General features: G+C 38.6%; 2 long non-coding RNA genes across 4 annotated transcripts; one reads left to right on the top strand and one right to left on the bottom strand.

The window, feature by feature from the left end:
- Window positions 1-5,573: 5,573 nt before the first annotated feature.
- LOC125753486 (uncharacterized) lies at window positions 5,574-46,621 on the bottom strand. The gene is made up of 4 exons (XR_007405451.1): window positions 46,543-46,621; window positions 45,945-46,098; window positions 14,282-14,380; window positions 5,574-6,076 (listed from the first exon to the last, which is right to left on the bottom strand). It is a non-coding gene; the product is annotated as an uncharacterized LOC125753486 (long non-coding RNA).
- Window positions 46,622-66,412: 19,791 nt separating this feature from the next.
- Window positions 66,413-131,167, top strand: LOC112673351 (uncharacterized). Of its 3 annotated transcripts, XR_007405449.1 has the most exons (9): window positions 66,413-66,481; window positions 74,338-74,420; window positions 82,638-82,723; window positions 84,210-84,305; window positions 88,925-89,018; window positions 93,173-93,331; window positions 116,563-116,631; window positions 121,541-121,651; window positions 131,148-131,167. It is a non-coding gene; the product is annotated as an uncharacterized LOC112673351 (long non-coding RNA). The 3 variants fall into 3 exon arrangements; XR_003144739.3 differs by lacking the exons at window positions 116,563-116,631; window positions 121,541-121,651; window positions 131,148-131,167 and having other exon boundaries at window positions 93,173-93,433; XR_007405450.1 differs by lacking the exons at window positions 66,413-66,481; window positions 116,563-116,631; window positions 121,541-121,651; window positions 131,148-131,167 and adding an exon at window positions 71,805-71,911 and having other exon boundaries at window positions 93,173-93,433.
- Window positions 131,168-144,179: the final 13,012 nt, after the last annotated feature.

Genomic DNA, 144,179 nt, shown 5'->3' with positions numbered 1-144,179 from the left:
TGGCACCATTGCCATTGAGCCCATTTCATGGATGAGGATGATGAAGCTTGATGTCCTGGCTCCAAATCTGGTGCATTTGCCACTACATTACACTGCTTTGCTGGACAACTCAGAGCATGGGCAGGTGGACTGGAAACCAAAGACTATCTCACTCTTGATCCATGAGTACAGATATATTGTCTTTCCTCTGTGATCTAGAAGTTTTACTGACCAAAGTACAAATGATAGGGAGTCAAATATCAGAGTGGATGGGATAGCAGTCACTGGCCTGTCCTCTCTCTGTATCCCATCTCAGCTTGGAAAAGCCTCAAGTTAGAGAACACCCCCCAAAATTGGCCAGGTTTCAGGGAGCTTGCTTGGGGTGTTGTTCAACTGACTCCTTGACTTCAATGGCCCCCTGCCTCTCTGTCCCCCTCCCTCTAAATGGGATGGGCAACAGGAGTGGGGTGCAGCACTAATTTCTAAGATTAGGTTGCCCAGTACTAGACTACCTCCTCTTCCTTTTCAACATCCATATCATCACTATCAAGTTTTCTCTGTGCCAAAATTGAGCTAAAGTGCTTTTCATTTATTAGCTCATTTGATATTCTCAGGTAGCTCTACTCTCCTTGTTTTACAGATAAAGAAACTAGAGTCTCAAGAACTGTCAGTAATTTGCTTAGAGTCACTCGTCTTGAGGGTAGACAGATCTGAGATGTCAAACCCACAGCGATTGATTCCCAAGGGCATGGTCTCCATGTACAGAAGGGAAGTCAACACAGCAGGGCTTTCTCTCCCTCCATTACTCATGGTTCCTGAAGCTACCTTGGATCACTGTTTTAAAAAGGTCAGCAGTAGCAACTGTGAATGATGAAGTGACAAGGCAAAGATAATGTCCCCAGCCTGTCTTTAGCCTTTAGCTTTCCAGAGGCTTTTTGGCAGGATTTCTAAGAATAGGAAATGTGATGGTGTGTACCTGAATGAGAGTCTGAACCTACTGACTCCCTGACAGTTGGCATCCTGGGCTTTATGTCCACACACTCTTTATCTTTATGTGTCAGGGAACACAATTCTACTGGACAAGCAACAGAGGGCAGTAAAAATGTTTTGGACCAAGTATGATATGTGCTTAGAAATGCATAGAAGTGCATAATTTTTGAGAAATCTCTTCACTGTATTGCATTACCAATCAGTTTGCACAATCTATACATATTTTTCCTCCCACACCCCCAAGATAGCTGATGATGACACATGTAGAACCACTGAGAGGAACAGCATTTTCTTTGTGATAAATGACTTAACTGTCAGCAGGATAACTGCAGACTGCAAACTCACCATGGATTATTTTCTTTACATTTGTGTTGGTTTGTTTATTTTTCCTTTGGATAAAAATCTTTTTTTTTTTTTCATGAGGGTAGGATAAAATTGCTGGGGAATGATTGGATGATTTTCATCTCTAATATGAAATAACAGTCTCCCCCACAGTAATCCTACCACCATTCTTTGTCAGTTCTAAGTTTGAAAACTGTACTGTATCTTTCATCTGTGTACAAAGAACACTCAGAAAATGGTCACTCTGGGGAGGGTTGTTTCTATCAGAATTGGAAGGCTCCTTGAAAGAGCTTGCATGTAGGTCATTTTGAGATGCACACTTGGTTCTCTTGGATGGTCTACTTTATGTCTATGGATCTGTTCCATCAGCTGCAAAGTGATGTAGTTGAATGAGAGAATTTTAAAGGTTTCCTTGAGTGATGCAACTCTTTGCCTAAAGTCCAAGGTTGGTACATTTAAGCATTGCAGGGTGTGCAATATAAGCTAGGACAACACTTCTTTGATAGAGTGATGTGTCATAAAGTCATGATTCTGTGCCAACTCAACACCTAAATGACAGCTTGACTGTCATTTCAACAAGAATATCAGTTTGTGGAGGCCGAGAAAATTAAGGCCATTCCACTTCAAGGTCAGCGTTAACACAAGTACAGCCGTCTCAGGCCCCTGTGAATAAGAGCTTAATGCCCGTGGCAGGAAGCCCCATATCAGAATGAGAACAGAGTTTAAGAAATTCCTCCACCACTTCTGGAGGTCCCCTAGACCAGCCCATAAAAACCCAGCTGGAACCCACCTGGGGGTCCAAGTCCCTGCTCCGCTGTGTCGGGTATAGTTGGACCCAAGCTCGAGCTTGTTAATAAACCATCGTGTGTTTGCATCGGTGTCGGCTTCTTGGTGGTTTCTTGGATTCGCAATCTTGGGCACATTTGGGGGCTCGTCCAGGATCCGAGAGACCCCCCCAGGACCTCATCCGGAGGGTTTCACGCCTGGTGAGCACTCAACTTTTTCCGCCTTTTGTGCGCATATTCTCTGAGAGCTCTATACTGTATTTTTACCTGTAGCAATTACAATCTGTATTAGGTCGGCATTGGCTTAGGCGGCCGCGCTGGCGGGCCATCCACCGGGGGTCTTGAGGAGACGTCCCTTGCCCCGGCCTGGAGGACGGGGTCCTCATCTGTAAGGAGGGCCAACTGCCAGCCCTTCGGGTTACTTTCTGTCTTGTCTCCACAGCCGCACTGGAACGTTTGTTATTGTGTCCTTGTTAATTGTCTTTACTGTCTGTGCCTTGGTGTGGACTGGGGACATAGGGGCAGGCACAAACCACTCCCCTGTCTTTTATGCTCTCCCACTTCTTGGACGTTAGGGAAAGAGCTCATAATCTAAGCACAGACATACGGAAAGGGAAGTTTCAAATTTACTGCATATCAGAATGGCCAGCCCTTGACGTGGGATGGCCCCAAGAAGGAACTTCCCACCTACCTATTATCTTACAAGTTAAGGCCGTGATCTTCAGGGACAAACCGGTGGGCCATGCTGACCAGGTGCCCTACATCCTGGCCTGGCAGGACATGATCGAGAATCCCCCTCCTTGGCTAAAACCATTTTTACCCCCCCTCTGCATGACTGTCAAGAAATTTTGGCACAGGGCACGGAATCAGAGCTGATCCGATCAGTACACTGAATCAGTGGCTGATCAGAGCCACTGCCCAACGCGGACGCCACCTGGTACACGGACGGCAGCAGTTTTGTCCGAGAAGGAGTCAGATCCGCGGGGGCAGCCGCGACCTCGGAGACGGAGACCGTCCGGGCAGAGCCACTGGCAGCGGAGCGTCGGCTCAACGGGCAGAACCCGCACTGGCCAAGGCGCTGACCGTGGGGGAAGGTGAAGGAATCAACGTCTACACCGACAGCGGGTCCGCCCTCGCCGCCGCTCAGTCCACGGGGCCCTTCACAGGGAGAGAGGGCTCCTGACCGCAGAGGGAGAGACTGCTCAAAACCCAGCGGAGATCCTTGACCTCCTGAGGGCCCTCTGGCTGCCCAGGGCCCTGGCCATCATGCACTGTCCGCGGCACCAGAGAGAGACACGCCAGGAGCGGGAACCGGCTAGCGGACTCAGAAGCTAAGGAGGCGGCCCTTCTGGTGACCCAGGTCTTAGCAACCACGCGACCCGGTGCGGGGCACCGACCCTGCCCGACACCCCCAACTGTACTGATGCGGACTCACGCTGGATCAACGCTTGCCGGTGACCCAGGGCTTGCGTGGCTGGGGGAGGGCCGCAGACCCCAGCATCATCCTGCCGGAGGAACTGGGACGGCGAGGCCTATCCAGGATGCATCGGAGCATCCATGGGACAAGGAAGATGGAAGACCTCACACGACATGCAAAGATCACTATTAAAGACACTCGAGCAGAGATGGAGCAGACTGTGGCGAGCTGCCACGCATGCCGGTTAACTAATGCCACCGCCCATGGATCTAACCCGGGCACCCGGCTCCGAGGGGACCGCCCAGGAGCCTACGGGGAAGTGGACTTCACTGAGGTAAGACCTGGAAAATACGGATACAGGTATTTACTAGTGTTTGTAGATACTCTTTCAGGATGGACGGAGGCATTTCCCACCAAACGTGAAATGGCACAGACCGTGACCAAGAAACTGCTGGAAGACATCTTACTGAGGTATGGTTTTCCTGTTAAGATTGGGTCAGACCACGGCCCAGGATTCTTCTCTAAGGTAACACGGGGAGTGGCACTAGTGCTTGGGGCAGATTGGAAATTACATGGTGCATATAGGCCCCAGAGCTCAGGACAGGTAGAGAGGAGGAACAGAACATTAAAGGAGACCTTAACTAAATTAGCCCTGGAGATTGGCAGGGACTGGGTGACTCTCCTCCCCTTCGCCCTATATATATAGGGTGAGGAACTTCCCATATAAGATGGGACTAACCCCCTACGAGATCATGTTCGGTCTTCCTCCACCTATGATCCCCAATTTAAAACCTGAGGTGCTTTCGGAATTTGATGATCACCAACTTCTTTTCTCCCTCCAAATGTTACAACAAACCCATGAGCAGGTGTAGCCTAAGCTGAGGGCCCTCTATGAGACTGGGCCACCCCCTGGACCCCCATCGATATCGGCCAGGTGACTGGGTGTACGTGCAGAGATACCAACACCAGATACTTCAACCTCGCTGGAAGGGAACTTACATCGTGATCCTGACCACTCCCACCGCTCTCAAGGTGGACGGGATTACTCCCTGAGTCCACTACACCCACGTCTGGCCATGCCGTTCTCAAGGATTTGTTCCAGAATGGAAAGGCCGACCAGACAAGGACAATCCCCTAAAGCTAAGACTGCGCCGTCCTCACTTATTTCCCACCTCCAAGACTCCCTAGTCTGAGGTTGTCCTTCAAAACAGAAGGGGATTAGACTTAGTCTTCTTACAACAAGGGGGGTTATGTGCTGCCTTAAACGAGGAATATTGCTTCTTCACTGGGACGTAAACAGGAATGAGAACAGCAACAAGGTTGGTTCGAATCCTGGTTTAATCATTCCCCCTGGCTCACTCTGAGAGCAACCTGGACCCATGATTGGGTCCTTCCTTAGGTTCCTCTGAGAGGGGGAAATGTGGAGGCCGAGAAAAGTAAGGCCATTCCACCTCAAGGTCAGCGTTAACACAAGTACAGCCATCTCAGGCCCCTGTGAATAAGAGCTTAATGCCTATGGCAGGAAGCCCCATATCAGAATGAGAACAGAGCTTAAGAAATTCCTCCACCCCTTCTGGAAATCCCCTAGACCAGCCCATAAAAACCCAGCTGGAACCTACCTCGGGGTCCAAGTCTCTGCTCCGTTGTGTCAGGTATACTTGGACCCAAGCTCAAGATTGTTAATAAACCTTCGTGTGCTTGCATCGGTGTTGGCTTCTTGGTGGTTTCTCAGATTCGCAATCTTGGGTACAGCAAGTTGGTTTCATTAGATGTGCTACAGCTTTTACGCTATCCTCAGAGGGAGCAAGAACCACATTTAGCTTTATATTCCAGAGACTATTAAAATGCTTGGCACATAATAAGTGCTCAATACACACTCACTGAGTGAAACCTTGTCATTACCTGGCACATAGTAGGTGCTTTATAAAAATTCAAGTGTTTCAAATAAAATGGAATAGGTAGAGAAATGGATGGATGGCCAGAAATGACCTCCATCCTGGATATTGGGCTCAGAACAGAAATGACATTTACAGATACTATATTCCTTGATTTATTGGAATCTTCTTTGTTTTATTTGTAGTTTAGATTTCTTGATGTTTTTTGAATGTCAAGATCAGTATGCTCTAGTCTCCTCCATGCTGCTCTCCATTATCAGTGCACCAGGCTCTCTGCAGCTGCAATGTTCAGTCCTGCATTGATATTTCCTCTTTGAAGACTGCAAGTCCCTCCTTCTGATGCTTTCTTAATTGCTTTCTCCTTAGGTCAGTGCATCTGTGAGACACCCGTTTGCCTGCATGAGTTCATATCATCTTCAGACATCGTGGTTGGCTTTCCAAAGCCACAATTGCAGCAGTGTTTGAGTAGGTGAGTGTGCGAGCTTGGATGGAGTTTCTCTTCACCCTTGATGATGTTGCGTCATCCTTGGGATGGAGAAGAGGCAGGAGAAAATATGTCTGTTTGAAAGGATCGTGCTATGGACGACCGCTGTGAGGCTAAGGCCAGATGCATTGTTCAACCAATAGCATTTCCAGCATCCTGGTATTTGAAAGCTTGTGAGCAGCACCTAGAGACAAAGGGGTGACATTAAAAGATCAGACCAACCATCAGAGGCTGTTTCTAGCTTTCCTGTACCCTTTAGAAGAGGAAAGCAAGAAGCTAAACTAATGATAAATAATAAGACAACAGGTGGAAAAAAACCAACAAGCCAACCTCTTAGGTCCTTCTTAGTTAACTTCTGTGTTGCAAAACAAATGAAAATAAAAAACTTCTAGTACCACAAACTGACATAAATTTGACAAATGAGATTAAGGCTAACCTAAAGCAGTTGAGCCTTATGGATTTATGGGGGATTAATAGGGTATTGGTATTTATGTGTCCTTTTACCCAGGGGGAAGTAGCACATTGTCTACCACCAAACTGATGTGATGAAATCAATCAACATGCTTTTATGCTATTTAAGAATGTGTCATTTCAAATTAATCACAATTGAAGCAGACATAAATATGTGTTAAAATTATACTAAAAGAGCAATTACCAAATAAATGCCACTTAATCAGAGTGCCGTGGTTTCAATGTAAACAATTTTACAAACTTATTACATGAAGACAAAATCCTATGTTTTGTTCTTGCTGGTACAAGTCATGAAACTCTCTTAATGCTTTTCCTATAAAATTTGGGGGAATGTATTTCTTGGAAATGAAAGTAACTTGTTCACAAAAACTTTCCAAATATGTCAGTGTATCAATTTGCAAGGATAAAAAATGTTCACCTCTTTGTAACCAACTATTATAGTCATCAAATATAATCATGCTGACTGTGGTTGCCTCTGCATTTTTTAGTGTGTGTGTCACTGTAACTACAAGGGTAAGTGGTCTCTTGGCTAAAAAATTAGTATGCATTATTTCTAGAACATGCAATATTTATAATTCATCTATATATTTACTTCATATTGAGATGTCAACATGCAGTTAATATTGTTGCATTTACTATGAATTCAAAATTGTAACTGATGTTTTTAAAATTCCAAAGCTCTGGCCTCCTAGGTTTTTCATGAGAGGAGCACTGACCCCATTTCTCTCCTCTACCCATAGAGGTAGCTGACTTTTAAAGGTTAGCATGTTTTCCCACACCTGGTATACTCAGTCTGGATCAGTTGGCCCTATTAACCTGGCAATTCTGCTACCGAGGTCAAGGTCATAGAATCCCATGGACTCATGTAATGACAGAGTAAAAGTCCTAGTGACCAGCAACAATATCCCTGCCCCTGCTTGTGGAAGTGTGTCCTTGTTCACAACAACTGGGGAAGCCTGAGTGGGTAGGTGGTTATAAACACTGCTCCTGGAGGACCAATGCAATTGGCCCATTCTATTGCTGAGGGTGGGAATGTTTGCTTCCATCTTTATATATGCAGTACATTTGTTTTCTGTAAGGATTGTCAGAAGCATTTGTCTGTTATTTATTTGAGTGAATAAGAAGATGAGACATTAGAAGCACAAATGCAGTTGTCACTTTGGCAAGTTGTGGTGTTGGCACAAAATGAACAAACCTTTTAGAATCTCTAAAAGTAAGAAAGTTTTATTGGAGCCCAAGTGAGGGCCCAAGCGAGGACAGCTGCCCAGGAAACACACTCTTCACAGGAAAGGCAGCACTCTGGAGAATGAACAGTTTTAAAGGGTCATATATTTTTTTACATCTTGTAAAAGCTCAAAAGATTATAGATTAGCATATAGGCAGGAATCATAAGTTTTAAAGTCAAGGAATGCAGGGAGTAGATGTATTGATAAATATCTTAAGGATGGGATAGTTTTCCTGTAGGCTACTCATTCACAAAGCAGGTGTACAATGCACACATGGCGGTTCACAAATCAGGCTTTTGGTTTAAACAAAGTTTCTGTATAGTCATACTGACTTTGAAAGAGATCTAAAATGGCTTCTCTTATATCTCAGGTCTTTAGAAACTATTTTGTCTCATCATTAGCTACCACTGTGTTGTGGCCATCATCTGGGATTTCTCCACATAGGAACAGTGTAGGGGATGCCAGGAAGTCTGTCTTGTGGCTCAGACTACTCCACCTCATTAACCAGAAGGCCTTGCTCTGATATACTATGAGCCATGTAGAATGAGAAGTGGTGTCAGAATGCATAAACCATTAACAAAGGCAATGAAAAATCATGCAATTGTTTTCTGGCGATAAAAGAGGCCAACTCCCTTAATCCCACTTAGAAAACATGGGAGGGATTCACTGCTTAAAGACAAGATGAACTTCATAATTCTCCAGGTGAGTTCTTCATGTACGATGACACATGAGTATGCAGAAGTGTGTCCCTCTGAAGAGCTCTATGTGGAAGGTTGTTTGGGATTCTGGTGGCCTAAAAATGGAATGAGGGGCACCTGGCTGCCTTGTTCTGAAGAGCATGCGACTCTTGATCTCAGGGTCATGAATTCAAGCCCCATGTTGGGGGTAGAGATTACAGAAACAAACAAAGTTTTAAAAAAATGGAATAAAATTATTTTCAAAGGCAGGCTTTATCACAGTCATACCACCATTATAGTGTAGATGTACCTAAAATTGTTTGTTGTGTTTATGCCTTTATGTGCTTATGTTCAGATTTAATGTTTAATCACTCATCACTGATTGTTGAGACTTTACTAATCCAGTGCTTCTTAAAGTGGTGAGGAACCAGTTTTTAAAACTTTCTAATTTATCATGTGTTTATTTTTTTTAAGTTTTATTTATTTATTCATGATAGACACACACACACACACACACACACACACACACACACAGAGGCAGAGACACAGGCAGAGGGAGAAGCAGGCTCCATGCAGGGAGTCCGACGTGGGACTCCATCCCTGGTCTCCAAGATCGTGCCCTGGGCCAAAGGCAGGTGCTAAACCACTGCGCCACCCAGGAATCCCTCTATCATGTGTTTAAAAACAAAATTCAACTTAGTACTTTTGAAGATCAAATTGGCCTTATTAAGCAATTCATGAATTGGGCAGCACCTCATCTAGCAAGTAGAGGGAGACTCCAAGGAGCTGTACAAAGTGGAATGTTTTTATAGGCTGGGAGGTAGGGCAGGAAAGTGATTAGCAAAAAAAAGGGGGGGGGATTGTTTCAAGGGAGACTTCTTTTTTGGGGGGGAAGGGATGGCAGGATTTTATCATGCAGATGACCTCACTGGTGCTGATCAGGAAATTTCAGAAAGACTTTTGAAAAGTCACGTTCCTGGTATAGGTTGAAACAGTAAATAAGTCTTGATTTGCTCCCGTGGGCAGCAAATGACTCCATTTTGGGCTTCTTTTTTTTTTTTTTTTTTTTCTTTTTAAACATGTGTATCAATGTGTGGTCATACTGCATGCAACTAGGGTTCCACTTTCAGCACATGGTATTCTCCATAAGTTCACAGCATCTTCACTGTTCATTTTCATTTCAATGGAGTCCACTGATAATGCACTGGGATATTGTAACAAGGTCAAATTGCATTAAAAAATTTTAAGTGTATTTGCTCTCAGTTGTTTACCTGGCTGTAAACCAGTGGCGGGCAATTAACATCTTGGCAGTGGTCAGGCACCAACCATAATCTGAGCAGCACTGGCCAACTTGCCACCTACTTGATGTCCTTGAAGCACTGGGGAAAAGTATTGGGGGAATCCCCGAATGATACTGGTCAAGAGATGCCACATTTAAAGTGCTGCTTTATGAAGGTTTATTCATTTGGCATTCAGTACTGAGTAGCAATTGAGTTTAAGGAAGTAGGCAGTTCTCCAATCTGTTGAGCATTTATAAAGAGTTAATAGAACAATCTGTCATGGGGAACAAGGATCCACTCTCTTCTGTGTGCCATCTATTCCGGGTGTTTTGTTTGTAGACAGGACAGTGCCAGGACTTTGGGAATTATAAACCCAATGGCTTCTAGAGATTTCTCATGAATCACAGATGGGTGTGGGGTAGGATAGCAGGGTGTGATGGAGCCTGTGGTGAACCAGAGAACAGTGCCCTTTGAGGAAGGTAACACTTCTTCAATTCTAGATGAATCTTCTGATTTTCAAACAACACAAAACAAACAGTGCTCAACAATTACTAGCTATCTACTAATTTAAATCATTCAGTACATGAGTCTGAAATAGAAATAGAAGTATATATTGGAGGGGCCAGGCACAATCCAGGGAATGTGAACTGCTGTCTTTGAGTGGTGAATGCCTTTGGTGGTAGCTGGCAGGTAACATCAGTCTGGAGCAAGTGGGGTGTGAAGATTGGCCCCTCACACCAGTACCAAGCACTAGTACCCAAAGGTTGCAGATGGAGCAGAGTCCAAAAAGATCAGGCTGAGCTCCTGATCTTTCTTAGTCTGGGATCCTCCAGGAGCAAATGCTGTGACAGTGTAAGTTGTTCATCTGGGCTGTGGAAGAAATATGGCGGGGGAGTAAGGAAGTGACCCAGGCAAAAAACAAAGTCCACCTGTCAAAGGAGTATCATGAAACTGGTTATGACTGAGCTGGAGCTCAAGTCCTCTGGGAAACTCTGGGAGCTCTTCTATAGAACTTGCCCCTGAGATTTACCCCACGCGAGGGGCAAGGGAGCTGGGGGATCTATCTACCCAATGACTGGAAAGTGTTAGGCAATGCAAGGAATATAGGTCCTGGTAGATGGCTGGAAGTCTGGGACATGTTTTGGAGGGTAAGGCAAGGGGACAGGGAAACCACCAATAGCATCAGCTGCCAGATAGATCCAGACTCTGGCACATGTGAGCTATGTGTGACAAGGGCAGCTCCCCTAAAGTCTAGGTTTGGGATTTCCTCAAGCTATGGGTGCCCCTACAACATATGACACCTGCTTTGTCCACACACTTCTTTTGCAGATGAGGCAATTCAGGCATCTAGAGTTTAGGGGACCTGCCCTTGTCACACACAGCTCACATGTGCCAGAGTCTGGATCTGTACTCATGTCTTCTATTTTCAGAGGCTACTTCCTAACAACCGTGCTGCCATGCTGCAAGCTGCTCGCAGCCCAGCTGACAAGGAGAGAAATTGCAAATATGATTTTATTGGCTACAAGTCACAAAGGTCTCCTGGCAACAGAGACCCATTGAAGTCACTGCAATTCCCTCATTTAATATCAGCGAGAACACCACATTTGCAGACATATCCTCAGCAGGCAATTTGCCCAGAAAATAGGGAGCAGATTTCTGGATCTGAGAGTGAACGGGAATGGGAAAGAACTGCTTTTATTTGGAAGGTGAGAGGCTTGGGAAATGACCCAGAGCCGTGTGAAACAGAACACCTTCTAACACTGTGGCTTTTGTTAAATTGGCATTCCAGAATGGAAGGCCAAGAGGGGCAGACTGAGGCCCTGGTTATGATTTCTTTTCCCCCTTCACTTGAAGAATGGTCCAGCCATAGGTGTCTGGGTGCCTCATCATGTGGAGGAACGCAGGCAGCATTTAAATGAAAAAATTGGATAAACTTAAACAGGAATTGATTCTCAGCTTGGGATAATGGAACAGTCTCCTTGACATCTGTGTTGTACTGTGAAGATATGTGCACATCTTTGCCATCAAAATTCTAAAGGATGAATTTCAAGAAGAGGAAACACAAGGGATATAGTGTTATCCTATGTCCCAAAGATCCCATAAGAAATGAGGGGATTCCCTTCTGGGTAGCAAGTTCCAGTGAACATCAGGTTGTCCACTAACTCCTGAAATCTGTCCTTCACAAACTTCCCCAGACTTTGAATCCCAAACCTCAGAGTTTCAGACTCTGTTTCTTTTTCTGTTCACCTACCAGCCTCTGTTTTTCATCTCCAGCTTCATGCCTAAGTGATATTATGGCCAGTAAACTTGGAAGGCTCCTTTTCATTTCTTGCCCCATGCTGGTAAAATGTTTGTCCTGGATCACACAATAGTTAAAGAGTTAATTCCCCCCAAAATGAGTTTCTCTCAACTTTTGTGTGAGGAAAGAATCTCTATGTGTGCTGGTCACCATTTCAAAACTAACCCAGCCTCACAATTAGTGAGTGTGCCCAGAGAATGACAATGCATTCTTGACATTGGAACACATGTTCACCACCTACTCTGAGCATGCAGGATTTTGATGCATTTCCCTTCTACTGAACAACAGTGTTCCCCAAGGATGGCTGTTTCCATACCCCAAGTCAGAACCTGAATAAAGGGAAATGCAGCTCAGCATCATGCTCCAAAACCTTTGAACTTCACTGATGCATAGCTCCTGGGATATGCCCTTATCAGTTTGTATGGACGCTCACAACATGGTGGTGTTTTGGATGGGAGTATTTTCAGATTCAGTTAATTTACCAACACCAGTTGACACTATACAGAGGTCATATCAGAGCAATTTGTTCTAAATTCATTATCATTAACAGGCAAGGCAGCTGCAGGAAATTATACAACTGCAAAGCATTTCAAAAAATGTTCTGATGTTGATATCTGGACTGTTTGATCCAGAAACAAAGGGAAATCATGAACTTGCTGGCTACAGTCTTACTAACAAAGATTTTTGTTTTTCTTAATAATCATTCTTAGTCCAAGTTATTTTTATTCCAGTGACACTGGTGCTCGCCAGTGATTTGGGGTTGATAATAAGAACCATGTTCATGGGTTGGAAGTACACGGCCAGGATTAGTAAGGATTGCATAACTTCATCCCTTCATGTTTAGAATGACCTCTGAAAATAAGAGTGAGCCAAAATCCAGGATGGAGCAATAAAGGAAAAAAGAAATCTTCTCATCTATAGAATGGGGTGAATAAGCAGTAAAATATGAATGCGTGAAATGAATTGGGACTGTGTAATTCCAAAAAACAAACACTACATGATCTTTGATGTAAAACAATTACCAGGAACTCTGTGGTAAGCTCAGTGTATTTGGCAATTAACTGAAATGACCTTTCTGAAGGAATGTGAGTTTTGCGGGGTTCAGAACTCAGTCCAACTTTATGGGTTTTGAAGTTTTGAACCAACCTTAAATCTCATATGGTGCCAGTTTTAGATCTGAATATTTCAAAAATTTTTGAGCACAAGACAGTGGGTTTCTGGGAAAGGCAGCAAGGGGAGATCAGATAAGCATGGCTGGACCACCAGGACCTTGAACTTCTGGAGGACCCACCTCTCACTTGTCCTCTCTACCTGCTCTCCAAATATTTGCCAGACCCCAAATTCCAGCATGCCAGGTTTGCTCTGATTTGGAACTCCTGCTCATCTTACCTCCACTTTTTGACTGTAAGGAGCCCAGAATCCTGCAAGGCTCTGTTAACTGCCTAAGTCTTAGAGCACTGCTTATGCCAGACTTAGGAGATCTAAGAGCCACTCCTTGGAACTCCTGAAATTCCCTTTGGTCATTATCCCTCCATGTTAAAAGACTCTTGAAAGAATAGACATAGCTCAAATAGACATGGGGGCAGGGAAGATTATCTGACTAGGTAAATACATAGAACAGATCCATGTCACCATTGAGGAGTAAACTACACTTGGAAATTCAGAGGGGCTGGGGGACTAGGGGGCTGGGGAAATTGGGGAGAAGTGAGCTCATTTTGGCAGGAGAAGGAGGAGAGAAGGAGAAGCATGGAAGAAACTGGAAAAACTGTGGTGGGAGGGATGCCACCAATGGCAGCCTGGGGAAGCTGGGGATAGTTGCAGGGCAGCCACAACTGGGAATTTAGGGACTGGTTCAGAGCCAGCTAAGCAGGATGTTTCTAAGACTAATGTGTGTTAATCCAAGAATATTCCTATTTCATCTCCAATGATATTTTTAAATGGGTTTAGCAGTTGGTCTTTTATCTACTTGGATCCTTCTAGAGAGTCACTTTGCTATTTCTTACATTTCCAACTTGAAGAATTAAAGTCCCTGTTTATAAGAATTGCATTCTGTTTACTTGGATGTTCACTAGGCCTGTCCCTAAGACATATGGGGCCAAGAGGGAGGGAGGGCACATGGGAGCTCACAGCCCATGGACGCAGTGTTTGGAAGTTACAAATCAAGCTCACCAGCTATAAAATAAAATTTGTATTCTTCCACATTGACAAATCAACCTTCATAATGATAAAATAGAAAAATATGCATGAACTATGGTTTTTATGTGACAGAAAGAAAATATCAAAGATGGTTGAATTTAATTAAGAAGTGATATTTGGATGGGGAATGAAGAGTGAAATTGGTGTGTCATGTTCAAATATTATAATGTTGTCATGCATGAGATGCTATTGTCATTGTTAAAATATGTTAATGTTACCATTTGGATTGCTATCACTTACAGCAAAATGCTCACTTCTTTTAGCACAGTATCTAGATCCATGCAGGGAAGGTATATGGTTTTCAGATTCTTCTGACAAATTTTTCAGTGCCAGGATATTCTAAAGAAAACAAAAAAAAAAGTTCAACTTATTGGAATCTATCTTTAAGCTGCACTAGACTGTCCATCAAAAACTCTCTGTAGAAAACTATTTTGAAATTTTTTAGTTGAATCTTCTCCTCATGATTGCAAATATTTTGTTTCCTTATTTTAATTTTTATTTTTTTTTCTAGAAGGTTACTTTGCTGCATAGTTCACATGCACTTTGATTTTTATCTAAAATTTAAAAAAAAATCCTTTTAAAGTAAACTAGCCAAACTTGGATCTGTTTTTGTAAGCTATTACTAACATTAATAGTAACCACGGTTCATACCAAAAAATTCTGGATAGTGGAAATTCAAAATTAATGTCATTTTCTTCCAAAGACCATGCTTCACTCTTTATTTGGGCATCTTCTGCTTTTCACTTAGCTTTTCTGATGCATTTTGTGACTTGTCTAAATTAAATCTGATTTCTTTATCTGTGTTCAGTCAGCATACTCCTTGTGTAACCAAGAAGAGTCATAAAGTCAAAATTGATAGTGTTTCACCAAGATGTTCTATTTTGGGGCAAGTCCAGAAAATGTCATATACAATTTTGAATCATTCCAAAGAATGTCATTGCTATTGGCCCAGCTGAGACCATGTCTCAAAGTAACAAATTCAAAACATGTGCCACGCATGGCACAGGGAACTCTTCTGGTTTTCAGCCAAATTTGTGGCCTTACATCTTTTACTTTACCAACCATGTCAGCACCATTATCATAGATTTGCCCTCCACAATCTTTCAAATTGTTTGAATAAAGCTGACATTTAAAATTTAATTTTATAAAAATGTAGCCAAATCTTTTGAATATACTTTTTAATAAAATACAACTAGTCACAATTCCAGCATCCAATATGATGATCACCTAATGGCTTTTTTGTATGTATAACTTTAAATGTCTAGATTTAAACTTTTTTTTAACACTACAAAATATTCCTCAGTGCCACATGGACTATTGTGATAACTGTCCAATTCACATGCACCTCTGCAGCCAGCAGTTGGGAAGCAAGAGGCAAAGAAACAGATGCTCGTACCATTGTATTCCTTCTGTCAGAGGAATGATTCCACAGATTAATTGATTGATTTTTTTCCCCTCCAGCCAAGTGCTTCTGCTACTCAAATTCTCTCCACTCTGAAGCAGTGTGTGTTTCTGACTCTGGCAGCCACAGAATCCAAAAACCTGTGTGGCATTGGGGGCAGCCACCTTTTGTTTCAAGTACATAGGGGAAAAGAGGTGAGGTCATCTGGTTGTTCAATCTGGCTCCAATCCAATTGCCAGAATTGTTTTGCCTGGGCCAGCTGGCTGGACTGATGACCCATGACTTTTCCTGTTAATTTGCAAATTGAGTCCAAGATGGTAACCCTCTCAGAAGGCAGGCCTCATGTTCTCTCATAATCCATGTTTGAAATCAGGTGTTCATTATTTTTCTTCTTTGCTTCCTTCTGCTCTTTCTTCCTTCTCCTCTTTTCCATCTTCCTTCCTTCCTTCCTTCCTTCCTTCCTTCCTTCCTTCCTTCCTTCCTTCCTTCCTTCCTTCCTTCCTTCTTCTTTTTTTTTAAGAGATGGGTGAGGAAGGGCAGAAGGAGAGAGAGAATTTTAAGCAGGCTCCTTGCCCAGTGTGGTGCTTGATGCAGGGTCAAGAGTGAGACCCTTAACTGACTGAGCCATCTAGGTGTCTTTCTTTCTTTCTTTCTTTCTTTCTTTCTTTCTTTCTTTCTTTCTTTCTTTCTTTCTTTCTTTCTTTCTTCTTTCTCTCTTTCTTCTTCTTTCTTTCTTTCTTTCTTTCTTTCTTTCTTTCTTTCTTTCTTCTTTCTTCTTTTCTTTCTTTTGTTATCTTGTATTTATAGAGAACAGTGCCTGATACATACTAGGTACTAAATAAATATTTATTGAGTAGACAATAATGAGATTAATTTCACTTCTAGATTTTCTTTTTCTAGAAGTATTCTGTAGCTGTTGTTAGAATGTACTAAGCACCTGACAGTGTAGTAAATCATAAAATCAGCAATAATGGAAGACAAATATATTTCATTTATAGAGTGATGATATATAGGTAAATTATGGACCTGTAGGCCTAAATCGGTATCCTCCATTGGATTGTAAAAGGTAAAAATGCCTACCATGGACAATGCCTGTTGATTATGTTGTGTACATACATGGATTCAGATTTAAATTCTCTCATCTTCTTTTATATTGCCATGTCTGACTGTCTCCATGGATTTTTAGCTGCTATTTATGGCTGCAGTGAGGAGGGCAACAACAGACTCTTATGAAACTAAGGGAAACACAGTGAAACACAATGATAAGGAGAGAAGACAAGAGAAAGACCAGAGATTCATGATAGGTACTGAAGCAAAACTTTGTTGACTCAGCTAAGATGAAGATGTCTCACAGTATCTCAATATGGTGCTATAGAACATTGGGGAAAAAAAGCTAAGCAAAAGAGCATTTGGGTAATGGTGATCTTTGCTGCTGCTTTTGAAAGCTGTTCATGTCAAACAATCTTGCTTAAGACCTTGCTAAAGGATGAACAAAAATGTGTGTTTCTGTTTCAAAAAATGTTTGAACAGCAGCAGCAGTAGCAAAAACAGCAACAAAAACAAAATTTAGTTGGGCATGTGTAGAGCTTTGCTAAGGGCTTTGCTTTTTACCACTGCAGTGCCCCACTGATTTGCTGATTAGCATTTGACTGACATCTGCATAAATTCCTTCCTGTTTCCAAGATACTAATAAAAAAATGGCAATAGAACTGTAAGGAGTAGACAAAAAAATTACTTGTTGCAAAGCCATTAAATCACTTACAAAAGTTGCAAAAATTTTCCTCTACTAGATTTTTCTAATACCAAAGAAACTGCATGACTGTTTCTCAGTGGGGTCATTGCTTTCACACTTCTGGTGGCTTATTAGACTGGGATAGAACATGGTCAAAAGTCAAGGTCACAGTGTTGACCCCTGAGACTACTGGTTAGTGAGCAATGCTATATGACTAGGTCAGTTGAATAGCCAACAACAACAACAAAAAAATCAGGTCAATCCCAAGACCATGAAACTAGTCAAGTTTCTCAGTGAAATTTTCGAGTGGAATTGTTTTAGGATAGGTATACAAATCATGAATTTACAACACAATGGATTTTCACAAATTGAATACTACTGTATAACCTGCACCCAAATTAAGAAACAGAACATTACCAGCCCTCAGTAGAACTTTTGTTCTTATTACCTTCTAGGCAGAGTCCTTCAAAGAACAACAACTATCCTGGCTGCAATGCCATGAATTTCTTTTGCTATTTACATAACACATAGCCCGCAATATGCTTTGTTTTATTCACTTCCCTCTATGTAGTAGTCCATTAGCGCTCATGGCCACCCAGTATTCAGTTCTATTACTGTGCCACAATGTATTTATTTGTTTATAGTTGATCCATTATTTTCTATCTTGGGGCTATCTCAAATAATACTGAAACAAACTTATACATGTCTTTTTAAAAATATATATACATTTTTGTTTCCTAAATGCCTAAGAGTGGAATTGCTGAGTCATAGGGATGCATATGTTTTGTTTTAATATCGGCAAACAGCTTTTTGAATTGTTTGGATCAATTTTACTCCCATAGTTTGGCAAACTGGTAAGTCATGAACAATGCAAAAGAAAATTTTATCTCAGTTGAGCTCTGGTGATATGATCACATTTTACAAAGAAGTGAAAGCCAATGGAGGTAATTATTTCAAAGAATCAGGCATGGCTGTATGTTGTGTTTACATCAGTATTGCTCATCCAAATTCCAGTTATGGGCTCTCTGAGCCATGAAGCCTATTTTATATTTTGAGACGTAATTGATTGATTTTACATTCATTCTAAATCCAGCATATGATATATAGTGGGTAAAAATACTAGTGCGTTTAATTGGAAAAGTAGACCTATTTGTTATGTCCCTGTTTATTTTTAACTAAACTAGCAAATACACAGGAAGATAAAGACCTGATTATTCACATTCTAAAGGTTATCAGTCATGATGTGAATGTCAAAACTGCGTGTGTGTAGGGCAGGCACATCTTGGGGGATTATACCATTTAATATAAATAACCTTGAGAAATAGCTGCAGGTAACAGAAATAAACATTTTAACTATTCTTTAATCAAGGATGAGTGAAGAACACTATAATCTTGGCTGCAAATGTTAATATTTACAATATGACCTGTTTTATGAATTCAACCCTGCTTTATCCATGTGTTGACACCTATTTCCAAGCATCCAACTGGGGTGCCAAGAGGTTAGTTGGCTAAGTAAGCTCTAGCTGCTGGATCCCGGAGCTAATATGGTGAATTAGTTAGCAGCTTCGGAAGGATAGAGAGAAAGGAAGAAGGATGGATGAACAGTTTGCATTGGGCAGACTTCTTTGTCATCACTCACCATATTCATGTGCACAGACCAGTCTGCACTGGTGGCAAATGTCTCTTTTCCAGATACAGTTGGAAATGATCTCCTCCATGTCTGCAGAGTATCTGTCACTTCCTTGTGCATGGAGAGATGGTTGGTGTAATGATAGCAATCATATTAAATTTACTGGGTGCTTACCAGATACCTGACTTGGCATTAGTGCTTTACACGTGCATATTGATGCCAAACAAGATCACTTTGAGATAGGTACCTTTATTACCCCCATTTCACAAATGAGCAAGTAGAGGAGTAGGAAGTTCAGCACATGCACTCAAGATCCTGCAGCCATCTGCAGGAGACCAGAACTGAAGCCATTGTAACGCTAGAGTTTACTTCCAAAGACCAGCTCCTGGAAGACATGGAGACATACTGAGAAGTGGGCCATAGGAGTTCAGTTGGGCAGTTATTTTAGAAAGCAAAGAACATGATGAATGCTAAAAAGAAAATTGTGATTGATTATACTATGAAAATAAAACTCAAATATTTGAAATTCTTAAAGAATGACAAAGCTTCGTAAAACACATATAAACAAATAAACAGCTTTGGCACAAGAATTTGAGAAAAGTATATTCTTAGGACATTTTTTGAGATTGTCTTTTCATGATAAAGAACAAGGCAAGCCCAAGGCAGGCAGCCATTGGAAGTGAAGACTGTAAGAAGGACCAGACTGTTACTTTCAGCGTCAGTTATAGAAATCACTTGTTTGCACTATTACACTATTGAAGAGTGACCTTTTCGTCTCTTCTTAATCTTAATCAATACAATTGAAATTTCCCAGTTTTTCCTAGCAAACTCCACATACCTAGATATGTTTTTAACCTCTTCATTTACAAGCTGCTAAGAGCCACAACATCATATTTTATTCAAGGAAGAGAAGAGAAGGTGTTTGTGCCTCCACCATCTACATGGTTCTATAAGACCTTCAGTATTCAGAGTGTGGTTTATGGACCAGTAGCATCAGCATCCTTAGGAGTTCATTAGAAATGTGGAATGTTAGGACCCATTCAAGACCTACTCAGTCAGAATCTGCTTTTTAGCAAGATATCCAGGAGATTCACATGCACATTGCATATTGAGAAGTGATATGTTAGCTAAAGAAACATGGAGGGTAGGGACTCAATCTTCTTTGCAGTTTTCCACACAAATCATAGTCATATAAATAGTTGATTGACCTATAACTAGATGAGGAACTAATCTTCAAGAAGTGGTACTATGAATATTTTTAGAAGTTTCCATCAAAATAGATAATGGCCATCAATGTGTAATCCTTATACAAGCTAATTATTGGCTTATCATATTCCCATTTAGTTACTAGGGAAAAGATCTTCTTTGGGCAGGTCCATAAACTGGCATGGATTCCCCATTTGAAAGTATAGGAAAGTAGTCTGTGCTAATCCTGAAATGGGAAAAGTTGTTACCCAGGCCCCAGTGGTGTGATAATGGGTAACTGGTGGTTGTGTAGACTCCTCCAGGATAACCCTCTGCCCAAGCCCCTGAGTGATGGATGGAGTCCCTCTGGGTTGAGCCACATCTGGTTTGGATTACCTGAGTATAACTCAGGTCTCTGGAAATAAAGAAATTAATTTAAAAGAAACATTGTGATACTGTAGATGAACTTTACATACTTGTTAATTTAAGCGCATATATCACTAAATACAACATATAACTTTGATTTTATTTTATCATTTGTCTTTCTCCTTTAAGCAATGATTCTCCAGCCTGAGAAAGTATCAGATTACCGTGGAGGGCTTTTTAACACACCGATTTCTGGGTTCCATCCCCAGAATTCTGTATAGGTCTGGTCTTCCACAGGTAAGGCCCAAGAATGGGCATTTTGAACACATTCCCAGATGGAGCAGATGCTGCTAATTCAGGACCAACCTTTTGAGGCCCACTGCCCTAAAGAATTAGCAAATCAGTAGCTAGTGGTTGTAGCAGGCAAATTCTTTGCTTTTCTCTCTCTCTCTCTAAATTGCCATTGATTTTTCCTTTGTACTTGTCCATACTTGGCTTGCTAACTGTTTTTCTTAGTTGTAGGACCACTGGAAGCCCACAGATGGGGGTGGGGGCTGGGCAGTGTAGCTCTCCTCAGACTCTCTCTACAGTTATTTACCTTCTGTTTCTAATTTACAAGACTTTTTTGCTATATTTGATCTTGCACAGCGAGACTGAAGTGTGGTCCAGGAGAGGCCATGGGCCTGCATCAACTATGAGCCACATCCATCTTAAGGGATACATAGACATGACTTGGGGCTCTGAGATGGGAAAAAAAGTAAAGAAGCCTTGTTTCTTTCCTGGTCCACCCTTATAGCCTGTTCTCACGAGTATTTATTTCGTATGCCCTCTACCTTCTAGGAAATGGGGAAACAAATGAGATGTTCTACCCCCTGAAACAGTTGGGGTTTTCCAGCAAGTCTGGTACCTAGTCTAGGACTCTATGCTAAGCTATGACATGGTGGGGAATGATGGGTCACATTCCCCAGAGGTAACACAAAATCCACAATCATACTATAACCTCACCACCTCTGGAACATCCTTATTTATGTAATTGAGATAAAGGATGGAACTGATATAACTTACAGGAGAATTTAGGAACCAGCCTAGGATGAGGTGTGGCAAAATCAAAATCACCATCTTTTGAATGATCAATTCAACATGGATCCAGAAAAAAAAAAAAAGACTATTAATTCAGAAACATTTGAAAAGACAAGAGTGACGTTTCTTCAATAATATAAGAGAACTAAAATTAGTATGAGTAGAAGAGTCATGTGGTTTCTTTTCCCAGGTTCAGAGTGGCCAGAGGGCTCTGTTAAGAAAAGCTTGCATTTGAGTGGTGAATTCCTAAAAGCTATCTGTGGCAGACACGGCCAGGGTCTTACTCAAAACTTATCAGCAGTGCTAAAAGATGATTAAAGAAAACAATTTGGATGGTATGAACAAACTTTATTTATGATGTCAGTCTCTGTTTCCCTGGGATCCAGAGAACTGCAAAATAGAGTGAGAGGCAGGAGTTTTTCTAGGATGAAGAACCAGGAACAAGGAAGTAAAAAATAGGAAATGAATAAGGAACAAGTAAGTTAGTCTAGAGCCCATAATTGAGCTTGGCATCTGGGGATTGGCTGACTGGATACACTGTACTTCTAGTCAGGTTGAGTATTTCCAAGGACATGAAAGTTACCTAAGTTTTGGTTTGCTTATGTGGCACCCTGTGCAGAAGTGGCTCCAGCTGGTACCTAGAAATTTATTTCAACATCAGTAACCATTTCAGTATTGTCAATTGAAACCTGAAACTGCCAGCACCCCCTTGTCTTGGCCTGAGGGCTCTCTCTGTCTGGCAAAGCCAGGTGTGCTGAGATGGAGGGAAGCTGAGAAATAACAGTACCCCTTCCCTCCATGTCCTCCACAGCAGCCTCAGCCAATGACTCACAGGAGCTGGGGTATAAGCACCTCAGCTCCCTCACCTAGTCCAAAGTTTCTCCAAAGGTTAACTTCTAGTTGCCCACTGGCTGTCTTACTTTCTGTTTTACCTCTTTACAATGCCATTAGTGTCCTGTCCTCCTTTCTGTTCCCAGCCAGTCCAAGCCTGGAATCAGAAAAGAGAAGCCTCAAAAATTCTTTGGTTGTGGTGGTTGCAGGCTACATGATTATTATCATTTTCTATCTTGAGAGCAGACACAACAAGGTAGAGAAGGCCATGAACCTAAGACCAGATACTTTTCTGGAACTCAGACTTGTTCTAACAGCAAGCTGTCCTCTAAATTCAATGCCTAAGGAACTTATTGGGCCTAAGAATATCTGTTCTTGATGTTCTATACCACAGTGGCCTGCACAAGAGCAAAATTGGCTTAACAAGAAAAGAAGACGCTTCATGGCAATGACTTTCTAGGTACATTGTGTACACTTTCCTGTTAGGTAGAAAAAAATATGATTAACATTTGCTTGATAAGCACAATACAAGAACTTTAAAGGTATTAAGGAAGACTGATAAAAAATTTCACAATTTCCAATTGTTTTGTCAATAAATACTTTCTTAAATTTTTAGCATTTCTAATATCTTCCCGAAGAGAATGTGAATCACTTGTTACCCAAATTATAACTCCCAAAACATTTTCAGAGGTTTCTTAAGGTCATTAATTGGTTGCCTTGGAATTCTGTACCTCCCAATGCTGTGTAAAATCAAAGAGCTATTGGCTAGGCTTTGAGATAATTTCAAAACTGCAATTTTTCACCATGATGATATTTATTATGGTAGACTACATCTGACAGGTAACATTAGTAATACCATTCACCATCAGAAGGCCATGGGAAGCTAGAAATAGAATGTTTTCTCAGGTAAAGCTCATGGTAAGGATAGGCAAAACTGGCATTAGTCCCACCATCTCAAACCATGCATCAAACTTTTGAGGTCAGGCAAAATTGAAAACACATTTGAAGAAGTTAATTCCCCCTTAATTTTGAAACCCATGTGTATTTCAAGGAAAATTTAATCCGTGTGTTTCTAATTCATTTACACTCAACTCATCAAAATGTTATTTTGAAAGAATTATTTCATTTTTGTATCCAGGAAATATGAATCCCTTTAACAGGATTCTTCAAGGTTTGAAAAAATGTCATTCAGTGAAGTAGTCATGTTTGGCCAGCTGTACTTAAGACTTGTAAACAAAGGTAGAGGAAGGCAGTGAGATTTCTAAAACTTGGCCTCTTGTGTTTCAGTGGGCTGTATGACTTGCTGGTTAGTTAAGCACTGGTGATCAAAGGTACCATATAACTGGTGATTCCATCCCTTTCTCCACCATTTTAATAGTGGGTTTCTCAGTGACTATTACACTTGACATAGAATGTGTTGAGTTGACCCTTAGCTTAATTTTCCTTAAGAGGTGGATACATATATCTCCCTCAAGTGTCTAAATGAAGGTATTGTATGGGTAGAAATTAGCAGGACAGCTGATAGAAGCTATGATTTGTGTTGTTCTATAAGAAATGCCTGGGGATGCTAAATCTCTCTAAGCAAGAGAAACTCTGGGAAAGAAGAGAAGAAGGAAGTGGGTAATTTCACATAATTAATTTAATTTGTAAAGAAACATAGTGGATGGGATTAGTTTTAATTTTACATACAATTTCTGGGATGAGAAACAAAGCACTTTTATTAGATCAAAGCTTGGAAATGCAGCAGATAAAATACTAGTTTGAAATATGGAAGAAAAGGGGATTAGCTTTCAATGTTTGTGTTTCTAAAATATGACAATTATTATAAGAGTCCAAGTCAAAATGTATTCACAACTCCTGGTGAGGTCAGAGTGTGGTGAGAGAAATTCCTTTAGTTTCTGAAAGTAAAGGCATAAAGCTTTGCCTTGCTTGAGGTGTCTTTTGTTTTATTTTGTTTTGTTTTTTAGTAACCATGAGGGAAAACTGAATTTGCTGAGCTTCCTTTTTTTGGGCAGCTTCCATGGGAACTGCTGAACAATAGCAGCCAAGGCAATTATCATGAGCAATTACCTATTGCACAGCCACCCAAGAGGCCAGCCACCTTTTGCTAGTGATGCATTTCAAATAGTGGTAGGACAAGTCCTTTGGGCAGAGTGCCTTTGAAGGGATTCCCAGAGTTAATTAGCAGAAGAGAGACTAGCAGGCATACTTTCTTTGCACTTCAATTGCAACAGGATAAAGTATTAGTGGATCTTACAGAGCTCTTTAACAAGAAATATGACACTACTAGTTACTTATATGGTAGGTAGCAGTAGTTGGCAGCCAGGTTCCTGTCAAGGCAACAAGAAGACAGGTGAAATCTCTAAAATGATTCTTCCGTGAGTTCTCCTTCATTTGTCATGGCAAATGCTAACTAACTTCATTTCATTTTTTTTTTCCCCTGGTGGTGGTGGTAGCTCTTCTCTAAAGAGGTTAGTGAAAGCACTTGTTTTGGTATTATTGGCTCCCTGTGATGGCTACTAGAGAAACTTGTGAGGTCCGTGTGGAAGGGTGTACTAACAGTAAATATCTAGTACAAATCTGGGTTGAGGAAAAGATGTGAGGCAGAGAAATACAGGATATTTTTTGGAAACATGGAAGACAGTTCTGAACCTTTCTGTTCATCTCTAATGCTTTTCTGAGTAGAATGGCAGGAGAATTTTCCAAATATCACATGACAGTAAGATTAATGAGCCCTGGTTCATTCTTGGAGATGACAGTTGATTATTGGTATACTGGGACAATTGAAATGAATTGAAGGTCATTCAGTGAGTCTCTATGGCAATTTCAGTGGAAATAAATATGAGGAAAAAGGAACCATAAAATGTTAAAGTGAATTTACCCACAAAAACATCTTAGTCTCATTTTTTCTACAGTGTAAAAGGTCATGATGATGTGAGTTTTTTAAAAAAGATTTATTTATTCATTTTAGGGTGTGGGAGAGGCAGAAAGAGACAGAGAGAGAGAGAGAAAGAGAGAGAGAATCCCAGGTAGACTCCCTGATGAGCATGGAGCCCAATGCAAGGCTTGATCCCACCACTCTGAGATCACAACCTGAGCCAAAATCAAGAATCAGATGCCCAACTGACTGAGCCACTTAGGCGTCCCATGATGATGTGAGTTTTAATCTCAACTGCCTATCTTCATATGTGAATCCAGTTTTCTTACATAGACAATAATTATAACTTTAAATGGTCATACCAATATCTTCCTTCAGATATGATGAAACAGGTAAGTTTACCATGGTAGTTTCTATAAAGACTAGCATATGGCTTAGAGCCCTGTAGATCCTCAAGAAACATTAGCTCTGTCTCAATTACATGAATATACAGATTTTTCAGCTAGATGGTATGGTTAGGATTATGTTTCATATAATTATGTGATGGTTTTGAAAGGTAATTCTGTGTTAATGATTTCATACTCAATTCAGTCTCCAAAATACCTTAATTCCAAATTCAAACTTAATCATAAACATATGGTCTGCTTCTTATTTAACATTATAAAAGAATGAGTATATGATCATAGGTTTATATTTTTGGAACGTGCTCTGGTGGCCATTACAATCAGAATAATTTCTGAAACTATTTTTATGCATCTGCTTCTGGAGAATTGATTGGAAGTAATAAAATGCCCTTGTAGATCTTTGTTTTATTTAGATTTGATTACCTTATTAAAATTGAGAATGTGATTTTTGTTCTCTTCATAAAGCTACACAATTATGCTTCACCACTGGTTATAAAAAAATAAAATGTGGATTTGATCGCAAGTCAGGTCCTGCTGCTTATGTGGTTTCTGCAAACATACAGTCCCCACTCAAACTTATGAATGCTCTGGGTCATGGGTGCTGAACATTGGAGCAGCAGTTCCAGTTTGTCGTGTCGTGTCGTGTCTGAGAATCTGTAACTGAACATATGTGACAATATGAAGTCACTGTGCAAGTGACCCTTGATGAAGGGAAGGAGCTAACCCATTGGAAGTCTTTGTTGTGCTCTCAGGATACTTCTCTAGGAGATCATTCACCTTCTCCCCATTTCCCTTGGATCCTCCTTCCTCTGCCATTCTTCATTCCCTTCTTAAGAAGACTCATCCATCGGCAGGTTCTGTTCTCACTGAAGTATGCTGGGAACTCTCATTTCCTGCCTGCTAATGTTGCCCAAATTGACACTTCTTTTTTTTTTTTTTTTTAAGATTTTATTCATCCATTCATGAAAGACACACACAGAGAGAGAGAGAGAGAGAGGCAGAGACACAGGCAGAGGGAGAAGCAGGCTCCAGGGAGCCCGATGAGGGACTCGATCCCGTGTCCCCAGGATCACACCCTGGGCTGAAGGCAGGCACTAAACCGCTGAGCCACCTGAGCTGCCCCAAACTGACACTTCTAATGATGGCCTCCCTCCTCAATGCTAGAACCACATTTCCTGTCCAATCTTCTCTCAGACATTAGTGTGTGTTGACATGTATGGGTATGACACTGGGTACCACTTATGACCGTAGCCCCTTATGAGCGAATGAATGAATAAACAACAAATGGAGAATAAATGAATGCCACGTGATCACTGACACATGATGCTGAGTCCATCATCAAACTTCTCAATTGTTCTCTGCCCTCTTTTACAGCTGTTAAAGATGTGTTTGTCCCTCATGATGACTCACAGAGTAGGGAGTTTGTGTGTGTGTGTGTGTGTGTGTGTGTGTGTGTGTGTGTGTGTGTGTGTTGGGAGAGGTTAATGGATCAGGATTTTCTCCTACTTTTCCCTGAAGAAGTTTGTCAAATAGATGACTTCTCTTGATGCTGGCCTGGCCAGTCCTCTGCACATACCCTGAGTCACTGGGGCCACGGGAGTGCTTTCTTTTTCAGTCTGAAGGTTAGTGCTGGTTGGATATTGTTTACTGGCCTAGGACAGGGGGTCAGGGCGAGGAATGGCAATACCTATAGGTAGGGGATCTTCCTTGTAGATGTTCCTGGGTGGGGGTTACCTTATAGAGTGATGACACTCTAGATTGGTGATCTAGACACTCATCAGATATATCTCAGATGTCCTCTTTGAAGTGCAAAGCTAGGTACAGAATGGCTCTTAGTAAACATCACATTAACAAATAATAAATTAATAAATAATTTGTAAATTGAATAAATAAATGTTTGATAATTTTGTCAGATTAGATACATTTCGAGAATGGATCACTGTCCCATCATTCAGAAATGAAAGAGATATTTGACTTTCTGTTTATCATACATGAGCCCTTACAGATAACTTCAGAAAAATATCAATGGAATTCACACAGGTTTTGAGGGCCTTTGACTCTACATGGCAAAGACTTCATTGCTTACTACACTGGCCATTAGCCACATGGCTTTGAACAGTTGAAATGTGATTAGTTTGACTAAGGACCTAATTAGTAATTTTATTTAACTTTAATTATTTTAAAATTTATGCTTAAGAATGGGTGGTTGGTTTAATCATTGGAAAACTTTTAAGTAGTTTTAGAATAACTTTTGTATGTGAATCTACCTTTTCAACTGTAAATTTTATGCAATCTCAATATGGGCCAAATATTTCCAATGAATCCTAATTGAAACATAAGTGTACAAATCTTACTAAATTTCCAAGACTTAGTTTGAAAATAAGAATGTAAGAATATAAAATCAATAATTTTGGTGTTGATTACATGTTAAAATGATAATATTGGGGGTATATTGGGTTATATACCATATATTATAAATTAATTTACCTGTTTCTTTTTCGTTTTAATATGGCTCCTGGAAAAGTTGACACTGCCTTTGTGAGCATGTTGTATTTCTGAGACAGCATAGCTCTAGGATTTGTATGAAAATGCCTTTCTGTGAGGCCATAACAGAATTTCAGGGGTGGCTTTGTCCTCACCACAGACCATTTTCAGTTAGAGGTTTGCTCTAGATTGAAGCAGGAAATTTCTGGCTTTTTGTTTGTGTGTGGAATGAGAATGAGTGTAGTGTTAGAACCAAGCAACAGCTGTAAGTGAGACATTCGTGCTCTCAAGGTCATTACCATAGGTTAATTTTTACAAAGTACTGGTGTGATGGTTAATTTTATGTGTCAAATTGATTTACTTAATGTGTGCTCTGATAGCTGGTAAAACATTTCTGGGCATATATGTAAGGGTTTTTCTGGAAGAGATTAGCATTCAATTCAATAGATTGGTAAAAAGATTCACCCTCATCAATTAGGGCAGCATTAATTTGGGACCCCAATGGAATAAAAAGGCAACAGAAGGCTGAATTCTCACTCTTCTTAAGTTGGGACACCTATCCTTTTTTTGTCTTCAGACATGGAGGCTCCCACTTCTTGGGCCTTCAGACTCTGGGATTTACACTATTGGCCCTTTGGTTCTTACCTTAGACATCAGACTAAATTATGTCACTGGCTTTCCTAGTTTTCCAGTTTGCAGATTGCAGACTGTGGGACTTTTTAGCTTCCAAAACCAAGTGAGCCACTTTCTATCATGAATGTCCTCTTCTGTCTATCTATCTCCTATTGGTTCTGTTTCTTTGATTAATGCACTATGCCAATGTTCTAAGTTCAATACAGCATTGTGTCCTCTCAGCAACTAACCCTACAAGATAGGTTCCATGGTTGTTATTACACAGAAAAGGAAATGGAGAGTTAGAGCAGTTAAGTGAGTTGCCTAGGACTCAAAGCTATAATTTGAACTCAAGTTTGTCAAACCCCAATTTTTCTTTTCCCACTTCTTCCACTGGAGGGAGATGGACCAACTGGCCCTACACGATGGCACAGGCATTGGGCACTGGCCCAATGTCCAGCTCTTTAATTTCACTCTTACCCTTGTCCTGAAACCCAAGGTTTGGGGTGAGACTGACTTGGGTTCAAATCCCAGCTCTGCCCTGTTCTAGAAAATTGTTTAGCCTTTCTATTTTCATTTGTCTTGTCCTGAAAAAGGGCCAAGGAAAACCACAACTTGGAGGAATACATGAGTGAGTTCATGTGGACTGTCACAGTCCTGGCTTATAACCTGTTTGCTCATTGTTTCCTGCAATGAGGTCAAAAGAGACTTCCCAGAATGTAAGTGTATTTCTATACTATTTCTAATGTCAAATTTCCATTTTTTAGACTTTGAAGTTAATGACTAAGAAGGCCACCGTGCATGAGGTCAGCTGCCTCCTTTTTCCTGCACTCTGGCGCTAACAACACTGTGTTATGCTCTATCCAAGAGAAAACGTCATCATGGGCCTCATACTTACACCAGATGCATGGGAGAAAGCTCTCCTTCACACCGCACAGACCCTGTTGGAGGCAGCATTGGTCTTAGAAGTCACTCCCATCCCTACATTTTATCAAGAAGAAAGTGAGGGACCTCAGGGCCAATCGCTCTGTGTACAGATGAACAGATGACCCAGGACCAGACCCAGGGTCAGGAGGTCTCTTGGGCTCCTGGTCCTCTCATCAGTGCTCTTTCCTCCACATCCTTCAGGCTGCCAGCTGTGCAGGTGTGTGTGCACCAGTGTGTGTGAGAGAGAATGTGTGTTAAAGAGTACGAGTGTGACAGTTTGTGACAGAGTAGAAGTATGACTGTGTGTGAGAATCTGTGAGCATGTGTGTGTGCACAGTGTGTGGAACTATGTGTTCATGAAAGTTTGTGTGTCAGAGTGTGTGAGAGTTTTGTGGGCTGAATATTAGTGTTCCCTCAAATTCATATGTCGAGGTCCTAACCCCCACTAAAATGGTATTAGGATATAGGCTTTTTGGGAGGTAATTAGGTTAGATAAGGTCGTGGGAGTGGAGTCCCCACGATGGGATTAGTGCCCTTAAAGGAGAAGGAAGGACAACAGAGCGCTCTCTCTGCTGTTGAGGACACAGTAAAAAGGCCACTGTCTACAATCCAGGAAGAGAGCTCTCACCAAGAATGGAATCTGCCAGCTCTTTGGTCTTGGATGTCCCAGCCTCCAAAATGGTGAGAATAAAGGTCTGTCATTTAAGCCTTTGGATCTAGGGTTTTGTTATATTTTGTAATGAATGCCTGAGCTAAGACAGAGACAGTGTGTGAGTGTATGAGAGATAAGTATGTAAGAAAGTGTGTGTGTTTATGTGCATATTCGAACCTTTTAAAAAAAGTTGGAGATAGCATACCCTTTTACCCACTAAATACTTTGGTGTGTGTGTTTGTTTTAAAATATTTACTTATTTATTCATGAGAGACAGAGAGAGGGAGGCAGAGACACAGGCAGAAAGAGAAGCAGGCTCCCCGTGGGGAGCTTAAGGTGGACTTGATCCCAGGATTCCAGGATCACACCCTGAGCCAAAGGCAGACACTCAACCTCTGAGCCACCCAGGTGTCTCATTTGGTGCATATTTATAAAGAAAAAGGGCATTCCTTTACATAACCACAACAGAATACCAACATTAGTAAATTTAACATCAGTATATTACTATGGTTCAGTTCACAGATCATATTTACATTTTATCGGGTCCTCCATAAAATAATGCCCTTTAGAGCTTTGTCTCTTTAATTTTGGACACTCCTTGGTTTTGTGTATGTGTGACTTGATGTTGGCATTTTTGGGGAGTATGAGCGAGTTCATTTGATTAAATATTTATCCATTTGGCTTTGAACATTTGAGTATCTAAATGAATAGTGACAGGCTCTGGTCCCAGGTAAGATGGATTGAGCCCACTTCATCTCTCCCTTGGAATGTGACCGTGATTCCCGGACAAATGCACAGAGCAGCCTCTGAAGACTCAGAGAAGTAAATCATAGAAGGACATCAGAATGTAAAGTACCACTGAATAGGAGGTGAATTTACCATCAGTTAAAAATCTCTGTTCCAAAAAAAAAAAAAAAAAAAAATCTCTGTTCCTTCTTCTGCCTGGCCCTGGCTGTAGCACAGTGGCAGAAGTGCACATTAGAGCAGGACAACTGAAGTCCCAGCTTTGTCCTCAGTGAGCCAAAACAGGAAGCTCCAGGGAACTGGGAAACACTGGAGGTGATAGTAAGGGAGGAATTCTAGAAAGCGATCCATAAAGTTCACATGGGTTTCTTGTAATCAGCACGAAGATACTGAGAGCTGACCAGGGAGACAGAGCATCACCCAGTGCTGGACTACCACCTGGTGACACATATGTGTGTTGAAACACTGCCAAAGTTCTTTACTGAGTTTTGATTTTTTTTTTTTTTTAATCACAGACTTTATTTTTTGTAGAGAAGTTTTAGGTTAAAAAAAAATTGAGCAGATAGGACAGGGAATTCCCTTATATCACCTGTCCTCCCTTCATAGTTTCTCTTGTTAATTATATCTTGCTTTGGTGTGGCACATCTGTTAAAATTGATAAGCCAATATTAAAACATTATTATTAACTAAATATATAGTTTATATTAGGTTTAATTCTTAGTGTGGTACATTCTGTGGGTTTTGGCACAGAATAGTTTCACTGCCCTAAAAATTTCCCCTGTTGCACTTATTCATCCTTCCTCCTCCCCCTAATTCTTGGCAACTGATCTTTTCACTGTTTCCATAATTTCATTTTTTCCAGAATGACATATAGTTGGAATCATACAGTATATAGCCTCTTTAGATTGGCTTCTTTCATTTAGCAATATTCACGTAAAGTTCTTCTAGTCTTTCCTTGGCTTTAGGGCTCATTTCTTTTTATCACTGAATAATATTCCATTATATGGGTGTACCACAGTTTATCCATTCATCTTTTCTGAAGTGGCTGTACCATTTTGCATTCTCACTAGCAGTGAATGAAGACTTCTTTTTATTCTACATCTTTCCCAGGATTTTGTATTATCAGTTTTTTTTTTAATTTTAGTAATTCTAATGAATGTATAATGGTATCTCTTGCTATTTTAATTTGCAATTTTTAAATGACATAGATTGGTGAGCACCTTTTCCTATACTGATTTGCTGTATGTATATCTTCTCTGGTGAGATATTTGTTCATATCTTTTGCCCATTTTTAGATTGATTGTTTTCATATTGTCCAGTTTAAGAGTTCTTTGCATATTTTAGATATAAGGCCTTTATTATAATATGTTTTACAAATATTTACTCTCAGTTTGTAGCTTGTCTTTTGCAGAGCAAGTAGTTTTTAATTTAATAAAGTCCAATTTATCAATTTCTTTCTTTCATTGTACTTTTGGTATTGTACTTAAAAACTAATTGCTGGGACACCTGAGTGGCTCAGTGGTTGAGTGTCTGCCTTTGGCTCAGGGCATGATTCCAGGTTCTGGGATCGAGTCCCACCTCAGGCTCCGTGGGAAGAGCCTGTTTCTCCCTCTGCCTGTGTTTCTGCCTCTCTCTCTCTCTCTCTCTCCCTGTGTGTGTGTGTGTGTGTGTGTGTGATGAATAAATAAATAAAATCTTAAAAAAAAAAAAACCTTATTGCCAAACTCAGGATACCTAGATTTTATTTTATTTTATTTTCTAGAATTTTTATCATTCTGTATTTTACATTTAGTCTATGATCCATTTTGAGTTATTTTGTTAAAACTGTAGGCTCTGTATCTACATTCTTCTTCTTTTTCCTCCCCTTTCTAATGCCCTTCTCCTCCTTCTTCCTCTATCCTATTCTCCTTCCTCTTCTTGTTCCCTTTCTTCTCCTTCTTCTTCTTCCCTCCTCCAATTTCTTCTTCTTCTTCTTCTTCTTCTTCTTCTTCTTCTTCTTCTTCTTCTTCTTCTTCTTCTTCTTCTTCTTCTTCTTTCTTCTTCTTCTTCTTTTTTCCTTCTTCCTCTTCTTCCTCTTCCTCTTCATCCTTCTTCTTCTTCCTCTTCATCCTTCTTCTTCTTCTTCTTCTTCTTCTTCTTCTTCTTCTTCTTCTCCTCCTCCTCCTCCTCCTCCTCATGCCCAATTGTTCCAGCACTATGTGTTGAAAAACTATACTTTCTCTATTGAATTGCCCTACAAAAGCTTTGAAAATGGAATTAACGTTAGTACTGTAGCATACAAGAGACAAATTGAAATATATGGGTTAATATAACCTGATCAAATACTGCTAAAATATAACATCAACATTTTCTGTGGGATTAGAGAAGATCCAGAATTTTGTAACAAAATAAAATGTGTAAGATATATTTCAAAATTCCACAGCATGTGAAGAACTGGGGAAATTTCTGGTGCATGGGTAAAGACAACAGATGACATTACACAGATGCTGGGACTGTCTAACAAAGATTTTTAAAAGCAGCTAATATAAAATTGCTCCAATAAACAGTTTTGAAAAAAACAAAAACAAAAACAAAAAGCAGTTTTGAATGCTCTTCAAATGAACAGAAAAATAGAAAGTCTTAGTAAACAAACAGAAGTTATAAAGAAGACACTAACTTAATAGATTTAATAACAGTAAGGAGACAGAAGAGAAAAGAGACTATAAAATTAAAGATAGATCAAAGAAATTATTAAATCTGAACAACAGAGAGAAAATTTAAGATAAAAAAGAAAAGCATCATGCGCTTTGGGACCATAACAAAAGGGCCAACACTCGTGTCGTCAGAGCCTAGAAAGAGAGGAGAAAAACTGTGGTGCAGAAAAAAATATTTGAAGAAATAATGGCTGAAAACTTCTTGTGTTTGATGAATGCAAAAAACTTACAATTTCAAGAACTGAGCAAAGCCAAACCATGATGAGACCAAAGAAACTCATGCCCAGGCCCATTATAATTGAACTCCTAAATAGTAAAGGGAAAGAAAAATCTTAAAATAGCTAGTGAAAAGTAATGTGTCAAATATTGAGACACCTGAGAACTACAAAGGGTAGAAGGAAGTGTGACACATTTTTTAAATGCTAAGAGAAAAATACTGTAAAATCAGCATTTTTTTAATCCAGTGAAAATGTCCTTTGGAGATGAATAATAACTAACAATATACTTAGTTAAAGGAAAACTAAGAGAAATTATTGCTATCATATCTGAACTAAAAGAATTGCCATTAAAAATTTCATACAGAAGAGAAATAACAAGAAATAGAACTCAGCATTTCAGGAATAAAAGAAGAGATGGTAATGGTAGAGACCTAGGTAAATATAACAAGCTATTCTTCTCCCTTGAGTTCTTTAAAATATGTTTAATGGTTTAAAGCAAAAATATAAATATCTGAGTAGGTCTTCAATGAGTATGCATGTAATATATAAAACAACTATAATGTGAAGGATGGAAGGTAAAGGACACTACATGGTGATACCCTTTCTACATTTCATATAAAGTGTTGAGTTTTGGGTTCTAAGTTGATTATGGAAAGTTAACCATGTATATTATAATCTGCAGAGGAACCATTAACTTTTATGTAAAAAGTACAGTAAAAAACAGAAAAGTTAAAATGGCATACTAAGAAATATTTAAACAACCCAAAGGAGAAACAGGAAAGGGGAAATGCAAGAATGAAAAACAGAAAATAACTAAAATATATCAGTAATTACATGAAACCCAGATGATTGAAACACACCAATAAAATGACTACTGTTAGAATAGATAAAACACATGACCTGGCTATCTGCTATCTCCAAGAATATTTCTTCAAATCTAGATAAGGTAAAAAGATGAAAGTAGATATGCCACCAAATGCTAATCAAGAGAAAACTAAAATGTCTATATCCATATCTGAAAAAAGTACAATTCAGAGTGAAGAACATTACCAAGGATAAAGAGAGACATTATACAATGCTAAAAATGGTCATTTGACAAGTAGTTGTCAAAATGTTAAATGTGTATGTACCTGAAAACAAAATCTGCAAAATATGTAAAGAAAAACTGAGAGAACTGAAAAAACTAAATCGGCCAACCTACAATTACAGTCAGATATTTCAATAGCCCTTTATTCATAGTTGATAGAACAAGAAGGTACAAATCATCAAGGTTATGGTACACTTGTACAACACTACTGACCCATTTGATCTGATTGCTACTTCTACAGCACACCACACAGCAACAGCAGAATATATGTTCTCAGATGGACATGGAAGGGAACATTTACCAAGCCCAATCACATTCTAGACTAGCAAACGAACCCCTATAAAGTTAAAAGGACTGAAGTCTTACAAAGTGTGTTCTGTGACCACAGTGGTCACAGTAACATAAAAATAAGGGGAAAATGTCCCCAATTTTTGAAATTAAGCAGCATACTTTTAAATAAACCCATGGGTCAAGAGAAAGTTTCAGAAAAATGTAAAAAAAATTTTAACTGAACAAAAATGAAAATGCAACATACTGAAATTTGTAGGACACAGGTAAATTGGTACTTACAGTGAAATTGGTAGCATTGAATGTTTAAACTAGAAAAAGAGAAAAAAATTCAAATCCATAAGTAGAGAAGAGAAATAATTTAAGGCTTGAACTCAGTGAAATAGAAAAGAGAATAGAGAAAATCAATGAAAACAAAACTGGTTCTTCAAATACTAACACATACATAAACTTCTAGACAGATGGACACAGATTAGCAATGTTGGCAATTGAAGAGGGGGTGTCATTACAGATGACACAGATATTAAAAGGAAAATAAATGGATGATATGGGTATCTCTAGGCACAAAAGTTAGACATCTTAGAACAGGATAAAATTTGGTTCTGGACATGGAGATCCCATGCCTTCTTCTTTTGTACTCATATCCCAGATCCCCTCTAGGTAACCAATCTTCCTCACCCCTCCTGCCACATGCTTTGGGTGGATCCCATTCTCTGGTCCAGAACTTGAGCTTTGTTTGACTTAGGTTGGGATAATCCAAGCACTGCATTCACCTGGCTGTCGAGCTTCTTTGAGGAGAGAGAGGGAATGGACATAAGAATCCAAGAGAAGGTTGGCATGATAGAGCCCTGTACTGAGGGAGAGCTGGGAGTCCAGAAATGAGTCCAACAAGGGTAAGGCAGAGATAAGAGATGGAGAATCACTATGTCATGTCCTGACACCAATTTGGAGCATTTGAGTCTATCCCCCACCTACTCAGTTATATGAATCAATACAGAACTTCCTGTTTCCCTTCACTTTCTTTCTTCTCTCTCTCCACCCCCTTAAGCCCATTTGAATAGAATTTTCAGGGAATAAACACTAGGGTGATATGGTGGTCTATGCTTCTTTAGGTTTTGTTGAATGCAGAAATCTTTCAGTGTTGGTATGGGAATCCATTATTGTCTACTTTGAGTGGTTAGAGCCTACTAATAATGTGTCCACTGTGGTGACTGATTTCTATTTTCATGGAGAAAAGGTTTCGCAAACTTTTTAAAAAGTACTGTTCATTTCTCATTTTGTTTAAAAATGAGAAAAAGATATAGCAACAGCTACTAGTAGAGACACTGCAGTTGAAGTGCAATCTTTGGGTTGGCTTGGTCTTTCTGCCTCTTTTCCTACCTGCTCCTATGTCCTCCCTCAAGCACAGTTCTAGAATTTATCATCTAAACTAGGTCATTTTAGAGAATAAAAGAAGACACCCATAATAAATTTATTCTGATGAGAAAGGCTTACAAAGAGACAACTCCAGGCAAAACTGGGACAATGATCACTCTGGTTCTATATGGTAGGAATTGAAAGGAGAACAAAGTATAGTGAAGTCAGAACACACAGGTTCCAGCACCATTTCTAACACCCGCCAGCTGTGGGATCCTCCACAAGTGTCTTAACCTCGACCTGAGCCTCAGATTTCTCCATTAGTGAATTGGAAAGGGCAGCAAGTGCTACCTCACTGGAGACTGTGGTAGGATCATAGTTATGAAAGTCTTTGCCAACCATGAGGCTCAATGTAATGGTGGTTTTTATTATATGAACTAACTGATATAATTAGGTTGACTCAAACAATGTGCTTGCACTTAATTGCACACAATGGATGAGTTCTCAGAAAAAAAGCCCAGTATGAATAAGAGCTTTGTAAACTGCCTCTTATTCAGAAAGCTCACTGTTAAACAATATTCTCTGAGAAATTCTTCTGTAAACTTCAGAACTTTCTGAGGAATGAACAATCACCCACGCTTACATATTCTAGGTGGGGATGTGCTTTACTCAGAAGCACATCCGCAATGCTCTCAATGTCTATCTCTCCAGCTAGACCTGGAGAGCGAGGGTTTTCACAAATGCTAGGTTATCTGGCCAAGATGCAGCCTGGAGGGAAGACTCCAATGAAAACTTCTTGGGGGCCCAATATGACCATGAAGAAAAAAACACAACATACATCCTTGAAAAACAGGGCCCCATCATTAATTTATTTCACATTGTGCCTCCATGGTACCAGGCTCCAGTGAGCTAATGTATATAAGACACAGCTGTAGACAAGAAGCAACCTGCACATACTGGTTGCATGACCAGTGCTCAAATAGCCGCACTCAGTTGTTCATTGTCAGGTTTCTAGTACCTTCTATGCGTCCGTAGTCCTGGTAAATCTAGGCCTGCCCAGCCTCCTGGAGGGACAGTCAGAAAATGCTTCCTATTCACATTAGCACAGTGCCAAACTGGTTGCTCCTTCCCCATGTGTGTGCCGCCATCTGGGACAACTTAGCTATTGTCTGTTGGGGCCTTTGAAGCTTGATTATAGGAGAAGGGAAAACATCAGCTACAATAGAGTTGTCTGCCCTGTTTGGGGACACCAGTGCAATCTTTTCTCTCTCTCTCTCTCTTTTAAAATTCACATATTTTTGATCATCTGCACATAAGGCCAAATATTTGGTAGTAGAACGTCATCTTGAATCCTTTCTCTTGAATGGAATGAGCCCCACATGCGGCTGTTTTCCAGCCCCCATAAAACCAGTTTTGTGAACATGATCATGTTGATAAAAGATTTATTCCAATCCTCTCATTCTATTTTTACTCACTGAATGCCAAAAGGATCTGAAATTTCAAAGCATAAATCAAAGTATAAATGCTGATAACATAGTTTTCCCGCTTCCTTAGCTTCATGTCCCCACTCTGCCTCCTTTCTCCTTAGGAAACAGTCATGGTTGTAAATAACATTTGTTGTTTTCAGTGGTAAAACTTTCATGTTCTGTAATAGGAAATTAAGTCAAAAAAGTCCTTAAAATGATATCTTATATTGCATATTAGCATATTCCTGCATAAATGTTGTTGTATTAAAATAGGACCAAATCTGTGCTATACTGTGAAGTGAGGGTGGGCATGGCTAAATCACAAAGTCATATCTACTTTGGTAAAATAATAACAAATGTGTGCATGATTCCAATGATATATCCCAAGTAATTAACAGCCATCATTTTCATGAGATGGAGTTGGAGAACACCTTTATTTCCAAGTTCTTTGTCTCCTTCTATCTACTTAATTGGATTTTTGAATTATTTTACAATGAATTTGTGTTACATTTGTAATAAAACATGCTGATAAGTTTTAAAAAATTAATGAAAGCCTAACATTACACAAACTTAATTTATACCCAGAAATTGAGTGTCAGGGTAGGGCACAATGAGGGTAACCATGGCAATGTCACAAAACACCAAATAACCCATACACACTTAACGCCTTTTTAGGGCCAGAATTTTGTACATATATTCAAATATCTTTCATATTCAGGTATTGTTAAGTTATGAAATCAGTGTAGCCACTGTAGTGGAGGTTATCGAATGTCCCTCCTCTTCCTTTTCTCTTAGTAATATTTTCTTTCCATTAAGCAGAGTGTGTCCCTTCATCTGTAGGTCTAGGTGTCCAGACACTCTTGAGGAGGGGCATAGCCATCTGAGGGAATTCTGGTCAGGTATGTGAATGGTGGTGGTGAGAGCCATTTCTGAATATGCCCTTCTCCTTCCTCCATCTCTTGGTTCTATGTATGGTCTTGGGAGCTGAAGCAATCTCTTACACCCTGAGATATAATCCATGTCACAAGAACTAAGGCAGTTGGGACCTTGACGCTGCTGAGCCACCATATTAGCCCTGAGTTGCCTATGCATAAACACTGAAGCAAGAGAGAAACAATAGCAGCTGAACCAGTGTCCTAATTAATAATAGCATAGTATACTAGTATAATTTTATAATGCATAATAATACATAGTGGGTAGACCCCCTTCTGCTGCTCATTCTTCCTTCCTTCCTTCCTTCCTTCCTTCCTTCCTTCCTTCCTTCCTTCCTTCCTTCCTTCCTTCCTTCCTTCCTTCCTCCATCCCCTTGCAGGAAATAGCACACCTCACTTCCCAGTCTGAGCAGGTGCAGGGCACTGCTGGGCCTTGGCACACCTGTAGATTCTCAGTTTCCCTGAAACACAGATATAAGTTTCTAACCTAGAAGATACTTGAAGAAAGAGTCTCTTAAAGTCACTGTACAGAGACATTTCCTTTGTTTTAGCAATTTAATTTGATAAAATTTGGGAAATGAAATGTTAGTAACTGGGTATGACTCTAATAGGGTCAAAGTTGAATACCTGGTGGTCCATGAGGCTCACTCAACTTGCAAGTGCAAGTGAACAGCACAGATAAGAATACTACGAACACCATACAAAGGAAAAATCAGGGACAAGGAGACAGGACATTGAAGATATAGGAGAGTTCAGGGGAACAAGCAACCCAAGAGGGAAGAAAAGAAAAGGAATCTATCCCAGGGAGTATTATAGGCAAAGGTACAACAATAGGAAAGAGTGTCATACAGTGGAGACCATGACAGTGGGGACAATTGGCCTGGCTGAGCCAAGAGATCATGTGAAGGCAAAGGCTCTGGAAAGGTGAAGACAGGTATTGGGCTATCTTAGACAGAAGATTTTATTTCTTTGACACAAAATGCAGCTCTGTCAAACAGATTTGAGTTGTGATAGAATGTTAGACTATAAAATTCCAGGTATGTCTAAGATCCCCAAGACCATATACAGGATAAATTTCACCTACATGGCATCAAAATAGGTAGGTCATACACCTCCCCAACCAGGAAACAAAAGTCGTTAATAAACTGGTTTTCCACAACTTCTCCTTCACAAGACTGTGGCTGGAGTTTCAACTCTTATCTAAGTCCTCCCACATAAATGATGGAATCCAAGTAATTGGGCCAGTATTATCTATTACCATTGTCTCTGCCCTTGTGTTGTGCCAGGTTGCTAAAGGGGTGCCTCACCATTCCAAAAATGGGAGTCCCAGAACTGCTATCCAGAGTCTCCACAGCCGTGTGCTATTTGGCCTCACACCAACCCACTAAAGTGGCTCTCTTTTCCCCTATAACAGACTGTGTCCCTTTCTCTTTCCTTATTAGTCCATAGGAAAAGCCTCTTTCTTTTTAAATATTCTTTTTATTTGAGAAAGAGAGAGAGCACAAGCACTGGGGAGAGACAGAAGGAGAGGGAGAAGCAGGCTCCCAGCTGAGCAGAGAGCAGGGTGTGGAGCTCAATCCCAGGATCCCAGGATCATGACCTGAGCTAAAGGCAGACACTTAACTGACTGAACCACCCAGGTGCCCCAAGAGAAGCCTCTTTCTGATCTTTAAATTTCTCTACTAAAATCATAGGCCAAGTTATATCTTTTGGACAGTTTTGGTTTTACCAGGCAAGGGAACATTGTTAGTCCTTTCTTGATCTCTCTCCATCTGGTGGAGAAGACAGTTCTTTACCATCCTGCCATAGAGTTTCTACTGCCATTTCAACTCTCAGCTCATTTTCCCCTGGTTTTAGTGACCTTTGTGATTTATGTTATGTTGAGTTCCACTGTGTGGATAATTTATTACCCCTGCTTACTCAAAACCACGTTTTGATGTGTGTAATTTTTGCTTTGTTGTCTCCAGTGGTAATGTTTCAAATGGGTATCCTTGTTAATGCACAGACCACTGGGTCTCTCCCCCAGGGTTTCTGCAGGTCTGGGATGGAGCCCAAGAATGTGCATTTTTAACAAGTTCCTGAGTGGACTGCGGGATCCCATTTTGAAAACTGTTCTAGAGTACACTTGCCCTAATAAAGCCTTTATGCCTTTGTTGTGCTATAGGGACTTCTGTGGTACATTCAGGTATCTTGTGGTTCTTCTTTTGCTGTGTTGATTTTTGGATAGCATGTGGAGGGAAGCTGTTGTCACCAAAGTATGGAGAGGAGCGAGATATAGTTGGCATAAGAGGCTCAGGAAGGCCTGACAGGACAGCAATGCCCTTCTCCTCAGAGCACCCCTGTGAGCCCAGGCAGCTGAGTCATTAAATAAAAATCCTTAGGAAACATTGACATTGGATCCCCACTCAATGTTTGTTCTACAAACTTGGAATGCTTGCTCCATCCAGAAACCTCAAAATTACTTTGCCATTAACACCTGTGATGAGTGGCAGGGCTTGCGTCATTAAGATTACCAGAGGAAAACGGCGGCCTCATCTTGAAGTTAGGAAGTATTAAGAATTAATGAGGTATCAGTACTCATAGTTTGATAAACTGCAAAGTGCCTTTCCCATACCTCTACTCCCTTTGCTGCCTCTGTCCTCTGGCCCCTTGACATAAGACATTTTAGAAGACCAAATGGCAAGTGTAGGGCTTTAGATGTCACTAGGAGAATGGGAAAGAGTAAAGATTTTGCAATTTTGGCAGAGGGTCATGAAAACATTATGACTTAGTTCATATATTTTGAGGGATCAGACCGCACAGCACTTGCACTTGCTGGTTACACCAAGTGAGTCAGATTGGATAGAAAGGATAATTTGTTGGAATGGATACATGTCAGTGACCCCATGAAAGAAGCTGTTGGTGATCCCTGACAGTGGGGGTTACAGGCAACCTGAGGGCTGGTCTCAGGAAAACAGCTGTATTGTAACATTGAGAGCCTGCCTCTAGAATGCTGTGACCTGCCACTGGGAAGCTTTGTGGGTCTGGAAATAGTCACGATATTTGTACATTGCCCGTTAAAGAGCATGTGGCCATTCTCTTGTTCATTATGGATTGCATGTGAAACCCTTCAGAGGTCTTTGTTCCACTCTGTTATTGGGATGGGGTAGTTTTGATGAATCATGCAATCCATGTTCAGCAGTGTTTCCTTGTATTGTATTTTCTTCAAGTCTTTGGAAGATACATTTCCCATCGTGATTCACTGTAGCTCAAAGCTCTTTATAGGTGCTCCCCATGGGTATCTTTTCAAAGTTCTTTTAAAGAAGTTGGTAAGTGTTATAATAATATCCCTTTTGGATATGTATTATTATGATATGATATATGACATGAATATATTATTTATTACATGTGGATGTTATGAAGATGAATGCTAATAATTATTTAAAGATCTTTTCAAATATTATTTTTTTTCTTTTCAAATATTAATTCATTAATTCAAACCAATCTAATGAAGTCATTGCCATTTCTATCTCCATTTTACAGATGAGGGAACTGAGACACAGTCTGTAATTTGCCCCAGGTCACATGGTAAGTGGTAGCCAGGGCTTAAAGTCCACATCAGATCCCATTCCACATCAGATCCCATGCTCTTAACTACTACATGAAACTACTGATTATTTTGCTGATGAGATTTGATTGGCAGAAGCTGCTTGCAAGCTTGTTACTGAACTCACTGGAATCGAAAGCACATGTGTGTTTCTGGACAGAGGTGAAGGGAGGGAGCCCTACACTTCTTTCCATTGTTTTAGAATCAAATACAAATTCTTTATTGTGGCCTTCCTGGGTTACCTACCCAGCCTCCCTTCCCAGCCACATAGGACAGTCTGAAGCCTGCCAGGGGCATCAATACTCTTTACCTTTGCTAATAACATCTCCTCATCCTAGAATGGCTTTCAGTCCTTTGTTTGTGTACCTTTAACTAGGGCAAATTCCCTGCGGAGTTTCCCAGTTTGAGTGCCACACATGGTTGCTAATATGATGAGGTAATGAACACTCAGAACAATTGGGCATAGTCAACAGCTGCTGGAGCCTTATTATGGTTCTTTCCAGACCTACCTGTTTATTTAATGTGCTGTATAAAGATTACCTTTCTCTTTGCCTTTATTTGAGTTACTCTGTGCCCAAGGAGCTGATCTATATGGACTTTCAAACTATGGTCCCTTGAAAAAGATCAGAGAGCAGCAGTGAGAGGTAGAGGTATTCTTCCACTCCCTTCCAGACTTGGTGCCACAGTTCTGGCAGCAGCTGTGTCCTTTCCTTCTCTAAGCTGGCTTCACCTGGAAGCCCCTCCTCTGGCTCCAGGTCTTCAGTGGGAGTAGTAGCTTCCCACTGTGCTTGTCTCTGGCGTGGGGCGGCGGGGGCGGGGCGTGGTTTCCAGCCTTGCTGGATCACGCTGCTTACAACTCTGTCTGCTGCTCTTTCATCAAAATCTCTATGCTTGAACCATTAGGGTACATTCTCTCTCCTGTTGGGACTCTGAACCCTGCAACTCCTTCCTCCCAAACTATTTCTGGCCTTGTTTTCTAACTCCCAAAGGGTCACTACCCACATAGCTCAGGTCACACTTAAAGGAACACAAGGCATCCTTAAAACAATCAGAATTACAATGTAGACTTAAGCATTCACAAATTCTTAGAAAGGTATGGTGTTAGATTTCTTCTACTTCTCTTCCTATCACACTCTTTGAGGTAGGTAGGTCTTAAGTTCATGTTAGAGTATAATGCATATTCTTCCATTATCCAAAACACAACTCAGCAGTCATTAGGTTACTCCTCTTCCCTTAATGTCAGTGTGCTGCTTGTTGACGTGCTTGTCTTCTCAGTAAACCTATTAGCTCCACTGGGGAAGGATAATTATTTTTAGGATTTGTTAAAAAAAATATTTCTTGAATGTGTGCATGTATGCAATACAGTTGGTAAGAGTTGGGGTCCATCTTGCAGCTGCAAGACAAAGATAATGGGTCCCTACCCTGATCCTCTAAACTTCAAAATGGAGCAGCTCTCCTTCCTGTGGTCCCAGTGGTGTACTACAGCAGATTCAGAGGTCTGATTCTCCCTTTAGTTAGTTTCCCTCTGTGCCATGTTAGGAGGACAATGGAGCATTGAACACTTCACCTCAGCTGGGCAAGCTGCTGAGCAAAGAAGTCAGGGTTCCCGACATCCAGCCCAATGCTCTCTTGACTAAACCACATCGGCTGTTTTCCTCTGCCCTGCCTTGGACCACTCAGCTCTTCTCGACTCAGACACCACTGATCCCTATCCTGGGATACACTCCCACCTGCTCCCTGGAGCCAAGTTTTATTAGTCGTGTGGCTTTTCTTGGAATGCTCTGTCACTTTGGAGCTCTGGCTCCTCATCCCAAGGCAGAAGGATTTGCGTAGATGAATTCCCACCACGAGGGACCAGTGTGAATCTCCAAGCCCTCAATGCCAGCCAGGGACTGTGAGTTTTCTGCAACTGCTTTACTCTGTGCACAGATGACAGGAAGTAGAAATCCAAGTTTGTAGAATATAACCCTTCTTCATAGTAAACTATTTTAGAGCTAAAGTTATTCGCTGGTACATAAAAAAAGTAAACAGAAAATTCATAAACTGTGGAATTTGGAGGAGAATTTTTTAAGCTAGAAATCTGAAGGGGGGAAAAAGGTCACAAAAACAGGGTAAATCGTTATGGCAAACACTTTAGACCAAAATAGCCAGTATATTGCACCTGGGATATGGACTTCGCTGCTGGTGAGGAGGCTATAATAAACTAAATTGATCAAAACAGGGTTTGGAGATAGAAAAGTATTTAATTTTTTGTTATTCTTCTGTGAAAAAGGTATGATATAAGGTTAGACTTGTCTGAACAAATATTTGAAATTTTGCTGTCTGATGCTACTGTTTCTGGGCTTTACATTAGATGTCGGTTATGAAATGTGCTTTTCAGTATATATGTATATATACATATATAATATATATTTATACATACAAATATATATACACATAATAATATATATAATATATGTATATCTTTTCTGGTTGATCCATGATAGTAAAAATGATTAGTGGAGTTGAAATCTGCAGCAATGCACAGATCTCTTGCTACAGTGTTTAGGATAGCTGAAATATGCAATAATTGATTTTAACATGTGCTGTAATTGGTTCCATATGCATCGCTGTCAACTGTGATGCATCATAATTAAACTGACATGTTCAAAAACTGGCCACCGAAATGAGCGCTCACTGAATTTTCCAACTGTGCACAGCTGCTGCTTCTTTGCCCCTCGTTTCCCACTCAGGACCCAGATTACTGGGTTTCATTTCACTGCTAGTCTTCTCCATGGAGAGGAGGAGAATTTTAAATAACCTCCTTGAGTGAATTCAGGTTCTTTCCCCAACTTCATTTTTACATGGCCACATATTTTAATAGTGATAGATCGATATGTAATTTCCTAAGTCACCATAAATCAGATCTAAAATTGGTGAATGTGGTAAAGAATTTAGTATAAGACACAGCAACAGATCATAAAAGTTCCATATTTTAGCCCCTTCACCTCCATTCAAACCATGCTTGAATTCTTAAGAGGAAATTCACTTGGAGGAAGAAAGTGTGTGGCACACACCTACTTCTGGTCCTTTTTTTTTTTTTTTAAAGATTTTATTTATTTATTCATGAGAGACACAGAGAGAAAGGCAGAGGGAGAAGCAGGCTCCATGCAGGGAGCCCCACGTGGGACTTGATCCCGGGTCTCCAGGATCAGGCCCTGAGCTGAACTCAGGCGCTAAACCATTGAGCCACCCAGGGATCCCCTACTTCTAGTCCGTATCACATAAATGAAATGTTCTTACTTGTGACCATCTGCCTTTCTTATTTCTTTGATCATCAGAATGCTTACATGCACTCAGGATGGCATTACCTTGATAGTCTGATTATCTTTCCTTTCTTCTTTTGTAAAAGCAACATGATATAATTGAAAGGGCATTGAATTAGGATCTGGATATTCTGTGGTCAAGTTCCAGCTCTGTTACCTTTGGTAGTGTTGGTAAGTCCTCTGAGTGTTAGCTTTCTGCCTGGAAAAATGGAAGTGATAATACTTTATTATCTCACGATTTGGAATGATGGATGATATACAAACATGACAAGATACAGTAGCTCTTCAGTTCTTGGAATCTGTATTCTGAATCAGCATGAACAATGTTTGTCTTTGGACTTTGTGTTACCATAAGTTGATGCATTAATTCAATGAAGAACTGCATCTCTCCCAACTCCACCCCGTCCCTGAAGTCACACCTCCTCTAATCCATTAATCACTCAGGTAGGTTCTGTGATGGCAAAATATTTAATAACAAAATTAGTTCACCACCCATACATAGTTGATCAGCGTGTCATTGGCCCACAACACTATTTCTGTGATGAGGAGCGTGGTAGCCCTCTCCCCATTATTTCCTTTGGGAGCACAATCCTACTACTTATTTTAATTATGTGACACTCGTAGGGACCCCTAGTTTTCTTACAGTGAATTAGGCCTGGTCAGTCATGATTTCTTCTCTGTCTGTCAATAGAACACAGTCTAAGCTGTGAACTCAGTAAGAGTTCTTCCATAAGTTTGGTTGCCAATAGTTATGAATCAAGCTTCTCCTATCTCCTAGGAAATGAGCCGTGAGGACATAAACCTGGTGAATATCCATCACAAGAAGGACACCATGCTGTCCACCTCATGAAGGAAGATGAGGTTAAGTTCCACACATGTGGAAGAACAGAATTGATAGGAAATGCTAACTAATGGCTTCTGTGAGTGTTAGGAGGGCAGAAATTATTACAGTTCCTATTGTCTTATTTCTTGGCAAAATCTCATAAGAGCCAAACTGTCTGAAGTCAAGGAAGAACTGGATTGAACAGGGATGGTGGTCCTTTAATTCCGTCTTCTCAAGTATTACCATCTGAAGGGGAAGAGCCTCTATTTTGCATCCAAGATCTGTGTGCAGGGTTGACTGCTACTTAAAAGACATCCTTGACTCCTTTGACTACCAGAATGTTTCTCATTACCTCACTCCCTCATTACTACAGTATTGGGGCCACAGACTTGTCTATTAGTTTGAAGCAACATTTGAATGATGTGTAGTATATCTGTGGTGGTTCTCAATCCCCCAGAGAACTTGTGAAAACTCAAATTGCTGGGTCTGACTCCTAGACAGTCTGATCCAATCCATCTGGTTGGAGTGGATAGTCTGCATTTTTACCAAGTTTCTAGGTTAGAATGAGGTTGCTGTAATGAATGTCAAATTAGACTGAACTTGAGTTGAGTGACTCAGGTCTTGGCACTGAGGCAATTCACCAACCCTCTGTGGGCCTCACTTTAACCATCTATAACACAGTGTGTTTAGATAATCTTTAACTTTCCTTTAAGATACTCTAAATCTACCAATAAGTCATCAAGTTCCATTTGGGAGGATTATGCTGTCACGAGGAAGCTTTTCTCCCTCCCCCCCCCTTAAGACAGCTATTATTTAAAAAGACAATATCATTTCTTCAGAAAGAGTATATTTGGTCAGAGAGCAGCAACAGAATGGGGTACATATTAGATGATATGAATTAAGAGGTCCCCACAAATTGATCTGGCATTATGCAACATTTTTATCTGAAGTTTTACTGTTTATAATAATTTCTTTATTTATCAGATACTAGTTCTAGAATTGAGGCAACCACAGCTCAGTACTTTCTCAACAAGGAAGAGTAGAGAGGGCTGGAGGAATAGTAGTGGGGCAGTAAGAGCTTAGGGGAAGGAAGAGAGAACCTCCCAATGCAAAACATGTTTTCCTACTTCTCCTACTGTTATATTTTGCACTTCCCTAGGAGATCCTCTGTGTGTGCAGGCAAGAGAAGGACTGATAAGCCACATCTAGAACTCAAGAAGAGTTATTATAGAAGAAATGAATTGTGTCAGCATTTAGGAGATCCCACTTAAATTTGAAAAGAGAGAGAGAAAACATATCTGAAGGAATCTTCTGAAGTGGAAAGGAGAGAAAAATTATTGAGTCTGACTTTTCTCTCTCACTCCAAGTGCTGGAACAAGCCACCTATGTCCTACCAGCAACATATAATGGCCATTTTGTAAGTGTAAATGGGAAACTGGCTATAACAAGTCTTCTTTTCCTCTCCCTTTACTTTGGAGGAAGAATAAGTGATGGATGTAAAGAAAAATATCTAATAGTAATTTAGAAAATAATTTCTTTTCACACAAGAGTCACTTAATGATGGCCTAAAGGCATTTAAGCGTAGTAATTGATGAATATCACAGTATAGAAACTAATTCATTCAATATATATGTGTGGGTGGCCTCGTACATCGCAGCAGTTGTGAGACCCCAGAAAGCCAAACCATAACAAGATCATCTCCATCTTTAAGGGGCTTCCAGTCTAGATGGGAAGATAACAAGTAAACATGCAGTTTTATGAGGTCCAATAGGAATGAGCACAGGGCACACGAGAGAAGTGCAGTCAGTCATGCAGAGTGGGAATGTCAGCAAATACCCCAGTGGAGAGTCATGGCCCCAAGCATGAGTGGAGTTTAAGTCAGACAAAAAATGCTACTCTTTTCAGACTCTGTAGCAGATACATATTCAAAGAGGTAAATTCATAAAACTTTAATAATTTTGTATGACTGATGGCTAGAATTGGCTGGAAGGGAAAACAGAGGCACCTTTTGAATTTATTTTAACACATTGGCTCAGACAGAACAGATTCTGATTCTCAAAAAGCTTTCCTTTTAGTTGGTGGGGAGGAATGGTGGATCATAGAATGAACTGTGTCTACCCACAGCTAAGAAACTGGGTAGGTTCTGGGTTCTTTGTGTCTCCTGTTGAAGATTCTTTCTTCTACATATCTCATGTTCTTTTTTGATGTTTTGCCTCATTTTCTAGGCATGGCTATGTCATTACCTCCACCCCTAACTCCTTCTTTTCTACCTTTACTTTGAAGTGAATACCATATAGTCTCCTTCTCTAGGTGAAAATGTATTTTCCAAATAGATAGCATAAGCATGAAAAAGTCTGTAGGGGAGTATGATTTTTAAAGGAAAAGGAGAAGGGAAAATCAGGAATTTGATACAGGTTACAGAACATTTTTTTTTCTAGTTTTAGAGTACCTAGATCCTTTTCTTAAATGCTGGTTGATGGAATTATATTAGGCCAAACAAATTTAGGTTCTTGGGTTCTCTCCTCTTTGAAGGGGAAGAATTTTTGTGCAGTAGGAGAACCATTCCTGAATGATCTAGAAACCTTTTGGTATGATTTCTACCCTTATATTTATCTTTAAACTTAATCCATTCTGAGAAACAGAGTAACTACATGGAAAAATCTATACCTTAGAGGATAGATTTCCAACCAATCTTGGGAAACATAAAACCTACATCATGGTGATCATAGCCACCATTATTTCCAACATAATGATCACTGCTGAATATTGGATACTTCTTGGCACTGGGAAGGCAAATAATTTAAAATCATGGCTTCTGCCCTCAAGAGAGAAGTCATATTGTTGGAAGACTAACATCCACATGCAAAGGTTTAATAATAAAAAGTAGCTCTTGGTAAGTCACTATGGACCTATTAATTGCTTCTGAGTTTGAGGCACATCCATTTTATACTTTTTCAGGCTTCAGAATCCAGCAGGTATTGAATGTATCACTGTCTGGGTATGACTAACCAGAGAAATGAGGTTTCTGTTTTAACTCTCCTTAGCATTTTGCTTTCAGCTCTAGAACTTCCAAAGGAACAACCTGATTTGGGACAAATTTGATATATTGTTGGAAATTATCAAGTTACATATAATGTTCCATACATTATTTAGACTAGTATTTTGTAAAAAGTTCTCTGGAATTAAGCTGACTATAGCCTATAGCATACAATATGAACATCTATTTATCCTGTGGCCTGTGATTAAAGACAGGCCCAAAACAATAAACAGTCCTCTAAAATAATGTCAGAGCAACAGAGATTTGGGAAATGAACAAAACAGACATGCCCATTAACTGATGTTTCCATGGCCGGCTCTGAGGTAGGGAATAGCTTGGTAAGAATGAGGAGAGCTCCCCTGAGCCCCAGTCCAACAGGCTTTCAAGATATGTGATGGTTGTTTATATCAGTGCTTCTCATACTTCTATGTGCACATGAGTCTCCTGGAAATGTTTGAAATTCACATTCATATTCAGTGGGTCTAGGTGGGCCTGGGTTTCTGGGTGGCCAACAAGCTCCAGCCGTGCTGATGCCTCCATCCTCAGGCTACACACTCTGAGTAGCAAGAGTCTAGAATACAGTGAAAGAGATTAGAAGGGCAGTATGAAAACAAGAGTCTATCTGCTCAACAAACTGCACCAGTGATTGGATGTCCAGATGCCCAGTTAAGGTAGCTGGGAGAGAGAACCAGCTCCTGCTGGAAGGAGCAAAGCCAGGCTCATCTCCTGGAGCTGCCAAAGATGTTGAACCTGGCTGCACATCAGGCCCTTGGGACCTGCTAGGCTCTCCCTGCTTGTACATAATCAGGACTTGGGTAGGTTGGATGCTGTAGCAGAGACAGTGATGCTCTGTCATTTTATGGAGGAGCTCTGGTGCTTCTCAAACTTCAGTGGGCCTGGAAATCACCTGGGGAGCCTGTTAGCAGGTAGCTCCTGAGTCAGTGGTCTGAGTGGGATGTAATTCTTCATTCCCAGCTAGCTCTCAGTAGATGCTGAAGCTGCTGATGCCAGGCTCCATTCCAACAGAAAGAGGCAGGGAGTTTGAATGACCATCCTCAGGTACCTTCTGAGTCAGGCAGGAGGTATCTCTCAGGCCCAAGTGAGATGCCCAGATCTACAGGCTCCAGGGAGCTGGGTAGCTGTGTGAAATTTGAAATCTCAGTGCCAAGTGGGATGGGACAGGGCCCAGTTAAAGGCATCATCTCCTTGTAGCAACTGTAGTAGGCCAGACCAGGTTATATACTGGTGGGTTTTCTGGAGTTTGTGGATTTGGGTATTACTGATTTGTTAAAGGTAGAAGAATAGTGTTGAGTATTAAGAAAGTGTTAGAAAGTAAAGTCAATCCAAATCCCCTCTGCCTCTGACTCCTCAGCCCTCAACACCATCCTGCCTTTTGTTGGCGTGTTATGAGCCCTTAGGCTGATTTCCAAGGTTCCCCAAGTTCAAGTGTGAAAAAGCCAACTAATCTCCTGGAAAATCTCCTAATGCATATTTTTCTTAAAAAATATGGGTCAATTTTAAACTTCATACTCTAAACCATGCTCAATGGCATTATCATTGTGGATACACACTCTTATTTTCCAGAAGAGTCTCCCTTTCCCTGGCTGGGTGTTGATTCAGAATGGAAATTGTCAGGACAAGTCAAGTACTACTATACCATTAACTCAGTGCATTAAAAGTAGGAAGGCTGATTCTTCACTTTTCGTTTTGGCTGTCAGGTCTGATTTGAGCTTATTTCTCATTGAGTATTCCATATCAAAGACTGGGATAATAGAATTACAGAACATTAGGGTATGCAATCTGAAAGACACCCTGGAGATCATTTAGCACTGCTTGCTCACTTTACAAATGAGTGAATTGTATTTTTCACCCTAAAGAGCTTGAGCAGATACTCGGTTTTTGAGATGCATGTTTAGTTGCTGTTCCCATGTAGGGAGTTCTGTGTGTAGGTGAAAGAAGCCAAGAATAGATTTCTCCTTTTTAGTCATCCTTGATATTGGCTTTAGCTTCATCAAAGTCTGTCACATATACCCTCTGGACAGCATGCCTTTCGCAATAATATGCAAATGCCTTGGCTTCTGACATTAGTTGGAAAAGAAGTGTGATGTTTTCACTTAAAGGACATTTTATACAGTTTAATAGCAACTGCATCTCTGGCATTTATAACAGATGTTATCCTAGTGCAGGCAACTTCTTCTAAGTAATGTAGCTGGATTTTAGCTGCTGAAATTTTCTGTATCATTTGGGGATCATATTTCATCTCAGACTTTTGAACGTGACAGATTGTCCACCTGGATTTCATTTTGCCACATTTTATTGATGGCCTGACTCAGATCTTTCAAGTTTGTACTAACTGACCCTGAAGGGGTAGCTTGTTGTTTAAATTTTATGACACAGAGACGTAAACTGCCTGCAAATTATGCAACACAATGGCGATGAACAATGAGTGTTAGAACTTTTTATTAATATTGATTGCCTACAGTTAAGGAATTAGTAATAACTGTTACACTGTACCCATTCCTAGGACAAAAATCTCCAATTAACTTTACTACAAGCACATGTGTAACAAGTGAGAACCACATTTTTGTTTGCAAATCCAAGCTCCATGGAGTGATGCTGTGCTGTTCCCCTTATGCCTTCTGGTTGCTACTCTGGTTCCATAAATAATGGCTCATTTCCCCTTCCTTGTCCTGTTATTCTAACTTAATGCAACTATGCAAATCAGTGTAGATTTATCATTCAAGACCTGGATGACAAAAGTTGGAAGCTACAGACAGAAGACAAATGTAAATGTAGGAACATTCCTACAAGTTCCTAGGCAGCACTCCTCAAAGACTGTCAGATCATGAAAATCAAGGACAGTCCAAAAAGTGGTCAATGGTCTGCAGAAGGTAAAGGTGACATGACAGCTAAATGGAATGTGGTGTCTGGATGGAGTTCTGGGATAGAAAAGGGGCATGACAGAGAAAACTAAGGAAACCTGAATCAAGTATGGACTTTAGTCCATAAAGATGTGTTGACGTGTATTCACTAGTTGCGACAACGTGCCATACAAATGTATGATGTTGCCAATAGGGGAAACTGGTTTGAGGTATACATGTACTTTCTATACTATCTTCACCAGTTTTCTGTAAATATAAAACTATCCTGTAGTGGAGTGTCCTAAAAATAATAGTTAGATATCATGTCCATTCAGCCCCTGATGCTCTTTATTATTGAAATAGAATTATAAAAGTGGATGTCAAGAGAGTATATTGTTCTGTTGGTCTTCACCTCCATCATTGTGTTCAATCCTCAGAACAATTCTATGAGATATTTATTATTATCCTCAATTCACAGCTTTAAAAATGGAGAAACTGAGGTTCAGAGAAGGTAATCTCTTCTATATTTACTGAAGTTCTGTGGCTTAAAAGAGGCAGGGCTGCAATTTGTTCATTTCACTCTAAAGTGCCCATTTATTTTAATTCCCCATTTGGTCCCCAGAATCATGATTTCAAGAGATGGAACAGAGGTCAGGGAAAATGGTGAGGGATAGGAGGATAGGGAGGGCAGGCTGCAGGGAACTTAGTAGCTCTGAGCCAGGCTTCCAGAGCCATTAGAGTTTCCTGAGGAGGCTCATTCAGCCTCTATTTTTCCCAAGGGCTAGGGTCCAGATCAACTCTAGATGAGCTTTCCCATCCCCTCGAATTTCATGCAACAAATATTAAAAAAGAAATCTCCCCTGCAATGACTGTGGGTACAGTACGCCCCAGTGTGCAGAGGAGCAGTTAATTGCTCTATCAGCAGCTCTGATTTAACTGGAAGGGAGCACATATAACTTCAAGGGATCCAAGCAAAGCTCATATTGCTTCTTCTTCAAGAATCTCCATCTGGAGTTACACAGTTGGGTCATTGGTGAGGTTAAGAATGTTCAGATCCTTGGGCCCAGAGATTCTGACTCAGTAGATAAAAGGAGGGCTTAGAAATCTGTATTCAAAATTGCTTCTTGACGTTGTAACAGTTTTAAGTGTTCTGAATCTGAACCTCAGAAGATCCATTCTTGTTCTTGCCTGAAAGGAGTGTCAAACCCCACTCAACACTGTTGGCTCTTGAGTAATTCACTGTCTGGACTAGGAGTCTAGGAACTAACTATACCTGTGCTAAATAACCCATAGCCCCACCTACTTTGTAAATAAATTTTTATTGGACACAAGCATGATACTCCTTTACTTTAGTCTATGGTTGCTTTACTTGCCACTATGGGATAGTAGGGGAGTTGTGACAGTCTAAGGTAATTATGTAGCCCTTTACAGAGAAGGTTTATGACCTATGATGTAGAGGACAGAAAGGTATCTGGATTAAATAATTAGTCACAGTGAAAGGCAAAGGTAGTCCAGCTGCGATCAAGCCTCATTGTAACTAATATCCTGGGGTGTTTATTTAAAAATACCCAGCCTGAGGCCTACCCTTAAAAATCCTGATTTAGGTGAGGCTGAGGACCAGAAAGACACATTTCCAGTGATGCTTTAGGATGTGGCTCTAGGCATCAAGAGTATTGGCCTTTATGATGATGAGTGGAGCTGGGTCCCTGACAATCTTTAAAAGCTTGGATATGTCTTGCTGCATATTATAGTGGAGCCTAAATTTATAAATAAAGCTAAATATCACTAGTTATCAAAATGAGGGATTAAAACATAAAGCATTAAATCTGTCACACTCAAGATATGAAAAGGAAACAGAAAATTTGGACAAGAAATAAGTGAACAGATATTTAGTAAATGTTTGATGAATAATGAAGGATTGCATTCTTTCTGACATGCCTTTTTAAAGATTTTATTTATTTATTTGAGATATATATAGAGAAACACAAGTTGGGGGAGGGGCAGAGGGAGATGGAAAAGCAGATGCCCCACTGAGCAGGGATCCCAATACAGGGCTCGATCTTAGGACGTTGAGATCATGACCTGAGCCAAAGGCAGATGCTTAATCAACGGAGCCACCCAGGTGCCCCTTGACATGCTTATAAGAGCTTTTTTGAGGCGTTCTAGACACAAAATAAACCATACTTACTTAAAGTGCATAATTTGATTTCCTTTATCATATGAAACCGTCATCACAATCAAGATAATGAACAAATTGATCACCCCCAAAAGTTTCTTTGTGCACCATTGTGCATCCCTCCCTTTACCTTTTCCTGCAACTGCTCCCCCCACACTGCCACCCCCCCACTCTGCAAGAGGCAACCACCCATTTGCTTTATACCTTTATAGACATGTAAGTTAATTAGAATTTTCTTGATTTTATATAAATAGAACTACATAGGGTATACTCTTTGTTTGTTTTCTTTCATTCATCATAATTATTCTGAGATCTATCCATGCTATCACATGTATCAATATTCCTTTTCCTTTTGATCACTGAGTAATATTCTATTGTACAGTTATACCACAATTTGTTTATGCATTCACCCGTTGAACATTTGGTTTGTTTGCAGTTTTAGGCTATTACAAACTAAGTGACTATGAACATTCATTACCAGTCTTTTTATGGATATATGGTTTCATTTTTCCTGGACCAAATGTAATGTGTATATTTAACTTTTTTTTTTATATTTAACTTTTGAAGAAACTACCATTTTCCAGAGTGATTGCATCATTTTATATCCTACCAGTGGTGTATGGGTCCATATTCTTGCCAACATTTGATATGATCAATCTGTAGAATCTGTAGCCATTTTAACATATGTGTAGTGCTTTATCACTGTGGCTTTAAATTGCATTTCCCTAGAGACTAATGATGTTGATAACTTTTCACGTGATTACCACTTATATATCTTCTTTGATGGTGTCTGTTTTGCACACCTGTTATTTTTTTTTTAGAGTTGTTGAATTTTGAGTGTTCTGTATTCTGTACAACTCCTTTATCAGACATATGTTTTGCAGATATGTTTCCCCAGTCTGTGGCTTGCCTTTTCATTCTTTTGTGAATGTGACAGTATAATCTGAAAGCAAAACTTTTAATTTTGATGAAGTACAATGACCAATTTACTCTTCATGGATTATGCTTTTGCTGCTATAGCTAAGAAATCTTTGCATAACTAAAGGCCACAAAGGTTTTATCCTATATTTTCTTTTTTTAAAAAAAGATTTATTTATTTATTTATTCATGATAGGGAGAGAGAGAGAGAGAGAGAGAGAGAGAGAGAGAGAGAGAGAAAGAGAGAGGCAGAGACACAGGCAGAGAGAGAAGCAGGCTCCATGCAGGGAGCCTGACGTGGGACTCGATCCTGGGACTACAGGACTGCGCCCTGGGCCAAAGGCAGGTGCTAAACCACTGAGCCACCCAGAGATCCCCTTAACCTGTATTTTCTAGAAGCTTTATAGTTTTAGGTTTTATATTAAGGTCTACAATCCATCTTGAATTTGTTTTTGTATGTGGTATGAAGTATGGATTTGAAGTTCAATTTTTTTTTTGTATATGGCTATCCAATTGCTCCATACCATTTGTTGATATTTGTTATGGGCTTAGTGCCTTATAAAGAGGCCCAGAGACCTCCCTCATCCCTTCCATCTTGTGAGGACATAAGATGGTCCTATGAACCATGAAGCAGGATCTGACCAAACACTGAATGTGCTGGTGCCCTGATCTTAGACTTCTCAGCTTCCTGAACTGTGAAAAATAAATTTCTGTTTAGAAGAAAAAAATACCAAAAAGCCCTATTTATTATCCAGTGAATTGCCTTTGTACCTTTGTAGAAAATCAATTGTCCAGATGTATGTGGGTCTACTTCTGGATTCTCTGTTCTGTTTCATTCATCTATTTGTCTGTCTTTGCACTAACTATACTATGTTGACTATTGTGGTTTTTAAATAATTCTTAAAATTGGCAAGTTTTAGCCCACTACCCATTTTCTTCCTTTTCAAAGTTATTTTGACTCATCTAGTCCTTTGCATTTCCAAATGGATTTTAGCATCAGTTTGCCAATTTCCATAGAAAATGCTGTTGGAAAAAAAAAAAATTAAAAAAAAAAAAAGAAAAAAAAAAAGAAAAAAAAAAAGAAAATGCTGTTGGGATTTTGATATTTTTGTCAGTGAAGATAATGGCACTTTTGCAAAGGTTCAGTGACTCCTTCACTCAATTATCATTTTGCTAGCCACCTATCATTTCTCCTTCACTTTTGAAAGATAGTTTTGCTGGATATAGAATTCATGGTTGACAGGATTTCCCCACCCCCTGCAACTTTAAAAATTATCATTGCCCTCCCTCTGACCATCATGATTTCTGATGGGAAATCAGCTGATTATCTCTTTGAGGATTATGTTTAGGTGAAGAGTTATTTTTCTCTTGCTACTCTCAAGATTTTCTCTTTGTCCTTGGCTTTTGACAATTTGGTTAGAATGTGTCTTGGTGTGGATTTCTTTCATTTGTCACTCTTGTGTTTCATTGAGGTTTTTAATGTATACATTCAAGTCTTTTATCAAATTTTGGAAATTTTTGGCAATTAATTTCTTCAAATATTCTCCCTTCCCCCTTTTATGGAATCAAAGAGATTCCACCATGTACATGTTATACACTTGATAGGATAGTGTCTCAAAAATGTCTTAGACTTTGTTTATTCATTCTTTTTTCTTTTTTTTTTAATTTATTTTTTATTGGTGTTCAATTTACTAACATACAGAATAACCCCCAGTGCCCGTCACCCATTCACTCCCACCCCCCGCCCTCCTCCCCTTCTACCACCCCTAGTTCGTTTCCCAGTTAGCAGTCTTTACGTTCTGTCTCCCTTTCTGATATTTCCCACACATTTCTTCTCCCTTCCCTTATATTCCCTTTCACTATTATTTATATTCCCCAAATGAATGAGAACATATAATGCTTGTCCTTCTCCGACTGACTTACTTCACTCAGCATAATACCCTCCAGTTCCATCCACGTTGAAGCAAATGGTGGGTATTTGTCATTTCTAATAGCTTTCTCCCTTCAGACTGGATAATTTCAATTGATCTATCTTCAAGTTAATTGATTCTTTCTTCTGTTTGCTCAGATTTTTTAAATTGAAATCCTGTAGTGAGTTTTTTTTAAAGATTTTATTTATTTATTCATGAGAGACACACACACACACACACAGAGAGAGAGAGAGAGAGAGAGAGAGAGGCAGAGGGAGAAGCAGGCTCCATGCAGGGACCCTGACATGGGACTCGATCCCGGATCTCCAGGATCAGGCCCTGGGCTGAAGGTGGCGCTAAACCACTGAGCCACCCAGGCTGCCCCTGTAGTGAGTTTTTGTTTCTGTTATTATACCGTCAGCTCCAGAATTTCTGGTTCCTTTTAATAATTTTTGTCTTTTTATTGATATTTCCTATTTGTACATACATTGTTCTCCTGGTTTTCTGGAGTTTGCTGGATTTGTATTTTTTAAAAATTCACCAAGAGACTTTAATGTGTTTGAAATACTCCTGCTTTATGAAAACTTTTGTATTATCTTATGCATAAAAGATCTCCCAAGGACTTCTGGGAGCTGGAGATGAAGAAACTAACAGATGACTCTCCAAGATTTCCATATCAGTTTCAACAGAGCAGAGTCAGCTTGATTTGTCTATTTTTTAAATTTTTGCTCTTGAGTTCCATAAAAGCTTTATTAAAAAAAATAATTCCAGGATGGCTAAAATCAAAAAGGCAAGAAATAATGTGTTGGAAAGGATGCAGAGAAGAAGGAAACATCGTGTACTGTTGGTGGGAATATAAACTAGTCCAGCCACTGTGGAAGACAGTGTAGAGGTTCCCTCAAAATATTAAAAATAGAAGTATCATATGATCCAATAATTCCACTACTGGGTATTTACAGAAAAAAATAAAAAACATTAATTCAAAAAGATATATGCAGGGGTACCTGGGTATCTCAGTCAGTTAAGTGTCTGCTTTTGGCCTCAGGTCATGATCTCAAGGTCCTGGGATTGAGCCCCATGTTGGGATCCCTGCTCAGGGGAGGGTCTGCTTCTTATCTTTCCTCTGCTCCCTCCTAAATGCTTGTGCTCTCCTTCTCTCTCTAATAAATAAATAAGGATATTAGAAAACACACAAAAAGAAATATACAGCCTTGTGTTTACTGTAGCATTATTGACAATAGCCAAGATATGGAAACAAGCTAAGTATCCATCAATAGACAAATGGATAAGTAAGATGTGATGTATACATATATGTATATATATATGGAAGACATGATATATATATATATTTTACATATACACAAATGACAAAGGAAGATATGATATATATATGTATATATATGGAAGATATATATGTCTATATATACACATATATATTGATGTGATATATAGATGAATGGGTAAGATGTAATATGTATATACATATATATCATGTAAATAATACATACATATCACATAAATACAAATAAAATGGAATATTATGCAGCCATTAAAAAGATGTGATTATGCCATTTACAACATAAATGAATCTAGATGGTATTATGCTAACTGAAATAAATCAGAGAAAGACAAATAACCACATGATTTCACTCAGGAATCTAAAAAACAAAGAAAACAAATGAACAAACAAAAAGCAGAATCAAATCTGTAAATACAGAGAACAAACTGGTGGTAGCGAGTGGAGGGGGATGGAGGGATCAGAAAAATGGATGGAGAGTGGGGAATACAGGCTTCCAGTTATGGAATGAATAAGTCATGGAGATGAAAGGCACAGCATAAGGAATATAGTCAATGGTATTGTAATTAGCTTTATATGGTGACAGATAGTAGTTATATATGTGGTAAACATAGCATAGCTTATAGAGAAGTTGAATCACTATGTTGCACCACCAAAACTAAAGTAATATTGTGTCTCAAGTATATTCAAATAAAAAATTTTAATTAAAAATTCCATTTTAAAAAATAAGTTAACTTCACTACTTATGTGTAGTTGGCCTTTTTTTTTTTTTCCAGCAAGGGACTTTAACCAACAGGATCATATTTACCAGACAATCTCCAAACCTCAATCAGCCTTAGTGTGTCACCAGCGGAGTCCAGTGGAGAAAAAACTGGGCTAGTCTGGGTGTCCATCTTTCCTACTCAAGAATCTCACTCTCTCAACCCTCTCCATTACTTGATTATGGTAGGGCTCATTTTTAAAAAATGTTTTTACTTAAATCCCAATTAGTTAACATACCATATTATATTAGTTTCAGGTGTACAAGATAGTGATACCATTCCATACACCACCTGCTACTCATCACAAGTGCACTCCTTAATTCCTATCACTGATTTAACTCGACCCCTACCCATCTCCCCTCTGGTAACCTTCTGTTTGTTCTCTGTAGTTGAGTCTGTTTCTTAATATGTGTTTCTCTCTCTCTTCCCCCACTTTTGCTTGTTTGTTTTGGTCCTTAAATTTCACACATGAATGAAATTATATGGTATTTATCTTTCTCTGACTTATTTCACTTTGCATTATACTTTCTAGCTCCATCCATGTTGTTGCAAATAGCAAGATTTCATTCTTTTTTATGATGGAATATATATGTGTGTGTGTGTGTGTGTGTGTGTGTGTATGTGTGTGTGTGTGTGTATATATATATATATATATAATATCTCCTTTACCATTCATCAATCAGTAGGCATTTGGGCTGTGTCCATAATTTGGCTATTGTAAATAATGCTGCTATAAACATTGGGGTACACGAATCCCTTTGAAATAGTGTTTTTATATTCTTTAGGTAAATAACCAGTAGTGCAATTGCTGGATTGTAGGGGTGTTCTATTTTTAACTTTTTGAGGAATCTCCATACTGTTTTCCACAGTTGCTTCACCAGTTTGCATTCCCACCAGTAGTGCATAGGTGTTCCTTTTTTTCTCTATATCCTCACCAACACCCATTGTTTCTTGTGTTGTTGAGTTTAGCCATTCTGAAAGGTGTGAGGTGGTATCTCATTGTAGTTTTGATTTGCATTTCCCTGATGGTAAGTGATGATAAACATCTTTTTATGTGTCTGTTGTCCATCTGGATGTCTTTTTTGGAGAAATGTCTGTTCATGTGTTCTCCATTTTTTAATTGGGTTCTTTGTTTTTTGGGTGTTGAGTTTTAGAGTTGTTTATATATTTGTGGTAGAGCTCTTCTACTCAAAGTCACATGTTCTATAAAACTGTTGGGCATTGTGCAGAGTGACATAATCATTTTTATGGCTACATTCATTGAGGGTTGCTTTTTTTAAAAAGATTTTATTTATTTATTCATGAGATAGATAGAGAGAGAGAGGCAAAGAGAGAAGTGGGCTCCATGGAGCCCAATGTGGGACTCCATCCCGGGACTCCAGGATCATGCCCTGGGTGAAGGTGGTGTTAAACCACTGGGCCACCTGGGCTGCCCATTGAGGGTTGCTTCTTAGCATAAAATTAAAAAGTATGGGCTCTGGCCACAAGCCCACTCAGCTCTGACACTTCTTCGTTATGTGGCTTTCAGAGTTACTTAACCTCTCATAAACCTACCTATAAAATTAGAACAGTAAGACCATATACTTCACTGAATAGTTATAATTAAGTTATAAAATGCACATAGAGACTGAGAACTATCCAGGGCATACTATAAGCATTTAATGAATGATAGTCCAATGTGAAAACTAAATAAAATACTAGTTACCTCCTGGAGGGGTTTGCCTTTAACATCAGACTTGATAAAAATGTCAGAAGATTTTAAGTGTGACTAAACCAATATTCATAAATAAACATGCTCATATATATACGCACATATAGTTGCTCCACATCCTCACCAGCATTTGATATTGTCTGTGTTCAAAAATTTCGCTATTCAGAGAAAGATTCATAAGATACCTTATTGTTATTTTAATTTTAATTTTCCTCATGACATATGCTTACTTACTCTTTGTTTATCTTCTTTGATAAGCTGTCTCTTAAGATGATAGGCCCATTTTCAATCAGATTGTTGGGTTTTAAGAGTTCTTTGCATATTATGGATAATAATAATTTATCAGATGTATCTTTTGCAGATATTTCCTCCCAGTCTCTCCTTTTTTTTTCTCAATCTCTTGACATTTTCCTTTGCAGAATAAAGGTTTTTAATTTTAAATAAAGTCTAACTTATCAACTATTTCTTTCATAGATCATGGTTTTGATGTTGTATCTAAAGTTATCTAATGTCGGGATCCCTGGGTGGCGCAGCGGTTTAGCGCCTGCCTTTGGCCCAGGGCGCGATCCTGGAGACCCGGGATCGAATCCCACGTCGGGCTCCCGGTGCATGGAGCCTGCTTCTGCCTCTGCCTGTGTCTCTGCCTCTCTCTCTCTCTGTGACTATCATAAATAAATTTAAAAAAAATTAAAGTTATCTAATGTCATTGAGATTTTCTTCTAATGTGATCTTCTAGAAGTTTCATGGTTTTGTGTTTTATATTTGGGTCATACGATTAATTTTGAATTAACTTTTATGAAGGGTGTAAAATCTGTGTCTGATTTCTTTCTCTTTTTTTTTTAACTTGTGTGTTGTTCCAAGACCTTTTAATACCTTTTTATTACCTTTGCTCCCTTGTCAAAGATATTGGATTATATTTATGTAGGTCTATTTCTGGGCTTTCTATTCTGTTCCATTGATTTATTTGTTTATTCTTCCATGAATATCACACTGTTTTGGTTACTGTACCATTATTATAAAACTTGATATCAGATCATGTCAGTTCTCCAATTTTATTCTTCAATATTGTGAATTTTAGGTCCTTTGCTTCTGTATATAAACTTTAGAGTCACTTTGTTGCTATCCATAAAAAAGCTTTCTGGGATTTTTATTGGAATTTCATTGAATACCTAGGTCAAATTGGGAAAAACTGGCCTCTTGATATTTTCTTATCCATGAATAGGTTATTTATTTGTTCTTTGATTTCATTCATCAGAGTTTTGCAGTTTTTCTTATATAGATCTTGTACATAATTTGTTAGATTTATACTTAAGTGCTAATATAAGTGGTGCTGTTTTAAAATTCAAATTCCCTTTGTTCATTGTTAGTATTTAAGGACACATTTGACTATTTTTTTTTTACATTTGACTTTTTTATATTAACCTGCAGCCTTGCTGTTATTATTTACTACTTCCAGTCTGTTGCTTTTGTTGATTCTTAAAGATTTCCTACATAAATAATTATGCCATTTGTGAATACAGATAGTTTTATTTCTTCCTTCTCAATCTGTATACCTTTTGTTTCTTTATCTTATTATGTTATCTAGGACTTCCACTATGATATTGAAAAGCAGTAGTGAGAGGGAGCATCCTTGCTTTGTTCCTGGTCTGAATGGGAAATCTTCAAGTTAGTCATCATTAATATGATGTTAGCTATAGACTTTTGTAGATACTCTATTTTGTAGATACTCTTTACCAAGGTGAGGAAGTTCCCCTCTATTTTTATTTTGCTAAGAGTATTTATTATTAATGAGTGTTGTATTTTGTCAAATGCTTTTCTTACATCTATTAATATTATCATATGATTTTTCTTCTTTAGCCTATTGATGTAGGGGGTTACATATTATTTATTGATTTTTGAGTGTTGAGTAAGCCCTCCATAACTAGGATAATTCCACTTGGTTGTGGTATATAATCACTTTTATATATTGTTGGATTAAATATTTTAATGTTTTGCTGATGATTTTTACATCTATGTTTATGAGAGATGTTAGTCTGTAGTTTTCTTTTCTTGTAATATTTTCATCTAGTATTGGCATTAGAGTAATCCTGGCCTTATAAAGTCAGTCAAGAACTACACATTCTGCTTTTCTTCTCTGAAACAAATTACAGAGAATGGATATAATTTATTCCTTAAATGTTTGATAGAATTCACAGTGAATCCATCTTGTCCTGTTGCTTTCTGTTTGGAAGATTATTAATTATTGATTCAATTTCTTTAATATATTTATGACTACTCAGATAGTCTATTCTGTGAATTTTGGCAAATTATATCTTTCAGGGAATTGGACCATCTCAAGTAGATTATCAAATTTGTGGGCATAGAGTTGTTTGTAGTATTTCTTTATTATCCTTTTACTGTATGTAGAACTTATAATAACATCCTTTCATTCTTAATGTTAGTAATTTGTGTCCTCTCACTTTTTTTCTTAGTGGACCTGGCTGATGTTTATCAATTTTATTGATCTTCAAAAAAAAAAAAAAAGCAGCTTTGTATTTTGTTGATTAGCTTTATTGATTTCCTGTTCTCAGTTTCAAAATTAATTTCATTACTTTCTGCTCTATTTTTTCTCCCATTTATTTTAGATTTAATTTGCTCTTCTTTTTTTAATTTCCTAAGGTGGAAACCTAAATTACTGATTTTAGATCTTTTTTCTGATATAGTTATTCAATGCTATATATTTCCTTCTATGTACTGCTTCTACCTCATCAACAATTTTGATGTTCTGTTTCCATTTTTATTTATTTTTAAGTTACTCTTGATATTCCTTCTTTGACACATGTTTTTTATTGTGTGTTTAATCTCCATGTATTTTGGGATTTTTTCAGTTACTGGTTTTTAGTTTAATTGCATTGTGGTCTGATAGCAGACGTTTTATGATTTTTGTTTTTTTACATTTGTCATGGTATGTTTTATGATTCAGAATGTGATCTATCTTGGTGAATGTTCCTGGTGAACTTGAGAAGGATGTGTATTCTGCTGTTGTTGGATAAAGTCATCTACAGATGTTGAGTATTCTCCGTTAATTGATGGTGGTGTTAAGTTCAACTGTTCTTACTGATACTTTGCTGTACCTATTCATTTTTGATGGAAGGCTGTTGAATTCTTCAACTATGATAGTGCATTCCTCTCTTTCTCCTTGCAGTTCTATTAGTTTTTGCACTGTGTAGTTTAACACTCTGTTGCTAGGTGCATACACATTAAAGATTGCTATGACTTCTTGAGGAAATTGACACATTTATCATTACGTAGTGCCCTTCTTTGTCTCTGATAACTTTTCTTGCTTTGAAGTCTACTCTGTCTGAAATTAATATAGCTATTTCTGTTTTATTTTCATTAATGTTAACATGGTATATTTTTCTCTACTCATTTACTTTAAAAAAAGATTTATTTCTTTACTTGAGAGAAAGAGAGAGACAGAGAGAGACAGAGGGTGGGGGAGCAGAGGGAGAGGGAGAATCTTAAGCAGATTCCCCACTGATTGCAAAGCCCAACAAGGAGCTCAATCTCATGACCCAGAGATCATGACCCAGGATGAAATCCAAAGTCAGGCACTTAACCCACTGAGCCACTGAAGCACTCCTCTATCCATTTGCTTTTAAATATTTAAAGTAGGCTTCTTGTAGACAACCTATAGTTGGGTCTTGGTTTTTGATTCATGTTGATAATCTCTGTCTTTTAATTGGTGCACTTATTGATTATTGATATAATTGGATTAATATCTACCATATTCATTACTATTTCCTATTAGTAACCCTTTGCTTTGTTTCTATTTTTGTCCTCCACTCTTTTTCTGTATTTTGTGGTTTTAATTGGGCATTTTATATAATTCCATTTTATCTCTTTTCTTAGCTAAATAGGTATACTTAAAAAAATCTTTTTAATAGTTGTCTTAGTGTTTGCAATATACATTTATAACAAATCCAAATCCACTTTGAAATAACAATATAACACGTCATAGGTGATGTGAGTACCCTATAATAAAGTAATATTTTATTTCACTTTTTCATTTCCTGATGGCCTTTCTTTCTTTATTTACCTTTCTGTCTGTATACCATTTATATTTCTGTCCCATATAATTTTCCTTTTTTCTAAAGAATTTATCCTAACATTTCTTTCAAGGCAGGTATACTGGCAACAAATTCCCTCAATTTTTGTTTGCCTGAGAAATGCTTTCTGCCTCCTTCACTTTTCCTGCCAAAATCACAGGTGATTTTTCTCTGATATTTACTGTCGGAACCTGGTTTAATTAACTCTTGGAGGTAAATCCTATCATATATAGGGCCCCTTTATAACTGGATCCCCTGAAGCTTTTAACTCTCAGAGTTGTCTGCACTGAGCTTTCAACAATTCTTCAATTACAGTTCAGGTACTCCATCCCTGGTATTGATTCCCATGGTGGTTTCCACTTGGAAGTCTCTGCTCTGGTAGCTGCATTCACTTTTTCCAGAGCAAGAGATTCAGGAAAGAGAGAGAGAGAGAGAGAGAGAGAGAGAGAGAGAGAGAGAGAACACAAACCTTTATAACTTTATTTCAGGGATAGCATACCATCATTTATGTCATATGCCTTAGTCACACAGACCAACTCTGGGAAGAGATAGAAGGAGACTCCACAAGGGTAAGAATTCCAAGAGGCAGAGATCACTGAGGACCATCTCAGCTAAGATGACAGTGGCTAAGACAACACTATACAATTATTGGGCTGGGAAGGACCCTGAAGGTCAACTCAAGAAAGTTGATTTGTCCCTGGACCTCACAACTGCCACATTTTGCCAGCAGTTGAAAATGTGGGATAAGGATGAATGTTATGTTCTACTTCTTCATTTTACTGAGAAAGAAATAGGGACACTGAGAAAGAAAGTAAAGCGACTCATCCATCTACAGTCATTTGGAAGGGACAATTGAGGCTTTTATGGTCATTCTTACTCCACTGATCTTCCAATGAGATAAGATGATCTCATAATGCTTTCACATTATGATCACTATAATGATATCCATATTCCACAGAGAGTCCAAAGCAAGGCAAAGGAGTTGCCCTCATGAAACCAAGTTAGTGTTTCAACTTCTATTCTCCCTCTCTCATCCTTGCTGAGACTAGATAGCACATCTTAGTTATAAGAAATAAATAGCAATTTAAATTTTAAACATAATTTCTTCTCTTAGCTATGAAAAGGACACATCTAAGGAAAACTCAAAGCATGTCAGGAGGGACATAAAAACTTTTGCTTCCTAATAGACAAGTTTACGATACTTTAAATGTTTTCAGTCTGTAACAAGTTAAAAATAAATGTGTCCATCTGCTTTTTTTTTTAATCTGTCTTTTTTTTTTGCCGTATGATGTCCTCGCTTTAGGAAGAATTAAAAAAAACAGTGTGTTTTATGAAAATATAGATTAAAAATGTCCAGGGATGTAATTATTGGACCATTTTCCTTCAAATGCAATAGTATGAAGTTAACAAAAATAGTTGTAATTCCTGAAAAAATACTTTTTATATTAATGCCCTGCTTTTTATCTTTAAAGGCTTTTTTGGACAGTTCTGCCTAATTAAAAAATATATGAAACCTTGCTAGATGCTCTGGCAGAGCCATTTCTCTGAGGTGGTGATATTTCTGTCCAGCTACCACTAAAGCAGGTGGAAGGCATCTAGAGTCAGTGTGCTTTTCAGATTTTAGTGTAGCCTGAAATTAAGTTGGGGTAAAGAAAAATTGCAAAGAAGGCCAAGGACAAGTGTAAGTAGCTCTGACCACAGTGAAGTAAGGATAGAGTAGTCTTAATTTTCAAGACAATCATTGGGGTCAATCGTATGTCTTCTTGAGTTGTATTGGGAAGCCAAAACATTAGCAGAGAAATGTCTTAGGATTCAAAGAAAATCCTGAATAATTTGACAACAGAATATTCTCAGACAGCTTTTCTTTTTAAAATCAGGACTCCTGCCCTGTCACACACTCGCAACCTCACTCTCACTGATATTTACCCCAAGTGGGCCTGTGTTAATTTAGTTCTTAGGTTCCAGTTATTGGGTTCTCTGACTGAAGTCATAACTCATGGGGTTTTACTGATGTGTGAGGTGCTGCCTAACCTGGAGTAGGTTCACCATAAGCGTTTTTTTGAAACAGCCCAAGAAGAGACTAAAAGTCACAACATGGTATCACAAACAGAAGTCCCCTTTCAATGACCTATACCACAGCCTCATTTAACCTATTTGTCAGTGAGCAGCATAGGGTCAGTCTTTTAGGGTTTTTGAGTCACTATAACAAAATACTACAGACTGGATGGCACATGAACCACAGATTTATTTCTCATAGTTTCGGAGGCTAAGAAGTTCACTATCAAGGCAATGACATGTCAAATTCTGTTGAGAGCTCTTTTTCTGATTCATAGTAGGTGTCTTCTTGCTGTGTCCTCCACATGGCAGAAGGAAAGCCTCTTTCCTAAGGCACTAATCCCATTTATGAAGGCTCCACCCTCATGATTTAAGGCACTTCCCCAGGGCCCCACCTCTAAATACCATCACACCAGGCATTAGGATTTCAACATATGAATTTTGATGGGGCACATACATTCAAACCATAGCAGAGAGATTTTTGAAGAAATGATGGAACAGAGGGAACTGTGGGATGGGAGGTAAAATGTCTATTTTTTGTCTACTATACATCATTTCTGCATATATATGGTGCTTAAGTCAGGATTAGTGTCCAATTAGCCTGCAAATGCTGAAACTACATGACCTGTAAATCAGCATGCTTTTACAGGAATTGTATTTCAGTTTTACATCAGATATGCCTCAATTTGAAACTCCTAATTAACGAGTGAATACTCATTAGTTTTTAGTATGGTATTACATGAAGACAACGATTAATGTTTTCTTGTAAAAAAAACAGTAACAAAATACAGACCATGAGTCAAATTTTGGCCAGTTTGGCAATAACATTTTTGTGTAAATGGACTTTAAAGTTTAATAGATAAATTGGATAATATATTTTTTTGGTTGAATAGTTCCCTACAAAATCACACAAAAGGATTATACATATGTTGGTAGAAATAACCCAGAGAACCAAGTAACACACAAAAGCTTTCCTACAACAGAAGATGGTTATGCTATAAATAGTTTAAGATGAGCTTTCCTTTGAGTGACTATTTTATTATCTGGTATTAGGTAGTTTTTATTCAGTAACTTATGTTCTGTTCTCTATTACTGAATATTTATTGTATTTTCACTTAGAGTAAAATTGATTTTAAAAAGAAATAGTAAGAAGTTTTGTTGCTGTTAGTTTCCTTTTGTAAATAAATATTTACCCAAAGCATAAAATTTCTCTTTGAACTAGAGAGGTTTCAAATGAGAGAAATGCTCCAAGTCACAGCTCATGTCTGCATGTGACTGCCCACTCAAATGTCTTTATAACATATGTATAGTCATTTAAATAAATAAATGTATTGTCATTTAAATAAATAAATAAATAAAATGTATCAGTGTAATATCAAATACAAATAGATGCACATGTGATATATGCATACTTATTCTGTCCAAGTGTACTGGGACATCTCTTAAAACATTCTGAATTTACTAGGCTTGTCTGTTTTTAGATCAACTAAAGCCATAGGCATTTTTGGGGTTATAATTTGGTTATCTGACATTCATGATTTTTTCTGTGATGAATTAAATATGGTTATTTATGTGAAAAATCCTAACAAGATAATGGAGTATTATACACAAGACTTTTTGTAATTAAGACACTATTATTCAAATATCTATTAAAACTACTTAACTAAAATAATTACCAATCACTCTAAAGCAACATAATCCATGTTAAAAATTTTGTATTCCCATTAATTTAGCAAGCAATTTCTAGAAAATAATCCTATGAATGTTTGCAAAGTAATGCTGTTTATGGAAGCAAAAATTGGAAATGACATAAATGTCCAGAAATAGGGGATTAGTTAGATATTATGTTGTGAGAGACAATGTTCATACTACTATATTAAGCAAAAAACCAGATTACATATGCATCCTTTGACCAATTTGACTGTGTTATTTTCAGTTTCTAAAATATATATATTCAATGTTCATATAGTTCCTAAATGTAAAGAATCATACATGTCATGTCCATACATATATGGACATATATGGACAATACACCTATGTATTATGTACATGTATAGCATGAAAGTGATTAATTGTCATCATTGGGAAATAGCACTTTGTTATCTGAGAATTTATTGTGCTCATACTTTCTGAGGGAAAATGAATTTGTCTATATTTACTTATTTATTTTGCCTGAATGTTTTCACTGATTAAAATGTCCCTGCACCCTAAAGTCTACTCAGTCTCAGATGTTGGCAGTGGCGCAACCCACAAACCTTCATGACCTTTATATGCAGTCATTCTTTGTTTTGAGTATAAAACAAGAAATGTAAAGAAGCACTTGCCTGGGGCCTGAATTGTGTTAATCTCAAGATGGAAGGATCATGTTGTGGCATATGTTCGCTAACCTTGGTTTGTTGGTGGCATTTGGGACTTCTAAAGTGTGATCGCTCCTGCTCAAGTAAAAGGGTAGTAGGGTTTATATATAATATTTAATCCCATTAGCTACATGAGAAATTTTAAAAAATCTTTTCTCTATATTCCTTTATAACTTTTCCCATTCTTTTAAAAAAATCTATTTTTGTCTTTGCATCTATGTGTCTTATAGACAGCATACAGTTGAATCATTTTTTAAAATCTAGTCTGAAAAAAAAAAAAAAAAATAAAATCTAGTCTGACATACTGACTTTTGATTAGATCCATTCACATTTAATTCTACAATTTATGTAGTTAGGTTTATATCTACCATTTTAGTTTTTCTTTTCTGTCTCATATCTTTTTTGTTCTTCTATTTCTTTTTTGCTGCTTTATTTTTGCTAAATGAATATTTTCTTTTTTTTGTGAATATTTTCTTATAGCTTTTTAGTTCCACTAAGTGATATTTTCACTATATTTTTGGAGATTTTTTTTTAAACTGGTCACTCTGTAGGGTTTGTTTTATACATCTTAATTTAGAATTAGCTTCAGATTTATACTTGCATTATTGTAGTTATATATAGAAACATACACTGTATACATTCAATTTCCTTTTTAGTGTTATTATGTGAATTATACCTATTAGTACTAAAACTCAACAATGCACTGTAATTGTTACTTTATTGTCTATGGTTATTTCCTTAGGCACAGTGCAGCTTTGCTACCCCTTATCTCTTTTGTGCTGTCACTGACAAATATGTTATACATATATTACGTTTCTATATGTGAAAAGTCCAATATTATATACATATTACCTCTTACAATTGCTTTTTAAATCACATGTAAAAAGAAATTAGAAAAATATGCATTTATTCTGTTTCATGTAATGACAAAATTACTTTTACTACTGTTCTTTTTTTTGTGTGTCAACTGAAATACGTGTCTAGTGTTACTTGCTTTCATTATAAAGAACTTGCTTCAGCATTTCTTGTATGCCTGTCTGATAACAAGATTCTCCCAGTTTTATTTTGTTAGGTTTTTTTTTAATCTGAAGATAAATCACCTTTATTGTTGAGTGATATAGAATATCATTTGCTTTGCTGGACTCCTTTTTTTTAAAGATTTTATTTATTTATTCATGAGAGACAGAGAGAGAGAGAGAGAGAGAGAGAGAGAGGCAGAGACACAGGCAGAGGGAGAAGCAGGCTCCATGCAGGGAGCCTGACGTGGGACTCAATCCTGGGTCTCCAGGTCCACACCCTGGGCTGAAGGTGGCGCTAAACTGCTGAGCCACCCAGGCCGCCGGGACTCCTTTTTTTAAAGCACTTCTTTGAGTATGCCATGACTTGGCCTTCTGTGTTCATTATTCTTGCTGAAAAGTCATCTGTTGATATAATTGGGGTTTCATCATAAGTAATTTTTTTTTTCTGGTTTCAAGATTTCTCCTTGCCTGTGTCTTTCAGCATTTCATTATGGTTTATCAGTTTGTGGATCTTTTGTGTTTGTCCTATTTGACATCCTAAATTGTTTTTTAATAAATTTAGGGAGTTTTCTGCAATTACTTCTATGAATATTTTTCTGCTCCTTTTTCTCTCTCTTCTCCTTCAGGTGCACCTATGTTGGTATATTTTCTGTTCATTTTCCTTCATTCTTTCCTCTCTGTTTTCCAGTTTGCACCATCTCTTTCAGTTTGTCTTCAAGTTTGCTAATATTTTCCTCCACCAGTTCAAATGTACCATTGAGATCCTTCCAGCGAATTTTAAAATTTAAAATTTCCCTTATTGTACTTTGAATTCCAGAATTTCCATTTGATTCTCTTTTAGAATTTTTCCTCTTTAATGATACTCTCTTTGATGTGACATTGTCATCATACACCTTCCTTTACTTCTTTCTTCATGCTTTTCTTTAGTTCTCTGATGTATTTATAATGGCTGCTTTAACATCTTTTTCTTTTAAGTCCCATATCTGACTACTTTCACAGGTAGTTTATGTTACCTGTTTTTTTCCGGTACATAAATCATCCTTTTCTGTTTCTTTGCATGCCTCAGTTTGTTGTTGTTGTTGGAAACTGGATATTTTAGGTAACATATTGTGGTAACTCTGGATAGTAATCCTCTCCCAACCTCAGGCTTGTTATTGTTATTTATGTATTTATTTTAGTGGCTGGCTGAATTATTTTGGTAAAGTCTATTTATTCCACACGCTGTAAAGCCTGTTTCTTCTAAAAAGGATGTAGTTTGCGGGGGGTATATGGGGATGGGATGACAGTAATATTACTAGGCCTCTCCTTTCCACTTTCTCTGTTATACTGCACTAATGCTGGGTGATTTCTCTATTGTTTTCAATAATGCCTTGGGGAAATCACTCTACAAAGTAATCCAATCACATGTGGCTCCTTTGAAGGAATAGTTTCTGATGTCCATGCGTGATATTTGTTCTTACTCCAGGGAGACTCCTCTCAGTTGTCAATTCCTTGTTTTTTTCCAGCAAACTAACTAACCTAAAGTCTAGGCTGTATTTACATTAAATCCAAAATTATTCTCTCAGTTGCTTTCCACCACAGATTCCATTGTTCTGAGAGCCACCTTAGGTTTGAGCTTTTCTCCATGTTCTGTGCCCAATGATATAATTTCTTTGGGAAAAGATGGGGGGCTGTTTTATAGCCTGGCTTCCCTCCTTGTGCAAATTCTCTGAGCCAGTAATCTGAAGCTGATGGTAATGGGGAAACGGAAAGATTCCTTCCAATATATTATCTAAAGTGTCCAGTTTCCAACAACTCCAGTAGGTTAGCACTAGGTAGAGAGTGACAACAGTCTGAGGTCCTCTTGGTTTGTCCCTCCTATCATGAAGCCACCACTTAATGAGCCAGATAAAGGGTGATTATGGTTTCCCTATTTTCAGCATGCAGTGTTCATGATAGAGCTTTCTTTCTACAAGTAGGTGCTTTTCTCAAAAAGGGAGCACTTTCCTGGGCCTTAGCTTCAGCAATAAGAAGCTGGAAGCAGGATGAGAAATGAAGTCTTGCTTCTTTTGGGAAGAGAACCCTCTGACTGGGAGCTGGGGCGGAGAGAAAATCCTATATTCTTGGCCTTACTGAATTGGGAAAAGAGAAAAGAAGGTGCAGCCTTGATTTATCTACCACACAGTCACTTTTCTTACTGAATTTTCATAGATTTTCTTCATTTGCTATTTTTCTTTTAGACCTTTTCCAGGAACTTTATATGGTTTTTTAAAAACCATTTTCATCAGTTTCTCTGGGGGAGCATGTCACAAGAGTTCCCTATGCTGTCATCCAGGACTTGTTTTCCCCTTGTCTTTCTTTTTTTAAAGATAGTTTTGCTGGATATAGGATTCTTGGGTGACAGATTCTGTCCCCCACCCCAGCACTTTGAGTATGTTGCCCACTTCTTTCTACTCTCCATATTTTCTTCTTCTTTTCTAATCCTCCATAATTTCTGATGAGAAGTCAGTTATTGATCTTTTGGGGCTTCCCTTGTATGTGAAGATCTGTTTTACCCTATTGTTTTTAAGATTTCATCTTTGTCTTTGTCCCAAAACATTTTGACTATGATATATCTGAATGTGGATCTTTTTGTGTTTATCCTGCTTGGAATTTGTTAAGCTTTTGGTTATACAGATTAATGGTCTTCTTCATATGTGGACATTTTCAACCATCATTTCCTTAGGTACTTTTTCTGTCTTTTTTTTTTTTTAACCTCTTCTCTTCTTCTAATACTCTTATTACATGTATATTGGTATGCTGACAGGTTTCCCATAACCCTGAGGATTGATTCATTTTTCATCCCTTTTTTCTCTGTTATTCAGATTTAATAATCTTGAATGATCTATTTTCTAGTTTTACAGTTCCTTTCTCTTCCCCTAGCAGAGCAAGTTTTTTGAGCCCTTCTGAATTTTTTAATATCAGATACTATACTTTCCAATGCCAGAATTTCCATTTGTTTTTGTAAGTTTCTCTTTATTGATAATCTCTACTTAATAAGTCATTGTTATCAGAACTTCCCTTAATTCTCTAAACATGGTTTCCTTTCATTTTTTCAAGTTATTATAACAGCAGTTTTGGAGAATTTTATCTCTGCATAAAACAACTTGGACCCTCTCAAAAGCAGTCTCTATTGCCCACTTTTTTCCTCTATAAGGTTCACACTATCTTGTTTATTTGCATGCCTCTTTTTTTTTTCTGAAAAGTGAACATTTAAAATAGTATATTGTAGCAACTCTAGATTTGATTAGTGGCCTCTTCTCCTTCCTAGAGGCTTGTTGATGTTGCTGGTTTTTATTAGTTTGTGTAGTGTTTGCTTGGACTAATTCCTAAAAATCTATTTCTTCCAAAGTGAGCTGCCAGTGATGTCACTGCTCAATCCCCCTCACCCTGTTTTTGTTTTTAAGGCTGGATTCCTAGAAGTCACCGCTGCCTCAGCATAGCTTAATGTTTATCCAGTCATTGGTTAGAGTTCATGCCCTTCCAACTGGTAAGAGTTTTGTATTTTGCTGATGGATCTGTGAATAGCTTGGGGAATTATTTGAAGCCCACTCCACATTTAACCAGAGACTAGTGGGAAATATCAGAAAGGGAGACAGAACATGAGAGACTCCTAACTCTGGGAAACGATCTAGGGGTGGTGGAAGGGGAGGTGAGCGGGGGGTGGGGGTGACTGGGTGACGCGCACTGAGGGGGGCACTTGATGGGATGAGCACTGGGTGTTATTCTATATGTTGGCAAATTGAACACCAATAAAAAATAAATTTATATATAAAAAAAATAACCAGAGACTAGTAGTTCTCAAGTGCCTAATCTGGTTGCGCCTGAATGGATGTAGCCTCATGCATATGCAGAGTCTTCAGAACCTAGGGGATTGAGGTGATCTTAGCAAGGACCATTAAAAAAAAAAAAATCTCTTTTCCTGTTCCCTCTGTTAACTTCAGGCTGGTCAGCTATTTTGTTTTTTGCAACTAGTTTTATTGAGCTATTAGCTTTCTGATCACTAAGATCTCCATTATTTTCAATAGTGCTTTAAGACATGAGTTTCTCCAGGTATTGCTCCCCACAAATGATCCCCATAACAGATTTGTGGAACTACCAGTGTTTCCATGTTGCTTCTTCTCATGCGCAGAACCTCTAGTACGTTACTGGATCAGAAATGGATATAGAGGTGGTGACCTACTTCTTCCGGAATGATACTTTCACCTTAGGAGTGGGATTTGGGAGGGGGAGGGCCAAGTATAGCCAGTAATATTCTCAGCCTGCCCCCTCTCAAGTGGAACTTAGGTCATACAAGCAGCAACTAAGGAGGGGCAGTGATGAAGTCCCCAGTATTCTTGGTCTACAAAGATTTGGATAAATTCTCCTCCAGGGGAGTAGGAGCTGGCTGGGGGAAGGGAACCCTTGTCTTCTTGGCTGCACCTTCCTAGAATAGAGGGAAGGAGACCTGGCAACTCCTATTGGGGTGAAATCATATCCCTATAACTGGAAGCTGGGCTAGGATAAAAGGAACCCCTATTCTCTTGGTCACACCCACAAGGAGTAGAGCTTTAGGAACATAAATGGGGTTGGGGGTGGCTGATGGAAACAAGTACTGATTCAGACAACATAGACACCCAGTCTTCTTTCCAAGGTTTAGTGTATTTTATTGAATAAGTTCTTCCAATTTGCTGTATGAACCTAGGTCAGTTTACAGAGACTTTAAATGATTATGATTTATAATTTTTACAAGTTAAATAGTTTCACTCTGGGGAGAATCTGTGGAAGTGCTCATATAATCATTCCAAAAGCTCTAATTACATCCTTAGTTTTTCATATAATAGTGTATCTCAGGCACTCATTTTTCAAAGGAGCATTTTTTCCTTTTAATGAAAAATGGTATCTAAAGATCATAGTTCAGTTGATAGGTTTGCTTATTTGTTTTGAGCATATCATTGTATCCAGTCCTTTTCAGTTTATACAACTAGGAAAATTTTTTAAAGATAAAATACATCGTGAGGTCATATTGTAAAGTTTAACTCAGGAAAAACCTTTATTTTTTAAAAAGATAAATAGATCATGAGGTCATTTTGGAAAGCCTTATTCTCAAAAAGACCAACACAACACCGTATTTTATCCCTCCAAACACATGCAACAGTATCATTATCACCAGTAATACAATAATAGAAAAAATCCCTTTAACTTGTTTTTTAGTTCTTTTTGTCCTTAGGTGATATCCAACTAGCGATGTACAGTCAAATAATGTGTTAAAGTGGCAATAGCTATTCTCAGAGTGCTTATGCCACTAATTACATAACCAAGTTTGATTTTTAGGGTTCATTTTATTTCTTTGTTTATTCAAATTATGTACAAATATTTACATGCTTTCAAAATCAGATCTATAATACAAAATGATTTCAAAGTAGTTTAATTTGTAACCCTGATCCTCCACCTTATTATCCCCCTCCTCCATAGGTCAACATTTAACTTTTTTCATTTTATTTTTCTAGTGCTTCTTAAAAAGGAAAATCTACATAAGCCTGTATTCCTATTATTTTCTTTCCTGAATATCATGAGAATAAAACACATTTTTTCTGTAATTTGCTTTTTTCCTTTTTAATAATGCACCTTAGAATACAGACTATATAATACATAGAAATATCCCTCATTTGTTATCATTTATTTGCTAGTATTGATTTTCCCCTCCATATTCCTGAATGATTTTGAAGACAGGCATACCTCGGAGATATCGTGAGTTCAGTTCCAGAACACTGCCATAAAGCGAATATTGCAGTAGAGTGAGTCAAATTTTTTGGTTTTCCGGTGCATATCGAAGTTCTGTTGGTATTATACTGGAGTCTATAAATGTGTAAAATGTACATACTTTTAACTAAAAATACTTTATTGCTTAAAAAATACTAACCATCATCTGAGCTTTCAGTGAGTCATAATTACTGATCACAGGTTACCATAACAAATATAATAATAATGAAAAATTTGAGACATTGTGAGAATCACCATAGTGTTATACAGAGACACAGCATGAGCAAATGCTCTTGGAAAAATGGTGCCCACAGACCTGCTTGATTCAGGGTTGCCACAAACCTTCAATTTGTAAAACAACAACAACAACAACAACAACAACAACAAAAATGCAGTATCTGTGAAGTTCAATAAAGTGAAGTGCAATAAAATGAGATATACCTCCATAAGTGACTTGCCGGTGTAGGGTCAGGGAGAATACAGTGCCGTGGGGACCTAAGCCATGGAGATGCAGACTGGTTTCTGGGATCCTGCTGCAGCCAAGCAGTTCACATTAATTTCTTTCACATGTTGGACACCTTATAGTACTCCAACCAACGAAGGGGCTAAAAAAGTTCAAATAGCATTGCATCAGAGAGATATAATAGAGCTAATATTGCCAAAAATTTTTCCCTCTTTAAAGGTAAATTTTTAGTAATTTAGGGTCTGTTTTTGTTTTTGGAATTTTTATCTTTGAGATTTTATTTTCCTTCACCAGTTAATTTAGTATTATTGAAATTCAGAATTCGGGATCAATTAATCTTTGTTATAATCATTAACCACCACTATGGCAAATTTTGACACTTTCATGAGCAAGTCATTTAATTTTTAAAGTCAGTTCAAGATTGAACACCTGAGTTCATCTATGTGTTGTCTGAGTTCAGAGTATGTCTGCAAATTGTGTTCTGCACCTGGAAAATCCCTCCAAATCCCTGCCAACCTTCAGTACAAGATTTCTTTGTCCTACTTTGTACTTTTCCTTGCTCTTCTGTTTCAGTGACAATGAAGTTACAGTTTCTACGTAACAGGGATCTCTCAAGCTTACAAAAATCACAAATTTCAAATAATTGAACTCATCCTCTATTAATCTAAATATACTTTAAAAATTAGAGAAAATTTATCTATATAAAAGGAAACACAATATTTCATAGCCGTGCATGAGAAGTTTCTCAGTCATGGAATTTTGTTGACTCATAATTCATCTAAAATACCACTATGAAACTTAACACACTGATTTTTCAAAGAAAAAATTTGTAAACATTAGATGGATATGACCAAGACGGTACCTTTAAAATAACAGAAGTGGGTTCCTCAATTTCTTTCCTAAGTGCTCTATACTTTTCAGAGTAACCTTTACCTCTTTGGTTAGGTTTATTCATTAGGTATCTTATGGTTTTTGGTGCAATTGTGAACGGGATCAATTCCTTGGTTTTTCTTTCTTTTGCCTCATTTTTAGTGTAAAGAAATGCAACTGACTTCTGTGCATTGATTTTATATCCTGAGACTTTGCTGAATTTCAGCATCAGTTCTAGCAATTTTAGGGTGGAATCTTTTGGGTTTTCTACATAGAATATCATGTCATCTGTGAAGAGTGAGAGTTTGACTTCTTTGATGATTCGAATGCCTTTTATTTCTTCTTGTATCTCATTGCTGAGGCTAGGACTTCTAGTAGTACACTGAACTCTAGGAAACAAACATGGTTGCTGGAGGGGAGGTAGGTGGGGGGACAGGGTAACCGCATGATGCCCATTAAGGAGCGCACTTGAAATAATGAGCTCTGGGTGTTACATGCAACAGATGAATCACTAAATTCTACCTTTGGAACTAATTTTAAAAACCCACCAAAAAATAACAGAAGTGGGAATTGATATAGTTGTTTGACTACATTTGTATGATATCATTAATTATTACAATGAGAGTCTGATAAAAAGTGTTCCAGCAAGAAAGCCAAACATGTTTCTGGCAGTCTTGCCTTGTTCTATACAACTAGGTATGTTGCATTCTTTTTTGAAATGATTTCCACTCAATTCTACTTACTCTGGAAATGGGTTCCTCACCACTCTACTCTGTTCTCTTTTTCCCCAATCTGTCCTCTCTCAAAGTCCCTGTGTATTTTGAAGTTCTTGAGCACCCTCCAAATGAGGATGCCCTCCAAATGAGGATGCCCATTACCTTTCACCTGGTACAGCAGGTGGCCTTGGGGGAGAGGCCTCTAGTGGCATTTGTAACATGGGCTCCTTGGCTCTGTAACTGATGTTGAAGCAGGAAAATTAAGGAACAAAGCTTAAGTCACTTTCCCAAAAAGTTCCCTTAGGTTTCTGAGCTATATCTGCTGTGTGAGGAAGTGTAAACATGCTTCAGAGGGCTGAAGCTTTCCATCAGAAGTTTCCTAGCTATGGATCAGTTCTCCACATCAGAGGTCGCACCTGCAGGCACTGGTCATTGATCCTGGGGCTTCATGGCTTCTTAAAGATTTTGCTTTCCTTCAGGAGATTAGATTTCATGTTCCTTTTTCTCATTCTATAGTCGTTTCCACATTAATTAGGGGAAAGAATTCTCTTTGCATTTTGTTTTAATTGATATTACTGTGAGGTCTTTTTCATATTCTTTTTCTTTTTTTGAGTTTCATTATTTTTTATTAAAGTATAATTAACATTCAGTATTATATTACTTCCAGGTGTATAAAATAGTGATTCAAGAATTCTATACAATACTCAGTGCTTGTCATGATAAATATACTCTTATGTCACCCATCCCACCACCTACCCTCCCTCTGCCAAACACCAGTTTATTCTCTGAATTTAAAAATCTATTTTCTTTGGTTTGTCTCTTTTTTCTTTTTTTGTTTTGTATCTTAAGATACAAATGAGTGAAAGATACACATGAGCGAAATAATATAGTAATTCTCCTTCTCTTATTCTCTTTATCCTATTTCACTTAGCATTGTACCCTCTAGGTCCATCCATGTTGCTGCAAATGGCACGATTTAATTGTTTTTCATGGCTGAGTAATATTCCATTGTCTATATCTATATATTATTTATTATATATTTTTATTCATTTTTTTCTTTTGTAGTTTTATTTTTTTAACATTTAAAATCAATTTGCCAACATATAGTATAACACCGAGTGCTCATCTCATCAAGTATCCTCCTCAGTACCTGTCACCCACTTACCCCATCCCCCCACCCATCTCCCCTTCTGCAACTCTTTGTTTCCCAGAGTTAGGAGTCTCTCATGGTCTGCCTTCTTCTCTAATTTTTCCCCATTCAGTTTCCCTCTTTTCCCTTATAATTCTGAAAGGAATATAGTGAAAGCTATTAGTGAAAGCTACTTGTTATATTCCCCATATGAGTGAAACCTTATGGTGATTGTCTCCAATTGACTTATTTCACTCAGCATCATAATATCCTCTAGTTCCATCCACGTTGATGTAAATGGTAGGTATTCATCCTTTCTGATGGCTGAGTAATATTCCATTGTATATACATCACATCTCTTTATCCATTCATCCGTCAAAGGGCATCGTGGCTCCTTCCACAGTTTGGCTACTGTGAACATTGCTGCTATGAACGTTGGGGTGCAGGTGTCCCGTGTTTCACTACATCTGTATCTTTGGGATTAGTACCCAGTAGTGCAATTGCTGGGTCATAGGGTAACTCTATTTTTAACTTCTTGATGAATTATATTTATTCTATATTATTTATGTGTTATATATTATGTATATTTTTATATCACATCATCCTCATCCATTTATCTATTGATGGACACTTGGATTGCTTTCATATCTTGGCTATTATAATTAATGCTACAATTACATTGTAGGGGTACAAATATCTTTTTGAATTAGTGCTTTCATTTTCTTTGAGTTAATACCCAGTAGTGCAATTACTGGATCATAGGATAGTTTTATTTTTAACTTTCTGAGGAACTTCCATACTGTTTTCCATAGTGGTTTTTATTTTATTTGTATTGTCCCAATGATAATAGTATCTTTTTGTGTGACTGTTGGCCATTTGTATGTTTTCTTTGAAAAAATGTCTATTCAGGTCCTCTGCTTATTTTTTTTAATCATTGTGCGATCTTTTACTCTATCTGTCAACACTAGGCATCTCCTCCGCTGGCTGAAGACAGTCAAGTCTGAAATGTCCTTGGTCTTCAGTGTCTGCACAAAAGTGGGAAATGAGTCTTACTGGCCTCAGGAGGTCATATGCTTCCCTATTTCTCTAAATTTTTCCCTAACTTTGGCTTTGGTTTTCAACAAACCTTAGCTGGTAGCCAAGAAAAATACTTTTAAGAACACCCCTTCAAAACTGAAAGGGACAAGAATCATAAATTTTAAAATAATTATAATGAAGCAGGAAGTCTAATCTCATGCTCTTCTCTCCCCTTGTCATCTGTAAAGGGACCTTATAAGCAGAAGGTGGCTGTTCATTTCCCTAAATGCTGTACATACATCAAATCTATGTGTTGCCCTCCACCTTCACCAGAAACACATTCCTGGACATTGGACATCATGCATGTTTCATCAGAGGAAAAACCCTGGCTTTGACTTGAGGCCTCTCACTCAAACTTGAGAGGAAAATCTGTGTGTAAGTCTTGGTTCCCCAAAGGAGAGAAAATGAGAAGGCACTTCCTATCCATTAAAGTATCCAAAACATTGCCAAGGGAAAGTTAAGCCAGTCCAGATGCTAAGCACGTTAAGTCTAAAGAAGCTCAGAAACCCTACAGACTGCCAAAAAAATGTTAGGGTCGTACTTCATCTAGGTCGTTTCCAGTTGGTTCTAGGAGCAAGCAACTAATTTACTTGTAGAGATCAAGCACTAAGCTCAAGCTCAAGGAGGTGGCCCTTTCTCCTTATTCTGGTTCACATGAGGAACATTCTGGAAAAGACATGGATGGGAGTCAAAGAGGACAAGAACGCCTCTTCCAGAAAGGAGAGCATCACAGCCAGTGGAAGCAGCCCACTGTCTTGAGACACAGCGATCCTTCAGAGTTCCACATGTTGCCCTTGAAGACAGGGTTGTGAGGAGAAAAAGCCAACAAAGCAATAAATCAATACAAATAAGCATTTGGTATTTTAGTAAAATAAAGATTTTCAATACAAACACCTAGATAATACATAGTCCCTTCTTACCCTATCAGCATAATAAATGAGTAGGATATTGAAATCTTGGCCAGCATCATTGACAAGGACCACAATACATAGCTTTTGTTTTTTATGCTTAGCTATGAAACTGTCCTGCAAGTCCTACAATTGTGCTGCAAGAGAAAAAAAAACAACAACCCTGAAACATGCTGTAGGCATGTTGGAAACATATGTGAGTATGCAAGCAGGCAGTGAGATGCTAACACTTTTTTTGAATTGTGAGAACACTGATATCCGTTTCCTCCAAGAGAATTTCATATTATAAAATATAATATATATAATATAAAAGAGTGCTAAGTTAAATTTAAAAAACAAAATTTCACAAAATGCCTATAGTAAGAAATGCTAGGTAATTCATAGTTCCTCTTATTTGCTAATAAGATTCATGGCCTTACCAAGGAATAGCTTTTTTTCAATGATGTTATTTTGCTGCATCTATAGGGGACTGTCAGTTAAAACCTTAATTTTCGGTTTTTATTTTTTTAATTTTATTCATTCATTCATTCATTCATTCATTCATTCATGAGAGACCGAGAGAGAGGCAGAAACACAGACATAGGGAGACGCAGGCTCCATGCAGGGAGCCCGACGTGGGACTCGATCCGGGGGACTCCAGGATCACACCCCGAGGGGAAGGCGGCGCTAAACCACTGACTCACCGGAGCTGCCTCAGTTTTTATTTTGATAAGACGAATGTTCAGATTGTTTTCTCCTTTCTAAAAAGTCAAATCTTGCAACTTCTCGGAAGGAGAAAGTTTCTTTCCTTTTCTTTCTACAGTAGATAGTGTCTGAGCAGTAGAGGCATGAAGTGTACCACAGGGACAATCACAAGAAGATGTGCTGGAATCCCTATGGCCATAAAAGGTATCTGCTTTCCTTCTAGCATGCTGCCTTCTGATTCCTCTTAATTAATGCTTTTCATCAGAAGAGATGACGACCTAGGATTTCTGCCTTAATTGAATTGGTGCTCATAGTGGACTGTATCATGTTCAAAGACTGAAAGATTAGATATTTATTTGTGCCTGGTTTTAAAGTGGAGCTTTTTTTGTTCAGTATTCACTACAGTTGAGTGGATTTTGGGGGGAAAATCTGTATTATATTTGTGTAAAATTACAAAATATCAGTGGTCTAGATCTGATGTTATACTCATATGTTTTCCCTAATTTTCTTTTTATTACCCTTTGCATAATTGCAAGGCAATACAGCCTTCCAATTACAGGGACCACTGGCAAACATAAACAGCAATCCAGCACCAGCGGGCACACATTTCCTGCAGTGCATGCCACTGCACCATTCCTCAAAAATGCACCCACAACTTATTCACAATTATAGATGCCGCAGGAACAGGGAAACAGATGCTGGGGGAAGAAACAGTGGTGGCTGGACCTACTGGCCAATCTGTGAAAGCCAGTCCATGTGGCAAAAACGAGAAAACAAAACGTATTCATGGTTGAATCTATTGGCCACATTGCTAAGGTCAAAAATCTAACCATGTAGGGCCAGATTCAATAAAAGTCTGTCTGGCTTTTATGCCAAGCCATGCAAGCCTGGAAAAATCAATTTTCTGGAACTCGTAAAGTCTTCCATAGTCAAGGCAAAGTCAGCATTCCTCCCCATTCTTATTCAGAGCAGGGTTGGGAGGCACTCTGGAGGCCTGGGTCTTGGCTGCTTTTGAGCAGGTTCTAGCAGAAACATGCAGGAAAGAAAAAGAGTGAAGCATGAGCATGTGGCCCATTGGCAGACTCTCCATTTCCATGCCCAATATTGTCAGGTATCACTCATTCATTCATTTTTTTTCATTTATTCATCATTTTGGAAGCTCCAACCCTGTGCCCAGTGCTGTGCTACAGGTTGGGAAAATCGAGATGGAAACACATGGTGCCTCGTCTGAATAAGACCGCAATTAAACAATTACAGTACAAAGAGATTCCATAAAGGATGTATAGTATCTCACAGAAGCAAGGAAAGGGGCAAAGGGGCATCTAATTAAGTCTGGAAAAGTTAGAGGGTCTGTCTAGGAATGTTCTTCCCAGGAGGCAACAAGTGAGATCAACCTTGAGGTTTGGATATAGAACAATGACAACGGGAAGGACCAGTACATTTGACTGAAAGCATCAGGGGCATTAGGGTGGAGATGTGTGTGGGTGCGCATGTACACATGCATATGTGTGAGAGAGAAAAGGAGATAGACACAGAGAAAGAGAGAGATGAGAGAGACGGGCAGAGAGATGGTGAGGGGGAGTTCTCAATCCTGTGTAGTAAATAGAGATGAGACAGATGGACTGGGACTGAAAAGCCAAAGCCACCAACAGTTTTAAGCAGGAGAGATGCATGCTATCCTTAATTTCAGAAAGAACCTGGAAGTGTGTGGAAAATGGACTGGAACAAAGATGAAGCCAGATGCAGCAGCTGGCTTAGGGTGCCACCGAAGTGATCACAGTGAGAAGTGAGTTGGGGTAGATGAACTGAAAACTCTTATGGCTATAGACCCATGGGGCTCAGGGCCTGAGTGGTAGGGTGGAGTGATGGAGGCATATAGGACAAAATCCCACTCTGGCTGATCAAAGGACAGGACCAGGCATCTGGCTGGGAATATGGAGGGAAGAGCAACTGTGGAGGGCAAGCGAATAAAGTGGGATGTGTGTTTGGGTTTGGAGGGTTGGCGGGCATCTTGGAACATAATTCTGGGCTGAAGTGTGGAGTGGGTCATTAATCTGTGGGTGACGGTTGTAATCTGGAGTGTAAATGAGGCAAACATACCAGAGAGAAAAAGTTGAGTGAAAACAAACGAGCCTTGGGGACAAAGCCTTGGATAGTACTGGGATCAAGGTAAGGTGAAAAAGGTGGGAGAAACTCAGAAAACCATTAGATGGTGGCACAGAGAGAGGAAAGCCAACAGAGGACAAAGTCCCAAATGCAAGGGAAGAGAAATTTCTAAGGCACATGGAGCCAGTTTTATAGACTGCAGATTTGTCAAGCAAGACAAAGAGTCCTCCAAGGGTATGAGTTTGAGGCTCAGTAATAAACAGCCCTGCGACACATAGATCTTATGGAGCTTATGTTTAGTGTGATAAGCATAAAAGAGAGATTATCTGAAAAAGGTGCCAGGAGATATCAAGCTGGACAAGCTCAGTGAGTGTGGCTTCTTGAATCTTCCAGTTACTCAAGGGGAATAACCTCTAGTGGGTTGTGTCCTACTAGTCAAGGAAAGTCTTAAGTGAGGGATTATTAACCTTGTATATCTCCAAATTTATTGCTATGTAACTCTAGCATAATTACCTCTTGGAATGCAAAAATTGCCTCTTCATGTTCCCTGAGTAAGGCTCCAGGTATCATTTCTCACTGTGCCATCTGCCACCTGGCTACATGGTCCATTGGTGGAATAAAATGTCACGTAAGACCATGCAAAGATGATTGAGATTCGTTATCCTCTTGGAGATCTCTTTCCTTTTTTTCCCTTGTCATTTTGCTACATTGGATCTGAAGGGGGGGGAAAACACACCTAGAGTAAACTGATGACATGATCTATACGTGCTCTGGGATTTTAATGGGATGTGATTTAGCCCTACTAGTGTTGATGCTGCCAGTGCTTTGTCCACACCCCTTTGACACACACTCCTTCTGTACCATTGGTGGCTTCTTACCTCAAACACTGGAACCCTGCCTGAGAGGTTTTTCTGCCCCAGAGCCTCTTAGTCCATGCTTGGGGCAGGCCAGAAAGGCTGGAAAGTTCAATCTATCTGCCAGGAGCAGATCTCAACAGTAACTCATGGGAATTGATGGATTTGCCAATGTGATTGATGGATTTTCCAATACTGAGGCACGTTTGACACAATCTTCCCGAGGTCTTCAGCAGGATTAATGTAGAAACAGGTTTGATCTACACCCTTTATTTGCTACCTTCCCTTCCCTATTTCACTTCTATTCTCCCTTATGAGTGATTTCAGAAACCACTCCCAATTAAGTACTGGCATTCAAATCCTTGTCCCAGGGTCTACTAGTGGGAGAATCCAACCTAATTGCAAACCAAATTCAAACTCAAAAAACCCAAATGTATTTGAGCTGTTAAAATTCAGGACCTGAGAGAGGAACTAGGACCATTCCAGATATGGTAGGAATGAAATTTTCAGGCCGCAAATCCAGGTATGAAAAAAAAAAGAAACTTTATTTTTCTAGGTTTAACTATTGTCTAGGGCCTCATTTCATCAAGTAGCAAGGACTTAATCTCAACCAATTGTGGGTAATCTCCATTGATTGAGTCATCTCCTCTCCCATCTCTGCTTCTCTCTCTGAGGTTATGTTTAAATTCAAGGAAGCTTATATAGTATTGACTTCCAGGAGTGGGAGGTGAGGCCAATGGCTAGTACCTGTCCCCTGCAGTTGCTGAGCAACAGCGCCTGTTTGTGTCTTCACTCATCAGCATCCCTTCCAGCATCATCCAGTAGTATGCTTATGGCCCCACAGCGACTTCAATCTGCCTGCCATGTGGGTTTTCACTCTGCTCTATCTTCCTGCCTTTAAGGCTTCTTGCAGTTCATCTCTATCAGTTGCTTCCACATGTCATCAGCCATATGGAGATGTGACTGGCCTTTACTAGGACCACTGGGGTACTTGGAGGCTCTCTGAGGGTTCTCACTAGCTCATCTATCTAAATACCATTGGAAGCCTTTTGAAAATTCTGCTAATTTCATATCTTGCCAAAGGAGTCAGAAGAACTCTGGATCTTGCCACCTACTCAGGCCTCCACTTGGGAAGCAAAGTCCAGGCAAGGCAACTCTCTGTTCTTCTTTCTTGACTTCTTTTCCCTGCCACCAGCAAGTTCTCCACTGGTTTGTGGACAGGAAAAGTGAATGTCCTGTTCAGCCCTGGAGCATCCTTAAACCAGTAACAGATGGGAGTTTGGGATAAACTCCCCAGTTTCCTTGAAGCCTCCTGGTGGGACAATAGAATTGTGTTCTACTGCTTCTGAGGTATGTCCTGTCCTGGGGAGATTGAAGTCCAGCTGCTTATGGCAGCAGCACTCTAACATCCTCTTTTTCTTTTTAAGATTTATTTATTTGAGAGAGAGAGAAAGAGAGAGAGAGACAGTGCACACATGCTTAAGGTGGGGGGAAGGGCAGAGAAAGAGAGTCTTCAAGCAGACTCCCCCCTGAGTACAGAGCCAGACACAGGACTCAATCTCATGATCCATGAGATCATGACCTAAGCCAAAACCAAGAGTTGGACGCTTAACTGACTGAACCTCCCAGGTACCCCAAGATTAACACCCTCCTTATTGGCATGTTCCATCATCCTTCCTAATTCCCCAACTTCAGATAACTGGGATCATTTCTAAAATCAACTATCTGGCCCCAAGTCCTTGTTTCAGGGTTGTTTTGAAGATTGCCCAATTTGAGACATAGTTTCTCCCACTTTTGGTCCTTGCAAACACATGCCACCAGCTCCCCATGCATTCTCCTCCATTTGCTGTTTACAATGTGAATTCAGGGTCCCCAGGATCACACCCTGGGCCAAAGGTGATGCTAAACCACTGAGCCACCCGGGCTGCCCCACTTGAAAGAATTTGATTGGCATTGTGAGATATGCTCCCTAATGGCTGCAAGGTAAAATGGCTTTGAAGGGGGAGGATGCAGTAAGAGTCTCAGTCAGTTAGTAACCCGGGGGTGGGGGGGTGGGAAAGCAGAGGAAGAACAGGTAGGTGTGTGTGTGTGTGTGTGTGTGTGTGTGTTAGAGGCATTTCATAGTGAAAATACATGACCATTTCAGACATAAAGCTAAGTCAAAACACACAAAAAGCCAAAGTGTGAGGTGCTCCACTGGTTGGTCTAATTCAGTGAGTGAGCCAGCCACAAAGACCAAGAGTAATTACAGAAACAGTGAAGGGCCATCATCTTCCTGTCTCTTACAATCAAAGTTTAAAAGGCAGGCAGGGAGCTGGTCAGAAGAGCACGCTTGGAGTGCCAGTCTAGAGCATCAGTCTCCTCTGATCCATGAATGGAAATCATCCATTCTACAGGCTACCCTCCTTCCATGGTTCTTGCCTAGTTTACCTTGAAGGTAACGAGAACACTTTGTCCTTTTTCATCTGGGAGGTTGGTGCAGGGAGAGGAGCCCAGGGCAGACCCCACCACAGTCAATAGAAAGGCTCCCTGCTGATGGAAAGCACTGATGCCCTTGCCACCCAAGTGGGCTTACTTCAATTTGTCACAGGAGGTGCAAGGCCAGTAACTCACCATGAAGTCAGCAGAGCAGAGAAAATATTTGCCTAAAGATTAGTAGGGGAAGCCCCTCTGAATTTCCAACATGCTGGGCCTGACAAACTCCAGGCTTTCAAATACCAACCAGAGAGGGGGAAACACAGCTCAGGGGTGTGTGTGTGTGTGTGTGTGTGTGGTGATGGCACACATTCTACACACAAAGCCAGCTGTCCCAGAAGAGGCCCTTCTTCAATTCTCACATAAGTACCTGAAAGTGCCACACAAGCAGTGCCACTAGGCACTGAAAATCTTGGTTTTATTAGCATGGAGGACTCTTGCTGGTGCAATGGAAAATCAGGGATGTTTAGCATGATGCCCCACAAAGAGGAGCTCTGCAGATTGAGCCATTGGTTGAACTCCCATTATGTTGGCTATATGGTCCCAGGGCCTTGCAACATTTCTAATTGAGAACTTGCAGAAGGGAACAATGATCTTTCACTCCTGGGGCACCTGAAGATATAGTTCCAAGTTACCCTGAAAAGTACGAATTGTCTTTTAAGAGTGCTATTTTTGAGATTGCAAATTCAGGTAAATTTTTGCCTATGTTTATTATTTTATTTTATTTTATTTTATTTTATTTTTTTATTTTAATTTTTCGCCCAATGCATTGCTTGAATTCTAGACCCTGAAATCAAGGCCTGAGTTGAGATCAATAGATGCTTAACTGACTGAGCCACCCAGGTGTCCCACGTATGTTTATTTTAGTATAATAAGATATTCAAATTTTTTGTCATGAAATAGTTCCATTGTGTTGTTCTGTGTCTTCATGTCCTTGGCACCTGACCTTGTATCTCTTTTATTCCCACAGTGTGAGAAACAAAGTAAGGGACAACACAGAGGACCCAGGACAGGAACTGGGACATTTTGCCTGGATCTGCACCTGAGTGACCTTGTAAATTTGAGTAAGTCATTGTGGCTCTATTGTCTTCCTTTTCTTCATCAACTAAGAGGTAGGGTGGGGTTGGATGGGACAGTTTTTCTTTGGTGCTTACATTCTAAGACTCTATGATTTTATATATTCTACTTATATTTTACAAACATATTCTCATGTTTAAGTAAACTGAACATATACCTACTAGAGGAGATGAACTGAAAAAACTATTTAAAGAATAAGAGATTTCGAAGTGGATGACATCATTAAACAAACCGCACCCCAGGGCCTGGCCCTAAAGATATTGACCATCAGGAGAACCCTGAGGGGGAACAGTAAGTAAGGAAAACAATTCACATATTTGCTGAAAGACTGATGTGTGGGTTATTCTCGGTGGGTCTGGCTTAGGTATGGATGTTTTAGTAGTTTGGAGAAGTTGAGTAAGAAGGTGGGTAAATGTGGGGATCCCTGGGTGGCTCAGCAGTTTAGCGCCTGCCTTTGGCCCAGGGCATGATCCTGGAGTCCTGGGATCGAGTCCTGCATCAGGCTCCCTGCATGGAGCCTGCTTCTTCCTCTGCCTGTGTCTCTGCCTCTCTTTCTCTCTCTGTGTCTCTCATGAATAAATGAATAAAATCTTTAAGAGAGGAAAAAAAAAGTGGGTAAATGTAACTTTTTTTGTAATTTAAATTTTGATGTAATTTCAATATATACAAAATTTACAAAACTATAATATGTATTTCCAAATATTTGACAATAAGTTGAGACATGATTTTGTGACACCTGTTCTTCCAGTTACTTCAGGGTCATTTCTTAAAAACCAGGAATTTTCTTTTACTATCCATAGTGCTACTATTGGAATAATTCACATTCAGATTTTTCTAGTTATTCCAATAATTATTTTCTTGGTCCAGGATCCAATCATGGATCATTCATGACGTCTGGTTATTATGTCTTTTAGTTCCATTTAATCTGGAACAAAACCCTAACCATTTTCTATACTCCTGATTTGGATATATATGAAGAGTACTAGCCAGTTACTGAGCAGAATGTTCCTTATTTTAGGTTTGTCTGATGTTTCCTCAGGACTAGATTCAGGTATGAATTTTTGACAAAAATACCACACGAGGTAACATGCCCCAGTTGCATCCTACCAGGAGACACATGAAACTGGTTTGTTCCATTTAGGGTGACAATTACTCTATCATTTGGTTAAAATAATTAGAATTTTTAAAATCTGATCCTTGCATTAAATATGCTATATGGTTAAGACTTGTTGCTTCCTCTTGTCTCTGACGTCACCAGAAGAACACAGCTTTACTGCAACAGTGCCACCTGCTGAAAAAAGAATGCTTTTCTTAGAATTCGAGTCCCCATGGCTTGTATTTTGATGCCTTCCAAATGTTACTTAACTGAAAGTTAAATCTAAACTTTCCAGAGATGGAGTTGGTTAGATAGTGAAGCTTGGGGTAAGGACTTTAGGGAGCACATAAAGTGGAAAGTAAAGCTGCAGAAGAGCAGGGCTGCACAGGTTTCAGTGCTGAGAACACCTGAGGCTGGAACTCCTAGTTCAGAAACGGAAAGCCCCCAAGCTGTGGTCAGGTTCCACCTTACCAGGTAACACCTGGAAGCCCACTGAGCAGATGGGGATGGGCAGTGCCCCTGGGCACCCAGCACCCACTGGCCCTGCCAGAACCCCCTGGCCCATCATGTCACGCTTAGCATCCTTTCATCTCTATAGCGCAGTTACTTAGGAACCTTAACTTGTTCCAATATTTGCCTCATTGTTTGTCTGGAAATAATAACAACTTTTGTCTCGCTCTATAATTCTATAGAAAGCCTGGCATTCCCCTCCCACCATGAAAAAGGTTCAGGAATGATCTCTATCATCTTCCAATCATGCTGCTCACTGACTAAACTGTTTTGTTCAAAGAGTTTTTTTTTTTTTTATCTCCTCTCTACTAGTCAGAAAGCTGGACCTGAAAATCATAGAAGATAAATGGAGTAGTCCAAGTCAAATGTGTTCTGTTTAATTGCCTGTGTCTGCATTATTTCTTGAAGTATTGAAGGACCTGAGATCTATGGCTGACATTCAAATTTGGTCCAAGTTTTTTCTTATTATTGATATTTTTTGACTATCAAAAGCTCACAACTGGTCTAAAAGTGGAGAAGAAGGGGGAAAAGGAGAGGTGATTTTGGTTTTATAGTTAGATTTGGAAGAGTGAACAGTGCAATTTGAGTGCTAAAGCTAAGAATATCAAGTGTGATCATCTTAGTCTTTATTGATTATATCTAGTGTCTAGGCAATTGGAGGGGCCAGTGGACTGCTTAAATTGCAACTGGGACTCTGGGACTCTGTATTTAACTGAACAAACACAGACGGGAACTCATCACAGGAGAATGAACAAAATGAAAAGAAACTGAATGCCATGCCACACAGGATAGGATTGGGAACTTAGGAAGCCTTGGACTTGGGAAAGAGTTAAAATAAAGGGGACAGACAGCTGCATGTGATTATGTCTGATATGGAGAAAGTTCTGAACTTAACTTTCTTTGTCTCAAGCAGTAGAATTAATACTAGCAAATTAAAGTTTCATAAAGATAGATTCTACCTTATTATGAGGAATAAAACAAATTTCTAGCAGTTCAAAGTGTCCCAGTATGGTTTGGGATGCTCTGGAGAGTGGAGTTGCAGGAAAGGTATGTGTGGCCAGATTATGTGACCTTAATGACCTTGAGGAGAACTTGCAATCTAAAGATGCATTTAGCATATGATCCATGGCTTGGCCTAATCCACAGTCAACTTCCTAATCTTTACATTTAAAAACAATGAGTAAAAAAACATATTGATTAGATTCTTTCATCCAAACCAAGCCTAGAGCCATGCAATTGACATTTAATTCATGTGTCCTACAAATTATGTAGCACATGGGGAAAACATATCTGTAAACAAAATGAAAATCCTTTAAGGGAAGCACTGAATAAATGCAATATCTCTGCTATATGCTTAGATTTGATTATTATGCACTGAGTAAATGCAATACTTTTGCTAAATGCTTAAACTTAATTATTGTACAATTGGGTTTAATTATTCCTAGAAAAATTCTCTACCCTTATAAATTATTTAGAGTTCATAAAGTCAGGCTTTCTGAATTAGCACTGTATAGCACATGGAAAAATCCACAAGGAGAAAAAAAAATTATTTGTTTCTTGAACATTTTTGGGTGCTATTAGGTTGTATAATGTGAAATTATTTGATCATTTTTATTTTATTTTTTTATTTGATCATTTTTAATTAAAAATTTTATTGTAAAAACATACATTTCTCACAATCTGCTACTTTGAGAAATAATACAGAAAGATTTTATGTATCCTTTAACCACATCTTTACCCTTTAGTGGTATCAATGGTAATATCTTACAAAACTATAATACATTTTTGGTGTACAAAATGATAATTTTTATACAGTTAATTTAATACGTTATAAATGGATGCCCAAAATCACAAATTTGAGTGGATTAGGTTATGTGGCTATATCCTAAATTCATAAAGCATTCAAGTAACTTTGATGACATTGAAACATGGACCATTAGTAGTAATCCATGTGCATGTAGGTTGTGAAAGATCTAGCAGTAGGACAACAGGGCTGGTGACTAGATTTTTTTTCAAGTTTTTATTTAAATTCCAGTTTGTTAACATATAGCATAGTATTGGTTTCAGAAGTAGAATCTAGTGATTCATCACTTACATACTTGAAGACATGCTGTAGAGAGATCAGGACAATGCACATTAGGAATAGGTGTGATGCAAAAAAAAAAAAAAAAAAAAAAAAGGAATAGATGTGATGCTTTTGGGTGATGAGAAGACACAGAGTGGTGGGCACAGAGGCCAGAAAGAGCAAGGGGAAAGAGAAGCAACTTGGGGAAGTGCCAGATTAGAGTGGACTGTATAGTTTTTAGGTTGAGAGAAAGATGCTCAGAGAAGGAAATCATAGATGCAAGAGAGGCTAGAGGGTATGGAACAGGGGACGGTCAATAGAAGATTCATGTCAGAAAGGAGAAGACACCCCCTCCTCCAAGTCTTGCAAAAAAAGAGAGAGGGTACTTGGATATTTAAATGTAACTAAGTGGAAATGTGTTGTGAAATTCATTTGGTCCCTTGTCTTTTCTTACATTATATCTCATGCAGAATGCTGAAGTACACAAAACTAGGAACAGGGATCGTCCTGTGGGGATGAGCGGAAGACCCATCTTTAGCCTCTCCTGCCTCAAAGTGACCCAAGCTTCCCCTTCAAAAGCCTGGAGAATGCATTAGAAAACTAATGGCATCCCTGATGGAATGAAATGGGTAAAATATTCAAACCCTCATCATCCTTATTTTATCAGGCTACAAAACTCAATCCTCACATCATTCTGTCATTTGGCAAATAAACTGCAATTTTGCAAAGGGTTTCATTGATTTCAGAGACTGAAAGCTACAGGGTGAACTGTAACAAGGATAAACAGGTCATTTGAACATAATGGCAATAGTGATTGGTCCTGTGAGTCCAGAATGGGAACAATCTGGACCCTGGTATATATCCAAGAGGGTTCCATTGGTTGGGAGCACATCTTGAGCTGAAAATGGGAGGGTCTTCCCCAGTGCAAGTTACTTTTGCCTGGATTAATAAAGACCTCATAGTCAAGTAAACATAACTGCCCCACTGTATCAGCTGGCTACCATGTCTGGAGTGGTATTTCTGCTGTGAACCCCATATTTGAGGGGAATGAAGACCAAGTAAAAGAATGTGTGGATGAGGGGGAACAGAACAGAAATGGCCACAGAATTGATTTGCTATAAATATTTGTTCAAGAAAAGAATGGGGAGAAGCTGAATGACAAGAGGAAAAAGGTCGAGAGAGAGGGAAGGAATGAGGAAAGCGTGTAAAGTGATGACATGTGGTTATGATTTAGAGAATTTTTTTTCAGAAATGGAAATGAATAAGTTTAAAGGGAGACAAGAAAATTTGTGAAAGGGGATGAGAATCTGGAAGTTAAGAGAAGCAGATACAGCTTGTGATGGCACCACCACTGTAAATGTCATTGGGGTGCAACCCATAATTTGTGGTTGTCAAGGTTTAAAGCTTTAACTCCTGCCATTACCCCAGATGCTTAAGTAGGAATTCCAGTACTCTGAACTCCAGTTCTGTATCCCCACCCCAAATTCCCTTGGGTGTAACACACATGTGAGAGTTCCAACATAAATATTTATAGGGCAAAGGACCTCAGAAAATGCAATCCATGTTTTCCAAATGGTATTCCAGAAAACCAACAAACCCACTTGCCTCCCCATTCCCCCCACTTCTCCCTCTTGTCTCCTGCCCTTCCCTGTCTCCTCCTCTGTGTCTCTCCCTTTTCCTCACCTTATTTCTTTCCTTCTTTCAACATAAGCTTACTGACTACCACTATCTTCCATACACCTCACCTACAATGCTGAACAAAAACAGATATATGGCCCCTGCCTTGATGGAGCACATGAGCAAGTGGGAAAGGCAACTGTGACTTTCATAAATGGTAAATTGGACTTCCTTCATTACTGTAGAAGTTGAACTTTTAGTTTCATATCTGTGGTGGGTATGATGCTCATGGACATTTTAACCCAGGTATGAAAACCATGTGTGTGTGTGTGTGTGTGTGTGTGTGTGTGTGTGTGTATGTATATATATATATATATATATATATATATATATATATATACTTTAATTCCTTACTTCCTGTTGCTCAATGAAGAATTTGATCTTTCAAGTTTTATTCTGACTGTTTATTTTCAGTTTTAAAAATAAGCCCAATCCAGGAATTTCTCCTTCCAATTCAGTGATGGAAACATGATCCATTCTTTTTTTTTTTTATTGGAGTTCAATTTGCCAACATATAGCATAACACCCAGTGCTCATCCCATCAAGTGCCCCCCTCACTGCCCATCACTCAGTCACCCCAACCCCCCCACCTCCCTTTCCGCTACCCCTTGTTCGTTTCCCAGAGTTAGGAGTCTCTCATGGTCTGTCACCCTCTCTGATATTTCCCACTCATTTTCTCTCCTTTCCCCTTTATCCTCTTTCACTATTTTTTATATTCCCCAAATGAATGAGACCATATAATATTTGTCCTTCTCCGATTGACTTACTTCACTCAGCATAATACCCTCCAATTCCATCCACGTTGAAGCAAATGGTGGGTATTCGTCCTCTCTGATGGCTGAGTCATATTCCATTGTATACATAGACCACATCTTCTTTATCCATTCCTCTTTTGATGGACGCTGAGGCTCCTTCCACAGTTTGTCTATTGTGGACGTTGCTGCTATAAACATTGGGGTGCAGGTGTCCTGCTGTTTCACTACATCTGTATCTTTGGGGTAAGTCCCCAGCAGTGCAATTGCTGGGTCATAGGGTAGCTCTTTTTTAAGTCTTTGAGGAACCTCCACACAGTTTTCCAGAGTGGCTGCACCAGTTCACATTCCCACCAACAGTGCAAGAGGTTCCCCTTTCTCCACATCCTCTCCAACATTTGTTGTTTCCTGCCTTGTTAATGTTCACCATTCTCACTGGTGTGAGGTGGTATCTCATTGTGGTTTTGATGTATATTTCCCTGATGGCCAGTGATGCAGAGCATTGTCTCATGTGCGTGTTGGCCATGTCTATGTCTTCCTCTGTGAGATTTCTGTTCATGTCTTTTGCCCATTTCATGATTGGATTGTTTGTTTCTTGGCTGTTGAGTTTAATAAGTTCTTTATAGATCTTGGATACTAGCTCTTTATCTGATAGGTCATTTGCAAATGTCTTCTCCCATTCTGTAGGTTGTCTTTTAGTTTTGTTGACTGTTTCTTTTGCTGTGCAGAAACTTTTTATCTTGATGAAGTCCCAATAGTTCATTTTTGCTTTTGTTTCTCTTGCCTTCATGGATGTATCTTGCAAGAAGTTGCTGTGGCCAAGTTCAAAAACAGTCTTGCCTGTGTTCTCCTCTAGGATTTTGATGGAATCTTGTCTCACATTTAGACCTTTCATCCATTTTGAGTTTATCTTTGTGTATGGTGAAAGAGAGTGGTCTAGTTTCATTCTTCTGCATGTGGATGTCCAATTTTCCCAGCACCATTTATTGAAGAGAGTGTCTTTTTTCCAGTGGATAGTCTTTCCTGCTTTGTCGAAGATGAGTTGACCATAGAGTTGAGGGTCCATTTCTGGATTCTCGATTCTGTTCCATTGATCTATGTGTCTGTTTTTGTGCCAGTACCACACTGTCTTGATGACCACAGCTTTGTAGTACAACCTGAAATCTGACATTGTGATGCCCCCAGCTATGGTTTTCTTTTTTAATATTCCCCTGGCTATTCGGGGTCTTTTCTGATTCCACACAAATCTTAAGATGATTTGTTCCAACTCTCTGAACAAAATCCTTGGTATTTTGATAAGGATTGCATTGAATGTGTAAATTGCCCTGGGTAGCATGGACATTTTCACAATATTAAGTCTTCCAATCCATGAGCATGGGCTATTTTTCCATATCTTTCTGTCTTCCTCAATTTCTTTCAGAAGTGTTCTGTAGTTTTTAGGGTATAGATCCTTTACCTCTTTGGTTAGGTTTATTCCTAGGTATCTTATGCTTTTGGGTGCAATTGTTAATGGGATTGACTCTTTAAATTCTCTTTCTTCAGTCTCATTGTTAGTGTATAGAAATGCCACTGATTTATGGGCACTGATTTTGTATCCTGCCACGCTGCCAGATTGCTGTATGAGTTCTAGCAATCTTGGGGTGAAGTCTTTTGGGTTTTCTATGTACAGTAAACATGATCCATTCTTGTTCAAAATTCTCTCTACTCAAGGTTTCTCTCCCTTCTTGATATTGGTACCTAAGATTCTGGGAGGCTAGATGTATTATAGCCTCAGGACCATGGCTGGTGTAGGAAGGCACATGGGGTCTGGCACTGTCCTGGGGCTATGACAGGATACAACTCACCTCATCAGCTTCCTCATTGGGGTGCTCTGATTCCCACAGCCATGTACATCTTCATGTACTTTAGATCAGTGTTAGTGATTCTTCTAATCCCCTGAAACACTAGAACTCATTTATAAACTTTATTATCCTTTGGTTCACTAATTTTAGCATCTATCTTCATTAATTCCTTTTCTTTCCATTTGACTATTTATCTCTTCTAGCTTCTTAAAGTACATTTTGATGTCATTTACCTTTCTTCTCTATTTTTCACTAATAAAAAACATTTAAGGTTATACATTTTATTCTGGGTACAATATTTACCAGGTGGCATGGATTGAGATTTATTGTTTTCTGAGTATTATCCTAAGGGAAGGGGATTATAATTGAATTTTTTATTTCTCTTTTAACATTTGCTTTAATTTGGATTTTTAATTTTCCAATATCCAAAGAGTTAGATTTTGTTGTCATTAATGATTGCATCAATGTCTGTGTTAATTGTATTTATAAACAAGTGCTTATAAATTGCTACTTTCAGGAATCTATAAGGATGCTACCTAGGAATTTCATAATTTTAAATTTTCATTAATGTTTCTTGTACATGAAAAAAGTTTGTCCTAGGTTTGATATTACAAATATATATCTAATATATTGATATATTTTGTAAATGTTTCCTCCCAAGCACATCCCAACTCTGACAACCTTATACTATATACATTTTACAACTCCAGGGCTCCAGTGTCAGAGCAGGGAGTGTCCTTTGTGCCCCATTTATCAGCTTCTCTATACTCCCAAATCAAGTAGGTCAGTGGCTGCCATTGGCAAGAGCTAAGTTGAGTATGTCCTTCCACCCCCCACTGTCTAAGCGAGCCCAGCCCACGTGGGGTCCACTGTATCATGGAAGGTATAGGTCCAACAAGGTTAATATTTTCTTTTCACTTATCCTTTGTCTCAAACTCCAACCAAAAAGTAAAAGTATTAGGAGAACATTTTTGACATTCCAGCTTCCTCTCAGTTTGCATTTGTATGATTATCTGCTATCCACATTTTGTTTTTTACAGTTCCATGCTGTTTTGTGTAAAGCATTGCCTTTATAGACAGAGAAGTCACGTAGAGCAGTTTAAATCAAACCAAAAAACTTTTGTATTAGTAGAAGTATTTACATCATTTTGGTCTGTTATCTAAATTAATAATTTGTCCTCTATCACTTAGTTTTCAATCTCTTTGTAACGTTCTTTGATGAATCCTTTGTTTTCTTTCTCTCTGTTTTTTTTTTTTCTCTTGGTACAGAGAATACAGCCTCATCTTTCCACCATCAAATCTCCCAAGTTTTATGCATGTGTGCTCATGAACTCTACCCTCTGCTTGATCACTGCATTATAAGGAAATGTACCTTCTGCTAGTATCTTCAGTATGAGAACATGGAGGCCCTAGATGTACTGCATTTCTCTGTCCTCCCTGGATATAGTCACTGTCTGCACTTCTGCACCTTCCTCTCTTTCTTCCTGACCTGTGCCAGTTGGGGTTTCTTCTCTAACACTTCAGTGAAACAAATCTTACAATGCACACCAGTGATCTGCATCTTGCCCAAGCCAAGGGACATGTTCCCATCCTCATCTTAGTGACTTATTCACTGCCTTTGACCGGGAAACTGCTGTATTCTTCAAAATTCTTCTTCTGAAAGTCCCAGTGGTGCTACTTCTGTCTAGTTTTTTATTCACACCCTCATTATCTTACCTCTTAGTATTTTTGCAGTTAACTCCTCCTCTGATCACATCATTAAATTTGTGGTGTATACTTAGGGTGTTGCTGTTGGTTCTCTACTCTTTTATGTTCTATCCCTATGTGATATTACCTGGTACCATGGCTTTAAAAACCATCATCTATACACTAATGACTCCCATGGCAATATTTATATCTCCAGTCTCCTCAAACCTCAAACTCATCTTCAACAAACCCATTTGGATGTCTAAGATGTATCTTAGATCCAACATGTCTCAAACTTGGTTCTGGATTCTGTGCTTCCAAATATTTCTTGGATTTTTTTTTTCCATCTCATTAAATGGTGACACCTTCATCACATAAGAGTCTTCCTGCACTCCTCTCATTTCCAAAAGGCCTATATCTAACTCATCCATACATCCTGTTTGCTTAACATCCAGATACATCATAAAGCTGACCACTTCTCTTCATCTCCACTGCCATAAACCAAGCTCAGTCCAACATAATTTCTCATTGTGCTACTGCTAAAGAGTCCTACCTAATTAATTGTCCTTAGTCAATACTGTCTGAGTTCTTACTGTGTGCCAGATGTTTTATAGGTATTAGGGATAAATAAGTGGACAAAACACATAAAGATCTCTGCCCTAATGAAGCTTACATTCTAATGAATGGAGACAGACAATAAAAGTGTGTTTGTGTGTATGTGTGTGTGTGTGTGTGTGTTTGTGTTAGGTGGAGGTGATAAGTATTATGGAGAAGAAAACAAAGGAAAAGAGGTGAGGAGGAGGTGGCTTGAGGGAGTTTAAATAAAGTAGTCAGAAAGCCATCATTTTGAGGATGATATTTTTATGAAAACATAAAGTAGACAAGGGAGTGGGATGTATGGAACCCAGATACAGGATATATGAACACCATACAGAGTGATTGTGGTTGGCATGCTGGAAGAACAAGCAGAAGGTTCAAGTGGGTGAGGTAGAGTAAAATGAGTAGAGGGGTGGGTGTGTAAGAAGGACAATACAGTCAGTGACATGGGGCCCTAACAGCCATTATAAAGACATGGGTGTATTGTAGAATGAATGAAGAGGCAAACCCCAGGAGGATTTGTTTTGTTTTGGTTAGCTTTCTTAAAATTAAAATGACTTCTAAATTTTAGAATAGTTTTAGATCTACTCAGGTATAGTAAAGATAGTGCAGAGAGCTCCATATAACATTCACCTGGTTTTCCCTATTGTTGACATCTTACATTGGCCATGATATAATTGTCACAACTAAGGAACTAATGCTAGCATATTATTTTTTTTAATATATTGTTTTGATTTTTTTTAATTTTTATTTATTTGTGATAGTCACAGAGAGAGAGAGAGAATGAGGCAGAGACACAGGCAGAGGGAGAAGCAGGCTCCATGCACCGGGAGCCCGATGTGGGATTCGATCCCGGGTCTCCAGGATCGCGCCCTGGGCCAAAGGCAGGCACCAAACCGCTGCGCCACCCAGGGATCCCAATGCTAGCATATTAATGCTAACTAAACTCCACTCTTAATTTGAATTTCACTAATGTCATTTTTCTGGTATTCCATTTAAGAGACCTCATCACATTTAGCTGTCATGTGTCCTTAACCTCCTTTGAACTACAACAGTTTCTCAGACTTTTCTTGTTTTGTATGATCTTGGCAGTTCTGAGGCATACTAGTCAGAATTTTGTATAATATCCTTCAATTTGGGTTTGCCTGGTGTTTTCTCATGATGAGACTGGGGTCATTTCTCATGGCTAGATGGGGTTTTGAAGGGAGAACATTGACCACAAAATATATAAAATTAGAATATAACAAAGAATAGCAAAAACACCATTGAGAAATTAGATAAATAAGATATATTTCTTAAAAATATCTTTCATTAAAGAGTAAATCTAAAGAAACATTATAAAATATCTGAAACAAAAGCACCCTATATAAAAACAAGTGGTAATGTACCACCAAGCTGTGCTTAAAGAAAAATTAACAGTAAGTGAACTAGGATTTTAAATCCAAAAGATGAAAAAAAGGAAGCAACACAGAAATCTAAATCAAATAGGGCATAAAAGCAGAAATTAATTAAATAGAAAATAAACAAAAAGTACAGTAAATTAAAAAAGAGCAAATACTATTTTGAAAGAGCAGTAAAATAGACAACAGAGAGAGGGAGGAAGAGAAAAGAGAGTATATATTTATACTAATATAAATAATATTAGTAATGAATAATGGAATACAAACATATGTAAAAAAATAAGCATCAATAGGGGTGACTTTATACTAATAAATTAAAAATCCATGAAATGAACAATTTTCTAAGAAAGTATACATTTCAAGATTGGTCTTAGAGGGAGACAACAAAGACTCATGATCAGTAAATAATAATAATAATAATAACAATTATAATTGAAATGGTGGCCCATGCTATCTCATCCCAAAAGTATTAGGCCATGATGATTTTTCTAGCAACTTTTTAGCAGAAATCAAGACAAATTTATTTCATGTTATATCTTAACTGTTTGTGAAAGAAAATATTAAAGCACAAATTATTTTATAAGGATTGAAGCACAGTCTTATGAAAATTGGAAAAGAGACACACAAGGATGTACACCTTTGTTTAAAAACATAAAGAAAACAAAACTTACTTCCTTTCTGGTTTCACTTCAGGGAAATACTGACTCATCTTTGTGGTTAGTACAAATTCATCTTTAAAAAAAAAGATTTATTTATTTATTTGAGAGAGTGAGGGCATGAGCAGGGGGAGGGGCAGAAGGAGAGAATCTCAAGCAGACTCCATGCCCAGCACAGAGCCCAATATGGGTGTTGATTTCATGACCCTAAGATCATGACCTCAGCCAAAATCAAGAATTGGTTGCTCAACTGATTGAACCACCCAGGCACCCATACAAATTCATCTTTGTGGTTTAAGGGGGCTTTGATTTTAAGTGCACAATATGCTAATATAATACTCCCCATTCACTTCTTCTATACAGGGTGGGCAGTTAAAACCATTTTAAAAATGGTCATTAGGGAGAGATTTCCTTCTAAATGTTGAGAGAGATGTGTTTCAGGGGAAAATAACATTTACTAATTCTTGCATGGCAAATTCCGGGTTGATCCTTTAGATAATATTTTGTGGTGAGAAGCAAGATAAGACAGACTATCTTTATAATTTGGTTCATTCTACCTTGGCTGTGAAGTTGTCCTAACTTACCACCACAGATTTGATACAACTTCTTTATCATAAAATAAACTCCTACTTGTACTTGCCTCTATTTGCTAACCAATTCCATTCCATGGATCTGATCCCATTCTCATCTCAGAACTCACTCTTGTCAGTTAAGAATGCTTTCAGCCAACTACAGAGGCACTAAGAGGCAAGAAGAAGGTGATTGCTGGTCCCCTTTCTTTAGTTCATTTCTATTTCTTTTGGCTTGAATCTTTTGGTCTTTTCAACATGGTGACAGGATACCCATTGTGTCCTCATTCAAATCAAGAAGAGGGAAGAAAGAGGGCAAGGGCAGCATCAGGAGGGTCTGACCCATAATATGAATCAAAACGGGGTCTTCTGACTCTCTCTAATTTCAAGTGACACTCAGGTAACTATCTGTAATTTATGGTAGCTCTCTACATTTCATAGCATGAGAGAAAGGTTTAGGGATGGCTTTTCCAGTTTCAAATTAACATGCTTCTTTGTTACTATTAGTAATTCCTTCACTTTTCTCTTCATTGCTTTCTTTCCCTCCTTCCCTTCTCTCCTTCCTTCCTTTGTTCCTTCCTTCCTCCTTCCTTCTGAGCTGAAGGCCGATGCCCAACCAACTTAACCACTCAGGTAACCCAATGTTTGGGAGTTTAAAATGAGCAACCATTTTGAAAAACTAATTAGCAATTTTTAATAGGACAAATATATACTTGCCTGAAAAAGAAAGAAAAATTAACAGTAAGTGAACTAGGATTTTAAATCCAAAAGATGAAAATATTTGGCTATTAGGTATACACCAAGCTATTTGGCTCTTAGGTATACACCAAGAGAAATGAAAAAAAAATACGTTCATAAAAAATGTTGCACAAAACTATCTCTTATATTCATACAGTTGATACTGTACAACAATAAAAATGAACAGTTTATATACATAACAAAGTGGATGGATCTAAAAAATATGTTGAGTAAAAGAAGCAATATACACACAGCTACATATTGTATAATTCTATTTATATGAAATTGAATAGCAATTAAAACCATTTTCTTATGATAGAGGTCAGAATATAATTACCTTAGAAATTGCTAAGGGACACAAGGAAACATTATGGGAGGTCGCCATGTTCCTTAACCTGGATAGAGGTTACATGAATAGGGATCCCTGGGTGGCTCAGTGGTTTAGTGCCTGCCTTTGGCCCAGGGTGTAATCCTAGAGTCCCAGTATCGAGTCCCGCATCAGGCTCCCTGCACGGAGCCTGCTTCTCCCTCTGCCTGTGTCTCTGCCTCTCTTTCTGTGTCTCTCATGAATAAATAAATAAAATCTTTAAAAAGAAAGAGGTTACATGAATATATATGATCAATAAAAACTTATTATACATCTTACTTTATGTAAAATATACCTTAATTTAATTTTTTAACAAAGCCTAGGTCTCTGTCCTTTCTATATTCTATCTCCCTGATCTGACAAGAACTAAGAGAAGCTTCCCATTATTGGTTTAAAGTTCTGTTTCTTTCCCTTTCTCCTTGTAATTCCTGCAGCTTTTACTTATATATTTTGAAGTCAGGTTATTTGGTGCATAGAAATTTCTGTTTTCTTTTCACTGTGAAAGACTGCCACCGTCAGGTTACAAAGAAGGCCTCTCTCTCCAAATGAAATCATTTTTCCCTGGGTTTGTCTGATATTTATTTCTTGGCTTTTACATTCTCTTTACTTCTGATTTACATGTTGTATCTTCTCTTTCTTTCTTTTTAAATTGTGTCATTAAGTATATTTACATTGTCATGCAATCATCAGCATCATCCACCTCTAGAACTTTTTCATCTTGCAAAACTAAAACACTGTAACGATTAAATGATAACTCTCCATTCCCTCCTCCTTAGCAACCATCATGCTACTTTCTGTCTCTATGAATTTGACTACCCTAGTCACTTCATGTTAGTGGAATCATGCAGTATTTTTCCTTTTGTGACTGTCTTATTTCACTTAGCATAATGTCTTCAACATTCATCCCTGTTGTAGCATGCATCAGGATATCCGTCCTTTGTAAGGCTAAATCATATTCCATTGTACATATATACCACATTTTGTTTATTCATTCATCCATAGATAGACACTTGGGTTGCTTCTACCTTTTAGTTATTTTGAATAATGCTGCTATGAGCATATGTGTACAAATATCTCCTGTGGCTTACTTCTTTCCATTTTTTTTGTGTTTATATGTAGAAATGGAAGTGCTAGAACACATGTAATTCTATTTTTAATTTTTTGAGGAACTGCAATACTATTTTCCATAGTGTCTTACCATCTTATATTCCTACCAACAATGCACAAGGATTCCAATTTCTTCATCTTTTCATGAATACTTGTTCTTTTCTGTTCATCTGGTAATAGTCATCATAATAGGTTTGAGATGGTATCTTATTGTTTTAAATTTTGCATTTCCCTAATAATTAGTGATACTAAGTATCTTTTTCTGTGCTTTATTGGACATTTGTACATTTTCTTTGGAGAAGTGTCTATTCAAGTCCTTTGCCCACTTTTTAACTGGGTCATTTCTTTTCCATTGTTGAGTTACAGCAGTTCTTTATGTATTCGGAATATTAACCCTTTATCATAAATATGATTTACATATATATTTCCCATTCCATGGGTTGCCATTTCACTCTATTCTTTGTGTCCTTTGATGCACAGATTGATTTTGATATTCATCCAACTTCTTTATTTTTTCTTTTGTTTCCTGTGCTTTTGGTACCATATCTAAGAAACCAGTGACAAATCAAATGTTATGAAATTTTTCTCCTGTGTTTTCTCCTAAGAGTTTTTTGGCTTTAATTTGCACATTTGGGTCTTCAATCTTTTTTCTATTCTTTTGCTTGCAATTTTTTCTAATCATCTACGGGCATGTACTTCATACCACTGATCTGTGCACTGAAAAATGTCATTTGTTTCTGTATTCAACTTGAGAATAATTGTTTGTTTCAGTAGATTTATTTTTTATTTATTTATTTTTTATTTTTTTTTAAATATTTTTTTCTTTATTTATTTATGATAGTCACACAGAGAGAGAGAGAGAGAGAGAGAGAGAGAGGCAGAGGGAGAAGCAGGCTCCATGCACCGGGAGCCCGACGTGGGATTCGATCCCGGGTCTCCAGGATCGCGCCCTGGGCCAAAGGCAGGCGCCAAACCGCTGCGCCACCCAGGGATCCCAGATTTATTTTTTAAATTTACTATCATAAAACACATGCTAAGTTTTATGTTACTTTGCTATATTTTTATTTTTCTGTTTCTTTGATCATTCTGCTTCCTTTTTCAACTCTTATATAGTATAGATACAAAATAATTCACGAAAAATGAACAATGATAGACATTATGATTCTGTTTCACATATTTGAGGAAGGATTTCTGTTGCCTTTATATGTTAAAAATATAATGGAATCTTTACTAGATTTCTTTGGCTGATTTTTTTCTCCTCAAAGTTTAATATATCATTATAATATCTTCTGGCATAAACTCTTTCCAGATATTAATGAATCCAACCTGGAAGCTTTTTCTTTTGCAGATAATCTTTTCTGTTTGTACAATTGTTTTATTCTCTCTGTATCTCTTAAGCTCCAGTTGAAGTTTTTCAACCCATGTCTTGTTTTTTTTTTCATCAATAAATTCCTTCAGTAGTTACAATAATTATTTATTGAGCTGACATTCTAATAGGACATGAGGATAAAACTAAACAGAATGAAGACAGTCCCTACCTTCATGGAGTTTACAGTCTAGTGGGAAAGACAGATATTCATCAAATTAGCACACAGATAAATGTAATATGATCATTTACAGCTTTAACAGGAAGATGGAATCAGAGAACAATGAATGGGAATCAACTCATTAAAGTAGGGCATAGGGGGTGGATGCTCAGGGATTTAGGCTATAGTGATTCTGTATGTAAAGACCCTTAAGCACAAGGGAGGTTGAAGTCTACAGAAAATTAAAAACTTTTCTGAAACAAGAGCATCTGGAAACTCAGGCAGGAAAGTCAGGCAGCTCAGGGTCCTGTCGCTCATATTAATGATTTGAATCTTAGTTATAAGAGCAATGAAAAACTCCTGAAGAGTTCTGTGTTGGCAAATGATCAGATCTATCTTTTAAGAAGACCACTCTGACAACATTGTGGAAACGTGATTGGAAAGGGTATGAATGGATGTGGGTTTAATGGAGGTAGCATAGAGAAATGGCTGTGTTAGGTGGAGAAAATGGATTGATTTTTAAACATACATAGGAAATAAAATTCAGAGAAGTCAGTGTTGTGATGGCAGAAGAGAGCAGGGTTTTCAAAGGTGGTGCCGTTCAGGGAAATAAGGGCACTGATAACTAAGAGGATAACTAACTAAATAACTAAGAGGATAGGTTTGGGGGATAGGAGATCATAAGTTTAGTTTTAGACACGTGGAGTTTCATCCACTTATTTATTAACTCATTCAACCAAAATGTGCTGATTGCCTGCTGTGTATCAGGCATTGTTGCCAGTCCTAGAGATTTAGCAATACATAAATTGATGAGCAAGTTCTCAGTATCTTCACACCATCCAAGAGTACCTATCAGGTGGTCACTTGGACATACATGGTCTGAAACTCAGGATGTAGATCTGAGGTCTCTGTTGGAACTATATGTTTATGCATCATTTGCATGTAGGTGATAATTGAAGCTGGGATAAAAATGAGATGATCTGAGTCTTAGATTCTAAGATGACAACACTGAGTAAGAGGAGGAAAAGGAGCCCTTGGGATTATACCTCTTAAATGGCTGGGATAGAAAGAATATGTGAGGAGCCAGAGAAAGAGCTGGTAGAGAAAAAGGAGGAAAACAGGAAAAGCTGATTCAGACTAAAGAGAAACAGGACAAAGAAGTCAATAGTATTGAGTTTGGCCAACAATTTGATCTGATGTGGCCTGAACAATATCCCTTGTGACATGGAGGTTACCCCTGACCACCAAGGGCTATTTCATTGGAATCATGGGTTCAGAGGAAATGTGGAATTGGTGGAAGGTGAGTAGGAGGTGAGGAAATTGATAGATCAAGAATGGAGGCCTCTTTCAAAGGAGTAGGGGGTGACATGGACTCTGGAATCAGGAGCCCAAGTGTAAATCCAACCCTACCATTTATTATTGACACCATTATCTCATGAGTAATAATAGGACAATGTAGGACCTGCCACATAGAGTGTGGGTGAAGATTACATAAGACAAATCGTAGTAAGTACTTAAAACAATGCCTGGCTTACAAAGGCTTAATAAATGTTAATGCTTAGTGTAGCTATATGTGGGGTCAGAGGAGACTTCTGTCTTTCCTTTCTTCCATTCCCCTTCCCCTTCCCTTTCTCTTCCTCCTCCTCATCCTTTTCCTCCTTCTTCTTGCCCCCTTCTTTCTCTCTCTCCTTCCTGCACTTCTTTTTTAATGAGGCACTTGAGTATTCCATATGTCACATTTTTAATTATTCTAGGAAATCTAACCCATAGATTATGTGGGAAGTACTGATGATTTCACACACATGCATACACACACACACACACACACACACTCATATGGACATTTTTCCAGCAAAGAGGCTGTATGCCAAGTAAAAAAGATACAAGAAAACAGTCAAATGGAGCTTGGAAATTGATGATAAAACATGCATACTTAAAAATAACTTTGTTACTATAATGGTTACTTCTGAAGCAATTTTTTTCTGAAAAATATTGGTCTTCTATATAGAAAAATGAAAAATATGAGCTGCTTCTCACGGTGAATTAAGAGCTGTGTGCCGAGTCTCTTCTTCCAACTGATTTGAAAATTTTTACATAATAAAAATAGTATATAAATTTGTATGTATGTACTTCCACCATTACATTATCTTTATTAATTTAGCAAAGGCTTCTTAACCTGGTACTTTGCAGAGGGCTAGTGATACTAAGGAGACTAGGTTGCAGTAGAGCTCAATGCTTCAGCTCTACAGCAGCTGTGGAGCATGTTGCCGGTCCCTAGAAAAGTGGGGGGAAAGGCAGGCCTGGAAGGTCTGGAAGGATGAGTTCTTAAGCTGGGAAGAAACAGTGAGCTCCCTGGGCACTTGGAACAACATGTACAAAGACTCAGATGCACAAAGGGAAATGTGAATTTGGGGAACTCTGAAAGGATTCATGCAACCAGAAAGTACCACTCCTGGGGGAGAAGAGGTTATAACATCAAACCTCAATCTTAAAAACCATTTCTCTCCAAGCATTTTGGGATACTTTGAGACCATTTTTTTCTCCTACTCCTTGACAGTTTAATTTTCTAGGACATTTTTCACCCTAGTGCATATTTAGGTATAATACCTAAATAATAAATACGTTTATTTAATAATCATACATTGGCTGCAGGCCAAAGCGGGGCTCATAAACACTTCTATTTTAAAAAAAGGAAAACCTTTTTTGGTTCTTGAAAGTACTAAACCTGTCTTATGCAAGACCAATTTTAAACTTACCCCAGCTATTCTGCTGCTAAAGCTGAGGTCAAAACTCTTTAATGTAAGCAATTGTGATAAAGTTTTAGAGTAGGGAATTATTAAGCTTGAAAAACAATAATAAGTTATAAGAGCTTTTGAAGAAATTAGGGTGTTTTTTCCAGATTAGGGGGAAAATTGGCTGAATAGCCAAAAGAGTTTGAAAGTAATATTGCACACTGTGTTGTGATGTCTACAGATTCCACTTCCGGGGTGAGCTCCTCCGGTGGTTTAACTGGAAAAGCCATATACTCAGTGCACCAAAAGGGCTCTGGCTTGGTTTTCATTGAGTCAGAAATGACATTGCTGAGCAACCCGCAGATTTTTCTGGAGAGAGGCTGAGTTGAAGTGACTTTGCATGCTTTATGTTGCCGAACAAATGTCAAGTGGTGGTGGTGGGGCACCCAATGAAAGTTCATAGCTATGCCATTCTCTGTAATTGAAAATGCTATGTAAAAAAATAAAATATGTCAACAGTTCCTGCTGCCTGCCTTGCATCCCAGAGAACCATGTACATTTTCAGTTATCCCTGCAACTTAAAAGCATTATAACCACAGAGATTGTGAAGGAGCAGCTGGTTTGCAAAGCTGCTTTGGGTAAACCTGTCAGAGTTCATGAGAAAACAGAATCTGAATACAGACGCTGCACATAGGGGAAATCAATTGCTTTTTCTACAAAATAAAAAAGAAGAGTTTTGCTTAGGGCAATGTGACGATGCCTTGCAACTGTTCTGCATTAGCTGCAACTTTCTTCTCGCTTTCTTACCGCCCAATTTTCCTTTATTCTACAGCGAACAGTTGAGGTTGTGTGTTGCGCACTGGGAATATCTAAACTGGAAATAATTAAAATATATATTTCATTTATAGTGGGCCTTATGTGAGGAGAAGTAAAGATTGCCACAGCTTCCTGAGTATATGAGTTAATGATGTGTTCTGCATTTTCTCAATTTTCCACTTTTTAACTGCCTCTGTTCCTTATTTGGGGGTAGGGGCCTTTGAGAGGCATGGGATACAGACCCACTCGAGCACAAACTTAACAGCACTGAAGAATGGGGAGGATGCCGTGGAGAGGCTCAGGCTAATCTTGTAGTTTCTTGACGCCATTCTCCTCCAGTTTCTTTCTTCAATGTCAGAGCTAGTGTGTTATCAAGGAGATTTTCCCGCCAGAGATTGGTTTAAACCCATTGTGGTATTCCATTAGGGTATGTTTTTAGAACATAACAAATAAGTGGCTTAAATGAAGTTCCAAAAATAATTATTAAAAAGGGAAAATACAGAATCACTACATGAAAAAAAAAAAACCCACACATCTGTGTGTGTGTGTGTGTGTAGTAGTAGTAGTAGTAGTAGTAGTAAGTACATTCGATACATATTTACAGCAGAATGAAGTTCATTGGGAGGATAAAGGGAAATTCCCATTTTTCAGAATTAATTTGGTTGTCATTTTGTTTTTTTTGTTGTTTTTTGTTTTTTTTAGTTTTTTTTTGGTTGTCATTTTGATGAAGACTAAGCTAGCATAAACAAAGCCAGAAATGGGATACAAAGACTAAATTGATTATAAATCTTGAAGCTTGTTTGTATGACTGGGTTGCATGAAGCTTGAAAAGGAAAGAGTGTCTTACACAGAGTTACAAGTGTGCTTTTGGTCATGGTTAACTATAAAGAGAAGAAATATGAAAATCATTTCCAAAATGTTTGGAGATAGAAACTTTATGAAGGAAAATCCAAGAGGTCGGGATGCATTCTTATTTATCATGTTATTTTTCTATTGCAAAGAAATATTATTTCTAGAAGAGTTGGCTCAAAGTGATAACTACAGGCAATGAGTTGAAAAATACAGCATGAAGAGCACGAAACATTTTACCCAAGATGATTCCCATAAAAAGTCATTGACAGGATAAAAAAGCATCTTTCTTTATGATTTGGCTCACTGTGGGGCCTTAAGGGAGGAACATTTTCCAAACTGCCTGACATTCTAGCACTAGACAATAGATTTCTTTGAAATTACATCCTGACATCTCTGCAATCAGGTGATTATGAATGTCCATCTCATTGAATGGAATCTGAATTTACTAAGACCAGTCAGAATAGAGAACATTTCTGATGATTGGGAAAAGACGAGGGGAGTAAACATAGAAAGAAATGAGTGGAGTTCTGTCTTGAGGTTGGAATCTCTGGAGACAGACCTTGAGAAAGGACTTGAGTATAAGCAACTTGTTGGGAAGTGATCCCAGGTAAAGTGAGGTCTGACAGAACAGGGAGGAGAGACAAGGAAGGGGAGGAAGCCAACAAGTATTCTATTGTGGGAAAACCTGCAGGGTACCCCTGGGAAACTGTAGAACACTCCTCAGAATTGTCCCACTCAGAGGAGACTGTGTGGGTCAGGAGGAAACAAGGGTCAGCCCTCCCTGGCTTCCCACCTGCTGCTTCTACAGCTGACAAAATGTTGGTTAGGGCATTATGAAGTTATTCCTTTGAATGGGTGAGCACAGCCCTGCCCACCATGAGCACAATGCCCATGGTTGGCTCTGGTTGGTTGGCCTCTTTTGACCATAAGCAGCATGATGCTAAGACACAATTTGAATATTCATATAAATCTATCATGACCCCTTCATGGAAGGGTCCCATAAAAACAGACTGCTGTACCCCAACTCAGATCTCTTGTGTGCTATTTGCTTCTTTCAAGGGATACCAAGCAAGAATATTGAACAAGTGTGTAAAAATGTTAACATTTAGTAAAATGGTTTCTGAAACAACTAGATTGTATCTGACACATGCTTTACTGACAGTGAATCAGACATCAGCTTTGTTCAAAGATAACTCATTTTTATTTTCTGATCACTGCACACAGTTCTGTACAAGGTACTTTGCTCAGGCTTCCTTACTTAGAAAAAAGAATGCTAGTACATCATTGGAAGTCAGAGTGCCTTTTACTTTCCTGGATTCATTCTGTGCTCCCTCCCACTTTATTCTTAAAAGTTTGTGAACTTCTTGTCACCAATAGACACCTTAGATCCAAATATATGCCAGTATTACTCTGAGCAGAAAATAATGGTATGATCTCCAACAAAAAAGGGCTCTGCTTGATACTGTAGCTTCTTAGGTTTGTGTTAGGAATATATTCCCCAATGTCTGGGAAAAAATGGAGAGAATCACTTGTCTCTCTCAGATTAACTGTCATTCCCATCACCTCCAAACACATGCATGTTTCTAAATATATTGATAAAAGATTCAGAGACTCCATGGTGAAAGTTGAGTGCGGGCTTGCAATCCAAGAAGCCTACACTCATGAAGGATTAAGATGGCAAGAAGTCATCATCATGCCTGGGAGGCCTCTGTGAACTTGTCAGCAGATTGCTTTCACTTCAGAGCTCCCTTCAAACTGTCTCTTCACTTTCACTCACTTGGACGACAGGCACAAGAAGCAGAATTGTCAGGAGGGACTTCTAGAGATGCTGTTGTTTTGCTTTTTACACAGGCTCCTGTGTTCCTGTGTGTAAATCTAAATGAGAATCTGCAGTTCTTACCTGGGCAAGTGCTAGCACACTTCCTGGTGTGAAACCAAGAACTGAAACATCATCATCTTCAGTGAACATTCCTCAGGATTATTATTTCTTGTTTTAAGTGGTGGAAAAAGCCCAGGCTCTGACTGCCAACGGGAGAGACCGTAAACTTGTAATTAGCCCTGCCTGGTGCCCAGGGCTTCACACATAGAATTTTATTCCGTCCATCCTAATGCCCCCTCTCTGGATTTGGTATCTTGATCTTGATATTACAGGTTGCAGGGGTTTGGACTCAGGTTCAACTTATTCCAAAACACCGCCCTCCTGCCCCCCACCCCCTACACACACAGTATTTTCTTTAGGACAAGACATTCCCCTTACATGTTTTGCTTTTAGCAGTTTACAAAGTGCTTTTGCATATGGGTTCCTTTTACCTTCATAACAAGCTGAGATATTTTGTACTATTTCCCCTATTTCACAGATCAGGAACTTGAGGTGTGTGAGATAAGGGCATGTGGAAGGGCAGTAAGAGATGGAATCATCTGGCTCCAAATTTTGCACTATGAAGACAGACTAGCTTACACCACTTTCTGAATTTTGTACCCAAACAGCAAAGCAAACACAGCAGATTCCCTGCACACACAGTGAGATTCTAGGATTTCCTTTCTCACACACATACTGGGTTTGCTATATTAAAAGTTGCTCTTCTGTCTACTGAGAGGTGGGATCTAAGGCCCCTCCTCTTGAACCTGCACTTGACCAATAGAATACAGTGGAACTGATGCTCTGCAATTTCTGTGGCTGGTCATAAGAAGCCCTGCAGCCTCCTTCTGGGCTCTGGAACACTGTGTTAAAGACAGTTCACTCTCAGGCAAGCCAGCCGCCACAATCAAAGTTGAACAGCCTTGAGACAATCATGCTGTGAGGAGCCCACACCTGGGAAGGGTGTGACACTGTGAGGGAAGAAATTATCCTGGGAGTGGGTCCTCTAGCCCAAGCCACCCTGGTGGTCAGAGGCAAATCGTCCAACTGACAAAATCATTAGAAAAATAAAATGGTTATCTTAAACCACTAGGTCTGAGGTTGTTCTTGCACAGCAATAAAGTACTGGGACACACTGTGTTCAGGGCAAATTCTGAGCAAAATTTTGAGCAAAATTTGCTCTGAGCATCCCATATGAATGTTTTTTTCTCTCCTTTCTCCATTTTAACTCAGCCCCAGCTTAGCACACGGGCTCCTTTATTAAAGAATGATCCCTCCATGGCTGGCTTGGAAACTGGGGCACCTGTGAGGGAAATGGATCTGTCTTCTATTCATGACCTTGCCCTCGCCTGTGAATCTAGGGTCTTGCTCACTATTGGAACTGATAGAGGGTCCAGACCACTTTGTTATGCTCACTGGATGCCACTCTAGCACCAAAGAAGAGCATTAAAAAATGTCTTAAATAAAGTCTGTCAATCAAAACTGCCCTTAACAGCTACAGGGAAAAGAACTCTTGTCCTTGCCTCCCTTGAGCCAAAGAAAGCTACAGAAGCAACTTGAAGCTCATGTCCTTCTGGTGTTGAATCTGTTTCTTCTCTAAACAAGGCATATAAGATCTGAATCTTACCTCTGTGCCCTAACACTATGAATTCTATAAACTTGCTAAATGGGTGATGGAAACTTGTTACCATCTTGCTACTAGAAGAATCAGCCATTGTGGTCCTCAGCAGAGGGCAGAAAAAAGGTGCCAAAGACTGACTTTGATTTATGCTTTTCTCTAGGCTTCACCATGGCAACGAGGACATAACACAGCTATAAAATTGAGGAAGTATTATTTGTTTTAATTCCTGACTTTATTTGTGATTCAGTAATGTTGCTGGTCACGCTGTATGGATTTAAGATATTTTGGCTTTCCACACTCAACAGTACTTAGCTGTCCACACCCCCTGTTATGGACTGGTTTGAGCCTCTCCCCTTAAATATTTATTGAAGTCTTAACCCCTAAGCCAATTGTTTTAGGAGATGGGGTCTTTAGGGACATAATTAAGATTAAATGAGGTCATGAGAGTGGGACACTAATCCAATGGAACTATTCCTTAAAAGAAGAGGAAGGGTCACCAGAGATCTCTCTCTGCATGTGTACAGAGGAAAGACATGAGGACACAGTAAGAAGGCGGCTTTCTACAAGCTAGGAGAAAAGGTTTCACTGACACCAATCCTGATAGCATCTTGGACTTGAACTTCTAGCCTCTGGAACTGTGCAAAATAAATTTCTGTTCTTCAATCCACCTAGTCTGTCGTATTTTCTTTCTTTTTTTTAAATTTATTTTTTATTGGTGTTCAATTTACCAACATACAGAATAACCCCAGTGCCCGTCACCCATTAACTCCCCCCCGCCCTCCTCCCCTTCTACCACCCCTAGTTCGTTTCCCAGAGTTAGCAGTCTTTACATTATGTCTCCCTTTCTGATATTTCCCACACATTTCTTCTCCCTTCCCTTATATTCCCTTTCACTATTATTTATATTCCCCAAATGAATGAGAACATATAATGTTTGTCCTTCTCTGACTGACTTACTTCACTCAGCATAGTACCCTCCAGTTCCATCCACGTTGAAGCAAATAGTGGGTATTTGTCATTTCTAATAGCTGAGTAATATTCCATTGTATACATAAACCACATCTTCTTTATCCATTCATCTTTCGATGGACACCGAGGCTCCTTCCACAGTTTGGCTATTGTGGCCATTGCTGCTAGAAACATCGGGGTGCAGGTGTCCCGGCGTTTCATTGCATCTGAATCTCTGGGGTAAATCCCCAGCAGGGCAATTGCTGGGTCGTAGAGCAGTTCTATTTTTAACTCTTTGAGGACCCTCCACACAGTTTTCCAGAGTGGCTGCACCAGTTCACATTCCCACCAACAGTGCAAGAGGGTTCCCCTTTCTCCACATCCTGTCCAACATTTGTTGTTTCCTGCCTTGTTAATTTTCCCCATTCTCACTGGTGTGAGGTGGTATCTCATTGTGGTTTTGATTTGTATTTCCCTGATGGCAAGTGATGCAGAGCATTTTCTCATGTGCGTGTTGGCCATGTCTATGTCTTCCTCTGTGAGATTTCTCTTCATGTCTTTTGCCCATTTCATGATTGGATTGTTTGTTTCTTGGGGTTAAGTTTATCCTAGAGAAGAACACAGGCAACACCCTTTTTGAACTCGGCCACAGTAACTTCTTGCAAGATACATCCACGAAGGCAAAAGAAACAAAAGCAAAAATGAACTATTGGGACTTCATCAAGATAAGAAGCTTTTGCACAGCAAAGGATACAGTCAACAAAACTAAAAGACAACTTACAGAATGGGAGAAGATATTTGCAAACGACGTATCAGATAAAGGGCTAGTTTCCAAGGTCTGTCGTATTTTCTTATGGCTGTGTCAGCAGACTAATACACCTCAATTCTGGTTTTTTTTTTTTTTTTTGGTTGTTGTTTGTTTTGTGGTTTGTTTGTTTGTTTGTTTTTTTTGTCAGATTTTATCCTCTTGGAGGGTCAGGGATGAGATGTTTATAAATTCAGTTTTGTCTCTTTTGCTATTTTGGGATCTTCTCTGAAAATATTTTCTTTCATGATTTTGCATGATGCTTGGGATCAAAATCTATATCTTTTAGAAAGAAAAATCAATTCGGTAGACTCGTGCAAAATAAGCATTTGGTGGAGTGGGGGGGTGCCTTCAAACATGAAAATATATGGGAATCCCAGATAATTTCAAGATCTTTCTTTCAACTAAGCTAGGAGCAGGCACATGATGTAGAGAAGCTCATTACTCACTGTAGAGCTGGTTTCTGTTATGTCTGGGCACTTGCAGATATTTGATTAATCATCCTTTCCTCCTAATGGTACCATCATTTCAGTGAGTTGTGGACATGTAGAATCTATAGCAGGAGAGTGAAGAGATCAGTACGCCCTACTATGTTATCTCCCCACGCTGTTTTTGAGATACATTGGGGCCAGAATGAACAATCAGCTATAGGATACTGAACAGGATGGTTTGAATCAAGGAAGGAAATGTTTGGAGACCGTTGTGTGATTTGCTTTATGGGGATATGTTTTTATGACTCAGGAGTGGCATCAAGAAGCTGAAAGACTAGTTAATTGCCATGGTGCTATGGATCTTGGCTGAATATTTGTTACTGCTAGCAGATGTGTGAGTGTGAAACTCAGGACAGCTGAGGTCATTAAATTACAACATCAGTGTTAGCGAAGAGGATGCTACCCACTCAATTGATTTTCCAGGACTTAGTAACCAGAATCAAGACATAGGACTGAATTCTAGTCATTTAATATTGCAATGATTTATTAAACTTTGTAAATATCAGCATGTAATTTTATTTAAAATACTGTAGGGCAGGCATGGGGTGAGCCACTAGGATATTCCTTTAAGAAAAAACTTGCTGACCAGCTGTGAGAAGAACAGATAGGAGGTAATCCTCAGCTGCAGTATTTTTGGAATGTGCCACTGCATTTGCACTGAGGCTTCACACTTTTCAGGCAGCCCCTGGTCAAAAAAGGAATATTCTAGGGTCTGGTTGTGTTTACTCAACACTGGAACTTCCTTGTATTTTCTCAAGACTCCCTACAAGCTGAGGCTTTTCTTACACAGTCCTCCTTTCTCCCTTTACTTTTTTCTCCAGATATGAGACCTGCATCATGATCTGAAGACTTTCCGTTCCTACTTCTTTGCTCCTCCCCATCATTTGCAGGTATTACCCCCAATAAACCTCTTGCACTTATAATCCTCCTTTGGCATTACTTCCCAAAGGACTCAATTGACATACACTGAATAGGGTAAAATGACTAATATTTCACTGCTTTCTTAATCTCCTATCTCAGGTCTGCCAAGGGCCAAGAGAACTATGGAGCAACCCAGAAATTCGGTTGGGGCTTTTGTTACTGTATTTGAGAACCAAAAAACAGACTTCTTTTTTTTTTTTTGTTTAACTTGATCTAACTCTCTAATTTTTAAAGAAACTAGGTTGTTCAAAATTTATTTTGCATCTAAAGTATTATCATGATTGTTTTTTTGTCTCTTCATAGTTATACGACCAAAGAACTCTCTAACTAGCTTTAACATAGCAATATTTTAAGCATAAATTTCATTATAAAGGAGCTTCACCATGGAAAGACTTATTAATCCTGTTATTGCTGTTTTTAGACCCTTGTCTAAACCAAAGCATCATTTGTGAATAAATTATGAGGTCTTTAGAACTCAGTGACAGAATTTGATGTCTTAGAAGTCTTATAGCCATCACATCTAACACCAAAGCAGGGGCATGGATGATTCATACTTCTTGCTCCATTGTGCAGCCTTCTTCTCTAAGGAAAGAGAAATCCTTGAGATGCAAGGAAGTTGAGCTCTAAACACTATCATCGGTGGCTGCTGCTTTGAGTAATGGCAGCAGCCACTCCTGGGAAATCAAAGACAGCATATCAACTTGCATTGTTGGGTTGACCATTAAATCAAAGGGGAAAATTGTGGGTGTATTAGGCCTTGAAGTTATCCAGGGCTTGATTATTATTAAGGGTTTGATCTGTGTCTTGTAGTCTTTTTAGCATCCAGAAAACCACACCATTTGCTAAGACGTTGAAAAAGAGAAGATAGTTAGGCATCTAAAATTACAATTAAGAATAATCAAGATACTTGACTATAGGAATCCTCTCTTGTTTAGGTGGATTGTAGAGAGTAATTTTGGACTGATGATCAGTCAATATTGCAACTGTTAACATGTGATTTAATATCTAAAGTTTGCACACAAGCTGATGGCTTCCATAGTTTCCCAAGACTAGATGGAAGTAAAACTCCTGGAATAAAAATCTTGTCTCTTTCTAGCTGTGTGATTCTGGACAAGTTAATGAACCTCTCTGAACCTCTGTTTTCTAATGAGTAAAGGCAGTGACCCTGGTATGAGCTCATAGAACTGCTGTGAGAAATATATGCTTCAAATAAACTTTGCACAAAGAATTTCAGACAGGAATAGCGGTAATAGTGGCAGTGAATGGAAAGCAAAAATGTATACAAAATATTGGGAAATTACTTGAAGCCTTATTACAGTACCCATTTTGTTTATTGAAACATTTTTTAAAACTGAAAATATAAGAAACTCTAGCCAGTCAAGTAATAAATGTTATTATAAATTCTGAATTAGTAGGATTAATTGAATATGGTAAATAGAGTACATTGAAAACCTTTAAGATGATCACTAAATTTACTTGAAGTATTTACTGTTGCCTTTGGTACATAATTGTGAATAAAGGTATGTTTCTCAAATATTTCTAAAGTAAATACGGTTAGCTCCATCCCCCTAAGCCTCAAGTGCATTAATAAATCTACTCAGTGTTGCTTTTTTTTTTAATTCTGAGAAGAAATTTTGAAGATCACATTGAAATAGAGCCAGATGGTCAGATGTGATTTCACATTAGGTGAATGTTCATAATTTACTTTATCCTGAAGCAACCACAAGAGCAGAAATCATGGTGAATGGCCTCCAAGAACATCAGATCCAAATAATCTCAGGGGTTTTATGTTCTGTCAAACATTTCATCAAATGGCATGAGAAACATATCTTTCATGTCCTTTTCATTTTTAAAACGGCTATATCTTTTACATTAGAGGAAAGTAGTTTTGATATGTGTTTTAAATTACTGCATATAATAACATTCTTTTCTAGAAATGTATCTTTTCCTTGTTTGAGCCAATGCGAAGGATTTTTTTTTATAAGTAGAGTTGATTCATTTAATTCTCTTTCAAATAAAACTTTTAAAATCTAAAATCACTTCAAAAAAAAAAAAAAAAAAAAAAAAAAAAAAAAAAAAATAAAATCACTTCTTCTATCTTAAATAAAACAAAGAAACAGTTATGATTTCAGGTGCCCATGACATTCTCAGTGTTTTCTACTGGATGGAATTTTTCAAAATTGATGAATAGGTAACATATAGTAGTCAAGATGATAACTAATCTGATTAAAAAAAAAGAAATGTGGGCTTGTGTAGCAGAAGAATTGGGAAATGTGTTATCTAAATATGTCATGGAATATATTGACTTTAATCTGTAACATATGTGAAGTTTAATCATTAAGCAATGAATTCTTTTTCTGAGGTTTGTATGGTGAATATCAATGAATATAATATTTTTTGACCTGAATGAAATGCCCGAGACCAATCTCTCAAGATTTAATTACGCACTTAAAAATCCCTAGGGTTTTTGCAGGAAGGCTTGAAGCCCATAGATCATGATCTTTGAGCATGATCTTGAATGTATTGGAAGGTGAGGCCAGTACTCAGGGCCAGCCCTATGTAGATTTTTGGAGTGGGCATTACCCACCCTCATTTACTGCTGCCCATTGCAGATCACACAAACCCAAGGTAACTTACTGCTTCCTGATGATGATGATAATTTTAAAAATAATAATAGAATAAAATACTAACATTAACTTTTAATTGATGAGTGTTTGTAAGCATCACGTGAAATATTTAAAATGAATGATTTCAAATTTCAATCTCCTTCTTTCTTCCTTCTTTCCTTCCTTCCTTCCTTCCTTCCTTCCTTCCTTCCTTCCTTCCTTCCTCCCTCCCTCCCTCCCTCCCTCCCTCTCTCTCTCTGTTTCTTTCTTTCTTTCTTTCTTTCTTTCTTTCTTTCTTTCTTCTTTCTTTCTTTCTTTCTTTCTTTCTTTCTTTCTTCTTTCCTTTCTTCTTATTACAACCTACTACAAGCCAGGCCCTGGCCAACTTCACAGCAGTCAATGAATCCCTCACAGAACTGATGCTATAGTGGAGTGGGGAAGCAGCCAGTAGCCCACAGAGAAATAAGCCATAACCCACTGTGAGTCTGGCACAGTGGTGGAACCAGACAAGGTCATGGAATAGGGAGAAGTGGAAGTGCAAGGTGGGTCTATCTTAGATAGAATAATCAGGAAAGGCTTTTCTAAGGAGATGCCATTAGATATAAGGCTGGAAGGACACAGAAAGAGCAACCCTGAGGGAATAGCAGGTGCCATTTCCTGAAGGAGACTGGAGCTTGCAGGTGTGAGCAAGATAGTTGAGTCCAGGGAGGCTGGAGGGTCATGTGTAGGAGAGATGGTGTGGCCAGGTAGAGCTCAGAACTTTGGATGTTCTTTAAAGAGGACTCATGGGATGCACTGAAGGATTGATAGCTGGGTGCTGACATGAGCTGACTTAGGGTTTTAAAAGATTCCTCCATCTGCAATCCAAGATGAAGAGCAGGGGAAGGAATGGCAATAGTGGGGAAACTTCTAATCAGAATAGCGCTGTAGTGCTGCCAACAATGATGGTGGTGGGAACAATGGGGCCGTACAGGAGATGGTGGACCATACATGGTTTGGAAGTTCAGCTGACTTGATTGGCAGGTGAAGTCAACACAACGGATGCCAGAAGAAAGTGTTTTAGCCTTAGCAATGTGGCCAGTGAATAGTATGTAAAATTTGGGTGAAGAAGGGATTTTAGGGATGAAGTACAGGGGATTTAGCTTAGACATATTAATTTTGAGATATTTGGACCTCTACTGTGAGATTTCAGGCTGCATATTAGATATGAGTCCACAATGCCTTATCCACAATTCAAGAACCCATAAATCTCCAAGAAATGAGAACTTCTTCATAACTCTTTGACAGCAGAATCTGACTAGAACCAACATGAGCCTCCTGACAGCCCTGGTTTATCCCCCTGAGAATGTTCATATATTCAAAGCAGTTATTGATATAGTTGATTACAGGGTGGTTACCTAGACCCCAGTGGGGATACAACATGCCCTGTTCAGCAGATTAATTTTCTAAGAGCCCTAAGGTTGAAACATCTTTGTGTCTCCCTGCCATGCCTCTGGATTTTGCATAGATCTGTGGATTTCTATAGAAGTCTGCAAGTCAGTGGTAATGGCAAACATTGAGATGCATGTTTCAATGTGGATCCCCAAGGGACAAGGATAAGGGGGATTTGGAAAAGTCATGATCACTTTCTTAAGTTTTCAGTGAGATTTTTAGCAAGAAAGACTTGACCCCTTGAAAACTCCAGCATGCCCTGAAAGATTGGTAGGAGGATGTAAGCTTTGCTTGGGATCTCTCTACAGAGTATCACCAGCCCTGGCAAACAGTCTATTAAGCTTAGTGCCTGTACTCTGATTTGGCAGGAGAAATCATGCCTTCCGATTCAATGATCCTGATTTTAATGGTTTGGCCTATCTCTTTGACCAGAGCTTTCAGGGACTGCTTTTTATGATATCTGGTTACTAATCCATGTCTTTCAACTGTCAACCAGTGAGACATTTTGGAAAGAAATTGAAACGATGTCACCAAGTTGGATAAATCATATGTGGTGTTTTTTTTCTAAATATGCTTCCCCACCCACACTTAGTATGTGCTAATTGTGGGGCAATTTGAAAATACATAAAAGACTACAAAGAATAAAATGAATATTGCTTACAGTCCCATGATGGAGAAAACCTTTGTGATGTTTTTGATATTTTCCTTACAGTTTTTGTCTTTAAATGTTGGCTCTGTATCTATGTATTTCTGTATTCACATAGCTGAAGTATTAGAGTATATTCGGGTTTGTGTTCTGTTTTTCTTTCAATATTCTCAGATTGTCATATTTCATTCTCAGGAAAGAAGCCTAAAAATAAAATGATGGTGCCGATCTGTTAGTTCACACTGAGAAATGGATAAGCAGGCCTCTCCTCCCTGAGCCAGCGCACACACGCTGCCAAGAAGCCCTGTGAGTACAGAAAAGACAGAATAGAACAGGAACACAAACATCATTTCACAATGGATCTTCTGGACCTACGCCTTCCTTAACTTTTTCTCTCCCTTGGCTTTGTTTCCTATCTTTCATGGTTTTTTTTGTGACTCTCTAAGTCATGTCTGACTCTACTTCTCATTTTTTACCTTAGGATAAATAGTTTGAAGTCAAAGACCTAGGTCATAGAACATGAACTTTTTGTTTGAATTTTTTCATTACAGCATCTTTCTCATGAAATGATATATTAGCATTATAACATTTGGAAAACATAGAAAAAGAACATGAAAAGATAAATCCAAAATATTCCTGTCACCCAGAGAAAATGGTCACTTCTGTGCCATGTATTGTCCCATCTGATTTTGTGTGCCTGCACTTCTGCTTCTTTTATTCATATTACTTACTGTTACATTGTTTTTTTCCCCTTTATCATTAGATATTATTTGAAAACATGATTTAATGGCCCTTGTTCTCCCAGCTCGTAATGTATTTGGCCATTTCTCTTCCATTGAGTCTATTGAACTGTTTTTTAACTTTTTGCTATTTCAAATACTACTACCATAAACATCCTCACATTGACTCTTTGAACCTCTTGTAGCCTCATCCCACAGTCAGGACTGAGGACACTGAATGAAACCAGGGACATGGAGATGGGCTTCTTTAGGTTGAGGTCAGCACACTTGTATCCGCTGGGCAATTGTAACTAAAGAGGTGCTTCTCTGGGTGGATGGATCTCAAAGACATGTTTCCCCTGAGAGGACTGATAATAAAACAATGCCCCCTTCTTAGGGCTGGCACAGCCTTGCCAGGCACACAGCCTGGCAGAACGTGGGCTAGATTTCTGGGCCCACCTTCCTGGCCAAATGCTTTTGTTGCACTAGACAATCTGTCCAGCCTTACCTAACTGCTGTGGTGCATGTGACTTTTTACCCAAAGGCACAGAGCTAGTAAGTAAATGGTAGAGCTGGTTGGGAGATCCAAAGTTGATCAATTCCAAATCTATTGTTCCTTTAACTATCTATAGCCACCCTCCTGACCAGATCAAGAAGCCAGCGATCTAGGGTTTCTGTACTTCTTTACGCGTGGTATTCATGACATGGCACCAGGATGTTCATAGTACCTTTAGTTTTTGGAAAAGCAGTCACCGCAGGATTACCTAACATTCCATTCAGGCAATCACCTGTATTGTCTGGCTTTCTAAATTCCCCCAAACTTTGTAAAATAAAGTGCCTGAATTTATGGACTCAAGTTAAACACACACACACACACACACACACACACACACCAAAAAACAACTAAACTAACTGTGGTCTTTAGGATTCTTGGAAAATGTCCCCTTCACTAATTCAACTGGAAACAGCACATATTTTGAACACGATCTTAGCATTCACAATACATAGAGTAACTCAATTACTGGAGGGATCACTACAGTTTCTGACATTCCACCAGGATGTTCCAGAATCTTATCTCAACCTTGTCATGGTTTTCCTTGCAGAATTTGGAAAGTAACTTCTACCCACAGGCAGATCGAGGATGAGAAAATGACAGTGCAGTGAGAACTGAAGACTTAATGTGTCCATTTTATGTCTTTAAACCAATCCTCTCTGTTGCATATTTTGACACATGGTTTTTAGATATACATTCATCAGTCTTTGCAAAGTTGGAAGTTGATTCAAAGCCAGATGTTCAGAAATAGAATGCCAAGGCAATTGTAATTTTCTATCCTTTAATTTTTGTACAGTAACTTCATTGTAAAAATTGTTCTAGCCTGATGGGTATCATTGAAAACCAGGCAAAAAGCATGGGTCCAGGAGAGAATCCCTCAGATTATTTATTAAACAGGCGTACGCAGTACTAAAACAAACATTCCTTCGGGTCTGGCACTGGTGTTAGGTGGACTTCCTCTGCATTCTCTTTGAACTTTTTACTTCAAAATAATTTCAGGCTTAAAGAAAGGTTGAGAAAACAGGGCAAAGAACGCTCCTGTATCTTCACCAGTATTTTCAAAATTTTGACACATTTCCTATAGTGTTCTCTATCTCTCTTCAGTGCATACTTTCTAAAACCAGGAATGTTCTTGCAGGTAACCATGATATAATATCAAAATTGGGAAAATAATGTGCCTATAATGCTATTATTTAATCCCTTATCCTTATTTTAATTTCACCTGGAGGACACGACCCCAATCAGGGAGTAAAGTTAACATCACCCACCACGGGGCCAGTTGACCACCTTAATCTGTAATGTGATGTCCTGAGAGGGACACAACGTCACATCTGTGATGTTCCTTCAAGAATGCATCAGCTGTATCTCTTCTTAGGGAAACAGACCCACGGTGAGGTCTGGACAGGACTCCTCACAAGTGCCAGCGTCACCAATACAAAACAAGTAGCCACTTCCACAAAGACATAAGGGACAAGTTGTTCCAAAGGAACAGCCACAGCAGCTCTATCATTAGGAATTGTTGGAGCAGATGATTAACCAAATGATCAACAACTGGATGGGGTCCCAGGAAATCAATCCTCACTCATTCTTAAGGAACTGAACTGGCACTTAGCACAAACACGCGCACACTGGCCCCCGTGGGGCGGCGCAGACGGCCCGACGAGCCTGTAGACAGTCCCACGTAAGCAGTCAGCCCCAGGGTCAGGCCGGCGGGTTAGCCCCAGGGTCAGGCCGGCGGGGACCCCCGCCCTGGAGCTGGAGAAGCCCGGGACAGCGCGTGCCCAGGACAGCACGCAGCTCAGGCCGCAGGGCCTCCCTGTTCCCATCCCCGCGCTCTGGGAATGAGCAGATTTGTCCAGCGCAATAACCAGGAGATTTAGGGGCATTTATAGAGCACTTGGCGAGATTTTCATTACATGTTCTTTATATTATATAATTATGATAAGAAAAATAAAATACGACCCTTTTAGGGAAATATTAAACATAGATTTAGTATAAACCTTCTACATGAAGGTTTATACTCCCACCGCCCTCCCCCAACTCTTTAATGAGAAACTTGAACTTGCCCCTGTGATCTGACTTTGTCAGGTTTTATGCTTGATAGGGCTTTATGAAATTCCTCCTCCACCTCAGAACCAGGTTTCTTGGGTCTGAAGCTTATACAGTTTCAGAGACTGGGGAGACTTTAGGAGAATAGAAAATAGCAAATAGCAAACCAGGTAGGAAAGTTAGTATTTACTTAGAATGAGAAAAGTCATAATAAATCACTGGAGGCTTATAGATAGAGGCCTGCATCAGAACTGCTCATATGGAAAGCTTTCTGCTTGATATCTGGCTTCCCCTCCCAACCTAGAATATTCTATAACTCCCAGCAACCCTGCCAGCACTCATAGGGTCTGGTGAAAGCAAGGCACTCTGGACCTCAAACCTGATCAGCTCCACAATAATCACACCATTCTATAATCACCGTAACGGAGACCATTTGTTGACTCAAGTAGGTAACATACAATGGCCATTGGACTTCCATTCAAAAATGAACAACAGTTGAAATATTAGACTCAAAAGCTCCTGCTTTTCTTTAATGGAGAAATGAACTATTATAGTTTCTTATGATAAGGAGTATGGATTTCCAATCCACTCAATTTCTATGTATCAGGCAAGGACTTTGAAAGAGTAACAAGGCTCTATTTTGTAGGACACACATGTCTAGTTATAGCAGGCACCCTGCAGCTGGTTTGGATCAGAAGGGTACTTCAGCCACTTGGTTTCTGATGTACTAGAGCTGAAGTGATACTAGAGAGGACGCTCCAAGACCTCCCCACTCCCAGCTACCTGGGCTGCACTTCCAGCCCCAAGGCCTCCTAGGGCACGGCAACACAGCCTCTCCCACAGCTGCCCCTGTCCTGCACTCAACCTGCACAAGTACCCGGCAGGTGAATGGGCATAGACTTGGCTCTAGCAAGGATGCCATTCATCACGAGGGACTCCAAGGTAAACCAAATCCTACTTTCCTAATCCTCTGTCCTACAAGCCCTAATCAGGCTGCTTTGGGGTCAGATCCAACCAGCCACACTGTCAGTGGAGGGTATAGAAGCACAGCTGGTTTCCTCACACAGGCAGTGGGCAGGTCTGCTCTAGTGGTCAGGGTGCTCCGTGGTCACAGAAGCTTAGGTCAAAATCACAGATAATGTACATGAAAGGGGTTTTAAAAATGGTCAGTTAGTCTCAGACAGATTTCTGGTCAAGCTTCCTGGAGTAGAAACTCTAAGAACAATGCCTCTGATGTGGAGAAAAAGTCAGAGGAGCAGCAACAGAGCAAAAGAAAGAAGCTTTACACAGATGGCCAAACTCTGACAGGGAAAGAGAGATGATATTTTCCAGCAGTTTTCAACCCTCTGTTGCAGTATGGCATAGAGGACAGTATGTGACTGAGGGCAAGTATCTGCCAGTTGGGCAAATCACTTTGGTAAGTCTGTTGCATCATTTGTAGAACCAGCTTCACAAGATTCCCATCTCAGCCATTATGAAGATCAAATGTGAGGCTTTCTTTGTAAATGACTGGGGAAGGTTTGTGTTTATTTTTCTCTTTATGTGACTGTAGAAATGTCTGATGTTCAAGTTCACCTATAGTAGACCATTGATAAAAGCCACACATTTTTATTATCACAACTCATTTAATCTCAGAAATAAACACATACACCCGCTGAATCCCTTGAGAAGAGCTGAGAGAATAGTGTTCTGTCTCCACCTCTCCATTGTGGTGATGGAGGTTTTCACACAGGTTTACCTGAGCATCCAAACCAGACTAAAAGGAAGGAAAAGTTACAAAAATACCACATAGTTGCAGCCTTAAGCAACACTGTAAGGATGAGAAAATATTTGTAGAGAGGATGGTTGAGCCCCTCAGAGATTAATGGCACCTATCTGTCTCTGTATTATTTTATTTTATTTGATATGCATCTACTGTAGCACTAGCTGGGGGAGTCACTTTTCCTTTTCCCTAATCTTCCTGGATTTCCATCCAGCTCCTGCCCTGGAGGCCCCCCTACCCCACCCCACCCCCAAACCACATGCCCAAAATGGCTCCTCAATTTGCAGTTCCCAAGGGGGTATCTCAGAGCTCGGTTCTCATTTCTTCCCATGTCAGCCTGGATTTATACAGCCTTCCTGCAGGGTTTCCTGCTCCATGCTGCTGCAGAGTATTCACAAACTTGCCACAGTTTAATGGCCAAACCTCATATTTAAAATATTATAGATACAAAGAGAGGAATAAATAATTCTCAGTAATGGGCCATTGAGGCCTGGCGGTGGTGTCAGCCTGAAGCTGTGGACAGTTGAAGTCTCAGGTCTTGGCAGTGGAACATAAAGAGTAGCGTGGCTTTGCTTGGGGAAAGCCTGTTTGTGACTCTCCTGCTTCTTTTGGGTCTGGGGTGAAGAAGACCCTCAGAAAGAATTTTGGTTAGAAACCTGAAGCCAACAAGCAGTCATGGCCTCCCAAGATCATTCCCTTTGCCAAAGGTGAAGTGAAAGTGCAGGAACTCCACATTTTTGGGAAACTTTGTTCCAATATGTTCACTGATCACCACCTAAAATGAAATAACAAACAGTTTCCTCCTTCCCTGTCAATGTCTCGAGTATTTATTAGTCATTTAGCTGGGTTTCCAAATTGTCATGTTATAGTAAACCAAACACCAATGGGAATAAAAAGTGTGTTAAAAATAAGAATTTTAGGGATCCCTGGGTGGCTCAGCGGTTGAGCATCTGCCTTCAGCTCAGGGCGTGATCCCGGAGTCCTGGGATCGAGTCCCACATCAGGCTTCCTGCATGGAGCCTGCCTCTCCCTCTGCCTTTTTTCTCTGCCTCTCTCTCTGGATCTCTAATGAATAAATAAATAAAATCTTTTTAAAAAATGAGAATTTTAAAAAATAAGTTTTTTTAATTGAGGGGAAAAAACACACAAATGAAAATAGAAAACAAGCTTATTGTGAATCAAATATAAATTTTGTCTAGATAGATTAGGTATTTTCTTTCAATTCCTAAATCCTTTTTTTCAAAGATTTTATTTATTCATTTATTTGACAGAAAATGAGAGAGAGAGAGAGAGAGAGAGAGAGAGAGGGAGGGGGAGAGAGGAAGAAAGAGAAAGAGAGAGATAGAGCATAAGCAGGCAGAGAGGCAGGCAGAGGGAGAGAAAGAGGGGGAAGCAGGCTTCCCAGGACCATGACCTGAGCCGAAGTGGATGCTTAACCCATTGAGCCACCGAGGTGTCCCTAAGTCCTATTGATGTATATTCATTTAATATCTATGATATAATTTGTAGCAGGAGTGTGTGTATATGCATTGTTAGAACAGGAAAAAATAATATACCGAATGTAAACAGAATGAAATGATTTTTCTTAATTTTTTGAAGTAATTTTTTGGTACTAGCTCTCCTGCAACAATTTCCATCTGCAACTTTATCTTTAGAAGTTTTAATTAGTTTTTAATTTCACCACTTGATTTTGATGAATGCTGTTGGCAGTGGATTCAGATGGCAAGGGACAGGTTTAATCAATTGCAAGTGGCTCCTATAACCTTTGGTTTGGGAAGTAAATAGGAGGAGAGCAGAAACTCAGTGGCACATTCTCTTCTCTTTCAAACATATGTTCTTATTTAATAAATTCTCTCTCAAATAAAATAAGCCTATAGTTATTGGCGGTCAGTTTCATGTAATAGGAGCTACTACAGTTTCCCATTTAAAAAAAAATAACAAGACTGCAATAAAACAAGCAGTGAGTCACTTTATTGGGTATGAAGTAATAAACCAGTGGTTATAATGATAACTTCTATGACGTGCTTTAGAGGAAAACAACCTTGATTGTTTTGTTCAGTTGGAGGTAGGACTTCTTAGCTTCGTGGCACAGAAAACCGGTAGGTGATCAGATTCCGTCACTGTGCTGTGTTCTCACAGCTACTGGAAGTCTTGGCTCTCAGCAATTATCACAGCCATAATCAATTCATAATGAAGTGTGTCATGTGTTGCTTAATGTCTCAGTCTTTCATAAAACTCTGCATCGGGGCAAGAACTACTGGGCTTCAGTAGCTGAATTCCTGTGTGCATGCATGAATGATTGGCATCCACGGGTGGGAGAAAGACAAAGAGAATGGGGGAAGGAAATGGAAAGAAAGAAGAAAGGAAAAGACAGAGAAGGCAGCTGAAAAAGAATGGAAGAAAGGAATGATAAAGACAAGAAAGGAGAAAAAGGAAAGAAAGAAAAAAAAGAGAAGAAAGAAAGGTCTTATTTATTCGAAACCTACCATCTGGAGATTGTGTCAAGCTTAGTTTACTCTTCACAAGATCTATATCAAATAGGTATTTCTAGCCGTGCTTATCTGTTAAAAGCAAGCAAACCATAGCACTGGTAAAGGGTTCCCAGCGCCTGCTTCCCAAGCTCCCTCTGCTGCACCTTGCCGCCAGCCTCCCACAGCCTCCCAGGACGCAGAGGCAGTAAATGAGAGCAAAGGCATTTCAACCATCAAGTGCTGCTGAGTGCTGGGTGCTCGGACACACCTCATCCCTGCAAGTTCACACGGTTGGGAACCCACAGGGTGACCCATCCCGGGTACCAGAGATGAAGCCAGAACGTCATTACTCCTGGCAGGAACCATACTTTGCGGACAACCTGAGAACTGTGGCTGGACATGGGTTCTAGTCCCCTGGAAATGATATTGAACGCCCGGGGAAATTCTCTTAAAGAAGCAATAATTCTCGGCTGGATATTAACCAGGTCTATGACATACAGAGCTGCCACGTCATCTTCTCATTTCGCTCGCTCTAACCCTGCAGAACGTTTCTAATACAGCAAGGGTGTTTGGTGAAATACGACTTTCTGATTGAGTGAATGCCTGCAGGCCCCGTGATAAACAGCAGTTCAAGCACGCTGTGGCTTTTAATGAGGGACAAGTGCCAAAGCCTGCAGATGAGTTTGTAGCATGCATGCCTTTGTTTGCAACTCCTTTCCCCTCCCCTGCCCTCCAACCCGATTATCTGTTTATTTTTCTTCACATCTATGATCGGTAGCTTTTCTATAGCGAACTTCAGTGTTTTTACCTGCCTTGTAATCATTCTGTTTTTTTCTCTGTCTCCTTGCTCTCAGATGCCAGGTTATTTTTGACTCCAAGGCAGTTTTATAGAAAAGAAGTTTTAAAGAAACATTTACTGTGTGGCAGGATTGGTGTAAGCCCATTGGCATGGAATAGTTGGAAGTCTATACACCTTATCGCTTTGGTCTCTCCCTTCTTTTTATTATCCTTTTTTGGTTTCTATTACTAACATATTTCATTTTCTTCCAGTGTATTTTTCCAGTACTAAAGCTATGCTTTTTTTAGGTCTACCTAGAAAATTTTCAGTTACATCATTTGCACAAATATGTTGATGTTAACATTGAAAAACCTCTTTGCTTGCAGTTGTATATTTTATTTGGCTAAAAATGGCTCATGTCTAATACATTACATGTCCTTTGGTGATACTATTTAAGCGAGAAATTCCAAAACTCACAAATACCGAATAGCCAAAAGCTCCAAAGCTGTGCATGAACACTAAACATGCCATATATCTCCTCCTTTTCCAAACAGAAATAGATTTCTCTCTGATTTGTTTGATAAATTTGACCCAAGATTTCCATTTGGAGTTATTGGAGTTCCTACTGTTTTTCTGTGTGTTGGTGGGCCAAGGCCTAATCACCCCGAAGCCCCACGGAGGCCATAAATTATAGCGATGAGGTGAAGCTTTGTATTCCTTCAACTACAGAAGAAGGGCCATTTTGCTGCAGCCTATTTTGACAGGCATGAATTTAATTCATTGTTTTATGACAGATGGGAAAAGTGTACATGCTCATAGTACTGATTTATGGTCATTTGGGTCTGGAGGATTCTATAATTTGCAACTAATGTGAAAACAGATGGATAGGCAGACACCAAAGGTTAGGCTGACCCGTGGGTTCTCTCCCCTGGTTACAAATGGCGTCCATATGCGTCCAACCTCTCTGGGTGAGGTCTTCGCCGGGAGGACCAGACTCTGTAGAGCCCGCTGCACTTCTTTTTTCTTTTCCTGAGTAAGTCAGTGAAAGTGAAATTTGGGGAACGTTTCTAAGCCTCAGTATTTCAAGAGTCCTTAGGTGCCTTCAGAACCTGTGGGATTCTTCTTTTTCTTTTGTTTCTTTTCAAATTAAAAGGCACTTGCCTAAGGTGTACACAATAGGTTCATTATTATCCAAACAAATAATACCATCTAAAGGCTTCAGTGGCTGTTTTCATTCCAATTGACAAATTTATTTTAATAGAATGATTGATTGAAAACCAGCAGTTGGGGAGTTTCAAAGGAAATACCTTGAGCTGGGTCCGGGTGTGTATTTTTGTGAGAAATGAGTTTGGGCTTAGATAAATGAATTTCTACTTTACAAATGATTTTTCGTTTTTAGAAAATAAGTGGATTATCAAGAGGAATTGCTAGGTTGATGCTAAAAGTATTTAATGCATTTTTGACTATTAGATGATTTCGCCAAAGAAGAAACAACAATGATTGTATCTCTTTTTTTGAAGAAAGAAAGAAATTTTAGACCTTCAGTAACAAGGTAAATCCATAGTTAATTTCTGTTGAATTGGTACTAGTAATCCAAAGCTGTAATGTTAAGAAATTGTTATTTTGTTATTGATTACCATCTTCAATCAGAATAACATTATTATTAACTTCATTTTTATAATATTTCAATATTAAAACTAAACAGGTTATTAATTTTAGTTCTGAAGATGGAATAAAGTTATGTTTAATTCCATTTCATTTTGAAAATTGGAAATGTAGATTTCCATTCCCTAAACCAAGAATACAAAATTCAGGTATGATTAAGGACTGGTTTAGTCTCGATGAAATCAACATTTTGGCAATAAAAGCCAGAAGACATAATGTTTTACAGTGTTAAAATATTGCTTTGTTTTATTCTGATTTAAAGCTACATGTTACACCAGTGCAAGGGCTGCTCCTGAGGTTTAACCAACACAAAACTATCTGTTGGTTCAATTAACAGGACATTGGCAACTTCGCAGGGCTCCGTGAAGATAGCAGTATTAACCTCACTTCACATACCCACTTTTGTACATTTACCCTGGGAAGGGGAAAATTTAACTCACTGGTAACTAATTTTAAGTGGCATCTAGAAAAAAATAAGCCAAGTAAACCAAATTAAGTGTTTTCTTACAGTTGTCTACTTAACCGTAGCTCCTCTTTAATCACTGAAAGAAAATCGTGTGCATGTACTTTTAAATGCTTCACTTACACAAGGACCTTCAGGCTGGGGCTGCCTATGTTAGACAGTAGCTACCACCATCTCATTGCTGGGTCAAATGTGGGTGGCCTCATCAGAAGATAACAAAAAGAATCATATGAAAGCCGGTGAGATAACAAAGTCCAATATCTGACCTTAAAAACTTTCTCCTGGTCCAAATGTTTCATATTTAGTAAACATTCAGATTATTGATATAAGAGCAGCCTAATTTACAATGTCACTTGATAACAAAACAGATACACACTGGGTATTATATGTAAGTGGTGGGTCATTAAATTCTACTCCTGAAAGTAATATTACGCTATGTTAACTAACGAGAATTCATTTTTACTTACTTATTTTTTTAAAGATTTTATTTATTTATTCATGAGAAACATAGAGAAAGGCAGAGACACAGGCAGAAGGAGAAGCAGGCTCCTGTGGGGACTCGATCCCTGGATCCTGGGATCATGACCTGAGAGTTAAAGGCAGATGCCCAACTGCTGAGCCACCCCAGTGCCCCAACTAACTAGAATTTAAATAAAAACTTGAAACATGAAAAAACAACAGGTAGGAGAGACATCTTTTTATTCTGTACTTTTTTAAATGGCTGTGGTAAATTTCACATATGTATTCATGTCAACTGCATGGATAGGGTCATATCTCAACCCCACCAGGGCTTGAGATATCTCACCTTGTTGACACATAACCTGTCCCTGTTCCCAACTATCGTGCACCACACCTGTCGCTGCCTGTGCTTCATTTTCATCCATCATCCAGAGCCCCATCTCCTCTCCAACCTCTTCAATTACTCAGCAGTATCAGTGCTAGGGATTGGACGATGATCAAGAGTTCCAGGACCCCTGCATTGTGGGGTACATGATCTCCCTGGAAGAATTTAGCTCTCCCTCTCCACGTTCCTCCAGTTCCCTAGGGCATATCTCTTCTAAGCACTTGCCCTCTCGGGAGGTTGGTTATTCTTATCTTTCTCTTTTATTAAGGACCTCACTTGATTATATTAACTTTGAAATCTATTACCTACTTCAGTGCCTGGGACAAATAGTTGTTCAATAAAAATTAATTGAAGGTTAAATATGTGAAAGAAAACTGAATTCAGCTCCATGATGATAGCAAACAGGCTTCATGAAGTAAAGTACAAGTAAATCCATAATATATACATACTAATAAAATGATTTCAGTAATAACTATATGCAAAGAAACCAATTTTATAATTATTTTTAAATTTTTTAAACTATTGCTTGCATTATTTTATTGCTCAAATAATGTGTATTTACATCCTTATTGGCAGCATTCCTGCAATTCATATAAAATAAAAGTCAACTTCTTTGGCTTCTTCCTCTCCCCATATATTTCTCCTGAGGGCACCAAAGTTACAGTTTATGAATAATCTTCCATACTTTCTCCTTTGTATTTACAAAAAGTTATATGGAATATATAGGTAAATCATTCTATCTTGGTTTATATATTTTTGTTTCTAATAAATAGATAGCGGACACTGGCAGTATGCCTGGGATTTTTCTGTGTTTAACATGGTTTACTCATTTGATGATCAGGACAACCTTACACAATAGGTACTGTCATTGCACTTGTCTTACAAATGAGAAAACCAAGGGCAGGGAAGTTAACCGACGTGCCCAAGGCAGTGAATGATGCAATGAGGGCAGGGAGGCAAGCAGTCTGCACCCGGAACCTATACTCTGAGACTGTGCCAAATGAATTATTTGCAGCATTTTTTCTCCACTTGATAATATGTCTTGGATTTTTTTTCTCCATGTCTTTACATATAGATGTAGATCATTTTAAAAATTACTAACTAGTAGTCTGTAACATGGGTGTATTCTAGTTTATTTTGCCATTCCCACATCCATGATGTGACTCCTGCCTTTTATTATTATAAATTTCAAACGAATATTCTTATATACTCTGTGCAATTGTGGCAATATTTCTGACTGACATACGTAAGTAAAATGCGAGGACAAGGGGAATGTGTACTATATTTCAATAGATGCTGCTAAATTATTATCCAAAAAGACTACAGTTACTTTCATTAGTTAACATTATCTTTTTTGTTAGTATTGTGAGTGTGAAGGATCTAAAAGAGATAGTTAATAGTTCTAATTTGCATTGCCCTAATTGTATCAGGTTTTTTATTTTGTTATTGATTTATAGAGATTCTTTATATATTATAGACACTGGATACTTTATATATTCTGGATACATGTGACATACATTATTAATATATTTCCTAATTCTGTTACTTTTCCCTAAACTGTCAACTCCTATTATTCCATTGCTCTAAACATTAATGGGAAAAAACACTTTCTGTGCTTTTTATGCAGCTTAAGAAGTTCTCTTCTACCAGACAGTTTGTTTGTTTGTTTGTTTGTTTATTTATTTTTAAAGATTTTATTTATTCAGGAGAGACAGAGAGAGAGAGAGAGAAGCAGAGATACAGGCAGAGAGAGAAGCAGGCTCCCTGCAGGGAGCCCAACATGGGACTCGATCCCAGGACTCCAGAATCAGGCCCCTGGTGGAAGGCAGATGCTTAACCACTGAGCCACCAGGCATCCCCAGACAGGTTTTTTTTTATATATATATTTTATTTATTTATTTATGAGAGACACACAGAGAGAGAGGCAGAGTCACAGGCAGAGGGAGAAGCAGGCTCCATGCAGAGAGCCCGATATGGGACTCGATCCTGGGACTCCATGATCATGCCCTGGGCCGAAGGCAGACGCTAAACCGCTGAGCCACCCAGGGATCCCCGCCAGACAGTTTTAATTAGACATTTTATTACAACACAATTACATTGATACTTGTTTTACTTTTTGTTTGCTTATTTACCTGCAGACATTCTTCTAGAATTTATTACTGTGCATACTCTTCCCAATACCAATTGTTGAGTAATTCTTCTGCCTCTTACTGATCTGAAAAGCTAATTTGTCATAAATTTAATGAACATTGCTTTCTTCTCATAGTTGTAGGAAAATTAGCACATAAAAAACATACAGATAAGACAAAAATTACTAGTAATCATAATACCTTAAACTACTTGTAAGAGTGCCTGGGAGGCTCAGTCAGTTAAGGGGTGGGTCTCCCTTTGGTTCGGGTCATGATTTCAGGGTTCTGGGATCCAGGCCTGAATAGGGTCTCTGCTCAGCAGGGAGTCTGCTTCTCCCTTTCTCTCCCCCTTTTCATGTGTTCTTTCTCTCAAATAAATAAATAAGATATTTAAAAATAACAAAAAATAAACTACTGTGTAGTATTTAGGTGATTTCTTTCCATGCATAGTATCAGTTTATATGACTGATATTTTATTCAGCTCCTTCTTACCATATAATAAACATTTTAATATATCACTGTCTTAGTAATTAAAATAACAATAAGGTACTCTGGTATCAAATTAACAGAAACTTCTAAAATGACAATATAAAATAAAATAAAGTAAAATAAAATAAAATAAAATAAAATAAAATAAAATAAAATGGCAATATGCAGGGTGAGTGAAGTTGGAGCTTGGATTGTTTACATTGCTACCAGTAGCAATTTTTTCTGTGCAAATGCTCTGGAAAAATGCATAAAATAATTTAAGGGCACTACAAGGTTTATATGCTTTGATCTGTAGTTAATTTTTAAGATATATATGCAAAGGGAATAATCACACATGAAATAAAAAATTAACATATTATATGGTGCAGGTATATTTTGTAAGACTAAAAAGCATGTAAACACTAAAATGTCCCACAATGAGGATGGTTGGATAACAGAGGGTACATTCCTGGGATGGAAAACTATTGACTTAGTGCAATGGGGCTTTGTAGGCCTGGCTTGGCAGTCATTGGTGCTTTTTGCCAAATGTTCTCAGGTCTTTACCTCCTGGGCATGTGGGAGGCTCACACTTCCTGGACACCTTGCGTTTGGGTGGGGCTGTGGGACTGCCTGACAATGAGTCATGAGCAGAAGCGACACGCATCATTTCCAGGCCGGAACATTTAATTGCTAAAGGGAAACACTCCAGGTTTAGGAAAAAGACCAACAATATTTGAAATGACATGGCTGAGTGATAATAATAAGTAGAGATCTTCTGCTATCCAGAAATGTAACTATAGATTAGATGTAAACAGACATGTGTCGTTTTAAACCACTAAACACTAGTTAGTAGCCATAGCCATTGATTAATACAGATAATACATTGATTAATACAGCCATTAAAAAGGTTCACAAAACAATATCAGCTTGAAAAATAGGGTAGAAATGTGTTGCATATGTATGAAGTCAATCTTCTGTATGTGTGTGTATATATGTGTGTGTGTGTAAAATAATGTTACAAATAGTGGCAGGGAAAGCTGCATCAGAATATTAAGTTTTTACCTTTGAGTGTTGAAATCGTTTAGTTTTATTAAATTTTTTCTGTATTTTCCAAAACCAAGGCATATTATTTTATTATTATAGAGCTTTTATTATTATAGAGCTTGATCTTTAAACTTTTATAAGTATATAAAATGGTTATGTAGTGTTTCAACATGTGAATACATACATAAATTTAGTTTCTTCTTATTGTTGGGAGTTTTAGTTATGATTTTCTACTATTTTCATAAGACAGTAGTTGTTGTATGTAATTCTTACTCAGCAGCAAATATTATCTATCAGAGTCATAGAATTAATTATTCAATGATTATAGATAATTTTAGGTGTACATAAATTCTATTAAATTGCTTTCATTTCTTAATTACATATTTATCTCTAAGTGCTCATCCACATTCTAGGAAGCTAGAATGGAGGGAGAGGCAGAGAGAAAGGGAGAGAGAGAATCTTAGCAGGCTCCACACCTCTGATGTTTAACTAACTGAGCCACCTGGTACCCCTGTAAAGCTTTATATTTTGACAAGGAAATTCTTCTAATCATGTTTTTGTAATTGAGTGTGTCTTAAGCCATCCAAGGCAAAGCACCGATAATATACTTTACTTCCAATCTGCTGTGGACTGTAATGTGAACCTACTGCACATGACTGGGGCCTACATGGGGCCGCTTGTATATATATCATGTGAATCTGACATCACTTGAACTTGTCTTTGAATTCAACAAGTTCACTGATGACACTTATGAATATGAAGACAATGCCAAATTACTAGAAAAATTTTAAACATGTACAGTCAATATCTGCATTTGTGTGGCTTGATAATAGTTCATTGACCAACACCAGCCATGATCAATACTAGAATAGTATTTCTTTAATTTTAATTAATTTTAATTAAATTTAATTTTTACTTCATTTTTGGCAAGTTGTCCTTTCATCATCTTTGTTCTTTTGTGTGTTGGATTCTTAGTTCCTATCATCTATATGAGATTGACATCTGCTAAGGTTTTTGACCCTTTTTGATGGCTGTACATCTTATGTGTTTGTGGATTCTTTGTTTATATCTTATCATATTATAGAAGGAATTTGAGTGTCTATCTTTTCATCTTGAATGGAGGAAGAAATATGCCATGCACTGTAATGAAAAGACAACCAAAGTGGCCATACTAATTTCAGACAAAATAGTCTTAAGTCAAAAATCATTTTAAGAGATAAAGAAGAACATTATATGTTATAAAAGGGTATATTCATCAAGAAGATACAACAATTTTATTTATTTATTTATTTTTTATTTATTTATTTATTTATTTATTTATTTAGATTTTATTTATTTATTTATGAGAAACACAGCAAGAGAGAGGCAGAGACACAGGCAGAGGAAGTAGCAGGCTCCCCACAAGGAACCCAATGTGGGACTCGATTCTGAATCCCAGGATCACGGGATTCTGAGCCGAAGGCAGACACTCAACCTCTGAACCACCCAGGCATCCTAGATATAACAGTTTTAAATACATATGCACCTAACAACAGAGTCCCAAAATATCAGAGGCAAAAAATTGAAAGAATCAAAGGGAGAAATAATAGTAGTTGAAGATTTCAATAATGGATAGAACAGTAAGATAAGATTAATAAGGACTTAGAAAACTTGAATAAAAACATAAACAAATGGGACATAATGAACCTCTAAAGAAAATTCCAACCAAATAGCAAAGTACACATTCTTTTGAAGTATACATGGAACAATGTCCACAACGAATTGTTAGGCCCTAAAAAAAGTCTCAATAAATATTAAAAAATTAAAATAATACTAGTTTTTTCTCATACTACAATAGGATATTAGAAATCAGTAATAGAAGGAAATTTGGGAAATGCACAAAAATGGAAATTAGAGAATACACTCAGATAATCAATGGCTCAAAAAAGAAATCATGATGAATACAGAGCCATACATCCTTAGCAAATAGTAGAAACCAAATCCAACCTACATAAAAAAGATTATACAGCAGGACCAAATGAGATCTATCCAAATGCAAGATTAGTTCAAATAATAAAAATCAATAAAAATAACAATGTTAATAGAATAAAACAAATCCACAAGATCATTTTGAAAAATGCAGGAAATGTGCTGAAAAAAACCTATTCTTTCATAATACCCCAAAACCCAAGAAATAGAAGAAAATTTCCTAAATTTGATAAAAAGTATTTATAAAAACTAGCATTGTAATTAATAGTAATAATAGTAATTGATCAATCAATCAATCAGTACTCATTCAGCTTTCACTAAATTAGAACATAAACAGCAAGGTCTAATGAGAATGGGGAGATGGGCCTAGGGGTGGGGAATTACAGTGAGAGGTACAGTCAGGCTTCGAGTCTTGTCTCTGCCTCTCAAAAGCCAGTGAATTTGGGCATCACTTAAATTGGCTGAGCCTCAGTCTTCATACCTGTATAATAGAGAATACTGAGACTTTCCCTATAAGATTTTGGGGATAATGGCATCATTTGAGGTATGCAAACTACCTGTAGGACTTGGCATAAGGTTAGAGTAATGTTGTTTTCCTGAGAAGTTTCTCATTTAATTATAAAGAAAATGTGTAACCATTTCTATATTAAGCTGTTTGGGTTGTTTTTTTTTGTTGTTGTTGTTGTTTTTTTTTTTTTTTGCTATTGAGCTTTAGACATTATTTATTCTGGACATTAAAACCCTATCAGATACATGATTTCTAAATATTATCTACCATTGTAAGTATGGTATTGTCTTGTCACTTTCTTTTTAATATCCTTTGATTTGCAAAATTATTGATGGGGTCCAAAGTATTTTTTCCTTTGGTTATTTTTGTTATGGCATCATATACAAGACATCATTGCCAAATTCAAATTCATAAAAGATTTACTCCTGTATGTCCTTCTAAATTTTAAACTGTTTTAACTTTACATATATTTAACTTTTATATTTAGATTATTGATCTAATTTGAGTGGATTTTTGTGTATGGTATAAAGTAGGGATTCACTTTTATTTTTCTTTTTTTGGTTGAATATCCAGTTCTAGTACCATTTGCTGCAGAGACCATTCTTCCCCCCAGCAAGTTGTCTTTTATTCTTGTTGAAAATCAGTTGGCTGTAGATATATAGTTTTATTTTGGACTCTCAATTTTAGTCTATTGGACTATGTATCTATCTTTAGGGAAGTACCACATTGTTTCCCATACTGTAGCCTTGTAGTAAGTTTTGAATTCAGGAAGTGTGAGACAACTAACTTTGTTCTTTTTTTTTTTTTTTTTTTTACCTTGCTTACTTTACTCATTTATTTGAGAGAGAGCGAGCACATGTACGCACAAGTAAGCAAGCTGTGGCAGGGACAGAGGGGTAGGGAGAGGGACAAGCAGACTCCATACTGAGCATGGAGGCCTACATGAGGCTCAATCTCATAACCTGGAGGTCATGACCTGAGATGAAATCAAGAGTCAAGATGTTCAGCTGACTGAGCCACCCAGGTCCCCCATGTTCTTCAATTTTAAAGATTTTCTTTATTTATTCATCAGAGAGAGAGAATGAGAGAGAGAGAGAGAGAGAGAGAGAGGCAGAGACACAGGCAGAGGGAGAAGCAGGCTCCATGCAGGGAGCCCGACGTGAGACTTGATCTCGGGACTCCAGGATCACACCTGAGGCTGAAGGCAGCGCTAAACTGCTGAGCCACCTGGGCTGCCCTGTTCTTCAATTTTAATATTGATTTGGCTCTTCAGGGCCCCTTACAATTCCATATGAATTCCATTTGAATCCTCAGATCAGCTTTTCCATTTCTGCTCCAAAAGATCATTGGAATTTTGGTAGGGATTGAATTGATTCTGTAAATCACTTTGGGTAGCTTTGCCATCTGAACAATATTGTATCTTCCAACCCACAAATATAGATGTCTTTCCATTTATTTAGATCTTTAGTTTCTTTCAGCAATGTTTTATAGTTTTCAGTTAACAAATCATTTGCCAGCTTAGTTAAATTTATTCCTAGGTATTTTATTCTTTTGGATCCTATGATAAATGGAATTGTCTTCTTAATTTTATTTTTGGATTGCTCATTGCTGGCATGAAGAAACACATCTGAATTTTGCATTCTGATCCTATATACCACAACTTTGCTAAAATTATTAACTATAGTAGTATGTGTGTGTGTGTGTGTGTGTGTGTATTCTTTAGATTTTTCTATTTATACAATCATGCCTTCTGTAAATAGAGATAGTTTCATTTCTTCATATTCAGTTTGGATGCCTTTTATTTCTTTTTCTTGCCTAATTGCTTTGGTTAGAACTTTGTAGTACAATGTTGAATGGCACGGGTGAAAGCAGGCATCCTTGTCTTGTTCCTAAACTTAGGGGGAAGCTTTCAGTATTTCATCACTGAGTAAGTTAGCTTTGAGTTTTTCATAAATGCCCTTATCATGCTGAGCAAGTTCAACTTTATCATTAGTTTTCAAGTGCATTTTGTTTTGATCATGAAAGTGTTGGATGATCTCAAATGCCTTTCTGAGCCAGTTGAGAGAATCATGTGTGTTTTTACCCTTAATTCTCTTCATGTGAGGCATTACATTGATAGATTTTCATATGTTGAACCACTCTGTATTCCTGGAATAAAGCCTATCTTGATCATAATGTATAATTCTATTAATATGCTCTTGGACCTGCTTTGTTATCATTTTTTGAGGATTTTGCATCTGTATTTATGAGGCATATTTGTCTGTAATTGTTTTGCATATTTGCTTTCTGTATATCTTATACCTTTGTTGTTTCTTATCTCCCCCATTTGACTTGTTTGTTCTTAGTTTATTATTTATGGTACACCATTTTCTTACTGGTTACCATGGGAGTTAAAATGAAGATCCTAAATTTATAAAAGTCCAGTTTAAATTGATGCCAATTTTGGTTCAATAACATATGATAACTCTGCTCCTATACAGTTTCATTCTTCACCTTCATGCTGTTCTTTACTCCACAAATTACATCTTCATACATTATACACCCACTGACATAGATTTATGATGGCATAAAGATATATATATATATATATATATATTTTAAAATCATATAGGAAATAGAGGAGTTATAACCAAAAATGCAATAATACTGGCCTTTATATGAAATGACCTGTATCAGAGTTCTTTATTGCTTTGTATGGCTTTTTGTATGGTTTCAAGTTACCATCTAGGTTTCTTGCACTTCAGCCAGAAGGGATCCCTTTAATATTTCTTGTTAGCCAGATATGCTAACAATGAACCCCTTCATTTTTTGTTTATTCTGTTGTGTATTCATTTCCTTCTCAATTTTTAAGAATAATCTTGCTGGTTATAAAATTCTTGACTGACACAGTTTTTTCCATTCCTTTATTAATGCTATGTCACTGTCTTCTGTCTTCTATGTTTTTTTTTAAAGATTTTATTTATTTATTCAAGAGAAAGAGAGAAAGAGAGAGAAGAGGCAGAGACACAGGCACAGGGAGAAGCAGGCTCCATGCAGGGAGCCCGACGTGGGACTCAATCCCAAGTCTCCAGGATCATGCCCTGGGCCGAAGGCAGTGCTAAACCTCAGAGCCACCCGGGATGCCCTGTCTTCCATGGTTTTAGATGATAAATTAGCTCTTCTATTGATCTTATTGGTAATAAAATCAGTAATTCCATTGATCTTATCCCTGTATGCAGAGTTGCTTCTATCACTATTGATCTTTTCATGTTGTTTTTACATTGTTTCTCTGGTTTCTTCTAGTTCTTTGATTATATTTAAGGCAGCTGATTTAAAATCTTTGCCTAGTAAGTCCTGGGCTTCTTCAAGTATGGTTTCTGTTGATTTATTTTTTCCTGTAAATGGACCATACTTTCCTGTCTGAATGCCTTATTAATTTTTTGTTGTTGAAAACTAGACATTTTAATATTATAAGGTGGTAACTCTAGAAATCAGTGTCTCTCCTTTCCCCAGAGATTGCTGGTGCTGATTGTTGAGGTTTGTTAAAGTAGTTGATTAGAGAAGTTATGTGTTTTTTGCCTTTTCCAGACTATTTTCACTAAGATTATACTTCTGGTTGTGTGTGGTCTCTGAAGTCTCTGAATTATTGTCTCAGTATTCAACCAGTGACCTGATAGAGATTCCCTTAAATGCCTGCAGCCAGAGGGAGGGAGGGAGGGAGGGAGAAAGCGAGAGAGAGAGCTAGAGAGAGAGAGAGAGAGAGAAAGAAGAGAGAGAGAAAAGAGAGAGAGAGAAAGAAAGAAGAAAGAAAGAAAGAAAGAAAGAAAGAAAGAAAGAAAGAAAGAAAGAAAGAGAGAGAGAGAGAAAAGGGAAAAGAAGAAGGAGAGAAAAAAGGAAAAAGACAAAGACAAAGACTTCTCTCCTCGTCTCTGTGGCTTAGCACTCCTTTACGACTAACCCAGGTCGTCCATAACTCTGCCTTATCCTTTAAACCACCTGATTTTGTATAGCCCAGTGATCTGCAATGTGAGTATGTGAGCTCTTCAACTTTAAAGAACCTTGTTCTTCTTTTTGAATATTGTGTTGATGAGGCTTTTGCTTTCTCAGAGGTCAAAAAATACAGTTTTAAAAGTACACACACAATTCTGGGTGATAGCAGCCTTTTCCATAGACCCACCACCTCCTTATTTAGCTGGCTGCTCTTCACAGCTTAACAAAGCAAATCTACTCTAGGGAGTGTAGCAGGCTGATACTTCATTTTTCTCTAAACTTTGGTATATGGAGATAATATTGTAAATTCCTAGCCTAGTAAATGGAACTAGAGATCAGGCTGAATGTTGGGTAGCCAAGAGGGGGAGTAATTTCTGGACCATTTCTGTTAATGGCACAGTTATGACTCAGATTCCACTGACTGTGGCCATGTAAAAACATAAGCCCAATTGACCAGGTATGATAAATTATACCTTGTAGAAATGATAATAACAGCATTGAAAAATCCATATGCTCTTCAAGAACTTTGTCTTTCCTCATTAGGAACTGGAGTCTATGGCTCCTCCTTTTGAAATCTTGGGGGAGAGATTCTATAAATAGACTGGCAGAAGCGATATTATATGATGTCCATGGTTAGATCATAAAAGGTAATACAACTTCTTTTGGCTTTTTCTTGGGAACATTCATCCTTGAGAGAGTAAGCCTAGTATGAGTAAGCTCAGAACACATAGGGGCCCATGTCAAGACAGAGACTGAGGCCCCAAAACCTCAGTTTTGGATGAGTTCCCAGCCCACAGCCAGCACTAACCTGCCAGCCATGAGAGAAAGCCATCTTAGAAGTAGATCTTCCAGCCTCCAGTGAGCTACTATCAGCTAATATGATGTGATTTGAGCAAATGACCTTTCCACACTGAGCTCCGTCCAAATTGCAGATTGGTGGGCAAAATAAGTGATTTTGCTCTTTTTTTTTTAAGTCATTAGATTTTATTAGATTTTTGTTAGACAGCAACAGAAAAACCAAAACAGCAGGTCTTCCAAATTTTTAAGAACAGCCTAATATCTAAATTTTCAAGTGAAATTTCTAAATTTTAAATGTTAGCAACTAATTACAAATTTAAAGTACTTTCTGCAAGTTAATGTGAAATATTTTTAGGTCATTTTTAGCCCTCTGGCTACATTGAACAGTTTATGCAGTATCTCAGTTAATTATCACAGTAATGATAAGGCTGCCAGGTAATTGTTATTATATTCATATTCCAGATAACCCAAGAATCACAGAATAAACCAGTCCAAAGTGACACAGCTGGTAAGAAGCATAGTCATGATATGAACTCAGCAAAATCTATCTGCTTTTCTCTATGCCATACCACATTTTTAAGCTTAATATACAAGACAGATTATTTCCTGCTCCATTTAATCCTCGAAAATCTACCTTATTTAGAAA

The sequence above is a fragment of the Canis lupus genome, chromosome 24 (assembly GCF_003254725.2).
Source record: "Canis lupus dingo isolate Sandy chromosome 24, ASM325472v2, whole genome shotgun sequence".
Classification (NCBI taxonomy): Eukaryota; Metazoa; Chordata; class Mammalia; order Carnivora; family Canidae; genus Canis; species Canis lupus.
This window is presented reverse-complemented; position numbering and strand designations above follow the sequence as displayed.